General features: G+C 46.2%; 4 protein-coding genes, 2 non-coding genes and 1 pseudogene across 6 annotated transcripts in view; 4 read left to right on the top strand and 3 right to left on the bottom strand.

Annotated features, from left to right (window-relative positions):
* Positions 1-5,618: 5,618 nt before the first annotated feature.
* LOC115328227 lies at positions 5,619-17,218 on the top strand (annotated as a pseudogene).
* Positions 17,219-20,967: 3,749 nt separating this feature from the next.
* On the bottom strand, positions 20,968-21,039 carry Trnam-cau. The gene has a single exon. It is a non-coding gene; the product is annotated as a tRNA-Met (tRNA).
* A 1,678-nt stretch (positions 21,040-22,717) lies between these two features.
* Trnaf-aaa lies at positions 22,718-22,799 on the bottom strand. Its single transcript has one exon. It is a non-coding gene; the product is annotated as a tRNA-Phe (tRNA).
* An 18,010-nt stretch (positions 22,800-40,809) lies between these two features.
* On the top strand, positions 40,810-45,167 carry LOC115328229. Its single transcript, XM_029989442.4, has one exon. The coding sequence runs from the start codon at positions 40,810-40,812 to the stop codon at positions 42,421-42,423; it is 1,614 nt and encodes a 537-aa protein (XP_029845302.4). The 3' UTR covers positions 42,424-45,167.
* Positions 45,168-55,497: 10,330 nt separating this feature from the next.
* Positions 55,498-84,214, top strand: LOC8023867 (heterogeneous nuclear ribonucleoprotein U-like protein 1). The gene is given in 20 exon segments (XM_029985332.2): positions 55,498-55,861; positions 57,441-57,544; positions 59,386-59,430; positions 59,642-59,704; positions 61,556-61,796; positions 62,917-62,968; positions 63,932-64,011; positions 64,673-64,812; positions 66,536-66,635; positions 69,184-69,296; positions 70,206-70,361; positions 71,219-71,335; positions 76,046-76,297; positions 76,701-76,869; positions 78,361-78,582; positions 79,273-79,353; positions 81,307-81,461; positions 81,463-81,609; positions 82,201-82,258; positions 82,733-84,214. Coding segments are annotated over 20 exon segments (2,913 nt in total). The 5' UTR covers positions 55,498-55,512; the 3' UTR covers positions 83,002-84,214.
* Positions 84,215-89,956: 5,742 nt separating this feature from the next.
* Positions 89,957-114,698, top strand: LOC8038454 (GDP-L-fucose synthase). The gene is made up of 9 exons (XM_029985334.2): positions 89,957-90,023; positions 98,798-98,946; positions 100,021-100,135; positions 101,769-101,897; positions 103,651-103,858; positions 106,497-106,628; positions 111,905-111,984; positions 112,832-112,931; positions 114,483-114,698. Exons 2-9 carry the CDS (start codon positions 98,798-98,800, stop codon positions 114,536-114,538), a joined length of 969 nt encoding a protein of 322 aa, XP_029841194.2. The 5' UTR covers positions 89,957-90,023; the 3' UTR covers positions 114,539-114,698.
* A 5,082-nt stretch (positions 114,699-119,780) lies between these two features.
* Positions 119,781-144,179, bottom strand: part of LOC8031560 (ornithine aminotransferase, mitochondrial) — a 25,289-nt gene continuing 890 nt past the window's right edge. Inside the window, exons 2-8 of the mRNA XM_029985335.3 lie at positions 139,709-139,908; positions 134,207-134,431; positions 124,716-124,939; positions 123,386-123,558; positions 121,411-121,603; positions 120,521-120,659; positions 119,781-120,006 (exon numbers count right to left, since the gene is read on the bottom strand). Coding sequence (XP_029841195.2) covers positions 119,837-120,006; positions 120,521-120,659; positions 121,411-121,603; positions 123,386-123,558; positions 124,716-124,939; positions 134,207-134,431; positions 139,709-139,886 — 1,302 coding nt within the window. The 5' untranslated portion in view covers positions 139,887-139,908 and the 3' untranslated portion in view covers positions 119,781-119,836. The remainder of the gene's footprint in view (positions 120,007-120,520; positions 120,660-121,410; positions 121,604-123,385; positions 123,559-124,715; positions 124,940-134,206; positions 134,432-139,708; positions 139,909-144,179) is intronic.

Here is a 144,179-nt window from a genome sequence, read left to right as displayed (position 1 = left end):
AATAATTAAACTATGATAAAATCTTTTATAACATTTAGAGCTACATTGGTTGCCCAAGAGGTGGACGATGGCTTTTTTTCATTTTCAAAGTCATAACGCTCCAGGAGCCCTTCAAACTTACCTGTTTTTGACGCATATCTTTTTTGGACATCAAACAGATTTATTGACATCTAATAACATTTATTGTTTGGAATAGATATACATTGAGATGTATTAAATTTTCACAATGAACTGGCTTTGGTTTCTTACTAGGTGTAGAGCTTAGCTAATTTTAAAAACAATAAAAACTGTTTGGGTGTTTTGCTGCGCTACCTGGTGGATGGCAGACAAACTGCTGATTTCTAGTGTTCAAAAAATTTCCGAGGGCGGCGTTGGCGTCTGTATCATCAATCTCCGTGTCTTTTTACCTTCACATTTAAAAAAAAATATATTAGAAGATTTACTAACCATAAATGAATGGTTTAAGTACTGGGTCAGGTTAATAAATCTAAGACAAATAATTACACACGGATATAATGTGTTCATTATTCGATATGATTGAAATCAATAAACAATAAAGACGAAGAGGAAAATAATGCACCCGAGTTCACTTCATGCCTAGAGTCACTAAATGAGCTTTAAAGTATCGGCACTCCGTTCCCCAAAATTGTTTTGGGCGCCGCCATTTTGGGTCTTGTTCAGAGCAAACGCAACTGCCGATCGTCATGATCCAAAAGTACGACTTCCTCGGCATTAGATGCGCTGCTAGGAAGTTGATGCAATATTGCAATGCTCTGTCGTGCGTTGTTTAAACATTTGTGGGGGACGGAAAAGCGTTTCCTGTGATTTCAGATGAAGCTTCAGGTAACTGGCAACCATGATTTTAAGCCACAATATGGCCAAGTGCCGTTACTCTGAACCGTGGCTAATTTACTGGCACAAGCGGGAACAATGAGGAAGAGGCAGGTGTCAAAAGGTAGTGGCTTGTGGAATCCATGGGGCTTACGTCATGGCCCCTCCAGGTATTACAAGCCTCTTGAACAAGAGCATGAATAGTGTCAATAAATAAGCTACGCGTCAGAGTAGCGACACTTACATGAGCTTCCTAACACCGAATCTAATGCTGAGGATGTCGCACTCTTGAATCATGACGATCGGCAGTTGCGCCTGCTCTGCACAAGCACCAGAATGGCGGCGTTCACAACACTGACGGGGAAGAGAGTGCCGATACTCTAAGCGCAGCTAATTTATTTGCTCTAGTTCCCGCGAAACTTCTTTTCCCTGACTGAAACTCAAAGTAAATACGAATAATACACCATTATTATAGCTTATTTAGTTATAACCAACTACACATAATGAGAAGAGGAAGCGGCCGGGTAGCAGAAACGCGGGTTTTATATGCGACCGTTGTAACCGTCTCAAAAGAGAGAACGCGCGAGCTTGCGCTGGTTTAAAAAAAAAGGCATCCAAAGAAAAGAGGCGGCACGCTGTGCTCTTTGTTATTATGCGTCTAATCTCCAATTGTTGTGTGTATGTTTATACAGCCAGAAGTTAGTCCGCCTTAGTGGGCGTCTGACTCTCAGCTGTAGATGACCAATTTAGCCAGTGCGGTACCACCGCTAGCCTGGGGTCTTTAACGTGCACCAAGCAGTAGTGATACACGACCGCACACCGGTACGATGCTCTTCCCGATGGAAACGGGCAGGGGCGGGTGGCTTCTGCAGATCGAGCTTTCGCTCCAAGCGCTCCTAGCTGGTGTGCACTAGACCATGCACTCGGCCACCAACTCCCCCCCCCCCCCCCCCCCCCCCCCCCCTTGTGCGTCAAATTTATATACAGGTATAAGATTTTGAAGATCGACGATGGACGTCGATCTTCTCGAGGTAATGTAACGTAATAACATTATATAAATAAAACACTTGTTGAAGGACTGAACGTCTCAATTTTTCGATTCTTGGATTGTAATATGGCGGTACCCTATTGTACTTACTGTTGATGAAGAGCAATATGAGGTGACGAGGTAATGATTAAATGATGAGGCTCTATAAGGACGACGACATTAGTGGGTGTCGAACCACAACGTACAGTGCAAGATTCGTTTCAAGTATCGTGTACCCAAAGATTTTCTTCACCCGCAACAGAATATGGTAGAATCAATGAAGATGCTGCCTTACAACTGTACGTGGAACAGGAAAATTGTACTGTGCAGAAGTGCGGCTTATTCGTTAATAGGAGGGAGGGATTTCTAGCAGCATTCCCTGAATGACTAGTTGAAACAAATGTGTACCCTTTCCAAAAGATTCTGGAAGCATACTTAAACCGCAAAGGAGTATGAGGCGAAAAATAAGAAAAAGGAGCCTGGTGTGAAAGGTTAAAATCACCACCATAGATTCTACTGTCAAATACAAGGGCAGTTACACAATCCACAAAGAGAGTTTTGTGATTTAGTTATATTTACACTCAAGGACATTTATATCCAACGTATTCAGAGAGATAACACCTTCTGGTCAACCAGCATAGAGCCTTTTCTACTCAAGTTTTACATGGAAGGCCCGACTTCCGCTGAAATTCCTTACGTAGACGAGTTGTCCGACCGAATAAACTGCAATTACTTTCGATCTGGGAATCTCTCGATCATCGTTCGTTAGCCATAGTATTATGAGATCGAGGAGTGTGGCTCTTCGTCCGCCTAATATTGCTTCGGTGGGTGTTTTTACCGTGTAAGATGAGACCGTCGCGTGATGCTGGAACAACAACCTGGCGATTCTTCACTGAACTGCTTCTTCCGTAAGCTTCAAAAGGGCTTTTTTTTTTGCTTCGCACACCATCTGTTCTGCATGCCCGCTAGTTGCAGGATGGTAGGGTGCACTAATGTGATGCCTGAGACCGGTATTTTTTTTTTCTTCAAAAACTTGTTTATTTTGTTTGAAACAAGATTTGGCGCGTTATCAGAGAAAAGTAGGTAAAAGAGACCTTAGAACGTCAATGACGTGCTTGGACGTCGTGGCAGGCATCGTGTAAACTTCCAGCCACTTAGAGTACGCATCGCCCATGACTCCGCAGATGCGGATACGTTTCGCAACCCACCGATTGAATAGTGGATCGTTTTCAGTTACTGTTCATGATGGCGTTGGACTCCAGGAAGACTTCGAGTCTTTCCAGAAAGTTAGCCCAGGTGCCAGAAATTTTGTCGAAAGCGGTAAGTGTTCGAAACGTCGACAACATCGGTAGCCACGAATTGTGCTTGACACTGGACACTTACCATTCGCTGAGAAGAAACCTGCTTGTTCGTCTGCCACGAGTCGTCCGATATCAGGTCATCACCGCAACACCATCTCCCGACAAAAACGCATGTCCATAGTTAGCAATCACGTGAACTTATATATTCCCGAACGCTCATAACTTGCCGTCGCTAAACGCCGTTCATTCACAGCGTCATCATTGCAAATAAACGTCTTCCTATTTCTTCTGATGGTTTTAATCATATTCCTCCTAAGCTGTACTTACAACATTATGTGTGTCGGTACTTCCGAAAATATTGCAACGGCGTTTGTTTTCTGGGAACCTCTTCCGGACCCCGTGAAACACAATATTTCGTGACGTCATTTTAGTCGTCATTAAAATGGTGAGGTAAGTACCGTAAATTGCGAAGCAGTTTACTTGACGTCCGCTTCCACTGGTGTCTTGGAAGATTGAGTCTACTGAGCGTGCATTCCTGCCGAAGAAATTTTCATTGATAGAATATTAACACGTCAATCAACATTTGATTCCTTCTTGGTAAGATTTATTGCGAAAGCCCGTTACAACCACCGAACCGCATTTACCTTAATCAGAGAACACCCACCCTGACATTAGGGAGTTTTAGAATAACGTACGCAATTTTAGCGCACGCTAGCGCTAAACTTAGCGCTTGCTTTAGCGCACGCGACGCAAGAGTGTTTTAGAATAGCGTTTCTCTGCCGCGACGCAAAAGCCCAAGCATCTCGCGCTTGCAACGCCACCAAGATACAGACACGATTTTTATTTCACACACGAAATGCTGCAACTTGAGAAAAAAAAACAAGATTTTTGGTCCGGAGTAACAATTTTACATTTGTTTAAACGTGAGAGTGCGACGCGAGCGGTCGACCGGTCGTGTCCGCCGCATACGTCGCCTCGGCAAGAGTGTACTGACCTTCGCCGATAAATGTTCGCTCGTCGCAAGCATCAAGTTCCCGGTGATCGTTGCCCACCCTGGGTTTTCCAAACCGAGTGCGATGTCGTCCCGTGGTCCCGTATTGAAAATCGCAGTCGCGAGGATGCCGCTGACGTCGCGCTCACGACGCCGCCAAAGCGACCGCAGCCGTGATCCCGGGGGCCGCCATTTTTTTTTAAACTGTGCTCGTCTTGGCTTTAGCCAACTTCTCATCACGAATCCTCCTTAGAGGAGCGCAAAGGCCCTTTGCGTACGCACGCTATTTCCGAGAAATAGCGCACGCTAAAATTGCGCACGCAAAGCGCAAAACCTGGTTTGCGTTCGGAGCATGCGCAGTGGCGACGACGCTATTCTTTGCGCACGCAAAGCTTTAGCGTGCGCTATTCTAAAACTCCCTATTCTCGCATACAAAAATTGGGTTGTGTGTGTGTTTATACAGCCTAGAACTTGGTCTGCCTCACAGGGGCGACGAGTCTCCCAGCTGTAGATGAGCAATTTAGCCAGTGCGGTACAGCCGCTAGCCTGGGGTCTTTAACGTGCATCACGCAGTAGTGATACACGACCGCACGCCGGTACGATGCTCATCCAGATCGAAACGGGCAGGGGTGGGCATCCGTTTGCTGGGCCACGCTACTTGAGCTGGCTGAGCACAGCTGGCAGCGGCGCGAGCAAGGCCACGAGGGGAACGTGATGGTGCTCGAGCCATCCCACCGTGAACCAATGTTTCGGCCACCCCACGGGTGCGTGTCGCCGTCTATTGGTTGAACTAACGCCTTGTTCAAGATGGCTGCCGTGGGACCGCAGCCTTAATGCAATATTTATTTCATTTATCCGACGCTGATCGTTCTCCAGTTTTTTTTTCTTTTTCTTTTTTTCTTTTTTACAGTAAAGTACGTTTGAGTTCTCCCACTGGCTCTGGTTCCCATGATTCTCTTTCACCTTTCCGAACGAACCTGACAGTGTCGTAAATCCCAAGCTTCTCCAAGCGAGGGGTCTCAACCGAAAAGAAATACTGCTTATCGAAGACGGGCTAATTGCACTGACCTTGAAGAAAAGCGCCATCCCAGCCAAAGATTTTGTCGTCAGCATGTGTGTCCACCATACAGACTCACTTCTTTATTCATTTATTAATTTATTTATTTTCTACGTATAGAGTTGTAGCGGCGCCCTGCTTCTTCCACCAACGGAGTGTTTTCAGTCGAAAATTCTGATCTATTATTTTTTCGTGATTTGTGTCTCCTTCGACGGCTAAAGTCGTACAGACCACGCCGATACCATATTTTTTATGGTGGATGGATTTTTTTTTTTTTTTTCGTTTTTCAAGAGACTTTTTGCTCGACCACGCCGCGGACGCATAATTAAGCCTCACACCATATATATGCCCACCTCCCCGGCGGAGGCTCGGCGGGCTAGCTTCCGCGCGACCTCGTTTTCTTTGTTCAAGATGGCCATGCAAGTTATAGGGGAGGAGGAAGACATTGCCCCCGAAGAGGTTCAGTGCGCCGGTTGGCAGTCGGCGTCTACCAAGCATAAATCTTCCCAAAAGTGCCTGCCCGCCGAGAGCGAGCAACCCGCCAACACGCCAAGTGCATGGCAGTAGCAATGGCGGCTCCCGCAGTCCCGTCAGCGTAAAGAAACGTCTTGTAGCTGCCTCGAGAATGCCTCGCCTTCTGAAGGAGCACTTTAGAGTAATCGTCCGTCCTCGGGGAGGCCTAAACGTTAAAAATATCAGTCAAGTCAAGATCGCCCAGGCTCTTGTGACGGCGGCGGGTCTCTCTTTCACGAATGCCGCGGAAGACGTCATCCACCCCAACGCCATGCAGGAGATTTCGGTGCTCAGCACCCCCCAGAACACAGCGCCAAGACCTATGCGGGGGTTGAAGCCATCTCCATTTGCTTAGCAAACTAAACGAGGTCAGCTCCTATTTCGACGAGCCCGACAACACGTGCAAGGGGATCATAAGAAACATTGACCTGAAATTTGATCACAAGCAGCTTAGAAGTCTCATCGCACAGCCGAGGAACCCCAAGGCCAAACTACGTCATGTGCTGCCTCAGTATGCTAAGATGCACGCTCTACCGAACACAAACGGAGGTCTGCTGCGGATGTGGCAGACTCGGTCACCGAGCCGACGTCTGCCCGACTCCCGAAAACGTGGTCTGCAGGGGCTGCCGAGCAAATTCCCCAAGCGACCAACATGTTTGTTCATCGAAGTGCGCCCTCTGCGGGGGCCTCACCCCACGGCCGACAAGTCCTATAAGCAGAGGAATCAAGTGCGTTACATCAGTGGCGTAGCCAGGATTTTATTTCGGGAGGGGTTTAAAGGGATCCACCCCCCCTTTCCCAATGACACACGGTGAGCTCGCCGATATGGACGCTCAGGCAAAGATTAGGGAGGCGATGTTAAGATAAAACGGGTAAAGCTGCATTGTAATTTTTTTCAAAACGGAGCAGGCTTCATCCACAGGAATACGGCCGTGGTGGCTCAACGTTCTACTGTCGTCGTAGTTGCGGCCCACCAACTTTAAAAGTTTCGTTACAGCACACAACTCCCTCTGCTTTTGAGGTAGCACCGCATTTCCAACGCGTGAAGGCCAGACAAAACACAAAATCTATACTGTAACAAAAAAAAAATAAGCAGCAAAAAACAAAAATCTTGACGCTGAAAAATTAGAGCAACCGACCACGCACAAACACTAAGACCAATATATGGGGCGAAGGTAATTCTGAACAATCACAAAACAAAAATTTATTATCTATTAAAGGTTTAACAAATTCGTGCTACAGAACCAGGTGCCGAAGAAAAGAGAGTCTTATCTTGGCTAGGCCGCTTTATCTTGCAGCGTGGTCCAAAGGCAACAGCAGGATATCCTCGAGGTAAGGAGAAGTCATCAGTCCTTACTCGTCGTTCAGTCACTCGAAGAAATTACATGACGCACCACACAAAAACTACTCGCCGAACGTGGAGAGGAACTTGACTACCCTTGCGCCTATGCGTAGTAAGAATATGAAGGCTTGTCTCTTCGGAGTTTCTGTGTTCCTTGCAACGAAGAGATTAAGCTAATAAGGAATTGCATCGGATGCCACCTCGACATACAAAGCAGAAACCAAGACGGACTTCATCGCATCCGTGAGCGACGAATTTCGCAAAGTGAGGAAAACTTCGCCAACAATACGGAAATTTTAGGCGTCCAATGCAAGAGGGAGAAACGTGAAACGCCCGTCACGTCTGCGGTATATACGCGGTCGCCCTCTGTCCGGAGGCCCTATTTCAGAACGTCCATCGTCTTCTCAAGATCCTAGGGACTCTGCCCCTAACAACGGCGGAAGCTGGGCGCTCGTTTTCTTCACTACGACAGTGAAAACATATCTGAGAGCGTCCACTTCGAATGAGCGACTGCTCGGTCTATAGTTTGTTTCACTTTAAGTCCAGACGCAGCCGATGCTGCAAGCGCGAGCCTTTTGGCCCTGAACAGTGCTTGCACTACACAAGCGCGCATGCTTGGCAGGAACGTTGAAAACCCGGAGCTCGCGCGTGTAGCATCGGTTGCGTCCGGACCTGAGCTCAAACAAAGTATAGCGCTTTTGAATGTTCACCGTGACATTAAAGTTCAAGCGGAGGACGTCCTGGATATTTTTTCCGTGAACGCAGGCGGCTGCATTTTAATGTGTAGGTGCTTGGCATAAATGAGATGATCAAGACAACCTGTAAATTGCTTTCTAAAATAAAGTTACCTTTTTAGTCGCGCGAATGATCTAATTTTCCTTCTTAAATATTCTTGTTGAGCAAAACTGACCTGTGAGACGTCTGTTTGCTGTGTACCTGAGACTGCAAAGTTTGACCTGGATTACATTATTTTTGTGCTTGAAAATTTTCTGCGCACATGTCAACTTCTGGAAAAGCTCTTTCTTTTTTTTTTTTTTTTTTTTTTTTTTTAGCGAGATTGTTTGAATTTTGATTTGTTTTATTTTTGATGCTGGGTCTTTTTCGTGTACGTGAGCCCGCAAATTTTGACCTGTATCAATTTTCTTTTTGTGTGTGAAAATTTTTGGGTTAAAATTTCGACTTATGGAAAGTATATCGTTTGTGTGCAGTGAGACTGTGCGAATTTCGACTTGTTTTATTTTAATTGCTGGCTCTGGAACTGCCTACAGCCTCCCGCATTGTCTGTAAGCAAAGGTCAACCAAGCGTAGTTAATTTTGATTTGAGCAAGACCTTTGATGTGGTTGACCGCGAAATGTTGCTATTTAAACTGTGTTGGTGAAAACGTGATCGAATGGTTTGAAATTTATCTGCTGAACAGGAAGGGTTTTGTACAAGTTAATAATATGGCATCCACAACCTACAAAATAAACTCTTGGGTGTCTCAGGGATATGTTTTAGGCCCCCTTCTCTTTTCTTTATTTGTCAATGATAACCCCCTCGTCATCCCACACTTATTATTCTTCATATACGCCGATGACATTAAACATTCCTTGAAATTCGAGCTCTTGACGACTGCGTAAAACTACAGGCGGACGTGAAGACATTCAGCAATTAGTGTAGGGAAAGCAAGCTCCCTCTGAACAGTTCAAAAACCAAAGTATTGTCATTTTCTCAGTAAACTTTTCCTTATCAAATTGACGGGGACCTATCGATTCCTGTAACCGAAATAAGAGACCTTGGCGTTGTATTTGATTCGAACCCAATGTTTGATGTTCACGTGGACAAAATGGTTTGCGCACCTTTACGAGTGCTCGGCCTTCTGTGTCACCTGACTAAAAAATTCAACAATCCATGCGCGTTTTAACCCATTCCTGCTCACTGGATCGCTCGCAGCTAGACTAGGCGTCGGTGGTGTGGAACACAATCTGTAAAACAAATTCACTGAGAGTATAACGGTTGCAGCACAAATTCGCCTCAATTTTTAAGTATCGATATTTGGCTAGGGATAAGCAAACTTTGGATTATGAAGCCCTTTTGAAACGTGTTCGATTGAAAGATGATTCTGTATTTTTGTTTAAAATCCTGCATGGCCTAAATGACTCCCCAAGTCTCTTATCTGAAGTAAATATTAGGATTCCCAGGCTACCTACAAGACTCAATTCACCTTTTTATACATTCAGAGAATTTATATTTAGTCATTTACGCCCACGCTGAGAAACTGGGCATATCTGACTCCAGCCAAAATAATTTCGACCACTCAATCAGAATCCTGTTCAAATTAAGGCAGAACTAAAGGGTGTTCAGATGTTACTGTGAATCGCACACGAATTTTATTCTTTCTTGTGACTTTGTAGACACACTGTTTTTCCAAAGCTGTATTTCGAAATGTTACTATCACTTTTGAACTGCCTGAGAGTGATTAGAAATGGTATGACCACTAATATTTGCAAGACACTTTGTCAGATTACATTTTCTTTTTTTCTCTCTCTGCATGATGTACTCTCCAGACTCCAGAGTCCAATCTACATGCCTTTATCTTCAAGGCGCACCAACGTATGGTCTTCTAACATAAATATTTACCCCCTAATCTTATATGTCGGTCATTTTGATCTTTGTGTGTCTCTGGCAAGTTATAATTTTCATGTTTTATTTGGAATGTGAGTGTGATCCATGTTTTTAACTGTTTGAATATCCGGTGTGCCAGCACTAAGACCGAATGGTTGTTCCTGGACACCGAATAAAATGTATTATTTTTTCGCCACAACGCTGCTCATGCTGATCTCTTCTGTTCAGTGACACGCCTCCTACCATTACGCTGGTGGTTTTCGGCAGTGTTTTGTACACGACCTTCGTTATCACCACCGACAACTTCCGAGTTCCCGCTCATCTCAAGTAACTCTGCTCCAGCGTCACCCACACTAACTCGCGTTGCAATGGGTGATTCCAACGAGTGCATCTCATGTCACAAGCCAACGCCTGCTGACGGTAGATTCATGACATGTTCTGAATGTTACTGCAGCTATCATTTAGGCCAGGGCTGTTCGGGCATTGCACCGAACACATTTAATGCGATGAGTGATACAAAACGAGATGTATGGAAGTGCAAGAGCTGCAGGCCTGGCAGTAGGCGAGGCAATCTTAGTAGTCAAACAGATAATACGCAGTTTGGCGCAAGCGTTTCAGCACAGCTGTCTGCCATTCAGGCTCAGCTTAAAGCTCTACCTGACATTAGCTCGAAAGTCGAAGCTCTGATAAGCCAGGCCAAAGACCTACTGCTCCTAGCAGCAGAAATAGCAAACCTAAATAAGACTATGAGCGAGCTGCAAGACACAGTGTCATTTGTCTCCAAGCAATATGACACCGTGATGGAGGGCTTGAAGTCTGGCGAAACTGCTCTAAAGGCTTGTGAATCTGAAGTGGCAGCTTTGAAAGCTACAGTTGCTGCCCAAGCATCACAGCTTGAGATATTACGCGCTGAAGTAAGCGAATCCGAGCAGCAGTGTCGCAGAGCCAATATGGAGGTTTGCGGCCTTCCAGTTGTTGAGAACGAGGATCTGACAGGCCGACTGTCGGAAATCGCGGCGAAACTCGACCTGCAGGGATTTCGACATTCAGACATTGAGTCAATTCACCGCCTTCCTGCAAAACAGAACACAATCCCAAAAATCCTGGTAAAGTTCAACCATGTCGCCATCAGGGAGCGATGGTTCGCAGCTAGAAAAAAACTGCGCGCCCTTTCTGAGAACAACGCACTGCCAAAAATGTTCTTCAATGAAAACTTAACACAAGCAAAGCGGGAACTTTTCTGGCTAGCGGAGGGGAAGGCACGCGAAGTGAATTTTAAATTTGTCTGGACTAAGGAAGGTAGAATCCTCGTCAAAAAGTCTGAGGGAACAACAGTTATTCATATTGCCAGAAAGAGTGATTTAGACAAGATCAAGTGAGCTCATGGGTTCCAGTTTTTTCACCTTTCCCGATGTATGCGCATTCAAAGTTTGTTTTAGCCATACCTCCGGAAATTCATTTGGACTGCTAAACTTGAACATTCGTAGTATAAGAAAATACTGGGATGAGTTTTTGACGATTGCTCTAAGCTTAAACGACATAATTGACGCTTTCGTTTTAACAGAAATTAATACTCACTCAGAGTCGCTGGAGCTTTTTGTTTTGCCTGGATATCGTTCTTTCTGCTATACACGCCCCGACAGACGCGGTGGCGGAGTTGCAGTTTTTGTTAGGGACGTATACACCACATCCCGATTGGACATTTCCCTCGTTTACGCTGAATGTGTCGCTTTACGGATAATCACGAAACATGCCTGCGCCAGTCAACTTTCCGAGGGGGAAGGGGCCCGGTCAAGATGGTGACGACCGATGATGGTGTTCGCCCGATGGTAGCCCCCCGGGAAGTCGAATAAGAAAAAAAAAACTAAACGTTGTTCGATCCCGCTGGACACATTACGACGTCGGTAGGTTTACGGTGGCCAGTGTGGCCACGTTTATTTTCAAAACAAAACGACAAGTCAACGGTAATATACAAAACTTCCAAAATTAAAACCCCGTACTTTAGTCCCCAGTCTCAAGAGCCGAATTCCCCGAGAACCCTCTCGGCAGCCCTTTTCTAGCCTCGTAGATGCCTCCTTTCCCTCCAGAGATGGACCAATCACTTCAAATTTCACCACTCCCACGTGGTACACTGTCGTCCAATGGTCGGCGAGCTGTCATCCTGTCGCTGTAACCGTCAAACCTAAATTCCTTGTAGGGTTGTTCTCTGCAATTTTTCCAGTCTGACTGGCGCCAACCGCTAAGTTATTGCATCGGGCAAAAAGCGACAATTTTACACTAAGCTGCGAAACCCTCTATATACAGGCACATTCGGCTAAAAGCCACAACCAGCTGCAAGAAGGGATCTGTCCGAGCGGACTATACCGAAACCCGAGACGTTTCTTAACGACCGCGGGGAAGCCGCTCCCCACTCCCGGCCGCTCTGCCCCCGCAAATGCTCCCTCCAAAACGCCGACACTCACAAAGACAGCTAAAAGAAATAAAACGATGCCGACGCAACTGTAGAAAGATAGACTTTTCTAAAACAAACTTTACTTATTTCTAACAAAATCCTTCGTTACTTAACGGCCTCGTTCTTGCTAATGGCAGTCTATCGCCCTCCGTCCAACAGTGCTTCCAATTTTATTCTAGAACTTGAAAACGTCGTATCATCATGGACGTTAGAACAACAGGTGTGTGTGGTGGGAGATTTTAACATAGATATATTAGCCTCATCCAAACCAGTCGTAATTGATTACCTCACACTTTTTTATTCTCATGGTATTGAATGCAGCATTCAGGCTCCAACAAGGGAAGAGTTTTTAAATGGATCACTAGTTGCATCGTGCCTTGATCACATAAGCGTGCGTGGTCCAAGTTTTAATATTCAATCCTGCGTAATCATTCAAAAACTGGCACACCATTATTTTAAAGCATGTCAGTGGACACCCTTGTTTTCCCGTCAAGATACGCAAAAGCTTCCAGGCAAAGATAAAACAACTGACACTTGGATCATAGATCACCGGAAACTTGACTTGTCTATAAAATCTTTCACTTGGTCATCGTTACTTGACTCAAACGACGCTTGCCAAGTGTACAAGAAATTTTGCGAACAAATCCAGTTTTTCAGAAATGAGGCGAAGCGTCCAATTAGTTTTAGGAAAAGAAAAAAGGAAAGCCATTGGATAACCCCAGATATTATTAAAGCAATCGAATACAAAGACCTGTTGTGGAGACGATCCAAGCGTGCCCCGAGCAATAGCGCGCTCCACCTCGCATTTAAGATAGAAAGAAATAAAGTATGTGCGCTGATACGCGCTTCAAAACGGCGCTACTTTAGAGGACAGTTTGACAAAGCTGCAAATAACCCCAAACAGACGTGGTCCATCGTCAACCAACTGCGTGGAAAAACTACACATCCAGAGTCTCCCTTGCAATACTTTAAAGACGATCCCCAGCTAGTAGCGAATTCATTCAACAATTATTTTGCGAGCACATCACGAGTATCATCTGAGGCTTCTCTCGGCGTTTGCAGCCTAAATAATTCAATTTGTGAATCAGCACTTTTACCAACCATCACTGATGTTGACCTGCATTCTCTGGTGTTTAGCTTCAAAGAAACGAAACCAAACGGAATTGATGGCATATCGATCAGAATTCTACGACAAAATTTTGCGGCTTTAACTACTGTTCTTTTATTCATGCTAAACGGTTTCATAACGACCGGTGTAATTCCAAGAACCTTAAAAACAGCACTTGTTAAACCTTTTTTCAAAAAGGGTCAAAAAGACAAATTTGAAAACTATCGACCAATCTCCATATTGCCTGTCATAGGTCAGCTTCTGGAAAAGCACTTGCTAATAACTATGTCAGGATTCCTCAACAAGTTCTCAGTAATTTCACCGAGACAATCTGGTTTTGTACAGGGTCTTGGAACTGTTTCACTGTTAGAAGAATTTTCCGACCTCCTCCATTCAGCTTTTGACAATAATCTATACAATTGCGGTCTATTTTTAGATATTTCTAAAGCTTTTGACTCCGTCGACCGCAGTATATTGCTTCAGAAATTACACAAGCTGGGATTTTGTGGCAACTTTCACACACTTCTTACAAATCATCTCTCTAATCGTTCCCAGGTTGTTGCTCTGGGAGGTCTAAACATGAGCACACAGGTGTCTCTGACGTGTGGCGTTCCACACGGATCCATAATCTCCCCCTTATTGTTTAATATTTATGTGAATGATCTTGCAGAAAACATCTTAAATTGTCATATATTTCAATATGCGGATGATACAGTTTTAGTCGCGTGTCACACCAACTACACATCAGCCGTACAAGTACTACAACAAGCTGTTTTCACTGCTATGAACTGGTTTCGTGACAACCGTATCAAAGTTAACGCCTCAAAAACTAGTTTAGTATGCTTTAGAAATCCCTTAAAACAAACTGTGACAAACATTCCTCTCTTCATTCATACCTCCGATTGTGCTTCTTGTTCCTGTACGGCAGTTTCTTATGTCAATTCAGTTAAATACCTGGGAGTTTATTTTGACAGCGACCTTGCTTGGAACACCCACCTGTCCTATATTTGTAGCAAACTCAGAAGTACTGCCTGGCTTTTGTACACCGTTAGACATCTTGCTCCGATCGGTGTGCGCAGAGCTATTGCCAGCAGTCTTGCTTACGGAGTTTTAAGATATGGAATCACCATTCTTTCCAATTGCTCCGTAAGATGGCAAATACGCATCGATAATATTCTGCGGAACTTACTGAAGAGCGTGGCGTATGACTGTGATTTGACAGAATGCGGAAGTATCTTTGAGTATCTTGGTTTACCTTCCTTCCAAAAGTTGTTTGTGAATTCAGTAATTTTGCGCCACTTTTGGATGGATGATTTCAAAAAAACTTACATGTCCTCCCGAGTTCTAAGAGATAGTCCTCGCTATGTTGTACCTCGTTCTTATACTCGCTACGGACAAGCTACTCGTGATATTTATGTCCCGAAAATATTTAATTCGCTTCCTGATGACATATTTACGCTTACCTCAAGAAAGCAACTAAAAAAATTCCTAATTGATTGGACTCTACCTTAAGTACTCGTTAATGTTTCCTTACCCTTTTCTCTTTTTTTTTTTTTTACAACTTTGTCGGAACCTTTTTATGTTACCTGTATATATTTCTATAGTGTTTCTACCGGTTCACTGTGATTGACTATCTCTGTCAGTGGCATGCATATATCTATATGTGTGCTTTGTGTGTGTCTCTACATGTACCTGTACATATGTCTATAATGTTTCTACCGGTCTACTGTGATTTACTATCTCTATCCGTGCCATGTACAAAGTGACTGACTACCCACCCCTCCCCTCCCCCACCCCGGACAACTATGACTGTTTATCGGTGTTTGTTAACAAGATGTATATAATCGCTTACTACCTCTTCCGGGCCATGTCCCACAAGCCTACTTTGGCTTTGACGGGCCCGAAAATATCGAAAACAAACATGAAAGTGGAATAAATATTATTATTATTATTATTATTATTATTATTATTATTATTATTATTATTATTATTATTATTATTATTATTATTATTATTATTATTATTATTATTATTATTATTATTTATGATAGAAGAAGTCACAGGCCAGACATTCCGTTCCATCAGTTTGTGCATGTTACACTGAAATTCCTTATCCACTGCCATAATTTGTCAGTTGGATGGTGGCTTCGACGACAGATTTTCATCAACGCAAGCCTCAAAACAGCTGGGCTCAACAAAACATTTGGTCAGCGCTGGAAGAATCCTTCAAGCTTGGCAGCTGCAACGGAGCTCTAGAATCGTAATCGTACTCGTAATCTTTATTGCCTCAGGAGAGCCGTGACACCGCGGAAAGGCGACAGCCCGTACCATGGAGGCCCGCGGTGCCACGTCTAGTGATGATGATTATGAGATGATATATACAGGGGGAAGGACGACATGGTCTTCTCAACATTGCAAGCACCGTTGCTTGAAGGTTCGGGGTTTGCCAAGACACTTCTACCAGCTGTAAGAAGTGCCTGGGCAAAGGGTGCTGTCCGGAGGCTTCACCGTGCGGCTGGGAATGCCTTGACGGTTTAATGGTGTTCAGTACGACGTGCTCTTCTGATCCGCCGCACGAGTCTTGGAGGTTCGGCGGCGGTTCAGGCCAGTAAGCAAGCGAGCCAAGGTGACCTTCGGTAGGCTGTTCAGTGGACGTTCTGGATGGTAAAGCCCTGGCGGTTGATGATGCGCTCGTTCGCTTCGTTGAAGGCAGCTGCTCCAGTACCATGGTGAGCGGCGGCTTTCTTCTGCAGTTGCACGAATCAGCTCGACCTAGCCCTGCGTGTCTGACAGCGTAATCGCTGGAACCCAGTCCTGCCGGCCAGTCGTTCAGAGTTACTTAGCATCCTTACCAGTTACTTGCCCCGTGGCTCGCGTCGATACTTAGAGGAGTGCCTCAACCTCCCGACTAAGTTTCACACACATAATTCACCGAATTCCCTTATGCATATGGATTCCCCTACGGTCCGCATGACCGAGTGCACGGCATGTAGCAAGTCTGCAAACAACGATGGCAGGCACATGTCGTGTTCGGATTGCAAGTCCAATAACCATCTGGGACAATCTTGCTCCGGGATAGCTGATAAGACCTTCATTACCATGGGACAAACGAAACGCAAAAAAAATGGAAGTGCCGTGCGTGTCGTGGGAAGGATGATCAGGTGGAAGTATCTGGGCCGAAGTCGTCAAGCTCCTCTGAAGGGATAGGAATGCTCGCTTCACAACTAACAACTATGAATGAGAAGCTGGAGGGATTACTCTCACTGAAGGGCAGCGTCGATTTCCTTATGACACTGTCGGCCAAACTAAACGAACTTTTAGCCATCAAGCCCATTGTCGAGAGTCTAAGGGAGACTGTGAACGGCCTACAACACTCAATAGATTTCTTTTCGGCCGACTATGACCGTCTCCTCAAGTTGGCGACCACCAACGAACAGAATGGCAAAGCCCTGCAAACGGCACTTTCTCATTTAAAGTCAACAGTGGAGGCGCAAGCATCCGAGATCCAAGAGATGCGAGTCGCCCTAAACGACAACGAGCAGCACAGCCGTCTGCCAAACCTGGAAGTGCACGGACTTCCTGTCTCACCTGATGAAGATCTTATGTCCTTTGCTGAGATTTTATCGAAAAAACTCAAGATCTCAAACTTTCAGAAATCTGACATTCTTGCTCTTCACCGCTTGCCAGCCAAATATGCAAAAAAAAAACACCGATTCTGATCAAATTCGCGTCTGTCCACATGAAGGAATCCTGGATGGCAGCGCGGGGTACGCTTCGTTCGCTGGGTCAGGATAGTTATCTTTCCAGACTGTACCTAAATGACAACCTGACCCACGCGAACAAGGAGTCGTTTTGGCGGGCAAGACAGAAGGGCAAGGAACAGGGCTATAAGTTCGTCTGGGTAACCAGAGCGAAAATCTACGCAAAGAAGGCGGTGGGTTCTCCACCTGTGAGAATTAACAGTTCGCTAGACTTTGAAAAGATTCTTTAGATGTATGGCAGATTTAGCTCAGGTTTCAAATTTTTCATCTCTTCGAACTTTTTTTGGAAATTGTGAGGAAATGTTTTTTTTCTGTAGTACACGTTAATATTCGGAGCATACGTAAACATTGGGTAGAATTCGAAATTACCTCAAGAGCAATTGCCTCTTCAGTAGATGTATTTGTCTTAACAGAAATTAACATCCCCTCTTCTGCAACAGATCAGTTCTCTTTACCGGGTTATTGTGGTACTTTTTCCACTCGAGATATGAGTCATGGTACGTGGTAGTATCGCGGTTTTCGTGAGTGATAAATGGTCATTTTCAAATACTTCGTTGACGTTCGCTCAGGCCGAGTTCATGGCCCTGTCTGTGGAGTATGCAATCAACTCCATATGTTCGCTCGCAATGTATAGACCACCGTCCACAAATATAGGGTATTTTTTTTTGTGTGGAATTTGAAGAAAACATTACTAATTTGAGTTCGTATAGTCAATTATGCATTATATGAGTCTTTAATATTGACATTTTGAATGGGTCTGAATCTAATGTATACAATTACCTCAACACTTTGGCAACTCACGGTATTTAGTCCGTTATTATTGTCCAACACGTGAAGAGTTCCTTTTAGAGAGTCTTGTTTCCTCATGCATCCACAATAACCTAAGAACATCTTCGACTGTCGTGAAATCAGCAGTTATTTAGGAAAAACTTGCCGACCACTACTTTGTTGCCTGCCGCACATCAAGTCGCATTAATGTTACAGGTACCGACACCACAGCCTTTGATAAATTGGTCTCGGCTTTTGACATGGAACTACTTTTTGAGGACCGTTAACCGCACCGACGTTCATCCAAAGTTTGTGCTGGTTTTCAAACAGTTCTATGAAAGATGCCGGAGAGAAATATTCGTAAAGAAACGCAACCCTGATCTTGTATGGCTGAATGCGTGTATTTTAGACGCGATAAGGGCAAAAAATGCACTAGGGGCTCGCTGCCGTCGTTCACCCAATGATGCACTCCTACGAATAAACTTTAAATCCTGCCGTAACAAAGTAAACGTGATGATTCGATCATCTAAGCGCATTTCTTATCACAGAAAATTCTCCCAATCTCATTCGGATGCACGTAAAACTTGGTCTTTGATAAATGAACTCCGTGGACACCAAAGACATTCTATTGATACGCTGAAGCGACTTTTTGGAGATAATTTGCAATCGATTGTAGAGGATTTTAACGGGTTTTTTTTTTTTTTTCCTGCTTTTTCTGGTCAGGCGAAAGGTAGCCTAGATGCATTTGATAACCTAGTCTCTTCCTCAGCGTTCCTTCCACCTTTCCAGGAAGCTGGTCTATATTCCATTTTGTCTAGTTTCAAGAACAACAAGTCCCCTGGTATAGACGGAATTCGTCTTTCTGATTTCTGCAGAAATATAGGCATTCTGAAAGACGTACTTCTATTTATGGTAAATGGTTTTATTGAAACCGAGATACTTCCCGATGAACTTAAAACATCTATAGTGCGTCCTTTGTGTAAAGGTGGTACTAGAAACAATATTGCAAACTATCGTCCGATTTCTCTCTTGTCAATCATCGCTCAGTTCCTCGAAAAGCATGTGTTTAATATAATGACGTTTTTTAGACAAATTTAATATCTTATCTCCAACTCAATTTGGTTTTGTGCAAGGAAAGGCCACTCAGCCTCTTCTAGAAGATTTCGCAGATCACCTATACTCAGCATTCGATCACAATATTGTTACCTCCGCGCTATTCTTAGATGTGTCCAAAGCTTTCGACACAGTAAGCCATATGATACTGCTGAAGAAACTGTACAGACTAGGTTTTCGTGTTTCATTTTTTCCCGTTCTTAAAATCTATCTTTCTCATCGCTCTCAACTGGTGTGCGCATCTGGATTTTAGAGTTCTCGAACTGAACTAAAAGCCGGAGTACCACAGGGGTCTATTCTATCACCTCTTTTGTTTAATATTTTTGTCAATGACATCGCCACCATGGTACCGGGATGTAAGCTCTATCAATACGCGGACGATACTGTAATTATGACCCAACATATCAACTATGCCAATTCCATCAGCCAATTGCAATCTCAAGTAATAACAATTATGGACTGGTTAAAAAAAAATCTTGATATTAATGTTAAAAGACAGTCACTCTCAACATTCCATTAGTTCTGCACTCTTCTTTCTGCCATCGATGCAACTGCATTCCGGTTGAGTATTATACAGACAGCGTGAAATATCTAGGCATATATTTGGTAGCGGTCTGAAATGGAATGTTCATTTTACATACATCTGTAAGAAACTGAGAAGCATTAGTTGCCTATTATATAACAAAATTTTTTTTTCTGTATCTGTTCGAAGAATGATTGCCCATTCGCTTGCATATATCGTCCTTCGCTACTCCATCACCGCTTTCGGCCATTCTTCTGACTATTGGAAAACCAAAGTGGGCTGCATCCTGAAAGCTATCCTGAAAAGTATCTCTTATGCACTTAAAATACCTGACAACGGTAATCTTTTCGAATATTTGCAATTACCTAACTTCCAAACCCTTTATGTTCATTCAGTGGTATTGCGGCACTTTTGGGATTCTGATTTCAAAATCTCAAGCCCACCCTCACGTGATCTTCGACATACGCACCCTTTTCACATACCTCTTTCCCCCACTCGTTATGGCGAAAGTACGCGTGCGTTTTATGTGCCACATATTTTTTCTCACTTACCACTTGAACTTCTAAACCAAACATCCTTGGGCAAAGTTAAGAAGATGCTTAGAGAGGTATTTTGTTTTAATATGGAACTATTGGTTTCGGTCTCTATCTTGTTTATTTATATTGTAGATTCATTCTGCTTAGTATTGTGTGCCACTTTTAAGCGCCTGCCTTTCTGGAACATTAATGAATACTCCGCTGTTTGTAGAACATTTTAATAGAAGACACCTTCCGTGAATTTTTTTTTGCATAATTTTCTAGTCTTGTGGTATTTCATTTTGCTTTGACATTGCTATTGATTTCCGTTCTAGTCTGTGCATAATATATTTTCGCGTAAAATCTTCACGTTATAACTTATAACTAGAGTGACTAATTTCATGGAATTATGTTTACATTTCTCTTTTGTGTATGTTTTATATTATTGTATGTTCCGTAACTACACATGCTACGTATCGTGTTTTTTTTTTTTTATTGGAGGATGGCGTCGCACAAGCCACCTGTTGGCTTTGACGCATCCGCAATATTAAACTTTTCTTTGCTGGTAGCAATAAATACTTATTATTATTTTAACGATTTATCTGCGGGACAGCACGTAGTGGTGCAAAACTGTCGATAGTACTATCGATAGTATCGATAGTCGCCAGAAATCTGACTATTGATAGTAAAAACAACTATAGATAGTACTATCGATAGTCGACTATCGAAAAACTATGGATGGCACTATTGATAGTCGACTATCTAAAAACTATCGATAGTACTATCAATAGTCGCCTATCGATAGTTATATATAGTATCGATAGTCGATTTATCGATAGTTTTGCATCACTACCTCAAAGTCAAGCACAAAGCAGTGAAGTGGGAAGCGAAAGTGTGCAGTCATGCGGGTTAGGAGGCATTATAATCTAAATCCTGAGCCACGGATAAATAAAGCAAAATAACGGAGAAGACACACCTCAAAATATTTTAAGTGGTTCAAAACCCCAGACAAAAGCAAAAAAAACGCATTTTATAAAAAAAAAAAAAAAAAAAAAAACTTTAGCAGAGCGTGGTTTCGATCCACGGACCTCTGGGTTATGGGCCCAGCACGCTTCCACTGCGCCACTCTGCTACGGAGTTCCTGCATTATTTAACTATTTTATAAACAATTTCTAAGTTAATAAACGCTTATTTATTTTTTATTTGAAAGGTGTTTTTTGTAAACTATATACTAATATAATTAAAATAGTGTTGCATTTGAAGATATATTTTACCATTATTTGCTACTCTTAATAACCATTTCGTTTTTTTGCTGGTTCCGTTCCGTTTTTCTTTCGAAAACATGGCGCCCTAGCAACGAAGTGACTCTCAAACTTGGCTTGTAAACATCGTATCCTCATCGTTTCTCTTGTCATACTGCCCGCTAACAAACTCCTCGTGCATCTCGGTGATTACGTCGCTCGTTCCGAAACCGACAGTGTATGTTTCGATGGCTGTCGAAGCGTCTATTTCGGGAACGAGCCCACCGCGCAGCATCTCCCGCTGGCGCGATTGCCAAATTTGGTTGAAATTTGATTCTGAGCGCACGGAGCTGGCCTAATATGAAGCCTGCCGAAAAAAGGACTCGCTTGCTGCCGCGGCCGCTCGTGCAAACAATCGCCTCATGAATCGGCCGGGGTCCAAGTCTAAGGAGCTGGAGCGACGGCACGAATGCGGCAAAACCTTCGCGCGTGGGCAGCACTTCGAGTCAACACGCAGCGGTGGTCCTTCAAGAAACGGTACGTCTTTTACTCATTTTCCTGTTTACTACAACCGTGATCGAAACGCGGGAGGACAACTTTACTTCATGCGTCGAAGACGTCGCCTGCCCCTTGTTGTCTTCGGTGCGGTGTTTGGTGCAACGATGTTGGGTAGTGTTTCTCTTTGTGTGTGTTTGTCCGTTCTTAGGTGATTCGATCGCTTTCGCCGATCGAGCTTCGGTTCTTCGATTCTGTAACCAAAAACTTCGTTGACTTTATTTTTTTTTTCTTTTTTTGGGGGGGGGGGGGGGGGGTGGAGCACGTATTGACAGTGGTCTTTTCGTCGACAGTAAGACTCACATATTATTTTCTATCACGGTGTTCTGTCCGTTTAATTCCTTTTGCATTACCGTTTTGTTGTAAACGTTTTCATTCTGACGTCTCGATTGGTGAAGCATACATTCCTTTGACGTTCGTGATGACATCACATTCGCGAGGAAGTTGTCCCTCTTGCTAGTCGTTTATAAGAGGACACGATTCTACGAGCTTGGGTTCATGGCGAGTTCAGTTACTGCCATGCTTCCGCTACTACACACCTTCTGTTGTTGACTTCTGTGCTTCTGTATCTCACACATCATTCAACATTTTTTCGAGGGCCACTCATGACATGTTTGGGTGATTGAACACGTGCCAAGAAATGTTATTCAACGAAGCAGTGCTCATCGGGCCGATTTCTTCTAATGTATAGAGCAGCAGTATGATCACTGTACCAAAACTAAAGTATATAAAAAATTTCATTTCTGATATTCTTATCTGTGTGTTACAAACCTCCTTTTAGTTGTTTTTTATGTACTGAACAATGTGGTGTTCTTTATGTATGTCCTCTAGAGTTGTGCTACATAATTTGATACATAATATAACCCCACACTGGAATAGCTCTTTTGATCATGGTCCTCATGGTTCTAAGTATGTTTTAGGGGCGAAGTTCTTTAGGGTCTAGCCTTGTCCATCCGTTCGTCCGTCCGGCCGGCCGGCCGGCGTCCGTGCTCACATAAAAAGAAAAATTGTTTGCGCAGTTGACAAGATTCGAACCTGTGCAGGGAGACCCCAATAGATTTTTAGTCCATCGCCTTAACCACTCGGCCACGACTGCGGGACGAGTAGGGGGCTCTGAGATGCGGTAGTAACTCAAGAGCTGGGGTTTCTGTCATGGATGAAACGTTGCATATAGCCGCTCAATGTCTATACAGGAGAGGGCGCTGTGGTCAAACGCGTATATAATCGCGTTAAACTTTGCATGCATTGGCTCGATGTTTGTAGACGAGAGGGCGCTGCGGTCAAATGCTCAAATGCGTATATAACAACGTTCCATACCACACATTCTCTTTCTGACATGACGGTTGACTTAAGTGGTAGAGATGCATTCCCACGGCTTTTCGCAGATCCAAGCTGATCTGCTAGAAGAATCACTGACTGTGCATTTCACCGACCATAAAGCAGTAATAATGAAGTCGAAACGCAACCCGGAACTCAGCACTACCTATGAGCAATAAAAGAAATCAGCACCATCAGCACTACATATGAACAATAAAATCAGTATCATCAGCACCACCAGAGCTTCGCCCCAATCAACATCATTCACCATGTGGAGATGCGGTAATTTTTTTTTTCTGCCCATCACTGCAGCAATATTTCAAAACATTATTCAAACCTAAAAGTTTTCGAAACATGTCTTTAACCTAGGTTGCCCTTTCTCACAGGTTATGAACAGTTCCAGTGCCTTTAGCTGGTGAGAGGCAGCGAGGCATGCAGGGCTCCCTATGTTGAAGAGGATCAGCGCACCTGCAGGCTTTATACCTGGTGCCACCATGACCGTGCTGGATCCGTTAGGAAATCAGGGAGCAGAATTGGGCACATCAACAAACACGTAAGTTTTGCAGTTTCCTTTCAGCGACTGATACCAGCTTTGTACAGAACAGCGTTCCAAGGGACGACGTTCAACGTTCCTTCAAAGGGTTCATTCTAAGAGGAATCGAGAAATGCTGCAGCCGTTCTATCTTGCATTTGTGGAACTAAAATCAGAAATCCATATATGTTTTCGAGAAAGCAACAAAAATAAATGCCCTACTTTTCTTTCTTTTTTTTTAATTTACTTGATTTTAGTAGGCATTTAAGCTTTTCATTGTGGACTATTTAAACCTCCGACTTCGGGGGATCCGAGAGATAACTGAAAAAACTGGAACAAACTAGTAACTAGTGTGAGTGACTCAGTGATGCTTCAGTTCGCGGATGACGTGAAAATTTTTCGTAGCACCCGCACACCTCTGGATTGTGAATGGGTACGAAAAGATGTTGATGCAATTCATCTGTGGTGCTTGCTGGTATTAGACCCCACCAAAACTAAGGTTGTCTCTTTTTCTTGTAAGGTAAATGTTGTTGTTTATCCTTACACATTAGACAACTGAAATTTCTAGATCTTCTGTTGTATGTGACTTTGGCATTTCGGTCAATGCACTTCTGAACTTTAACTATCATGTTTCGAAGGTTACCAATGATTCCTAACGCATCCTGGGCATAATTGCATGCATTACCCGTGTCTTCTGGAATTGCACCTGCATACTGAACCTCTTTCGACCTTTGGTTACGTCACGGTTGTATTTTTGTACTACACTATGGAATTCTTTGGGTGTCAGTCAGGCGCTGAGGTTGGAGAGTGTACAGAGACGACTTGTGAGAATTGTCTGCGATCGCCGCATTGGACAGAGTGTTTTTTTATGATTATGAGCTTCTTTTGGACACCCTTGGTCTATCCCCTCTTTCGGCCAGACGAGTAGTTCACAACATGGTATTTTCATATCAGTTGCTCAATGTTGTCATTGATTCCCAGAAGTTATTGAGTAGAATCTCAATTCATGCCCCCCAGCGACAAAATAAATCTGTGCCTTTTTTTTTATCCTGCTTACTTAGAGTCTAGTCCTCTGCCGACACGGATGATGCTCATGTACGACGAGTGTTTTAGCCCGGACGTGGACTCTCTCACCTCTAAAAAGTTCAACGACAGTATAATACTAAAACTGCTGGGCTCCATATAATACTGCGCATCCGCCCATACCACACTAAGTGCCCATGCCCAAATTTGTAAGATCTGAGAAAATATGCACAGTACATTGATATGTAAAATTGATGACCAAAGAAGCGCCCATCCCCCAGTTTTCTGCGATTACCTCTAAATGTTTAATGGGCGCTTGCCCAGTATTTTATGGTAGTATGTAAATTTTAGTACTGTTTCATTTTGGGCAAGTGTAACGCTCATAAGGCCCTTAAGCTGTTTGGGGCACAATAAAGCTTGGGTTGATCGATTCATTCATTGATTGTGGCGACTTGACACATAGTTTGATGAAAAGTAAAGCGAGCGAGTGGAAATTTCCACTCGCTCGCTTTACTTTTAGAGCGCAGCTCTTAGGGGCCCGTTCCCGGCTTGAGCGGCGTCGCCGTCGCCGTCGCCGTCGCCGTCGCCGTCGCCGTCGCCGTCGGCGTAACTGCAACCCTCGTAACCCTCGTGAGGGTTACGAGGGTTAATCTCATGAGGGTTACCATCACGAGGGCCACGAGGGTTACTTACCCTCGTAACCCTCACGAGGGTTACGAGGGTTAGTTACCCTCAAAAGGGTTACCTTCACGAGGGTCTCACGAGGGTTACTTACCCTTGTAACCCTCACGAGGGTTACGAGGGTTAGTAACCCTCGTGAGGGTAACCCTCGTGGTTACAAGGGTAAGTAACCCTCGTGAGGGTAACCCTCGTGAAGGTAACCCTTTTGAGGGTTACGAGGGTTAGTAACCCTCGTGAGGGTAACCTTCACGAGGGTTACCCTCACGAGGGTCACGAGGGTTATGAGAGCTACCCTCACGAGGGTTACTCACCCTCGTAACCCTTAGTTACCCTCACGAGGGTCACGAGGGTTATGAGAGTTACCCTTACGAGGGTCACGAGAGTTACCCTCACGAGGGTCACGAGAGTTGCCCTCACAAGGGTTACTAGGGTTACCCTCACGAGGGTCACGATGGTTACCCAGGTCGTGACCCCCCCTGGGGTCACGTGACCTGGGGATACCCCCCGAGGTCACGTGACCCCCCGTTGACGTCATCGGCACTGATGACGTCGTCAGTGACGTCACTGATGACGTCACCGGCATCCGCATCGTCATCGTCATCATCACTGATGACGTCATTAGTGACGTCAGTGATGACGTCACCGGCATCCGCATCGTCATCATCATCACTGATGGCGTCATCAGTGACGCTACTGATGACGTCATCGGTATCGTCACGTGACCCCCCGACGTCACGTGACGCCCCAAGGTCACGTGACTCCCACAAGGTCACGTGACCCACAAGGTCACGTGACCCCCCAGGTCACGTGACCCCCCCCGCCCCCCGAGGTCACTTGACCCACCCCCCAGTACCCTTCCCTCCTCCTCAAGAGCTGCGCTCTAATTCGGCGTTACAGGGAGTTGTAAACGGCTTTCATTTTTTTTCTTTGTATTATTTAGCACACTATTTTATTAAAATATGCAAATGTAATGTTAATGTAACAGCAGATTTCAATCTTAGAAATGTAACAGGAAACATTTCTTTTGGTTTTAGAGGAACGTGTGCAACACTGATCGATACGCAGATAAAAGTCTATATTGCCCGTATAGAGTCCTTTGTCATGCCATCTTCAGAGCCCTACACACCTGCAGATTATTTGCCGAAAAACGGGCGAATGCGGACCGAATAAAGTTTTGTAGATTTCAGCTCGGCTAAAGACACATTTTGCTGCATGCATTGATTGGATTCTACCTTCAAAGTTTGCACGTGGGATGAAAATGTGAAACTCTTTAGGTGCACAAACCCACAGTTGTTTGAGCCCAGACTGTCCAATGCCACGATGGCTATACTTCGTTTCCCTCTATGATGGGCCACAGCGGATGCTATGTGCCATCTCATCCAATCCAACGCTGCAGACGTATCGCGTGACTATATGCCCTGCACATCACTGTGCTTCTTTTAAAAGTCACGTAACACACACACGGCATTGGATTGGCTTCAATGGCCCGCAGCGTCTTTCAAGGTCCGTCGTAGGGTGAAATGGAGCTATACCAAGCAGCCCAGGCTTTTATTATAATGGAATTAAAAGCAAAGGTGCAAGCGAGCTGGACAAGAATGGCGAAAATAATTTCTGGAGAAGGGAAACAAGAGGGACAAAGTCAAACAGAAATCTCCAAACACAGCTAGGTGACTGGTGCGCGACCGAAAACCCTAACCAGGCAGATTTTTTCGGTCACGCACCAGTCACCTGGCTGCGTTTGGGAATTTGTGTTTGTCCTTTGTCCCTCTTGTTCCCCTTCTCCAGGAATTATTTTCGTCATTCTTGTCCAGCTTGCTTGCACCTTTGCATTTAATTGCATTATAATCATAACCTTAAATTGCAAGCTTCACCCTTGTTGGTGTTAGACTGGTGGCAGCTGATAAAACCCGTTTGCTCTACTGACGTCTAACTCCTGGTTAGCTCAATTGGTAGAGCGCTCCACCAGTAATGGAGAGGTCTTGGGTTCGGTACCCGGACCAGGCGGATTTTTTCAGTCACGCACCAGTCACCTAGCTGTGTTTAGAGATTTGTGTTTGTCCTTTGTCCCTCTTGTTCCCCTTCTCCAATGATTATTTTCGTCAGCCAAGGCTTGCCTCACTGTACTAAAGGTGACTGCAGTTTGGTTCAATTATTCTGATAAAATTAGTTGCAGACCCAAAAGTCCTTGCAGGTTTTGCCCTCCAGTGCAGAGGTCACTGTTGTAAATAGAGTTTCACGATGGTGTTTGGAAACTCAACCCAGGGAGACCGAGCTTTTCTTTTCGGAAATTGTGTTTAGTCTATGTTGTTGGTATGGTGTTGTTTATGACCAGGAGAGAGAGAAATGGGCGAATCTCTGGGTGGCCAAGATGTGGCTTGGGGCTGTTTGTATTTGGTGCTCTTAAAGGAAGGATCTGGCTAATCCGTCTTCTGCTCGAATTGTCTTTGTAGCAATGTAACCTTCAGTGTGTACCCTTATTAATCACTCATTCTTTTAAGATTGTCCAATCTGATTCTACAACAGTCACTGTTCTGCTCACTTCTGCAATCTTGTGATAGGTGAACGCACGAGACACAGTCAAATCCCGCTACAACGAAATTGACGGTGCGCGAGAAAAAATTTGTTGTAGCGAAAATTTTGTTGTTGTGAAATTCACAGAAGAATGGTATACCTGAACTGGTAGAGTACAGAAATCTTTATTTCCAGAGTGTATCGAGCGTCGCCTGCTTCCTTCTCCTTGTTAGGAGCTCCATGACGCAATCGTCATCATGCGCAGCCACGTAGCTTCTGAGAACGTCGAACGCATCCAGTACACGCGCCATGGAAGGCGGAAACTGCAGGTCCGGCACGTCGTCTTCATCTGACAGCTACTCGTTGGGGACACTTCTTATAATGTTCTCGTCACTCACTTCTTCATGAGCAATAACATCCATGTCAGCGTCTATGAAATCTTTCAGTGCGACACCAGACGGCACAGTTCCGGCATCCTGAAGCGCAGCCCAAGAAGTAACGGCCTCTCCTGGCGGACGCATTGTTTCGTCATCCTCAGCAGAGTCGGCGTCTTCTTTCGCTTGGCCGATGTCCCCGATGCAAGAGCCTTTTTGATTGCATCTTTCGACTTTAGGATCGTCGACAACGAACTCGGAGTAATACCAAACTTTTCGGCAATTACGACTTTCTTCTGTCCACTTGCAACTTCGGCCAGGATGTGAGCTTTATCTTGTAAGGATAAAACTTTCGCATTTTGCTTGGCGGTGCCATCGTGCCATTCGCAAAAAGCCTGTGTACTGTCGTTGTCGTCGTACCATACTGATAAAATGACAACCGACAAAAAAAAAAGAAAAAAGAACAAAAAGACTGAGCTTCGGCTTTGGATAGTCTGCAGTAGAGCGTTATCAAGCCAAGAGCCGGAGCAGTATCGGTGCAACAGCGTAGGAAGGCCAGCCTCATCGCCATTGCCATCAAGTAATGGCGGCCTGCACGCTCGGTCAGCGTTGCGCTGGGGTGCCGGTTACTAGTGGCAGTTCCTGGTGGTTCAACACGCGATTTAAACTTTATAGTAGACATATTTTATGTGCCGAAATGCACCAGTGCTGGAAAGTTTGTTTTCCGTATGGAAAATTAAACTTTCGAACTTCGAATTGCTCTATAAAATTTCGTTCAAGCGGAACAGCACAAGAAACAGTGTTCGCTGTAGTGGGAATTCTTATGCATTGACTCCTATGGACCGTTGACGGGGAACCAAAAAATATTCGTTGAACCGGAACTTTCGTTGAAGCGGGGTTCGATTGTATATAGGTTTAGGATGCACATGTGCATGCGTACCGAAATGCTTCTGCAAGCGTAAATTGTGCATAAAAAAATTGCATATTGCATATCAGACGTGGATAGAAAGTCTGCAAATGCAAAAAGTATGCAAATGCAAACACTAGAATCACTCTCTACACATGTCTTTCACTCTTCAATTGCAGCTCATTCTTTGCATTGGTTGTTTGTTCGATTAATATTTATGTAATATTTATAGAAAGGGGACAGCAAGGTGCATTACGGAAATTTGACACATTAGAGTAAACAAAATAAAAATAAAACATCTAGTCTTTGGCAACAAAGAATATTTTTTTTCTATTACGGCAGGAAGTTGAGCGAGCCGAGCAATGCTTATTGTGCTGCGAGGCAGCCCGTTCCAATCATTAACTGTGCAAAAAATAAGGATAATGTTTAAAAAAAAAATTTGTTTTTTCCTGCAACGAAACGAGGAATGTTTAGTGCCTCAGCCTTGTATCATGGCTCATATTATCTTTTAGATAGTTCTGAAACTTTACAATCTGCTTCTATTGTTCGTTAAATTTGGCAAGCAATTTCAAGTTCTTTACTTTTTTTCAGCGGGATAACTCGTTCAATCTGGGAGTTGCATTACACTCTGTTACAGATGATTTCTTGCCTTACAAAATCCCCTGTAACTTCCTCGCTCATCCTGGCCCCGTGTAGGACCGACAGTATTTCAAATAAATAAATATGTCTTATAAATAGGGTTCCGTGTTTTCGGTAAATACCGGTGTCCACTGTGCTGTCCCCAAGGCTGCTGCTTTCTTTAGAAAAACAGCCATTGTCTTGTTTTCTTTTCTTATCGGTATTGGAGCATTTTCCAAGTCGCTACAGCCATGTTCTCTGGAGGTTGTAGAGTCCCATGCAACTGTCCTATTTTCTTGAACCCCCGATAGTCCTCGATTTCTTGTTCCACACGAGCTGATACCGAAAAACGTTGAATCGGTAGAAAAAAAATAAACCTCTGAATTAAAAAAAAAAAAAAAAAATAGACCTTGGAAACGCTGAAACCTATTTATAAATGAATCGAAGAATCTCGACTGCTCCTACTTTATCACGAGGTAGTGAATTTGGGTTCTGTAAAATAAATTTGCCTGCCTTGGAAGGCAACCTTCCTCCAGTGCCCACTTCACTCCATTAGTTACCTTACGACGCGAAATGCCGTTAAACACCTTCGTGAAATTTAGGCGAGTTGCAGTGACTTGACCATTGATGTTGATTACGGTTTGCAAATTCATGGAATGAGGGAAGAAGTCGTGGCACTGTTGGGGAACCGTATCCTAAAAATGCATTTTATGAACTGTCTGTTTGTTCGAGATATGCAAGGGAACTTATGGGTCGGTTAAAACAATATTCGAACTAGCCAGCGGTGGTATTCATATTACGAGACGTTACGTTAGGAATTCGAAATTGGTTCGTACACAATGACTGAGTGCAGCAAACGCCGCTAGCTGCAACACTTGTAATGAGCACTGACTGTGAGCCAAAGGTTAAAGGCCGCTGCGGTAGTGTATGCTTGTGAAACATTTGAAAACTAAGCAAAGGACACGTCGAGCGCCCATTCCAGGCTTCTGGGCCGCTCCCCCTCGTGAGCTTCTCCGAGCACCTCAGCGTAAAGCGGTGAAGACCGACCTACCGTGTGCCTCTTCTGCATTTTTACTCTGGGCCTAATAAGTGTCCACCCCCTCAGTTTTCTAGCATCTTGAAAATTTTAGCTGGGATGTGACACACACACTTGACATCTCATTTTAATGCACTTGCGGCTTCTTGCCTCTATTGCACAGACATCGCGCTCTTCCAAAGCAGAAAGTTCCTGTTGGTTTACAGCAGGCCACAGAAAACTAGCTCGATTTTATATTCAGTTCATTTTTCGAAGGAACTTACTTTACTTTGGGCAGCCTTGACGTGTGAAGTATGCTCATTCCCACAAATCGTCTTTGAGACTTCTACAATCTCCATTGCGATTTATGCAATCGCTAGTAATAAAGAACTTTTTGAGCCATTTTCTAGTTGCTTTATTACTTTTTTTTTTGTCGTAGAGCATTAACCCGAGCAATTTGGTGAAGTCTTTGGAGCAATGCAATTACATTACTAGGAAAGCCTTTTGTAAAAAATAGCAAAAGTCCTGCAACCAAATGTTTTTGTGCAGTTTACTGCATTCTATACTGCGCTCCACCCTAAGCTGACGGTGCAACAGAATCCACATGGTCGTGGGGTCGGTGGTCATACACCTATCTTTCGCCACATGATCATGCCCTCACTCATGTCCATGCGCAGAGAGCGAGGTCTGGGGATGAAAGGGAGGTGGTTGATTGGCCCAGCAAGCACATCGCTCCCACCGCTCTGTCACCTTAGGGGTGAACGGAGTATAGTAACATGCAGTCAAGTAACCAGAAAGGTAACAATTATACTCCGAAAGTGCTTATTCAATTACGTTTGGTGTCCAGAACTGTGTGAGCAATTTCTATACTAGGTTACTTTCTGTAATTGGAATGCAAGCGCGTCGTCATTCCTACATCGAGGCAAGGCACAGCCCCGCTATTACAGTGCACTCCACTTATAACGATAATAAGAAATCCCGAAAATTCAATCGTTATAACCGATTATCGTTGTACCTGGACTAGAAACTGAGCATTTCTAGTCTAGAAACTGATTGTTATAAGCAGTAAGTACATCACTATAGGTGGATTGCACTGTACTGCAGATATTTCCATTACGGCATCGCGGTCGATTACAGCTAACCGCAACGACCGGAGGGCACATCGACTCGAGGTGCACGCGACACTCGACCCCACCAACCGTCACCGGAAAAATTTGAAAGCTATCTGTTCCCGACAGAAAGTCAATTTGCGGACTCGTGTCCATGTAGGGTCAATTAAACCCTCGCACGCAGATATTTTCCCTCTAGAGCTCCAAGCAGAAGCTGAACGAGAGAAAGGATGCAAAAAACAAGAGGGGGTTGGGGGGGGAAGCACGTTGCTGCGCCCCGAAATAACAGACTCCCCACTGCGTCACCGAGTTTCTTGAAACGGCAACAAACATCGGGCAGTGCCACATTTTGCAAGAGGACCGTCGTCGGGTCTACGCTTCATGGTCCCCCCTTGCCTCCTCCTCACTGGTTCCCTCCCCATGAAACCCAGATCCAGAATTAGCCTTAAAGAGGAATGGGATGGGGGCCTCCGAAACGAACTGCGTCAGCATTCGCGCACCGCTTCTTTGGCGTTGGCACGGGGCTTGCCGCTTTGTTTATCGGTCGAGCCTGCTTGCGACCTCGTGTAAGGCAATCCGTGGCTTTCTGCTGGTTTTCCGCCATGTTTGGCGGAAGTTTGTTGGTTGGATAATGGAGTTTTGGCTCTGAAATAGTTTTCTGGTACGCGAGCGTTTGGCTTTTTTTGGATTGGTTGTCTCGAGCTAATTTCATGATGCCCTCGAATACGTCATCAGGAACAAGTTGATTGTTTTATTTGTAACGTGGTCTCGATCAGCTTCGTCGAGGATGCAACTGTTCCCCCACTGAAGTTTGAACGATTGTATTTGGATTGTCGTCATTTCAGCTGGGCGATTTGTTGTCATTTGCATCTTCTTTCGGTGGTATTGCATTAGGTCACATTTACATCTCCCCGAGTGTTTTACGAAACATTTTATTTTGCATGTTTCTGTCCTTTTTGATGATGCGCAGCGACATATAAGTTGGAATTGTAATGATGTAATAAGTTGCGGGCCATCTATCGACTGAATGTCTGCATTTAGTTGATTGACATTGCATCCAGTTTCTCATGAAGGAACATAAAATGAGTATCCAGGTTTGGTATGTTAATCATTGGCACTTCTGAGCCGATGTTCAACACCCCGTATGTCTGATATTGTATTGACCGGCAATGAGCATTTGCATATCCAACAATGGCAGTCACACCATTCCCCAGACATCTATTTTTTTTTTTCAGCCAAGCTCATATTTTTGGTAGTTACATTTGAAATTGCATCTCCAAAGACATTACAGAATGTTTCATAATCACCATAATTTCTGTAATTTTTATCTTTTCTGAACAACATGTCAGCAGAAACAGAACAGGATCAGGACCCTTTTACTTGACGGTATGTTGCCACCTTTATTTATTTATTTACAGAAAAGACATGGCAGCACCAAAGCATTATAGAAGGTACAGCCCTCAAGAAGAAACCAAAACACACAAAATATTGTAGTAATGCTATATACAGTACAGGCTGCCAAAAAAAAAAAAAAGCAGACATAAAAAGTGCACATAAAGAACGAAATTTAACTATCGGGGCCACCTTCCGAAAGGAATGGCCTCATATCATTCTGCATAATATAGGCTTTAGGCAACTTGTTCTAATCGTTAATTGTTTGAGGGGAAAAAAAACAACTAATGTTCCTTATAATCTATACGACAGAACATCTCTTTTATCTTCCTCGAATGGTCCATGCGACTTGAGACATAGGTTGGTAATTTCAAGTATTTACTTTTGTAGATCCCTGTCAAATCATTAAAAACTGCAAACAAAAACCAAAAATGATTTTTTTTTTTTTTTTTTTTTTTTGCTCAGCTTTTTAGGTAAAATTGCTGCTTTCTACTCATTTGATCCTAGTTCATTTTAAATGCCTCCTGATCTCCTCGTTCTGCCATTCATAGCCTGGTTTGTCTAAAAAAAAAATGCAAATATTGTTGAACACTGAACTGAACTCACTGAACACAACAGTGAATCAAGTGGGAAGAAGAAACCTCTGAAACACGGCTAAATGTTTACTGCGCTGAGGCACAATATACATGCTTTGACCAATAGAGGGGAAGGGTACTGACATCCCAGTGCAGGAAGTGCTGTCACTCTACGCTTGTGCCACAAAAATAGTTTGAACAAGCATGGGGTCAGCAGTCGTTGAACAATCAGGGAGTAGCGAATTCCCGTATTGGGACTGTACCCTTCCCTTCTATTTATGGAAGCACGTATTTGTATTGTATCCCAGTTCGATTAACACTCAGCTGTATTTCAGAAAAATAAAGTTTATATGTTTTTTGCTCCGCACAAGCGGACCCCGGTGTTGGGGGAAGGGCCCCCACCCACCCGTAACCGAGATGATGTCACCGTGTTTGCTCACAGCAAGCCGGAACCGGGCTGCGGCGGCATCGGCGCAAAGCTCTGAAGGCGGCGAGGGAGGTGGGGGCTGAAAGAACAGCACAAAGGTTCCGGTGTCCCACTAAAAAGACCCTCCGACGCAGAAAGAGATCCCCGGCAAGGGCGGTTGGTTGGTTGAAGGGGGAATGGCAGGCTATAAATAGGGAGGTTCCAGCACCCTCGCCTTTTTGTTTAATCTTGAGCAGCCAGTGAGGACGGGAGAGGGAGGGGGAAACGGCTTGCTTCATCCTGAACTGACTTGTATGGGGAAAGAATGCGCCGCGCACTCCGAAGGCTGCCACCGCGCTATACCCCCATGTTTCTGCGTCTCTCGCGACCTGCTTCTCTGGCTCGCTCCGGCCCTGCTCTGGGGATGGGGCTAAATTTGGACCCAGTTTGGAGTTTTCGCCGGTGGTCGGAGGGGGGATCTTCTCTCGAAGAGGAGGAGGGGGAGAAAGGAAGAGGATGCACCACTCCAGAAGAAGGGCATTTCTCTTCTCCCCGTCAATTTTTTGTTCCTTTTCTTTTTTCTTCCCGTCTCTCTTCTCCTACCACCGTCCGGAGTTGGCCCGAATCTGCTCAGGTGCTCGGATGAGTTGTGGGTTTCTGTTGTGAGCTGCCGCTTCGCTGCCATAGCGGGACCTGGCGCGTCGGCGTGTGTACTTGGTCCTTGTCCCGTTATACCATGACAGGTTGACATCGACACTTCTGGTCGGAGGATTGATCGATTGATCGACAGGATGCTGTCTTCCGGCCGTACGTCGTAGTGAGTGAGTGGTTCGCCTCTGCCATCTCCGTCGTGTGTTTCTGTCGTGTCTGGAGGCCGTTTACGCGGATGCCCGCTGGACGTGCGTCCGGATGTCTTGCCGCTGTCTCGAGACTTCCTCTCTCCGGGACATCGAGAGTTTTTCATATTGTCTTGTCCGCGCGTTTGTTTCGGATATGCCCGCGATGATTTTGAGAAGGTGATGTTGGTTCTCTCGTCCGTTGCGTACTGGTCACTGTAGATGAAACGACGTTTTCTGGTGTGTTCCACTATAAAGATGTGGACCTCCACATAGTGCAAGGGAGCGGAAATGGGGCCATATTTGGTCCTCCGTCCGTTTCGCCGTAGTTGGTGGCTTCGGTTTCCGCGTCCGTCACAGGAGTAGACCTGGCGTCTCGGTCGTGTCTCGAAACCCATAGATCCTTTTCTTTTGTGTATGTTTGTGTGTGTGCGCGCAAAACGCGTAGATGTTTTAATGGTGCTTCGAGACGTCAGTGACCCGCGACGTATGTTCCCGTGTTGGCTATTCTGATGGCTTGGAAGGTACCGCGCATTCGCAGTAGCTCGTCATCCCGCCGCGGTCCTCGAGTCCACAGAGGCAGATTTTGTGGGCGGTTTGGATGACGCAACCCGGGTTCGTTTATAACTCGGTGACGTTGTCCAGATCTCGTGACGCCGTATTTTAATCGCTGCAGCTTTTCCTTTGCTTTAGTTCGATTAATCGCGCGAGGCGCTTCTGCTTCGTTAACCGTCGCGTTATTTTGCTTATTTGGGGCAGATGAGTGATGACGCCTCTCGTTTACCTGTTTGCGAGTGTCAAATGGCAATCATTACTGGATTATTTTCTGGTGACTGCTCATATCTGCCGTTGCTTGATATGATATTGGAAAATAATTTTAGCCCACAGTCGCCGCAACTCTTCACCGAAAGACGCGCATAGATTAGTCTGTATTTGGTCAGTACCGACCAGCTGAACGTGTCTAAGCGAAGGCTCGTCATACCGACCAGGAGGGCACTTTTAAAAACTCGCATTCGACAAAATAGTACCAGCTGTAACAGAAGGCGGGGTGTATAAACAAAATATAAGATTTACAGCTTGTATTCCCCGATGTCACAAGAATAGCCTGCCCTAGATTAAAAAAATACAATTTTATGTTTGTTTGTTTGTTTGTTTGTTTTTTCATTATTTTTATTTCTTCCTTTCCCACTATCTAGTCGGCGGGGTACTCGTTTTTGTTGCTGCTTCCTGGGGCTGAATAAGCCAGATTTGATTTGCGTAAGCAGCACAATTTCTTATCTCTGCGAGTGTTTCCATCAACATATCGTGTCATAAAACTCTGAGAAAATTTGGCTGCCCCAAGTTTGGCTTCCGTGACTTGGAATCAACTTCTTCTCGGGTTCCGCTTGCCGCAACCTCGTGCGCGACCCCTTGCTCTGTCGCTTCTCTGCAGTGCAGCGGAGCGTAGTGGGGCAGCGCCCCTCCAGAGCGGACTGGCGCGCTTGCGCGTTTCGGCGCCGCGTGACTGACAAGTGGGAAATACGACCGTGATTGTATCGCCTAATTCTGACTTCTCTTTTATTTATTTATTTTTTCGATATTTAGTGCACTGTATGCTACGTTTTTTCGAGTGCAAGGGGGGGGGGGCATCTACTTTAAACTCCACATTTGCAAAAAAAATATTTTTAAACACGACGCCTGCTCTCCTACGTATAGCGATTGTATCCCACTTGTAGCAATTGTCCTTGGTTGCGACGTAAAACATCACTTCCAGCTGCAAAAAAAAAAACGAAAAGAAATATATATATATAAATATTGCAAACAGTTTTTAGTAACTGACTAAAGTCACAGCCTGGTGTTTGTAGTTTGTCCGGCTCATGCATCAATGCCAACATGTACGCTCCCATAGAGCCTACTGCAAACGTTTTGGATGGATGGATGGATGCAGCTGAACCTTTTACAGGGGTGGAACGGCTGCGCCATTTGCTCCATTTTGCGCCAGACGCATTCGTCTGCGCCATCCTGCGCCATTTTTCGGAAACTGCGCCACAGCCAGTGCTTTGCGCCATTGTGCTCCAAATCGCACAACGTGCGCCAAAATAATTCTATTTCGTCTTGGTTTTGGTTTTTATTGACTCCATTGGCAACAATGAGCACGTTTAGGTTGGTCGGCCTTGCAATTTTTTGTTCCGTTTATTTTTCCTGTGTATTCCGATTCGGAGGCACGCGAAACAACTTGGGGGTCGGATTCCAAGCGCTACATCACCTGCGACCGGATTTTTATTCTTTAACCATCAGTGGCTAAGCAAGTCGGCCGAGGTGAGGTCGAGTCGTTAAGCGTCAGATAGCCTGAGGGCCTGCGGCCCGGGTTCCGGACATCAGCCAGTTGAAAACACATTAGCAAAAGATTCCTTTTAGTGCTTCATCGTTAGAAGTTAGAACCGCATTCCTGCACAATAAATCGTGATTTGATTGAACTGAAACGCTGTCCGATCCGAACCCTTGCCAGCCAGCAGCTTTTACGCGAGCGGTAGATCTGCTCGCCATACTTTAATCTTGCTCTGGCTCATCACTTCAAATAGGATAGCTCCGTTAATCACAGTCTGATGCTTCGATATTGATCTGTACAATGGGATAAACTCAAAATTTGTTGCCCAGTTCCTCCGCGCAACTGCACGTCGGTTGCTGACGCACGTCACTTGGTTTTCACATATAATTACTATGTCGAGCACGTGTGGGTCGTGCTATAAACAGTACTGGTTTGAATTTTGAGCAGCTGAAAGCCACTCAGAAAACATGAAGGACCCTATCTTCAGAAACATAAAGTACTTCCTTTTGGTTCTCACTAAGGCCAAGTTTTCCATCTGTTACACTATTATCCCATCTACATAGGTTCCTAACCGCTCAAGCTCATCTGTGCTGCTAAGCACAATTGAAATTGCTCCCGTGCTCGTCTGAGACACAAGCTGAAGTGCAATAAAAACTGTTTTGAGCTGCTCCTAGCCTGCTCCAGAATGTAGCTTTAGCTGCCCCCCGCCTGCTCCAAAACAGCAGTTTCAGCTACTCCTATCGCTGCTCCCAAGTACATTTTATGAGTTCCACCCCTGCTTTTAATTGGGTGGCAGCATGCACCACCAAGTCAGTGTTTTTAATATCAACAGTCAACCTCTACCTAATATGTAAAACATTGAACACTTAGCTTTACCTATGGGAAGTCAGGGAAAGAAGGGACAGAATATGTTCACACTGATTCGGGCGGATTTTTAAAATAGTTTCCCTGATAATCTGTTGTGCATAACGGTGCCGGTGCAAATGGAACACTGTTTCATGAGGATAAACCGCAGAAGTGTGGTAGTGTGTCATCGTGTTTTCAGTTAACTTTCGGAGTCGGTGCTTGTAAAATGATGTTATCATCTTTGAGAATTGAGCTAACAAACGTGCTTTTGATTAAAAAAGAACTGAAAGTTGACTCGAAAGGAGCATCTTGTTTCTTGAAGTTTGCTTGTAGTTTCCATAGAGAAGCTGGGAAACAATATAGTTTGTTTTTGGTGCACCTTATGGCTTTCATTATAAATAGTGGGGCTAATAAATAGTGCTGTATGATTGAAGGCAGTTTTAAAAACAATAAAAACATTTTTGACGTTAATTTTTGGGTTGCTAGTTCAACATTGTCACTCTGTAGAGCCTCTAAACATAGTTTTGATGTTCTTATTTCTGCCTATATATTACTTTTACCCAAACATGAAGTCAACATGTTAAGGGGGAACACTGGTCTTCGAGCTTCTTTTCTTATTTTGTGACCAAACCCATTGAAACTGCATAAGCTTGTTCAGCTTTTTGTGCTGATTTCATATATCTGGTCGTTTTCTCAGTCAGGAGAATTGTCCTCAAGGTAATTAAAACTTGCCTGCCTTTGTTTGGAGGAATGATAGGAAAAAAACTGCTTAACAAAATAACCTTTTTAACACATGGCTAGATACTAGAAAGTGTAGAGCATACAATGTTGGAAGTACTTTTAAGATAAACCCACTATTAGTGATTTTAACACACATTGAAGTTCAGCGCTCAATGCATGGCTAACAAGTAATAAAACAAAAGATCAAATAGAAAATTTTCTTGACTTTTATTAGAAAATCTGCTCTCAACATTGTATGCTTCACACATTTAGCTACACATTTCAGGAAAGGTTTTATTTCTACCTGCTCTGGATGCTGAGATATCCTTTCTGCAAATTTTTCACGAGTCTCAAAATTGTGTCTTGTGAAAACAATGTTTTATAGCATCTTCGATCAACTCGCACCGGAATCGCCCTGAAACCAGCACAGTGCACAGCGCTCCTCGGTCGTGCAGCGCGATGTCGGTGCAACATCGAGGACAAACTGCGCCGCGCCGGTGCACCGCGGCGAGCTCCACCTTGCGTCACTTCGCGTTTTGTTCGTTTATTTTGCGTAGGTCAGCGCACGGTGCCCGTCTGCTGTCAATTTCTTCTATTTATTTACTCGCGGATTTGACGGTCCCACAGAAATAAACATCGTGGACGTGATTGTCGATGGGGTCACGAAGCGGGTGACAATTCCACATGTATATATTGGCCATCATTATTAGTTCAAGAAAACGAAACAACAGATAATAGCCGTAGCTCGCTGTCATCGAAACGCCTCGCGCCGCTTTCCACGAAGTTCGTGCTTTTCGGGCGCTCCTTGCCACCGCAGCAATCGCCAGGAATCGCGGCGAGGGTGAGAAGCTCGTCGTCTCGCCGTCAGAAGACCCGAGGAAATCATCTAGTGCAGCTGCGAGGCGTGTTCGTTTTTGCAAGATCGCCATCTCGATACTCTGCGCGTCTGCTACTCCCGCCATCTTCTCGATTCCCGCTCCTGGCCGCAATGCCTGATGGGACTGCCCCCCGGCGCACCGTCGATTTCCTTGGTGCGCGTTGGGGCAACGAAAAGCCGCACCGGGAGGGTGCGCTTCGTTGATCGAGGACGTACGGTGCGCACCGGTGCACTTGATCGAAGATGAAGGGGCGCACCTCAGTGCCCCGGTGCGCACCGGTGCGGATGATCGAGGATGCTATTAGAGTCAAGTTCAGCTCACATTCAGCCTGCATAGACATTATTAGTTGATTTATAGCTCAAATATTCACCCACAAAATTAGAAGCCTGGTAAATTCAGAAGAATAACAGCCATCGCCATTTTCAAAAGAATACAGTTTCAGGACGTTTTTGGCTCCCAGGACCCACGTCCCCCCTTAAATGAACATTGAAACTTTGTGATACTGCTGCTTGTCATTGATTGTACTCAGTATACATAACATTTCATCTTGTTGCATTTAGGAAGGAGACAAAGTATGAAGGAGAAGGATTATGAAGGAAGCTTGAGATTCAAGTTATTAGAAACTTATAACAGTGTCACTTTTTCATGTCACCAGGTTTTCACCTGGAATCTTGGGGCTCCAGCAAATACTCCACTCGCCCGCCTTGCATCAAGGAGTTGAAATTAATCCTCAAAGCCATTTTAGGAGACCATAGTGTCTTCATTTGTGTTCAACGTCACTAACCATCTTCATTTGTGTTCAACGTCACTAACCAAAACAGCATCCATATTTGTTTTTTGTTTTCCTTTGGCTGCAGACTTGCCGAGATTTAGTTCAGCATCACACTTTACATCTTCGTTGTTTTTACTTATGAATGACGTGCAACAGAAGCGTCTGGATTATCTTTGTTTTTTTTCACTAGTCCATTCACCTCTGACAACTTTGTTTCGTGACTTCTAAGTTACTTCTTCACATTTGTTGTTCACGCACCCATTGGCAAAACCTAACGCTCATCCTTATGACTCGTTCCAGGACTGCCCAGCCCAGCCCGGACTTCCACTACTCCCAGAGGCTCTTCCATGGCCCCAACGGGAACGTGTTCAGTGTGCTGTCCCCGGCGCACGGCCGCAGCTGCTCTATGAAGCCCACCTTCCTCTGTCGCCAGCCACGTGGCAGCTCGTCAACGCGTGAGCCCCGAAGCCGCAGCAGCCGTCGCGGCGGCGGCAACCGCTGCCTCAAGTTCCACAACTTCATCCCATCCGAGAGCATCACCTCGGAGAAGGATGATGGCTCGCATGATGACGTCTGGAAAGTCCACGCTGAATGCAAGCTCCAAGAGGAGCACGGCACGAAGCAGATCATGGTCTCGCAATGGTCGGTTTCGTCGGACAGCCCTTCCAACACTGCTGCTCAGCCAGAGCCGAAGGCTACTACGAGTCATCTGCCGCCGCCAGCATCCTTGGACTGTCTGGAGCAAGAGGACAAGGGAGATAAGGTGCACGGGCTGAGTCCCGACAGAAACTATGGTCCGCCCGGCTTCCCTAATCCTGTGTCCTCGAGCGACGAGACCTCCAAAACGCTCAGCGGCTTTGTGCCTGCGAAAGACGAACTGTTCAGCGAACTGTCGTCGTGTGGCTGCGATGTTGTTCACGCGGATCCGTGCAGGGTCTCGCCGGCGCCACCCGCTAACCCCCCGGAGGGTCCACCGAAGGGGAAATCTGACATCCTTTATGGGTTTCTCTCCAAAAAGCACAGGCGAAAGCCCACTCAGACGAGGAGAGTTGTCCCTTACAAGAAATATCTGTCCCTCCTGGAGGATGACGCCTCCTCAGCTCATCCTCTGGACCTATCCCTCAAGACACGCAGCAGAGCTGAAAATGAAAACTCCATCGAGTCTGCATTAGCAACGAGCGGTGTGCCTTTCATGCCTTGCTGTTCCTCGAGTTACACGCATCCATACCCATTGCCCACGCAGCACTACCTCCCTTATCAGGACGTCCGTTCTGCAAGAGGCTTTGAGAAGTCTCCACTTCAGGTTGCTCTGGAAGCACCGCTCAGCAACCCTCCAGACCGTAGACTGTTCAGTGCCTTGCCGCACTCAAGCCCCGTGATGGCTGTAGGCCAGCACAACAACCACATGGGAGCTCAACTTCCTTTCGGTTACGCCCTTTACTCCACGCCATCTTCGTCGATCGACGCGAGATTGCCTAGCCCGTCACAACCCGTGTACTCCGAGGCATCCAGCAGTCGGTCGGCGCTCATGGCTGTTCTTCAGAACTGCAGGGACGACCGAAACGGCCAGGCAGGTCCCAGTGGTATCTCTACTCCGGAGCTCCACCGAAACATGCGTAAGCCGAGTCAGAGGTCGCTCATCAAGCAGAAGTTGGAAGACACCTTCAAGCAGAACGGATTCTTGGTAAAAACAAAGCAGGTCTCGGACGGAGACGCGACCTTTTGCAAGTTCCGTCAGCTTCGCAAGTATACGAGGTACTACCTCAAGAGTTGGCACCACCACTTACCGGCCGAAGTGCACAAACTGTGGAAGGGCTTCCTGCCTCCGAAGACCCTTCCAGGAGGCTCAGTGGGTGCAAGCGACGAAACTACCAGAGACAACCTTGGGAATCTACATTGATGGTTTGTACCAGGATGAGCCTTGTTCTGGGCTTAGGGATTTTGGAACTGTCTCTGATGTCTCCTATCCTGGGAATTGTTATGGTGTTGTGTTTGAACTGCTGAATAGGCTTGGGCCGTTGAATCTCGCATCACTGCCAAAACGGAGTATTGTTATTTGCTTCAGAAAAAGTTTGGAATTATGGGATGGTCTGGTCTGTAGCATCCTAGTGGTGATCTAGGGATGCAAATGATTTTAATGTGTTGACATACTGCAGAAACCTTTTGTTTAGAATCTCGATCTATGATCTTCAATCTCAACATTTTTCAAGGTGTCTAGTGACACACTTTTTAAAAATCTACAATTTTTAATGGTTTTTCACAATTTTAGTTGCAGTTCATAAGCATATAGGGTGTAAATTGAAACTTATTTTGCAGTAATGCTCTAGCAGGCTAGTACTTATTGGGACAAACTATTAAAAGATTATAATGTCTGCATTTTATACTTGACTGATGGTTGCAGATTTATGATCTAGAATACATTTGAAAATGCCACTTTACAAAGGTCATAATGAGATGGTGTTTATTTTAATGTGAATGCATCAGTGACACTCGCAGAATCATTCTGGGCTCTAACAGCGTAGAAGGTACCATCTCTCAACACTCAGAAGCTTGAAAGTTTCTTTTTAGGTTGTGCTTATACATTCTCCAGGATATTGTCTTGTCACTTCTCAACCATTGTTAGGCTGAACCTCATGACTCATTTTCTCACTGACTTTCTTTGTATTGAAGTACTCCTAGGCTTTATGACTAGCTTAGGTCTTTTTTTCTCCTTTTTTTAAGTGATAAGTTTCACTTTACAAATGTTGTTAACCCTATAGGTTTGTTGAGTTTATGTTGAGGAGAACCTATGTATCTTTGGATAGAAAGATGTCAGAGCATTTTTGACAGTATAATTTTAAAGTTTTCGCTATAGGCTTAGCACGTTGTGTTCAGTGTGTTTGCATTATTTGCAGTTGTTATTTCATCTCGCAGTGCAAGCAAATCTCATTAAAACAAAAAAAACTGTACCTCCGTACCTTTCTGAAAATGGTTCTGGTCAAGTTGGCCTGTAACAAACAAATCTTCATTGCTGTGGGAATGGCAGCGTGTACTTCATTTCATTTGATGTATCTAGTCATGTCCTATTCCTCTCCCGTGTCTCTGAATAATGCCTTGGATCTGTAGTTTATTTTTATCGCTGTTAATACATTGATATCTCTTTCACTACTGGTCCTGTTTTCAGTGCATGTTAAAGTAGGAAAGGAAAACAGACTGCAAGATTTTGCTTTGGCCATTAAAGCTTTAAAGATCAAAGAATATTGCAAAGCAGCATTTGATCTGAAGGGTGCTTGTTATGGAAGTTTATCATACGTGAGAGGTTTATGGTAAACTCTTAATCATTGATGCATCATATGGTTTGCAATATTCTCACAATGTAAATAAGTGTGAAATTGAGAAGCTTGCTTGGTGCATACCTTGTTGAACACCTCTTGGCTGTAAACATGTAAAGGCGACACATGACTGAATATTCTATTAATGTTTTTTTATAATTCTGAAATGCTCACTGTCGGCATTTTTTTTTTTTTGCTACACATGAGGCAGGAGTACAAACCAAAGATATGTAGTATCTCTTGGTAACTCAGCAAAATGTGTTTATCATCTTTGTGTCTTAAAGTTAATTTATTCAAGGTTGGTCACATTTTCTTATCATTGCAAGGACATCATGACTTTCTTTGGTCAGTACCCATAGGTTTGTGTTTATGCATTTACAAATGTAAGAAGGGCAGCTTTCATGACACTTAGTTGAACTTATACCTCAAGGGTGTTTACTGGAGAAGGTTATCTGTAGGCACTGTTAAAACTGTTATGTATGGGAAATGCGGTCAGCACATGTTGCTGTTCTCTACAATTGCCCGGTTTTGTTTTATGGGACCCTCACCTTCAGTTCTAGTCAATTATTGTGTTGCTATTAATTTAGTGATTTGTTTCTGCAGGGTTTTAGGCTATTTAAATATTTGTTTGATCATGCTACTCCTTCTGAGCCCCCTTAAAGGAAGTTTAACTAGCTGAATTAATTTTTCTGTCAATACTATGCCACCAATTGTTGCACCTCCCATTTGTATAGTCCTAAATAAACATTCAGTGCATTAAATGGCAACTTTGGCAAAGTTATCTTGATAAGTTTATTCTGCCATTGATGACATAAAATAGGTCTAGGAAGTATGTTGCTAATATGTTTTTGCTTTTCATAAAACAAGCTTTGAGAACATTCTATATCTCGAAGGGGTTTAGTATAAAACGATTGTTTTTAAATTAAAACCAATATAACCACAATTGTGAAAGGTTTGAAAAGTATTTTGTCTACAAAATTGAATTGTGCAAAAACTATTAATATAAAGTTATGCCATATCCTATCTAAACTGTATCACTGAATTTTTTTTTGTAATTTTACGTTTTGGGAGATGCTTAAACTTGCTGTGAATGCCCTTGATATGGGGTGACCTGTGTGTCTATTTGAATGTTCTTACCAGCATATGTAGATCCTGTAAATAAGAGTTTTTGTTTTGGTAACTTGCGAACGGACGGAAAGGTTATGCGCCGATTCAAGTGCCTCTAAGTCTGTGTTCATCACTGGTGTGCTTGTCAAGTGAGCATATTTTTCTATCACATTTTGTTTTTGTTTCCACATTGAGTTTCATTGAAATAAAGTTTACAAGAAACGTTAGGGGTGACGTTTGTCTCCTCGCCATTTGTACTTTGAATCTAAGTCTTAAAAAATTACTTTTCCCACTAGTTTGAAAACGAGGCGTAGGATGGACACTATATCGTTTAATCATATATCTGAGCAAAGAAGCTACAAGAGCGAGTGCAACGCTTTGAGTGGGCCTGTTATGAACATACTCGTGAAGTGAAAGTGTTGCTTATGGCAACATGCCGGCTTTCTTTAACACAAATTTTAAAAAATTCATCTTCAAACTAATTTACCGGACGTATGAGCGTAAAGAGAACCATGTTTTTCTCGCCGCAAAAACAAACTAAGCATCGCCGACCACTCAGTCTCGGCCCAAATGTAGTGCTACGCGATTGGAAGCGGATGCTGAAGTTTCAGAACTTGTCGTTATACAGTACACTGTTTACAAACAATTTCACGTTTGCCCGCACCAGGTGGGGGCACTGCACTTGCGCAGCAACAATATGCTCGTGAGGTGAAGCGTCTGCGCATGCGCCATGGCGACAGCAACGATGAACAAGATGAATGGTGTCTGCTAACGGGAACAGGCTTAGTTTTCGAATTTAAAATTTCCGAAAATCCCATAACTTTTGAATCAGGAAAGTTTTGAAACATTGCCATCTAGGCTCCGACCGCTTGTGTCACATTTGGGCGGAGGCTGAGTTTTTGGCAGTGCGTATACACCAACTCATGTTTGGATGGATGGATGATGGATGGATGAATACGGCTGAGCCCTTTGGATCGGGCGGTAGCTTACGCCACCTAGCCATTTTGTTTTACCATTTAAGCTTAGACTATTTAAATGTGAAATCTATATTCACTCCGCAGTGCAAAGAAAGTGAGGCTATGAAACCCCCTTGCCATCAGTGGATAAGAAAATACCTAGTTTTCTCTCGATTTCTGCCACCATTCACTTAATCTTTGCTTGGTAATCTCTACAGTCTTGAAATCCACTCTCCGCTGTCTCTAAAACCCAATGACTTTATTAAATCTATGTTGTCTTCGGTAGGCATAGGGTGAAGCCCTTTACAGTAGAGTATCAAGTGCTCAGCCGTCTCGTCCTCCTCTCCACAAGCAGTGCACACTGTATCAATTTCCTGGTACTTCACTCTGTATGTTCTGGTTTGCAGAACACCCGTTCTTGCCTCAAACAGCAATGAGCTTCCCCTAGAATTGTCATAAATGCTTTCTTTGGCAATAATAAACAATAGGGGCGCTCCGGTTTGTTTACAAACAAACCGGAGCGCCCCTAGCGGACGCCACCGGCGCCGCGCATGCGCGGTGGACGGTGGGCAAGAAGCCCGCCGTCGCCCATAAACAAACCATTGCATTGCGTTGTTTTCGGCGTCGGTGGGAGTCCCCGTGCTCTTTTTCTCGTTGGAATTGTTGATTTTACGTCCTCCTAACAACGTCTGAACTACTTGAGCGGCTTCAGCAAAATTAACGAGGCAAAACTTTGCGTGAATAATGTGACTTGCGGCGATTCATTTCACGTGGACGCCGCAGAATGGGCGCTAAAGACTGACTCCCACGATGAGATTCTGCTTGCTATTTTCAATCGCGACGTCGCTCGGGCTGCAAAAGCGTGGCCCCTAGCTGAGATGGTGGACGTCGATACTGAAAACCGCAAGTAAAATCGGGCATTACAAATTGGTGTTGGCCACTGGTAACAATGATCAACATCTTGTATCTACTGTTTACACAGCTTCCAACCAACCTTTAAATGTGTTTTGAGGCCTGCACTTAGTTCTTATCGCAATTACCGGGTCAACGTTTGGTTTACGGGCCGCTGTTGTTTGAAAGCGCTGAAGACAAAAAGCAGACAAGTTTGAAAGAGCGGACGACAGTTCGAACGCATGCGAAATGGAGTGCGGACTAGAAGCACCGCGTCCCGCGTCCACAAACCTTTGGAATGTCACGTTGTCGGCGTCTGTTTGAGTCTGCAACTCTTTTTCGCGTTGGAATTGTCGAACCTACGTCCCCATAGAAATGTATTACCACTTTAATCGCCTGAGCGAAACTATGAAGGCTCGTTACACCGCTAAACTTTGCGTAAATAAGTTGACGTGCGGCGATTCATTCGCGTGAACGCCACAGAATGGACGCCAAAACCACGATGAGAATCTTCTAGATATTTTCGGTTGCGACGTCGCTCGTGCTGCAAAAGTGTAGAAGGTAGCGACGATGATCGACGTCGATACTGAAATTCGGTAGCGGAAACAGACCAAGCGTAACAAGTCGGTGAGGGCCACTGGTACCAATAATCAACATCTTGTATGTACTGTTTACACCGAGCCTACTTAAGTCGTTTGAGGCCTGCAATTAGTTCTTATTGCAATCACCGGGTCAAAGTTTGGTCTACGGGCCGCTTTTGTTTGAACGAGCAGACGACAAAAAGCAGACAAGTTCGAAAGAGCAGACGAAAGTTCGAACGATCAGGCGGCCGTGTGAATTTGAAGACGCACTGAACCCGCGGGGGACCCGGACAACTTGGCGGTTTTCTCTCGTTCATGTTGGAACAAAACAAATATATATGGCGACCACAACGTGTTGCCCGCACAAGCAATCGTAGTTCGACAGCGTCTGGTTTACCCTTTTCACGGCTACTATCCACGTACTCGGACGAACGGAGCGGGCAGAAACACATGAAAACTGATCTCAAACCTTTCCAGACTCTTTTGGCACAACCCCCGTCGCAGCATTTTGACGAGAACGCAGGTTTTTTGTCCGGTTTCTCCGAAAAGAACACAAGAATGCATGTCTTGCACGGCGACTTCTGCCCACCGCCCCAGACCGGAAGTGCGTCCGACGCGCCACCACCGCGGCGTGACGTAGGAGAGTTGAGTTGGTGTATAGTTTATTCATGAGGGTGAGAGGAACGCTGTTTTCTTTTCTGCCAAACACCCTGTACTTTCTTGTCCAGCTCTTCAACTTCTTAATAGTTCTTTCAGGCAGGTGCAAAATATCTCGCAAATGCGTTTTTTGCAAGAATGAAATAAATAAATAAACGTCAACGGATTGAACCAATATGATTGAGCGAATCTGCTGTTTCACTTGTATTTTCTCACAGTAAAACAATAACAATGACTGTGTTCAGCCTTCGTTAATTTTATAAAATATGTGGTTTTCATCTAAAAAGATTGAAACTAACCACAAAAGACAAACATGCAACGGCCTTTTTTTTCTTTTTTTTTTTTAATGCAAAAGCATTAACTGTCTCATGGAGAGAGCCGACGTCATCAGTTTGAAGCGCGAAAACGGCACCTTCAATCCACTAGGAAGAGCGGAGAGAAAAAAATGCCCTCCCCCTTTCAACCCCGCGCGTCGTCTGCTCCGCCGAGTGCTGAAACTCAGTTTAAAATCACATCATTGCGAAAATTTCAAGCGCAGATTCTCTTTTATCATTTGTTAATATACAGTCGAGGAGGTAACAAGCACACTGCTGCACGGGCTTCTCCCTTTTGGTTACCTCAGGCTCTCGGCTATATGATCAATATTTAGCCAATAAACACCTTGAACCTTGCGAATTTCGATATGCAAGTTATCGTGTAATGCTATGCTCGATAAAAAGACTAAACGGGTCCGATTGCGTGGTTACCTGCGTGCAAATGAAGAAAACAAATGGAAAAACTGTGTCCGAGTGGCCGGTCTCTCTGGCGAAAAGTAAATCCGGTTGTTGTAGCTTTTTTACTGTACAAAGTTCGTACTGGTATAGGCCTTTAGCGATAATGAGTGGAAGTCTGGAATAATAAATAAAAACGTGTTCTCCTGACGCAATAGACGCTGTGGTTGAGGGAACTACTGCCGGCTGACTCCCCTGCTATTGAACTAACGGAACAAAGATACGCTAGTTGTTCATTTACTGAAATAAAACAACAGGACGCTATAGGCTGATTTTGGAGTAGCCAAAAATATTCTAAGAACGCGAACCACTTCACAACGGCAGCCATGAGCGAGAGTTTGATGTTCGGTACAGCCAGCCGGTACAGCCCAAAGATGGGGAATTGCAACCTCCCGGTTTTGTCGTCTGCTAGCGGAATTGGGGCGCGTGCCCTCTCTCTCGTTTTACCCTGCCGAACCTGCTGAACTTCCCGAATGTCTGGTGAGGGCGCTGTGGTCGAACTAAATGGCGCCGTGCAAGAAAGGCTCCTGTGCGCTGCCATTTTGAGCGATGCTGGCGCCCCGTACAGTTTCCGCCATGCTGGGGTGCGCCAGGGGCACGTCAGTGGGGTGCGCGATGACAAGATGGTGCCGTTTGCTGCATCGCCGATGGCTAACGTTAGCGGCACACTTACTGTGTCGTAACGCAGGAGGAGGTATCCACACAGAATCGTAGCATCACATATTGTAGGACGGGGCATCTTTAAGGGTTGGAGCTGACTCTATAACGATCGCAGCCTCTGTTCCTGCATGTTGTGGAAGCCAGAGCTGCCTCGAACGCAGCCATCGTTGATGCAAAGGCCATGCGACTTGTGGCGGATTCTGAAGAGCGCCTTAAGACTTTAGATTTTTTTTTTTTTAATTTTTCGATTTGTTACCGGTTTAGGCATTTTATTTAATTATCCGTGCTCTTTCGCGGTCGAAGACGACACGTGTACGTTTTATAGTTATTTTTTAAATTTCTTTCTGCGCTCAGTGGTGTGCGCTTCGGCGAGAGACGCTTGGCAACATTGTGCGAAAACCAGCGAACGTCCTGGCTGGAGAGTAGGTCCGCCTCACCTTGGCGCGCGGTTCGAGGTTAAGCCGGGATCCCACTTGCAAAGGTGTATAGAATGGGTCATAGCAGAGGGGGTAAAAAGAGAAAAAAAAAAGCCCCCCCCCCCCTCTCACCCGCATCTTGTCTGCTCCGCCGAGTGGGCTGTACCTAGCATCTGACTGGCGTACAGACTCTGTTTAAAATCGCGTCATTTTGGAAATTTCAAGCGCAGATGCGCAGACTTTGGTATGCCAGTTATCGTGTAATACTATGCTAGATAAAAAGACTAACAGGGTCCAATTGCGCTGTTACCTGCGTGCGCATAAAAAAGAAATAGGGAAAACTGTGTCAGATTGGCCGGTCTCTCCGGCGAAAAGTAAATCCGGTTACTGTACCTTTTTTTACTATATAAAGTTCGTACTTGAGTGGAAGTTTGAAATAATAAATAAAAACGTGCTCTCCTGCCGCAATACACGCAGTAGTCGAGGGTAGTACTGCTGGCTGACTCAACTGCTATTTAAGTAACCGAAAAAAGATATGCTAGTTGATCATTTACCGAAATAGAACAACAGAGAGCTCTGGGCTGATTTTGGAGTAGCCATAACTATTCGAAGAACGCGAACCACTTCACAACAGCAGCCACGAGCGAGAGTTCGATGTTCCGTACAGCCCGCCGGTACAGCCCAACGATGGGCAATGGCAACCTCCCGGTTTGTCGTCTGCTAGTGGAGTCGGGCGCGTGCCCTCTCTCTCGTTTTACCCAGAGCCTTTTATACTGGTTCTACCGCGCCGAACCCGTTGAATTTCCCGGATGTATGGAGAGGGCGCTGCGGTCGAAAAAAAATGGGGCCACCCAGAGAGCGCTAAATGTATGAAACCACGCGAAAAGCCTAGACACGGCACCTAGTTTCCCCGATTCCAAAGAAGCGAATCCCAATGGCTGGCAATGGGAAGGAGCTGAGCTAGTTGGTTGGTTGGCCAAAGAAGCGAATCCCAATGGCTGGCGCGCGTCGACAAGGCTCCCATTGGCCGCTGCGCGTCGGTTGCAACGATCGCTCACCCAATGGCGCTGCGTGTCCGCGAGGCAGCCAAGCTCGTTGCAGCGGCTCCACCGTTCCACACCCAAGGTCAGCGCGCTGTACGCCGCAGACGAAAGAAGAAAGCGAAGAGCGCGTGTGTGCTTTCGCATTCACAACTCATAAGAAGTGCTTAGGGTAGCTAAACTCGTCGAGCACAACTTTGCGTCCGAAAGTTGCGGAACGCGCTAATTGGACTCTCGCGACGCTGACGTCAAGCCGAGCGAGGTGTCAATCATCCAAGCTCTCTCGGTGCTCAAATTCCAGCGAGAATGTAAAACACAAAGTCGTAGAGAGCTCCATCGAAGCGCGTGCGAGCAGCACCGTGGTGCCTGCCGATTGAACGGCTGCACTGATGACGTCTCGCCCGAGTGTCCCTACATCCCTACGCCGCGTTAGATTCAATGATGCGTAGATTGTACCTAGGCGGTCGGTAAATACTCTGAACTTTCTCGTCGCAAGATCGCCGTTTGTGGAAGTTATTGGTGACGACAAAGTGACGTTTCACAACTTTGGGAAGGAGTTATTTGAGGCCAAAATCTTCGCTTCGGAATCGAGGCGAAGATTGAACTTAGGGATGTTGTAGAGCCGTGCGCGGTGTACGCGGGCGGCTTTATAGAGCTCATCTTCTGCCACTGTCAACAACGCCACCCGGGTCACCCACAGGCGGTTTGTGTAGAGACGTCGGTAATGTCTGAGAGATAGGGAAAACGGGGATTAACCAAAAAAAAAAGCCGAAGAAAGGGAAACAGAAAAAATAAAGACGTTTACAAATCTTTGTAATGCGAAATTAGAGCTCAACTCTTGAGGAGGAATAAGGGAGGGTACGGAGAGGAGGGTATGCCCCTCCTCCTCCTCCCCTCTTCCTCTCCTCCCCTCCTCCTCCCATTCAGTTTCTCCGCTAAATTTAGCAGGGAAAAGAACATCACATGACAATCTAGCGGATAAGTGAATTGGCGTTGAAGTCACGTAGCTGGGAATTGAATTGGTGTTGAGGTCATGTGACGTCAATTTCGCGCTAAATTTAGCGGGCCGGTTACGCCGACGGCGACGCCCACGCCGCGAAACCCGGAAACGGGCGCCGAAGAGCTGCGCTCTAAAGAAAGAATAAAGGTACGACCAACACACACACACACACACACACACACACACACACACACACACACACACACACACACACACACACACACACACACACACACACACGCACACACGCGCGCGTACAAACAAATAGGAGTCTCAAGAAGGGCCGTACAAATTGTTCGGGAGAGAGAGAGAGAGGGGAGGTGATGGTGGTGAAGAAGGGGGATATTCCTTTCCCCTAATATTTTATTATAACTCTCTGAAATGCTATGGTGGTTCGGGGCTGGGCCGATACCCCCCCCCCCCCCCCCCCCTTCTCCACCCTTACGCCCCTTGCCCCCTCTTTCGACGCAACTGGCCGGGGGGAGGGGGGGGGCTAAATCCCCCCCCCCCTCCCCATCCTCCTGTTTCGACGACCCTGCTTAGAGGTGTTCCAATGAGCAATGACGAGGAACAGCACAGCCTGCAATTTTCGAAATAACGGTTCAAGAGATTCTAAATTTAAAACGGCTCGCGTTCCGTGAACTCAAGAGTGGCCATGACAGACTTTCAAGCGAAAGACTCGTGCCAGGGCGCGAGTCTTTCGCGCCCTGGCACGAAAGACTCTGGCATTGTGTGCGGGCGCGTTCGGTGACGTCATTTTATAGTTGATATATCAACTATTTGACGATGGAGTCAGGATTATCAGTTGTGAACGACAAATTTCATGACGTGTGTTCAAATCGACGATGTCAAGTTTAGTGTCCTTGCGTTCTTGAAGCATCACCGCCAATATTGACAACCTGACATTACTTTTATTTCCTTATTTCGTTTTGATAAACATACTTAATCCCAAACTGACTGATCTTCGAATGTCTACCATAAAATGATTTTATCCCGCCGATGAAGGGACAACTGCCCGGAGGCGAAATTCGCCCGAAAGTGGACAACGGTAGTCGGCTGGTTGTGACCTAGCCACGTCGGGCTACACTTTGGCCAGATTCGAAAGGCCGAGATAAATCAAAAGAACGGCAAGGACTAGGGTGCGTCCATGTGCGCTTTGCTTAGGGTGGTACTAGAGCCACTAAATGAGCTACGCTTAGAGTATCGGCACTCCGTTCCCCGGCATTGTTGTGGGCGCCGCCATTTTGGCTCGTATGCAGAGCAGACGGAACTGCCGATCGTCATGATTCAAAAGTGCGACTTCCTCAGCATTAGATTCGGTTGTGGAAAGGTCACGCAATATTGCTTTGCTCTGTCACGAACTATTTCAACATTTGTGGAGGGCGGAAAGGCGTTTCCTGTGAATTCAGATAAAGCTTCAGATAACTGGCAACCATGATTTTACGACACAAAATGGCCAAGTGGCGTTACTCTGAAGCGTAGCTTATTTAGTGGCACTGGGTGGTACCATCTCGCCATTTTGACCCACACGTTTATTTTTATTTTTTGTTCAGAAGCGCGTGAAAGAGCGTGACACTGCACGCGTTTGTGGCGCTGACTGTGCTAAGGCGACATTTTTGTTTTCGTCGATTTCTTGGTATTTTCCCCGTGAGCGCGTGCTGTCGGCATCACCCTAAACAGAAGGACATTGAGGCACCCTAGCAGGGACGCTTTTTAGTAAATTCTGCTTTATCGGCGGAAATAAGAACGACACCAGACTATCAACTTCGACGGTGTTGATTTTAAAATGCAATTCCCAAGCATCCATCGTGCTTTTTAGAGACCATCAAGCGTGACGGTCGCAGCTGATAATCTTTGTTGTGACGTCACACGTATGAGCCACGGTCGTCTCCGCGCGCTCTCTAGTGCTGCTCTTGTTCGGTGCCTAGGGAGGCGTGGGGATTTTTCGTCCCCTCAACGAAAAACGTCACGAAGACAGACGGATCTGCGGGTTTGTGAGAAAAGAAAACTTCGCAGCAATCTTTCGGCTCCTCCACCCACTATGTCATAACACAAAGAATATTTTTGTTGACGAGTTTAGCTACCTAGGTGTACCTCGAGCTTTTTTTATTTTTTTTTTGTTAACAATTATTAACCGGATTAATTAAAACCGTGTTTATTCTCCTTTTAATTTGAATTATTCCACTGGGCTACGATCGTCGAATATTAGGATGCTAAAGATATTGCAAGTTAAAGGAAACCAGCTGAGCGGCTAGCCACCTAAAAATATTTATTTCGATTGCCTGTATATGAAACGTGCTTCGCAAATTAAGCATCCTCCAAAAAGAGGGGTAAGTATTTAGCGCACACCTACGCTGAAACAGAGGCAGGGCGATTACGAAACTAACTTTTATTTATTTCGACAGAGCGATTCCGAAACTAACTTCAGTTTCGGTAGGAGCGCATTAGTTTTGGAATCCCATTTACGGGAAAATTTTATTTGTGACGTACTTGTCCTTCCAATTTTGCGTCTACCCAATAATCATTTCGAACAGAGCTCGGTGTACTGACAACCCCGCGCGCTCTACACTCCTCCTCTCTCTCAATTTCGACCCGTATGACTTGCCTGAGGTCAGTGTCTGTTCCTTTGGCTAACAATATTTTTCCCTTTCTGCACCACAGTCTGGGACATGATTAGCTACCTACCACCAGCTCGCGTGCGCACTTACGGTCTTGTCAGAAAGGAATGGGATTTTATCCTGCTTAGTCTTTGAATGCCAAACCTTTGGCGTAGAGCACAAAAAAAATGTTTTCTTTGTTTTAATGGGTACAGGACGTAAAACTAGCCTCATCTTCTGTCCGTACCTGCACGTTATTTACTGTGGTGCGATAAAACTTTGGCTGGGCCTAGTTGGTACTGTACTTATCGATTATGGGACTTGTCCGTGTCGTATGTGTGTCTTTTTTCGTCCTGTTCAGTTCGCGCGTTTTAACTTTTTAATCGTTATTTACTGTACTTTTGTGGACGATATATTTCCCGAACACTCAGCTTCTGTTTTCTTTTTCCCAGAAAATGGGTGGTTGTAATGTTGCAAAACAAATTCTTCAGGTTTCAAAAATGACCTTGAAAAGCAGATGTGGTCATAGGCTAAGGTTATCAAAAGAAAAAAAAACTTTCTTTAGTTCTGTTGCACTTTCAAAATTTGTTCGAAGTTGGCGAATACATATATATCTTTTGCCCTCTCTCGTCTTTGGGAGAACAGTGACTAACGTGGGAGAATTTTCCACAAAAATGACCTTGAAAAGCAGATGTGGCCATAGGCTAAGGTTGTCAAAAAAAAAAACTTTCTTTAGTCCTGTTGCACTTTCAAACTTTGTTCGAAGTGGGCGAATACATATATATCTTTTGTCCTCTCTCGTCTTTGGGAGAACAGCGACTAACGTGGGAGAATTTTCCATACGCCATTTTGGACATTTGCAGAAAAACTTTGAAGCACATTTACTTGAACAACAGGCTGCGCCATCTATGCCGGCAAAGACAATTAGACTAAAAAGAAGTCGAACTTCATAATACGCGCCCTCCGATTGGTGGTCGTTCGGAGGGCTCGCGCCAGTGGACCAATGGGAGCGGCCGTTTCAAAATCGCGCGGCGCCATCACGAGGTTGGGACCCGCCGCCATTTTCTTTTTCTGGAGACGTGTTTTGCGGCGTTCCTCCCCTGGTAAACAAAAAAGCGTCGCTCCAGACCCTCTTCGGGGACGCCAGGCACGTGAAAATACTTCGCAGGTGGTGCCGCTCGGGGACCCGTCACCGCTTCCCAAGATGAGTGATGTGGACATCTCGAAACTCAAAGTGGTGGAGTTGAAGGCAGAGCTCCAGGCGCGAGGCCTAGATACAAAGGGCAACAAAGCTGTTCTGGTAAAGCGGCTCAAGGATGCCATGGACGCGGGACCCACCGGAGAAGGACCGGGTAAGCCATGATGCCGTTTCCCCGGTTTCGCGACGCGATCGTGATCGGAGCTTCGAAGCGATCAGGGGCGTAGTCATTCATTCACCGGTCGGAGCCGGTACCGCGGGAAGCCGCGGTTAGGCTTAGCGGGCGACAACGCCGCCGCGCGAGCCGCTCAGCTTCTCGACTGCCGACCCCATCGGACGAAGTTAGCGCCCGTTTCCGTTTTGCACGTGTCCGGCGACGTGAGCGGAAGCTGTGCGCGACAGCAACGTCGAGCTCAGCTGGCAGGCCTAGGACCGTGCTGATTCGAACGTTGAGATTTTGGAAAGCCGAAGCACGCACCGGCTCGCCGATCAACTAACGAAGCGATCTTGCAGATCGCGCGTGAGCGGATACTAAGCACCCTTGTAAGTTTTGTTCTCTTGGCGTCTTACGGTATTTGATCAGTTTGTGAATGCGATTGAAAGTACGAATTCTAGGCTTACGTGTCGGACCGGCACGATCAAACGCGGCACTTGCTAGCATCGCGCAAGCATGCGCACGGATCGGCCTTTGCTAATATGCTTGTGGTGGCGACTGTGACGGAGCGTGGCAGTCGATTATGCCCCCTAGCTAATTTCAACTTACGGTATCAATGTAAAACAGTCGTTGGTTGGTTGGGATGAGGGCTGCTGGTTCGGTGATGGTTTGAGCTTGCCACTATCTACCTTGTTGGGAACATTTGGACTACTGCCAAGATAGTAGTGACGCTATCTTCTGAATATCGGTCACACAGGTGAATGATTGATTGAGTGACATGAACAGCCACCCGTTACAACCGTAAAAAAAGGCAAACGTGTAAGTTGGTTCAGGGTAATCCGTTTTCAGACACGCAGGCTACTTGCGTTAGCTGTACGGGGGCAATACGTCCGACGAAGTTCTTCACACCTGTGATAGCACTGGACGCTTGATACAACTGAACATCGTGGTTTTGGGGACTATTTTTTTTAAATAAGATCTGACAGTGCAATCGGCGCTTATGTGTGGAGTCGTGTGGTAACGTTTCGTCGGATTTCATTCAAGGGGCAAGGCAAACAGTTATGCCATTTTTTGATTCGTGTAACACAACTTAAGGAGTAGAGTGCTTCCTCGTGTTGCGATGCTGCAGCAACGCCGACGATAGTGACTGGTAACCAATTTCTGAAGCTACAGATATGTTTCTGGAATAATTAAATGTTTTTATTTTAATGTCCAGGCTATGATGGGGCACAGATTGTGAGTGCAGTTGCAAACCTCTGTACCGTTGGATGCTCTAATTTAGGCAAGTTGACCGTGAGAATCGTGTCCAGAGTCCCTCGTCAAGCTGATTAGAACATTGCTTTGTCGCGCGTCCAACGGTGCAAATTTGTGAAGACAAGAATCCCATTAGTTATATATAGGTTGCCCCGACACCATTGGTGCACATTGCACTTTTTCTCAACCGGTTTGTCGACTAGCCAGCACGCCTTATCTGCCTCTTAATTTCCAACTCCGCTAGAAGTAAAAAAAAAGGTTTTGACACTCGACAAATCTATTTTGCCACTCGTCGTCACGTGCTGGTGCGTCCCTCGTGTTGCAGGTGAGGCAGAGGAGGGCGACCAGTCTGCCGAGGAGTCTCAGGGGTCCACCACCAACCTGGGAACGGGCGACGACAGCTTCCAGCAGGACGAGACTTCCAAGCAGGTGAGGCACATCGCCCAGGCTTGTCGGATGCGTCTGCCACACTGTTCCAACAAAAGATCTGCACGAGGAGCTCTGCCTCTAGCATGCCCTCTCGTCTTTTCCGTCCTGGTTTGGATGTGCGTTTCCTGCGAGGTGCCCACATCTTGTCGAAGGGGGGAACCTCACGCTGGAGGTAGAGCTTCTGCTCCAGATCTTGAGTCGAAATACGCCGTAGTTGTGGGCCGTTTAAAGGGGCACTGACACATCAGAATCTTTTTTTTTTTTTTTTTTATTATCCGAAACGATTGAAAACGATGCCGGGACATTACCCTCAAAATTCGAAACTCGGGAATTCAGTATTTCTGAATTAAAAAAACAATTTCCAAATGCCGAATTTGAAGTTCCCGCGTGATCAGTGCAGTGAGTCAAATTTTGTGGACTCCTGCGACTCAACTTTCTTTGGGACCTCCGCCGTTGCCACCGCGACCCAAAGCGAAGAGGAGGTGACCAGGCGGGATAGAAGGGCGCCGGCACTGGAAAAAACCGGTTTCTTCGCCGATATAAGCCTTTGCTCGAGCGCCGCCAAGTTTTCCAAGTGAGGATACAAATCCAGGAAGCGACATAACACCGAAATCTGATTTTTGGTATTGCAAAAAGAGGAGCCGTAGTGCGTTCGCAATTGCGTTAAAAATGATGTTTTACGATTGCCATTGTTAAATGTTACAGATATGTCGTCTACAAAGCTAAATTTCCTGATTTTTGACGTCACCGATCAAAAGAAGCAAGGAGGTGAGCGCGGAAAATATGAACAACAAAAATAAAAAGGCGTGCACGCGCGCAAGGAAGTTTTTTTTTCGCGATGTTTTTTTTTTTTGCGTGTCTATGACTACAACTTGTATCGTTTTAGACAATACAAAAATAATGCGACCCTTGGGGTGTCAGTGCCCCTCTAAGCCGTCGTTGGGGCCAGCAGCGGTTAGGGGCTGCTGACCGAACAGAGATTGTGCTACACGGTTTAATCTGATGTTGAGTGACATACATAAATATCAAAGTAGATTGATAGTAGACACGTTACTTTTTAGATAAGAAGGGTTTGATACGAGATATCGCAAACCTTGCTGCTACTTAGTGCATGAGAATGAGTGTGGCGAGTCCTTGCTTAGCGGTACCTCCGGTGACATAAGGGAAACCCTGTTGCTGCGGATGTTCATAAATGGCTGTGCGCATAGAGGTGGGTTTTTTTCTTCTTCCTTTCCAGTTGCCAGGATAATTGTAATGGCACTTTTTTAGCCGTTGGTTCCTCCCTACCGTATTTGTCGCTACGATTATTTTTAGATGTTCCCCCAGCATTCTGAAACAATAAGTGCCTCACCGACAACGGCCATCTGCGACAGTCGGCAATGCCGCAGACATTGTTGTCTTGAGCCCAGGTGGCGAGTTTTGACTGAAGTAGGTGAGCTTGGCCGAGGTTATCTCTCATTAGGGGCTCAGTGACAGTACTGTCGAACAACTCTGACCGATCGTGATTGGGCCTCTGGCAGTCTGAGTGCTCGTTTAATTGTGGTATTGGTCCGAAAATTTAGCCGGTGTACATTTCAGGAAAGTCTGTTTCGTTCCTTGTCTCTTCCGCCAGTCGAGACTTGGAAAGCGATTGATTTTTATCGTCGATTTCGGGATTTAGTTACGAAGTACGAAAGTACACGTGATGTATGTTGAGTTGTATACCAAAGCAAAGCGCCAGCATTCTTTTGTCGCACTGTTGTTCATTGTTTCTTTGTGCATTTGTGTTTGTGAAATGCACATTTTTTTTTCACAAGCTAAACGTGTGACCTTAAAGCTGACAACCCCTACCTTGCCCACAGGAGGCTTCGCCCACAGCTCCCGAAGAGTGCACAGACGACTCGCAGGTAGGTCCTTTGGTCCCCTGGTCTATGTAGCTGCACGCTGTCTTGTGCATGATGAGTTCGCATTTTATGGTCTTCTTTTCCCGGCTGATGCTTGCCCGTGAGGACAACTGCAATTGTCTGATGACGTTCCGTCCCGCGTTCCATCCGGACCTTTTGATGTGCTCTTTTTTTTAATGTGTCTGCTTTTGTTTTGTGTTTTTGGGGGGCCAAGGCGGAAACGGCTGAGCCACAGTTTGCCGAGGAGTCCTTACCGGAGCCCGAGCCGGAAGCTGAAGTGAGGCCGTTTTCCCTCCCTGTTTGAGGTTTTTAGAGTCATTACTTTTATTTTTTTTTGTTCGCTTCTGTCATGCTGAAGATTTTGAGGTTTTTGTCAGTCTCTACTTTGTTTTGCTCTTGTTTTTAATTAAAATTTTATTCGCCATTGAACTTTGGTTACTGTCAATAGCCTTCAATTAGGTGATTAGTCAATTTGACAAGAGCTGACCATAGAGCTGGGGATAGTAAAATCTACTTTAAAAAAACAAATGTTGCATAAGATTGAGTGAGTAGGCAGGCAAGCTGGTTGATGTTGCACATTATTGAAAAAACCGAGACGACGGACAAAAAAGGGAATGATACACAAGACGACTCGGTTTAGACGTCTTCTGTGTTTGCTTTTTCGTCCATCGTCTCCGGTTTTTCAAAATTGTTGCATAAGATGTATATATTTTTTTTTTAACTTTCTTGTTGTTTGCAAAAAGAAAAAAAAGTGCCCTGCAGAAATTAATATTTAATCTCTGTTATAATCACGGCAGTATTTTTTTCTTTTTTTTTTTTTCTCGTGTGGAAAATTGGATGGAACAGAATGTAACGAACTTGCATTTCGAAAAGAGATTCGGGAATGCGCCCACGGGTTGCATTTAGTGTTTTTCGAAGTCTACTAGGTGTGACAAGAGTTGGTGTTTGGAAGAAAGGAAATAGTTTTCATGAGTACGTAGGGGGGGGGGGGGGGGTATACTTTTATTTGCTATATGGACCTTTCTAGAGTTCTTTTGCACTTTTCTAATGAGGTTTGATTAGAGCATGTGTCAGTTCAAATCAAGGTGTAATGCAAGGGATCCTTTGCGGGCCTGATGATCTGTGACTTAGTCTGCGTGCAAAGCAGCTGAGTGTCTCATAGAATCTAAGCGACATTCATAAGCCTGAAACAATTGTATGAATTAGACAAGCAGGTGGTAAATCAGTGTAGTCACATATGTAAGGTAGTATCGAGATTTAGTAAGCTGTCACTTCGAAGTTAGATGCGTCTTCTGCAGATCTGCTGATTCTGCTGCAGTACACAGGATCAGCAGATGCAAGACCTGCTGCTGTACGCATGCCCTTCTAGAGAATAAATGCTCTAGTGTTGTTCAGAAGCAGTGCAAAAGAAATTGCTAGATTTAAAATAGAATATATCGTTCAGGATAAGTCTGAAATATTTATTGTTAAAGAAACCATAATTTTTTTTGTTCCTATGGTTAACTAGTGATTAGAATGAGCACATCATGCCTGTAGAGCAAGCACCTGGTAACACAGCAAAGAAGGCAGGGGTGCAAAAAGTGGATTTTTCGAGGGACAAATTTCTCTTTCTTTTCATTGATAAATAAGGTATCCAGTGTCCATCTTTCAAAATGTCCATTTCCTTTATGGTAAGGACAGAGTTGAAGGGCAGGGTGTCGGGTCAATTGAAAAAAAAACAGGAAGTTGGTAACGGAAATGGACAAAAGCCTCGAAAACTCGCTTTTTGCAAAAATCCACACGTTTTACAAAAAAAAAAAAAAAAAATTTGGGGGGGGGGGGGGGGGGGGCAGTGATTTTTAATTAATGTTGCAAGGACCCTTCTGAATCGGCAAAAGCGGTTGGGGGTACTCATCTACCAAGCAAAAGGGAGGTGGTGTAGGACAATTACAATGACTGGGTGCACATGGTTCGATCTGTTTAGCTTTGTGGGACAGCCAGCATCGATAAAGAAAACGCTTTGTAGCTCGACTCGATCGATGGTCGAGGGATTTGGGAACCCCAGTTTAGGAACCACTGCCTCAAGGAAGGCGATCTAGCTCGGGCGGCCGTGCTGATCTTGCGGGGCACGCTCGCATTCCCTCGGCAGCCCCCGAGCGTGAAGGAGGAGCCTGCAGAAGCGGAGGTCCACAGCAACAACAACAACAACACGGAGGAGGACGAAGGGGCGTGTCCAGCAGCTGCAGAAGCCCCACCCCCCCAGGCAGACGCAGAGATGGTTCAGGTGAAGGAGGAACCCATGGAGGTGGCCACGGCCCAAGTGAATGGGGAGCAGCAGGACCAGGCGGCAGTCAAGACCGAGCAGGGCGCCGGGGACGCATCCACACAGGGTGAGTGGGCTGCGGCCGGTCACGATCGGCTCCCCCTAGGCGCCGTATATCCTGCGTCACCCGCCAGAGGCCACCGTCGGGCGCAGACTGGACACGTGTCCCATGTGGTTGTTAGTTTGGGGCCCGTGTTCGGTTATCCCGGACGCTGGTGCAGCATTCGTGTTCCAATTTGTGCCCGTGCTGGCCTCCCCTGGCGCTAAGGTGTCGTTATCTTGGAGGCGTTGGTCTTTGCCCAGTTGTAGCCATCTGTACCCGTTTAATACCAACATATATTAGGGGTGAAGCTCCTTAGGGTCTAGCCTTGTCTATCCATCCAGCGTTAGTGCCCACATCGATTGCACAGCCTCCAAGATTGGCCCACTTTAAAAAAAAAAAAAAAAAAATGTGCGCCCGCACGGGGGTTTGAACTTAGGACCGTTTGCTTACGAGGCAGATGTCTTAACCACTACGCTACACTCCAACGTTGCATGTAGCCGCTCAGCGTCATACAGAAGAGGGCGCTGCGGTCAATTGCGTATATAATCGCGTTTAACTTTGCACTTTGCGTTTAACTTTGCTTCGTTTATAGACGAGAGGGCGCTGCGGTCAAATGCTCAACTGCGTATATAACCACGATCCATACCACACATTCTTTTTCTGACGTGGACCGTTGACTTAAGTGGTTGAGATGCATTCCCACGGCTTCTATTGGATCCAAGCTGATCCACTAGAAGAACCACCGGCTCTACATTTCACCAACCATAAAGTAGAAATAATGAAGTCCAAACGCAACCTGGAACTCGGCACTAACTATGAGCAATAAAAAAAAAATGGCACCATCAGCACCACCTATGAAAAATAAAATCAGTATCATCAGCACTACTAGAGCTTCGCCCCAATCAACATCATTCACCACGTGGAGATGCGGCCTCTTTTTCTGCCGTGTAAAGCAAACTTCGATTTAATTCGCCGAAGAGCACAGAAAAGGAATGCCGAAAAGCAGCATTGAAATCTTTAAGCGCTGAAATATAATAAACAACATAAATTATTTGATTTAATTACCTTCTAAATAGCCTAGAATGGTGACAGCAAGATTGGTCCAACTGTATCGTGACTGGGTGGTTGTGTTCGACACTTTCAGGGGAGGACAGGAAGCGTAAGCGGTCGCGCAGCCCAGAGCAAGAACGCTTGAGGTGGGTGCCGTCGATCCGTTTGACGTCGTTCTCGCAAGCGGCGCGCATCTGGCGATTAGGCACAGTGCCACGAGCCGAAAATGCCATGCGCAGCATCGTGGAACAATGCTGCTACGGTCCCGAGGGCTTGGCTCTTCAAAGAGCTGGCGAAACTTGGCAGGCAGCGTTTCAAGACGTATGCCAGAACGCCGGTTTACCACTGTTCGTGGTTTGGTGGTGCTTGAGACACTGTTTGGAGCTGGGTGCTCTGTATGTACGCAGCATGGGCCTTTGCCTCAATGGCTTTTTGAACGCCACAAAACCGTTAAGAAATGTATGACACATGTTTTGGGGGACAAGCTGCTCAAAATAAAGCATAATCGTGATAAAATAATAGTTGATAGAAAAGGGGAAAAAAAAAAAATTTCCAAATGTGCCTTGGCGGGAATTGAACCCGATATTACGAGCGTGACGCTACTGCTGCATTAAAGGGGTGGTAGTAGTAGATCAGTGCCAGAAGGAGCAGTGGCCAACGTGAACGCGTTTGGAGAGTGAGCTAGAAGAAAGGCAGCTACCTCTGTCTCTACCTGCTTATCATCTCAATGATCTGATGTCTCTGCATGCTCTCGCCTCCTCCTTGCCCTCAGTTTTATTCCTATGCGGAGAGCAAGTCATTTGCTTCTTGCGCAGGAGTGGCGATGACATCAGAACAACATAGAGCTGGTAGACCTCAGTGCTAGATGCCTTGAGGTCTACACACCACATTTCCAATCAGCCAATAAGAGCTCGGCATTCTGACATCACCGCAACACTTATCCAAGAAGCAGACGAACTTGCACCCCGCAAAACCAGAGAAAAATGAAAAAAAAAAAAAAAAAAATAGTAACTGCAAAGTTTGCCCCAAGCCCCAGAGGATGCCTCCGAAAAGCTTTCTGTGTATTCCAACTGTATCCGTAGGATCAAGATGAATTGTTGTTTTCCCAGGGCCCAACAGAGCTATCCGGTGAAGGTGGAAGAATTCGCAGAGGACACCTTTGATGAGACGGTGGTCGCCCTCGACACCTGTGAGTTTTCTAGATTCGACTGGCTTGTGACCTCAAATTGCGGAGACATGCTGTCGCGGACAACACGAGCCGAAGTGGTCCTTCGTGCTCCTTCGGCGCTCTTGCCAGCTTTTGAAAGTGCCGTGGTCCAACCTAGGAATGAAACGCGGCGCTAAAATTTCATGCTTTAAATTTTTTGAGAAAAATTATAGGGGGATTGAGGACTCTAATAAAGTAGAAAGTTGGGCTAGTTGGTTTTGGTTATATAGGACTTGTAAACAGCATAACAACCCCCCCCCCCCCCCCCCCTCCATTCTCAGCGCTCATAACGGAAATAAAACTGTTTCAGCAATGATTCTATCTTTGGCTCAAATCTGGCATTTTGGCGAACATGTGGTGAGCCATACAAAAGCCATAGAAACTCCAGCGAAAGGTACTCTCACACCGACCGACGCCTCAAGGCAAAAACGTGTTGGGTCCTAGTTTTAGGCCCCCAGGATTGCAAGGTTGGGCGTTTCTTCGGCATGTTACCAGATACCCTCGCTGATGTGCCTTGAAATGATGTATTGGCATTTCTTTTTACGAAACCGAAGGATGGTTTGGTGGTTCGGCGTCATTTGTCGCCGCCGACGGTGCCGCAGTTGTAAGATCGTCCCTGAGACGCGCTTCCCCTTGCGTGCAGACAACTCGGACCTGAACCTGAGCATAGGCAAGGAGCGCTTCTCCGCCGAACCCTTCTCCCAGCTGGGCTTCGGCCTCATGTGGGCGGGCGCCAGGGCCACCTACGGAGTGCTCAAGGGCAAGGTCTGCTACGAGACCAAGGTGCGTGCGGTTAAGCAGTCTCCGAAGGGAAACTGGAGGAATGGAACCGTTCCAATCAACAAGAGGCTCGGGGATATCCCGAGGCTTTCCACCGCGGTTTCTTGTTTACGAGTTTGTAACCGCGTGCGCGAGTGTTTTCAGTATTCTAATATTTGGATTTGTACTTTGGATAGACCCTTTTCAAAAGTGGGCGCCACCTAGTGGTTGCTGCGCAAATTATCTGAGTCTGCCATCGTTCGGTCACGTGCCCCGAGCATGTGTTGGACACGGATCCAATTGCACGCTTCGTGCTCAAGAAATAGCTGCTGCCATTGTTTCTCGAGGGGGGCGTTGTAAAGGGTCTATTGAACGCAGTAGAGCTTCTGTGCTGTAAAGAGTAGAATCACAAAGTTATGCATGTGGGAAGCCAAATTGAACCGGACTCGTAATACAGTGAAACCCGTTGAGAACGAAAATACGTGCGGCGAATTATTGTCGATGTCGAACTGGCGGAAAATTTAAATAAAACGCATGTGAAAGTGCTTTTTATAACGAACAACATATTGGCTAAATCAAACCCCCCCCCCCCCCCCCCCCCTGGAAGGCTTCCAAAAACGTGCAAAACAATCGTTTTCTAGCCTGTCCCCCTCCCTCCCCCCTTCAAAAAAAAAGGAAACAAAGAGAATTCCAAAAGCTGAAGCCACTAACAAGATTGAGGGAAGAGAACCAATTCAGAAGCCACAAACAAGATTGAGGGAAGAGAAGCGATTCAGAAAGGGGAGGTCAGCTGAAAGAAGGAACTGCACGCATGAAAAAAAAAAAAAAACTTTCCAGCATTTTGTTACAAGGTAGAAGCAAAGAGATGAGAAAGAAAGAGAAGCTTTTGCCTTAGAACGAACGCATCTTGGAAGTTTGTTGTAAATGGTTTTTGCTATATCGAACTGATCGTAGCGTCTCCTGCTGTTCGTTATAAACGGGTTTGACTGTACTTGTACAAGCATTTGAGGTGCTGGTATAACAAATAGTTTTTAGGGGCGGAGCTCCTTAGGGGCTAGCCATGTCCGTCCGCCGTCGGGTGCACGTGCTTCTGCTCGAGAGCTCACGCGCTCACAAGCACGTGCTTCCGTCCTCGTGTAGGGGGAAAAAAAAAAAAGCAACCACGTGGTGAATGATGTTGATTGGGGCGAAGCTCTGGTGGTGCTTGTCTGCGTAGACGCTGAGCCGCAGCATGCCGAGCCTTTCGTTCGTTTTCATCCATGTCGGAAAGAGAATGTGTGGTATGGAACGTGGTTATATACGCATTTCACTGCAGTGTGACATGGATGAAAACGAACGAAAGGCTCGGCATGCTGCGGCTCAGCGTCTACACAGACACGTGGTGAATGACAACTCCACATGGTGAATGACAACATCATTCACCACGTAAAGATGTTTTTTTTTTTTTTTTCTTTTTTTAAGAAATCTATTTCACTTTGAGAATGTTATAATCTGGTAGTAGTAATTGCATTTCTTGAGAGCACACATCGTGCGAATCTCGGTTTTGCAGCATTTGCTTGCGGGTTACCGCCACCGTGGTAAAAATGGAGATGAGTGCTTAGGTCATGGTTTCAGAGCCCCTGGAAATCCAGAAAGAATTCATTTACTCCGCGAGGCTAATTACGGAGAATGGGTGGTCCCGTCCTTGCCGCATTCGATGCATCGAGGTGTCTTGTGTGCTTAAGTGGGCGTGTCCGACTGGGTGCAGATCACCAAGTACCAGGACGTGTCCCACCTGCCGTCAGACGAGCCAACCCCCAATGTGGCGCGGGTGGGCTTCTCCACGGAGAGCACCAGCATGCAGCTGGGTGAGTGCCACACCTCCTTGTGCCCCTTCCTTTCGGGATTTCTGTCCCATGGTCGACGTCGAATCGGCAGCGTAGAAGTGCGACATGTTACATCCGCCGAGGAGGTGGGAATGGCAGAGACGTGCTCTGCTTCTCCTGCCTCCGCTTCAACGCCCCATGCACCTGGCACGCGCGCTTGAGCCACGTCAAAAGGTGTGAAGGCCATGCTCCGCCAATCTCAGTCTGTTGTCTTGGCGTGTGTGGAGAGTGTGGTATTCTATTTATGTAACCCCGTCGTCGAGCCAGCGAGAGTCTGCTCCGTCGTAGTAGGCCGGAGTTGCACGGCAGCAGTAACAGGCGCTGCACCGCTAGGAGCGGTAGAGATTGAGACAGCAGTATTTGTGGCGTCATCACCGAATGCAAGCGTAAGTAAGAGCGCATGCTGTTTGGATTTCTGGGGGGAGGTAGCGGGAAACTCTTCACAGCAAATGCAGTGGAAAGAAATGTGTTTCGAGGTTTGAGTCGGCATTAAAAGGCTATCTTTCAACGCGTTTCCACTCTAGTATTTGGATTAATCACATGGCACCGGACTTTGCTTGGAGCAGAGCATTAGGTCGCACCGTCCCTGTTCGGCTATCTGATCGCAGTTGGCGCCCGCAGCTGTCGTCGGACTCGTGGCAGTCGATGATGCCCGTTGAACTAGCGTGTGAGTGGAATGAGGGAAGAAAGAAGGCAGTTGATTAGGTTGTCTCGGTTACATTGTGTTGCATGGTGCTGTTTCTGTCCTGGCTCGTGCCACATAAGACTTGTGTTGCAGTGCTATGGTCGCCGGCGGCTCGAAAAATGCAGGGCCCGAATAGTCACAAAAATCCTATTAGCGTTCCACGGCCATTGGGATAGTGGAATTGGCCGGTGAGAATATCAAAAAAAGAATCGCAAAGCAAGGTCCTGCTTTGCTCAACCCGTCGTCGGTGACGTGGTTGCTATACCATTTGTGCCAAAGTTCTTACCCTCCTTGATTTTTTTTTTTTTTTTACTAATGTTGCGCATAAAGTCAATATCGCTTAATTGATACTGCAATTATTATAGCTAGGTACAGGGCCAGATTGTTTTAGGAGGCTCATGCTAATTTTCGGAACTTTTTGATTATTGCGTCAAATAATGCACTATTTGATTACTTTATCAAACACTGATGTCACTCGGAAGTTTCCTAATTCTCGTACGTTTGCCCTGTTCCAACAGGTTAGCTAGCTTTGTTGAGTGCGCTTCCCACCACACAGTGGTGCACTGCGGCAAAGCGGCAACCGCCAAATCAGCAATGCGATTTAGCGTGTTTTGTTTTGCCGCAGCGCACCTGCGTGTTAAGTTGAAAGCACTCTTTCAGAGTATGACGTGACAAATTTTTTTTAATAAGGCTGCAGCTATTATATACATATAATGGGTGGCAATATTCTGACAATGCTTCTTTCAAATTCTAGGTTTAGCGAAGGTACTTGAGTACTGCTAAAATATTTGAATGAACTGCTCTATAGGTTTACTTTTACGTCCTCTCGTTCACACCTGTTCGATGGCATAATGAATACGGTAAATTAAGACTAAATTTGCTGGAGCAGTGTATGGAAGTTAGGGAACCATCTTGGCAAGTTCTTTAGGATTGTTCTTAAGAAGGCATATTTATCATTCACATATAAATTTTTGTTATTAAGAAGTTCTACATATAAAGGCCTGTTCACACTCTTGCAATTGAGTACGACCGAGAGAGACGAAATCTGTTAAAACTTCTTGAAATTTCTTAGGGCGAGGGAACACCCTGCCATTCTGGCGCCATCTATGCGGTGGCCCTGGAACTGCCTAACAATGCGTAATACCTATAAGAAAGGCTCGTTTATGACGTTGACTCAAGTTTTTCGAGCCAAGAAGGAAAGGATAATGCGCGAGCGAAATAGAAAATATGCTGGACCGCCAAGTTTACACTGCTACCCTATAGATGGTGCCAGTGTGTCCTCTCGTTGTAAGAGGTTTTAAAAAACCCAGTTGTAAGAGGTCGCAGGAGTGTAAACGGCCCTTTAGATGTTCCTATTGGTGTTTGTGAGTAAATACTGAATCTTTTACCTAGTTCAAAATTGCGGTTTTGTCAGAACCTTTGGAGTTTGAATAAAACATCAATTTGGGGTAGTTTCTTATTGCACTGCAGTTCCTACTGCCCTTCATCAATCATCATCTTGCTGTGTTAGATGTTGCTTCACACTAATAAGCAGTTCTGTGTGTGAGGGAATTGCCGTGCGATTGGTGCTAACAAAAGGTTGCGCAGAGGTGGGAAAGCAGAGCAGACACTGCCTTTTAGTTTGATAAAACAACGCACAAATTTTAACATATTCGTACTGGTACGAAGGAGGACGAAATGTGCGCCTAAGCTCCGAAAGGTGCTCCAAAACGATTCCGACCAATAGCATTGTTGTGTCAGTGACTATGCATGTGCCACACAAAGTCTTGTTATCAGCGAAGCAGTCTTTGAGGAGGGCATTGTACGAGTTCGATTTCAGTTGCCGCCTCTCTCGCCTGCACGCAGGCGAGGAGCCTTTGTCGTACGGCTACGGCGGCACGGGCAAGATCTCGGTGGACTGCAAGTTCAAGGACTATGGGGAGCCCTTTGGCGAAGGGGACGTCATCTTGGGACTAGTCGTGAGTGGCTCTCCCTTATCAATGTCCTTTTGTTCGCTCGTGTCCTCGCCCGTACATCGCAAATTTCTCGTCTAGGCAGCCCCTTCCCTCGTCAAGCGTCGTAAAAGTAAAGCGAGGCTGTTATGACAGAGCTTCACTTTAGTGGATGAAGTAATATTCCCTTCTGTGCCAGAAGTGCACCAGCAATGTGCCTCACTTGGTGGGGCATACGCCCTATTCGATTTACAAGTGCAGGAAGTATATTGCCCCATACTTTTCTGCACTGGAGCAGGTAAATTGAACGAGCCTATTGCTTAATCATTTGCATCAAAAATGCCCTTATTTTGCACTTTTTGGGTTCAGACTTTTGATGTGACATGTTGTCGTGTCTGGGTGGCATTGCAAATACTAACCACCTCCCCAAAACCGTGAGCCTGCAGAAATGATCAAACAGTTAACCCGAGCCGAGTTGGATATGCTCTGAAAACATTGCGTCAGTAATAGACACTTTTCAAAAGTGTGCGCCATCTAGTGGCTGCTGAGCCAACTATTCGAGTCCACCATTGTTTAGGCGCACGCTTCGAGCGTGTATTACACATAAAGACTGCATCATAGTTCGACACAAACTTGACGGAGCTTGTAACGAGAACGAGCACTGCATCTGCGTTTGGCAAGGACTCTCATCCGATTACTCATTTTGTACTTGAGGAGTGGCGACCCCCAAAGTTGCTCTGTAGGATTTTGTGGTGAAATGTCTATTAGTTGTCGATTCATCCTGCCTCGAGCATTGGCAGGTTGCCACAACCGAATCGTTGGTTTAGATCCGTGTCATCCCCAGCAATTCGTGTTGCAACAACCCCGCGATGGCAGGGAAAATCGACCCACTCGAATTGGACCCCAGCGTCACCCCTCGTTGCCTCCTCCGTGCAGGACATGGATTCCGACCCTGTGCGGATGAGCTTTGCCAAGAACGGCAAGGACCTTGGGGTGGCCTTTGAGGTGGCCAAGGCCACCCTTGGCGGGCAGGCCCTCTTCCCCCACGTGTTGTCCAAGAACTGCTCCTTCGAGGTCAACTTTGGACAGAAGGTGCGTCTCCCGGGGATTTTTTTCTCCTCTCCGTGAGTCTGTCGAAGGAACGATGGCGTGAGGACTGTGCTTGCGTCGCAGTTACTGTGGCGCCTGGTTATACGAAGCTTTATTTGAAGTTGACCGATCTCGCCAAGCCGCCGCCATACTTCAGTTCATGGGAGGCAGAAGGCAGCGCACACGACGGCTCGTGCAATCTGCACGCAAACAGCTGCAGGAAAGTTGTCGTAGTGCATAAAGACTAGATTTCCTTTGATGCGTCACAGCAGCAGTAGCATTGCGAACATGGCTGGTGTGGTCGGTCCTTTGCGAGACGGGTCGTGGAGATGTTTCGTTGCACTTTGCCCAAACTTGTTTAACGAAAATACAGTCGGTAGGCGAGCCGAGCTTTAAAGTTTACTTCATATTTCCTTTTTTTTTTTTTTTTTGCACTCCAGTCTTGGGTTAATGTCATGAGGTGCTCATGAAAAGTGTGTGAATACTGTTACTCATTATTCACTCAGGTAGTGGACATGCCACTCGACGCTGGGTCTCGGGGGGGGGGTTGGATTGGAGAATGGCAGCACGGTTCAAAAATGGAAAAACATATTTGTGAATGGCTGACCACACAGACCTCTTTAATTTTGCTCGATACGGGCCAATATTGATGAAGTCTACGCATTTAGAAATGACAGCGTCTATACTGTACAAGTTAGGCGATACCTCGACTTGGAGATTCAAACCTTTAGCCCAAGCAGAAGCAACGCTAGCAAAACCTTTGTGCATCCGTCTGCACATCTCAAGGCGTCACGACGAGAAAGAGGTTTGCCTTTGGAACGAGCGTGGCGTGTGGCTGAAGCTGCCCGTGCCTGGCGCAGGAGGCTCCGTGGTTCCCCCTTCCCAAAGCCTACCAGGACTACTCCTTCCTGGGCTGTGTACCCCTCGACGAACGGCTCAGGGGCGTCCTGGGACCAAAGAAGAAGGCGGACTGCGAGGTAGGTGCTCACCTCCGTCTGCTTCCTGTTTTGGTGCTACTTGGAGGGACACTGACTCCCCTAAAAGCGGCATTTATTTAAAGTGTTTCGGACAGAACACTTGTCATAAAACAAAATCAACCAAGAAAAAAAAAAAAGTGCATTGTTTTTATTGTGAGACTTGTTCGGAGTTTGGGCCGATTCCAAAACGCGATTCTAGTATTTCAAGACCTCAACTTAACAGTGCAGTGTTTCACCCCCAAAATTTATGTTGTTTTTTTTCACCAAAAAAATGAACGATTCGTTGCCAAATGCTCAGTTTCCGTCCAAACATAGCGCGAGTGGTACGTACCACAGGGCGTCTAGCGGCCAGGAATTGTCAGGGACAATTTAATTACCGGAAAAAATCAGGGAATTGTCAGGGATATTGTCGAAAAGTAGCCCAGTGTGGGAAAATGAGCCGGAAACGCCATCGAGTGCCCTGAGCAAAGACGTGAGGACTTGGGGGCAGAAAAATAAGCAATAAATTCTGCTTAGAGCGGAGCGCGGGCTCTGCTCACTTGATGTAGAGTGCTACCAGATGCAAAGAGAACAGCCGACAAATCCAGTTAAGCCTTGGATTGGATTGAGAGCGTGACACTAGGCTAGATCCAGTTAGATCTACTAGATTTAGTAACAAATGGGAAAGCCGCAAGCCCCAATCCCATCCAAGCCTTAAACCGAAAGCGTGTATCTGGCGGCCGTGTGGCCATGTTGCCATTCAGTTATTGACGTGTGTGGTTGAGCGTTGTGTTTTTATAGCATTTGCGGAAGTGGCCTCTTCACTGACGATGTCGGCGGCAAGAAAGTGCTTGTTTAATGCGGACTGGACGAACCCGAATATTTCGGAATATGCAAGTTGGATTAAAGGGACACTAACACCTCAAAGGTCGTATTTTTTTTTATTGTCTAGAACGATGCAAGTTGTAGTCATAGACACGCAAAGAACGCATCGCGAAAAAAAAAATTTTTGCGCGCGCCTTTTTATTTTTGGCGTTTGAATCTCCCGCCTCTCGCCTCCTCGCTTTTTTTTATTCGTGACGTCAAGAATCATGAAATTTAGAAGCTTTGTAGGCGACATCTCTAACATTTAATAACGGCAATCCTAAAACATGTTTTTTAACGCAATTGCGAACGCACTACGGCCCTTCTTTTTGAAATACCAAAAATCGGGAGATTGTTGTGGTGCCGTCTCCTGGATTTGTATCCGCCCACGAAAAACAGGCGACACCGCTCAAAACCGGTCCGCCGGCGCTGGCTCCTTTCCTCCTCGCTTTGGGTCGCCATGGCAACAGCAGGGGGTCGTGAAAGAAAGTGGACTCAGGACTCCGCAACATTTGACGTCAACGCACCGGCGCGGATCACGCGGGAACTTCGAATTCGGCATTTGGAAATTCTTTTTTCACTTCACAAATACTAAATTCCCAAATTTTAAATCTTGAGGGTAATGTCCTGGCATTGTTTTCAATCGTTTCGGATAATAAAAAAAAAATGATTTTGATGTGTCAGTGCCTTTTTAAGCCCGTGCTAGGTGATCTTCGCAGTGCTCAATTGCTCAATGCCTTGTGTTGTAATGGTCTTATATATTCAACCGCATGTACAGTGGTAGTTAATTTCGCCTGACATTATCAGGAAAAACCTGAAAACGTCGGGGAATTTTAAAATAATAATTTGCCAGACACCCTGGAACCAGATGCCCAAGTTTGAGAACTAACCATTGCCTTATGTTGATTTTTTTTTTAAATTTCGATGTGGCAATGTGGCCCTTTCTCAATAACTGGCACCATTTAGCAGAGTGTACTTGAGGACTGGTCAAATGCCATTTTTTCAATGAAATCACTAAAAAAAATAACATAATTTTTTAAAAAGATAATTTCAGCATCTGATTCGAACCACTAACGCTACATCTTGGCTGACTGTTAGTCTTTTTCTAAGAAAAGCTGGCGGCGTCCGTCTGCAGACAAAACAGTGGAAAGGGAAAGTGCACCGCATAGAGAGAAGAGTAGTGAAGGTCAAAGGCGAAGAGGGAGGCGACGTCATGGGTCGGAAGCCAATGCGCATGCGGATGCTGGGGCAGGCCTGAACTGGCAGCAGCATCGGGCAACGGATGCAACTGCTAAGCGTGCAAGGAGGGTCATCGAGACAGGAGCGGAAGTAGTGCCTAAAGGCGATCCACACTCTTGTGGTGGGTCTGACCGAGTGCGAGGGTTGCTATGGCAACAGCTGCGTCGGCTCCAACAGAACGGGTACGACGCAGCTGTTGCCGTAGCAACCCTCGCACTCGGCCGGACTCAACGCAAGTGTGCGAATCGCCCTTAACTCGGCTGGCCAAAATGAGACGCAGCAAGTGGCAAAGAAGACGCGGGCCTGCGTGCTGCAGAAGTCGCTCGGGAATGCATTAGCATGACCCTTAGGAAACGCCACACACGTCCCCTTTTGAGAAACGCTTGCAATGACCCCGTAAAAATGCTAAAAAGAAGCAGCAAAAAAAAAAAAAAAAAAAAGTGAAGCAAAAGAGCAAGCAAAAACGGAAAAGTGAAGGGGTCTTAGCATTTCCCAAAGGGGAATGTGTGTGGTGTTTTTCAAAGGTGATGCTAATGCATTCCTTAAAAATTCACCAATAAATCTCCCTTAAATTTTTTTTTAGTGAAAGTTTGTTTTGTGACATATGTTAAAGATCTTGAGCAAGTGGCCACTCAAAATTTTGAGATAATTATGTAAAACTGGCGGATGGGTGCTCCTTAGGTCAACAATATGTAAACATACAGTCTAAGCTCATTATAACAGACCTTGATTTTGACCAAGATTTTGGTCTGTTGTAAGAGGAATATGTTGTATGCAGATATGAACTTGAGTCAATGGTACGTAGAGGAAAACCAACCAAACTTCACAAATCGGTATGTTATATCCAAATGTCTGTTGTAACCAGGTCTGTTGTAACTAGCTTAGATTGTATATCCTTCACGTATCTTACGAATGTTCCAGAATTGAAGGGTAGGGGCTTATTGCGGAATGGGTGGATGGTCGTTATTTTACAAGCACACCAGCCTTTTAAGACTGGTTTGTGGTTTTTGGTACAGTAAAACCTCGTTATAACAAAATGGGATATAACAAAGCAATCATAATTTCCCTTGCTTGCTGATAGTGGGAAGAAATGGACATTGGCTATAACAAACTAATGGTTATAACGAAATAATTACGACCACTCCCTCAACTTTGTTATAACGAGGTTTTACTGTATGCGACACTCATGCTGACTGATAGGTAGTGCTGATCTGAATGTTCCTGAATCTGTTTGTCTGTCTTTTCAGGGTGTCTGTTAATGCAGTAGCTAAGTTTAGCCATTGCTAAGCAATCCATGTCTGTGAGACTTGTACTAATTATTTTTCTGACTTGGTAGCTTTCAATTAGGGATCATGTCCTCACAAGTACTTCAAATAATAATAGAGCTTTTGTTCTCATCTGGGGGACCTTAATAATAGTTTCCTGCGTTCAAAACTCTTCATTGTCCTTATTGGTGGCTTTAGGCCTTACATTAGGCAAGAATTAAGCTGAAACAATCAGTCTTATGCAGAGGTTTGGAGGTAGCTACCCTGCCAATTTGATGCTGTGAAACAAAGTGCTACTCTGTCAAGATTACAGCTACTGTGTGGTCAATGTGTTTAAAAACTGTCCTCGGCTTTTTACAGAAGGCCCGACGTGCATCCGTGCCTTTTCTTTCTCTGGCTTGACTTACGGCTGCAGTGTTTGTCGTCGTGCGTGTAATTACGTTTAACAGGGCTTGGGATTGGGCTAGTTGGTTATTCATGCTTTGATTAAACTGTGCCACGAATGATTACAAATAATGTCGCCGAGTTGGAAAGACAACATGACATACAAAAATAGCTTTCTGTATGTCGCATTGTCTTTTTCTTCCCAGTGTCGGTATTTGCAACCTTCCGCAGTGCATTTTAAGGGGGGGCATTGGTTAGAGATTTAACTCCTGAACTACTCAAGTAAACAGAATTTGCTGGGGAGATTTAACATCAGATGTATGTGTATTGCCCCAACTTTCAGCTCTAGGTCAATTTTACATACCCGCATAATATGTGTCATTCTTCGTTAAGAAATCTATGATATGCAAAGTTATTAAGCACCATTTTGACTGTTTGAATATAAAGTGGGGATGTGGGACTTCAAGCTATCTAAAAACTCAAATTTAAATATTTCAGGAAGAGTTATTACCTCAAAATATCAGATGCGTGTCTGTCCTATGTCACTATTTGAAAATTGTTTTTTCTTAATGAAGATTTCAACTTAAAACAAATTCAAATAAATGGCCCGATTCCCCAGTAAATTTCAGTTTGGAGACATCTTGATTGTGGTACAGTGTCAGAATACTTTTACCTTTGAATAGATTCCTTCGTATGAAATTTGCAGCAAAAAGTGGAACTGAGAAAAATGCATTCAAACATTGAACTCCTTTACCTTGTTACTGTCTTACAATGTGTTGAAAATGTGTTATATCAACGTAACTATTTGCGGTATGGTTATCAAATTTAGTGTAAGTTTATGATTAGTTTCTAAAACTGAAACCCCCAAATTGAAAAGCAGAATTTTTCAAAACGATTCAAAATTTTGGTTTTTGTTTTTCTTTAATCAAAGCATATAATGGCACATGACGTGACAGCAGCATGCGATTCCCTCGTGCAGATGATAATGATGTGCGGTCTCCCGGGGTGTGGCAAGACGACGTGGGCCAACGAGTACAGTCAGAAGCAGCCAGAGCGCAAATACAATATCCTGGGCACTAACAACATCATCGACAAGATGAAGGTGATGGGCCTGCCCAGGAAGCGCAATTACTCCGGGAGGTGGGACGTGCTCATTGACAAGTCCACCAAGTGTCTCAACAAGCTTCTGGAGCTGGCCTCCAAGACACCGCGCAACTACATTCTGGACCAGGTGGGCTCGGCCGGCCTCAGTGCTTTGGCTCCTGTCGTATAGACCTAGTGGGACATCTGTGGGATGTCTGCAGGACCATGTGGTATCTAGGAAGTGCAACACAAGTTGGGACTAGCTACCTGGCTTTCCCAGTTCTTTTCCAACGGCCGATAAGGCAGTCATTGCAGGTGCTAGTGTGGAGGAGTATCGACGTGTGGGCAGCTAACTTGTGCGGTAGGAAATGTGCGAAGCGTTGATTAGCTTATGCCACGATCAGCTGCTCGACTATGGTCGCGTTTGGTAGCCGAGTGCATTTGTGGTTCTAACCGGTGCAGCGTGCAACGGTAGCAGCCCTTGGGAAATTGAGAATGGCGAGAGTTTTGTACTAAGTGGAGTTGTCCTGACCAACGTCCCCTTGGTGCAGACGAACGTGTACCCGTCGGCCCAGCGCAGGAAGATGCGTCCCTTCGAAGGGTTCAGGCGTCGGGCGGTGGTGATAGTCCCCACGGACGAGGAATTTCTGCGGAGGTGTGCCAAGAGGGAGAAGGAGGAGGGCAAGGATGTGCCTGACATTGCAGTGCTCGAGATGAAGGGTGAGCAACGTAGGGTCGTGGATGAGTTTTGTTCATAAGTGCCACCAGTGCGAGCAGTCTTTGGCGATTTTGTCACGAGTGGATTGTCTCTCGAGTGATCGCTGAAGAAGTTTAAGTGCATGAAGACTGCTTTCTCTTTTGTGTGTGTGTGTAAGCGAGTGTTGCCGTTACTGAAAAGCTAAGTAATGGATGACCTGTGTTAGACAGCTGGGCTGCGTTGCACCACACCTTCTTTTGCGAAGAAAGAATGCGCTCATGACTCTGGAATACTGTTGGAAATAAGTCAACAGGAGTTAAAGGGGTTATGACACCAAAATTAAACGGACAGATTATTCTTGAAATGGAATGCTCATAGGCTACTTAGTATATACACCAAGTTACGCGATTTTTAAAGCTCTGGCAATTGATATATTCAATTTACTAATTTTTATCATTTTCATCTGGCGACCAGGCAACACTGCCCAAGTTAGTCACACCATGGTGTCCATAAACCACGTGACCATGAACATACTCTCACTCTAGGCGCCCCCATGATCACCTAAGCTATCCTCGTCTCGGTACGATTAAAACCGCTCACACAACTCGGTAACCCACAAGCTATTCTCGCTCTCGCCCCCGGCCCGTTGACCTTCCACCCTGCATGCGCCTGCGAGATATTCCCGCACGACGGTGGCCACAGCGAGTTCGTAACTAACTCGTCGTCGCTGGCGCTGGACGCCAGCGGGTCGCGGTCAAAACGAACAGCTTCCAAGATCTCTTGATAGCAACCACTCTCATCGCTGCTGCGATCAATGTCGAACACTTCGACAAGGCGAGCGATGTCGTAGACGTAATCGTCACGGACCGCATGCTCGAGACGCGAAAGGTAAACAAGGAAGCCGAGGCTCGAGACGCCAAGAGAGCCAAGTCTGTGAGTGCGTGCAAGGAGATACCGCGCTGGAGGCTGGCTACGTACGTAGCCAACCTCCAGCTCGCCCGGATCTGCCCTTCCGAGGGGCCCACATATAAATCGATTTATCCACGAAACTATCGCGCCATTTTCAATACAAAGTTAGCAGGATTATAGGAACATACAACGGGTCCTAGCGGTATAATTATCTCATATTTTATTTTTAACGTGTCATAACCCCTTTAAGTGTTTTGATGCTATTTCGTCGCTGCACTTCACTGTGTGCATTGCAGTCTAGACCTCGAAAATAGATTTTTGTGATGTGTAATGTTAGCTATGGTTCCTTTCAAAGCCTCAATCAACTTTTTAAATGCTGGCAGTTTTTGGCATGCATGTCCATTGTCTTTGTCTTTGCTAAACATAAGTGCAGTGTGTTGCAGACATCTCTTGGTTGCTTTTGCGAAGTTGCCGAGCACTCTTTTCTAATGGAAAACTTTAAAAATAATCATTTCTAAAAAGTCTTACAGTGCGCGAGAGTATTCGATGCATCAAGCAGAGCGGTATGTTCTCGAGGGAGTTCTAATTAGCGCTGTTCCTTGCAGCCAACTTCTCGCTGCCCGAGGCCGGAAACCTGTTTGACGAGGTGACATTCACGGAGCTGTCGCGAGAGCAGAGTATACCGCTGGTGAAGCAGTACAACGAGGAGGGGAGGGCAGCCTGCGGGCCCCCCCAGTCCCGCTTCCGGTCGGGGGGCGGCTTCGAGAACCACAGGGGCGGCTTCGGGGATGGAGGACGCGGGGGCTTCAGGCCGCCCTTCAGAGGGGGTGAGTGACCCGTGCCCGCATGCTCTTGCCCGCTTTGTAGACGCTCGAGCCGAGGCCCTTGTCGGCACTTTGATGTCCCTGTCGCTTCCGTCCCTCCGAGCACGGGAGATCTCGTGGATGCTTCGAATCGGCTACAACGAGCTACGGACAGAATTGCAAATAAACGGGCAACTCTGCCTAACTCGTGTACTCGCATATTAGCCACAGCTTAAGTTTGAAAATCTTTATGAAATGCGGGTATTAACATTCACAAAGCTTTCGTTTCCTTTTAGGTACACCAGGTGAGACACCCATGCACGTGACTGCTATATTGGCACTCTAAAATGTAGATTGCGGAGGGTCAGCCCCATTGAGCGCGCTTCTTACCGAACGCCGGTGCACTGCGCAGGAGCAACACCTGCGGAAGTCGCGGGTGTTGCTTTTCCACAGTACACTCACAGTCGGTAAGAAGTAGGCTCAACGAGGCTGACCCGCCGCGATCAACACTTGGAAAAATCTGAACGTTGCAGTTCAACTCAAAGCTAATATCGAGAAGCGTGTTATTTGAATATTCGCGCAACCCCATCATCCCTTAATAGATGAGATGCCCAGGTTGTCTCGTAGACGTTTCAGCAAGACCTTGTATAGCCCTAGACAGTTGCGAGGAGTTTTGTACAAACCTGGCTTTGCCTCTTCCTTATTGTGTTGCAGGAGGCTTTGACCGGCGGCGGCCCTTCCCGAGAGGCGGAGGACCACCCGGCGGCGGCGGGTTCAGGGGAGGGCCCCCGAGAAGTGAGTTGCCACAGTTGTTGCAATTGGTTGCTCTTCCGGTGACCTACCGTAAATTATTGAGCATCTGCCCATACCGCTGTGAGCTGCCACCCCTCAGTTTTACAGTAAAACCTCGTTATAACAAAATGGGATATAACAAACTAATGGATATAACAAAGCAATCATAATTCCCCTTGCTTACTAATAGTGGGAAGAAATGGACATTGGCTATAGCAAACTAATGGTTATAACAAAATAATTACGACCGCTCCTTCAACTTTGTTATAACGAGGTTTTACTGTATAACATTCGCAAGATACGAGAAGGACATATCTTTGCATATTGTTGACCTCCCCTGCTTTACACGTTTATCTCCGAATTTTGTACTGGCACTTGCTCAGGGTATTACCATTAAAGGACACATGCAAAGGAAAAAAACATTTTTTTTAGACAGCTTAGATGGAAAAAGGATATCATAAAACGATTTTACAACGAAGAAACAAAATTTTTAGAGCTATATTTACGGCGCAATACGAATTTGTAGTTGGCGCTCGCGGGAGCCGCTGCTGGTCACGTGGTAGGCCCGTGCGCCGCCGCGCTGCGTCGCCGCCGCACGCTGAGCGTTGTGCGAACGCCGCTTCAACGCGTTTCTGCAAGCCGCCGTCGCCGCCGCCGCAAAAGTTCGTCTGCTTCGGGGCGCCGCCGCCGTCGTCTGACCGGCGCACAGGTCTATCACGTCTGCTTGCGCTTTTTCAGGAGTTTCCTTTGGGCCCTAAAAGTTACTTATTCGTCTTGGTTTTTTGTTATACTTCAAACAAAGATGAATAAGTTACTTTTAGAGGCCATAGGAAGCTTCCGAAAGAGCGCAAGCACCACGTGATAAATAAAGACCAGTCACGTGATAAATACAGACCACTTTTCCGCGGTGCCCGCGGGCGCCAACTACAAATTCGTTTTGCGCCGTAAATATAGCTCTAAATTTTTTTTTTCTTCGTTGTAAAATCGTTTTATAGCGTCCTTTTTCCATCTAAGCCGTTTAAAAAAAATGTTTTTTTCCTTTGCATGTGTCCTTTAAGTACTTTCTGTAATCATTGACAGGTTATGGACCCGGTGCGTGCTTGAGTGCGGTCTTTCCACCTTTGACAACACTTTGTCGTGTGCATGCCCAGAGGTTGGTGGAGGGCAATGAATGCGTGCTCGAGGCAGAGCTTCGATCCAGTTCTTAACCTCTCACCGACTGTTGGCAATTTTCTTTGCATGGTTTTTTTTTTTTTTTTTTTCACCTACTTTCACGGCTTTGTCTTTAGACCTCCATGAGAAAATTGCGGTGCTTAGCTCGGCTACGCCAGGATATACGTAGTGTGAGCTTATGGGCACACAATGAGAGGCGCTATCAAGCGGCTCCGGTGCAGCATCAGGCTTGGCTACTCTGCAACGGACACGCACAGCTGGGCACATGGCGGCGCCAGTGCGTCTGCCGGAGCTATGACGTCGCTCCTCTGGAATGCACAGACGGGCGAGGCGCGCGCGGTGGCGGCAGCTCCGGCGCGCCAGTTGTGCGCCGTGTGACGTCACTGCTCCTTGCACTTGCTCAGCACGGAGCACGGCTGATTATGCGAGCCACGCGAAACTGCTCAACCTCGGCCAGTGTAACTCACGCTACAATATCTGATTTGGCCCCCTCCAGAAGGCCGGCGAGAGAATTTGTCGCCACGTCTTTCTCTTCTAGCTGCTAGGTGCCGTCGATTCTACAACCGAATGTCGGTAGCAGTAGCATGGTGGTTGTTTTGGAGTGACTTCATCTTGGTTCAGTTACGGTTGCTTCGCAGAGTTACGTCAACATATTCGCGTCCATTCTGTCTATGCGTCGTTGCCAGCCTAAACTTCGCCCGCCTGTTTTGAGGGGTTCTTTGAGACCAGACTGCTCGAGGGTTGCCTTAGAAACCCGGCATTGTTTGATTCTTCTCTTTGCAGATTTCGGCCCGTCATTCCGAGGGGGCGGCGGCGGTGGCGGCGGCATGGGAGGAGGGGGAGGCGGGGGTGGCTTTCGCGGCGGGTTCCGTGGCGGCCCTCCTCCAATGGGGGGACGTGGAGGCCCCCCCAGGGGCGGGCCCCCCGACATGAGGAGGGGGGGGACCTCCTCCCCCTGCACCCAGGGGGTCCTGGGGAGGAGGAGGAGGCCCCAGGCATGGGGGAGGAGGCTACGGGGGCAGGGGTGGACCCCCCCATGGGGGACACGCCCCGGCTCCCCCCGCACCGCAGCAGCCACAGCAGCCGGTGAGTGGCAGCTGCCAACCACCCATGCGATAAGAAGCACCTTTTGCATAGTTTGTACGTCGTGTAAACTATACTCTGCGTCGGCCGTATTGTGCCACATTGTCAAGGCTAGCGTAGCTTCTACACTGCTGGCTTCATCTCGCGTCTTATTCGCATGCACTCGTTTAACTAGCTGTGTCAGAGTTGGTGCACTGCCACGCTTGCCTTGACAATGTAGCACAAAGTAGCTGATGCAGAGTTCTTGCAAAATTAGGTTGTCTGAGAAAAACAGTACTCTGCATTTCAAAGATGTATTTTTTTTAATAAAATAATAAGAACAAGAACAAACAATGCATTAAAGGCCGACGTAGACTTCGTGCTTTCCTATTCTGCCTGCCTGCCTCCTTAACTATATCCTCCACTCTTTACCTTGCCCCAACTTGGAGTGCTCATCCAAGTAGCCTTTGTCTAAAGTTTATAGAGCCTACTGCTGAGAGTGATGCCCTGGGAATTGATTGAGTGGTTTGAGCCCCTACCAGGGCCAATTGCCATTGGTGTTGCTCGCTGCCTTCAGTGAAACAGAATTGTGAAGGTCATTTGTCTTCCCGACAGGCGTACGGTGCCGGTTACGGTGGCTACAACCAGCAGTACTCCTCGTACGGCCAACAAGGTGAGAGTCTCTGGAAGCTATAACCACCGGCAGTCTGAACGGTGCCCAAGCGGGAGAGGCGCGTTTAAGAATTCTGTGCCCCGAGCAATCCCCTTCCATGGTGCTTTGCCGAGCGTTTTGGGGTGGAGTACGGTATTGTGGCATGCCAGATGCTGGCAGTACTTTTGGAAACAAATTTGTTGTCCCATGAGATTTATTTTCTAGTTGTCTCGGTAAGGAGGGCCCCTGCCTATTTTTTTTATTGCAATACCCTACGACTCCCCGACACATGCCTTCTCTGTTGCAGAGCGGCATGAAGAACTGTGGTATCTACACCAGTAAACTATGATATAGGTGCTGGATTATACATACTGCAGAATTTGAGGGAGAACTAAGTGACGAAAGTTAGGGCCTCGCAAGTGCAATGTATGTTGGTTGGTCCGAAAAGTAGCGATCGAGTGGCACCTCACGCTGGCCTGTTGTCGGTCTCCGCAGCGTACCCACAGCAGCAGGCGCAGACATACGGTCAGCAGCCGCAACCTCAACAGGCAGCGTACGGCCAGCCGGCCCCAGCCTACGGCCAACCGGCGCAAGTTCCGCAGCAACAGCCAGCGGGAGGCTACACTGCACAGCAGTACCAGTACCAGCAGCAATGGAACCAGTACTACCAGAACCAGCAACAATGGAACCAGTACTACCAGCAGCAAGGCTACGCTGCAGGAGGAGGCTATGCACCCCAGGCTCAGCAGTTGGCACGCAAATAGGGGAGGGAGAGAGAAAGAGAGGCCCCACCCCCTCAAAGGGCGGTCCTCTGTGCTGGCCCCGCCCCCTTCCCCACAAAGGTCCACCCTCTTTTTTTTTCTGTGGGGACAACTCTTCCGAAGGTTCTCGGGGTTCCGCCCCTTTTTGTCTGGGAGGGTCGGTGACTGGCTCCGCCTCCCCAGATCGGTTCTCGAGCCCAGTGCCCCTTGTGAGATGCCCCGCCTCCTTGCTCCAGAAGACTGTACCTTTTTGGGGAAAGGCTCTGCCCAGCGACCAGAGTTTTGGGCTCTGTCTCTTTGACGAGGTTTCCGTGAAGGCTTCGGAGTCCCATTTCTCGGTTGTAAATTTGGGAGATTCTTCTGTCCTAAGGATTCACGGTGAAGTCCTCTTTTTCTGGGGAAGATTCTCGGGAAGTTCCGCCCTCCTTCAAGGAGGTCTCTCTGGCCCCACTTGCAAGCTGCCGAATAGTTAGACTTCCTGGCATTGACGCTTCGATTTCTTCGGAAGAAATTTTTTAAAACAAGCCACCTTTAACGAGTGACCCGGCATAATTGTGCGGATAACTGCCTTTTTCTTTTACGTTTTTTTTTTTTAGAAATGAAAGCTTGTGAGTGTGTCTCCTCATAGTCTGGGGCTTGTGGGCATTGGGCATTCCGATTCACGCTTTAGTTGTTCCTACGCTTAACATTGAAATTTCGTGGCTACTTTATTTTTCCCGCTCGGTGTATTGTACGTATCTGGAAATGTTTTGTTATTGACCTTGTTTCTAAGTGGTGCTGCAATGGATTTGTGTGTTTGTGTGAATGGAGTTTTTCTTTGCCAACGCTTTCTCCACACTTCATTGTTTTTCGTTTCCGATTGTCCAGGAGCTCGTTTCTGCCCCGCGATTCGACGTATGTGCCGACGCGGCTCGCTCGTTCTGTCATTGTAATTTGGCAGGAGCCAAGCTCCGTCTGCGGCTCGTGGAGCGGCTGTGAATTAAGATGTAAGGACGTGTTCCTCCGGAGCAAGACAATGGCGGGGGCTGGCAGTGACGGAGGAGTGGGGGCACTGGGGAGAATGGGGACCTAGGATGGTGTATGTTATTTGTACATTGAAGCTGATATTCCTCCGTGTAGTTTACGATCACGCCTCTATCATGTCACCAGAAAGGGTTATTTGTACATCACATCTTGAGAAAAAAAAAGTGTAATAAAAAATGCGCATTTCAATACATTCGGGGCCTCGTCTGTGTGGGTTCCTTGGCAGCAGTGCCACAATTCTGAGCTCAAAAGTATGGGGTGTATGCCCCCCCAAAAAAATTCACAGGGTTGTTTTTTTCTGCAAAAATAAACTGCAGCGTCGAACGGTCACTCTCTTCCCAAATGTAGTGCTGGCGTTTCAACCAGATGCCAAGGTTTCAGAACTAAGCTTTATCTGATTCAGAACCGTGATTTTCTGAAAATTTAAATGAGAAAATGGTTGGCCGTGCCTTTGGGTACGTGGAGCTGACTGGTACCAATTACTGGTAATGGGCCCCATTTAAATTTTCAGACGATCGTGTAGCCTTGTAATTGGGTAAGGGTGAGTTCTAAAACTTCAGCACTTGGTTTGGACTGGTAGCTTTACATTTGAGCGAAGACTAAATGTCTGGCAGTGTGTCGCTTGTTTGTGTGTGTTTTTTTTTTTGTTTTTTTTTTGAAGGAGGGAATAATGTACACTTTTTGGGGGAGAGGACACTATATTTATGTTGCTTTTACAGCTTGTGAGAGCGATATCATCAGTGCTTATCCTAGAATTTTTCGGAGCCTATCTTTTTCACGGGAGCAACATGGATGCATGCTTGCAAATAGCCGTGTAAGACTAGCAGTATGATTTGGTAATAAACTAAGGAGAGGCATCTTGGTTTTTAGAGGAACACACTTGGGGCATTTCACCTTGGTTCAACACTGAAAGCACTCATTGCAGGTTTGCCAGTTAAGGCCCTGGCGGGTTCAGGGACGCCACTGGAAAATATGGGTCTTTATTCTTAAAAATGACGCTTACATTCTTGTTTAAATCAGAAACAAGTGTTATAAAGTAGAGAAGTGTGCCGTCCGTTGGAAGCTGTGCGAGCTTCTTGGGTTCGAATTGTGCCTGGAGCGCGTCTTCGACTGGTGTGTTTAGCGTCCTATGCTGCCCATACATCAAAAATGGCCCTGAAACAGGATGGCTTGCTGTTCTGGTTGGTTGAACGACATATTAAAAACAGCTCCTGAAGTGGCAACAGATGACCTCACAGATATCGTAGTGTCATGCTGCTGCATGTCGCGACCCTGGCGGTTGGTTCCGGGCGCCATAGGACCATAGTTCGAACGCGTCCCGGCTCGAGCCCTCGTGCAGCGGGAGCACAAGTCCAAGTTACCCGCTCGCGCTATTTGCACGTGTTCTGAGGTGTCGGTTGTTACACCATTGTGCAGTCGATGGGATTTGTTTTCAATCGGCACGTGACCAACGTGACTTTCGATGGATGGATGAATGCGGTTGAGCCCTTTGGATCGGGCGATAGCTATGCCACCTAGCCATTTTGTTTTACCATTTAAGCTTAGAATATTTAACTGTGAAATTTATGTTCACTCCGCACTGCAAAGAAAGTGGGGCTATAAAACCCCCTTGCCATCAGTTAATAAGAATATACCTAGTTTTCCCTCGCTTTCTGCCACCATTCACTTAATCTTTGCTTGGTAATCTCTACAGTCTTGAAATCCACTCTCCCTTCACTGTCTATAAAACCCAATGCCTTTATTAAATCTATGTTGTCTTCGGTAGGCATAGGGTGAAGCCCTTTACAGTTGATTATCAAGTGCTCAGCCGTCTCGTCCTCCTCTCCACAAGCAGTGCACACTGTATCCATTTCCTGGTACCTCGCTCGGTATGTTCTGGTTCGCAGAACACCCGTCCTCGCCTCAAACAGCAATGAGCTCCCCTAGAATTGTCATAAATGCTTTCTTTGGCAATCACTGTTTTGTTGAATCTATAGCTTTCCAGAGCCGTCTTTGTCTGCATTTCGTCTAGCCACCGATCTCTTTCTGTGGCCTTTCTTCTTAACTGAGGCCTGCTCTTCCGCAGCTAAAAACTCTCCTCTTAATTTCCTAGTGCGCTGTCTCCACTTTGTGTCTATGCTCCTCATGTATAAAAATAGCTGAAAACCACTTCCATAAAGCCCTGCATGCAACACGGCGCGCGTTGCACTCTGGGAACTAGTTGGCCAGGGAGGAGGGTGGCATGGTTTCGGTTTCGATCGACACGTCAACAAGAGATTGTTTTCTGGTCCCGAGAGCGTCATTTGTGGTCTCTAAACTAACCTAAATGGTCATACCTCGAAGCTTTAGCACAATCCCGAGACGTATAGCTTTTCTTAACACATGCTTGTTGTATTTTTGTACTTGAGCCTTCTTGTTAGCGTTCCAATCGAGGTATGTGGACGAGCCAGTGCTGGGAGTCTCAACGCTGCGAAGCTCGGGTGCTCGGGGATCTTGCTTGTGTACGAATCAACAAGCTGTAGCAACCAATAAGTATGCATACATCGAGCTCGCGCCTTTACATTAGTGTTGTTGATTAGGAAGTTTGCTTCGTGCGTCCATAGACGAAATATTACTTTTTGCAATTACTGTTTTTCTTAATGTGCCTGAGTACGCGAGGTAAAACTCGGAGGTGCCATTGAAAAGCTCAATTTTAACACACTTATCTCTTATCTGTACTGACCCGCAGCACTGCACGAAGTGAAGTCCCCACCCACTTGCATTCCACTAATATTCAACATCGCGTATGCGCGTAAAGTTATCCTGCAATCATATAGGCAAATTCGTGCATACAGGCCGTTTTAAGAATGCAAAAGTCAAGCACTTGTGGGAAGAATGTCGCACCGTTCGCCGGTAGTGCGTCAGACGGGCATGAACCCCTATGCGCACCACATTGGGGTTCATGCATGCCCGTCCGGCATGCATGAAGTAACGAGAAGTGGACGTTTGGCAAACAAAATGCGTGTAAGGCTCCAGACGAACAAATTTCAGTTGTAGTTCACTGGTACTAGACGGGATTACTGACATTGAGCTCAAAGATGCACTCGTGGGGTGAGGTGACTAAGCCACGACTTCGTTCGCATACGCACGCACAATATCCGGTGTTTCGGGAACCAAGGAAAGCGCCCCGGTCTTCGTTTTGTATCGCTCGAGAATGAGTGAAAACGTGAAAACGTGAGTTCGTGAAAAGTCAGATAATCGAAAACGCAAGCAGCGCGTTCGGTCGCGGCGTGATAGCATGAGATGAAGCTGCTCAGTCGAAACCGAAACTGAGTGGCCAACTAGTTCCCAGAGTGCACTGCGTGGTATTTCGCCGCGATGGGGCGCGTCGGTTTTGGAAGAAGTCCATTGGTCCCCATCCATTTGCCTCAACCGATCCTCAAATTCGATCTTACTCACCGCTTCCCTGCTCTCAAAAGACGCCTATCCCATGGATTATTTTCATCATTACTGTCCAGCTCGCTTGCACCTTTGCATTTAATTGCATTATAATCGTCTCCTTGTACTCCCTGGTTTGGCGTTTTGCAATGTACCCCCAAAGCCAGCCTACTTACTCCGCGCTGTTTTATTTCTAGTCTTGCCTGCACTTCGGATTTCATGCATAGCACTGCGTTTCCAAAAGTCAAGCCAGGGACCATGACCCCTTTCCAAATCTCTCACACCACCTCATACCTGTTGTAATTCCAAAGTGCTCTATTTTTCATTACAGCTGCATTTCTGTTGCCCTTACCTATTATATACTTTTCATGCTCACTGAGATATTCTGCACCGTCACATATCCATACTCCTAGATACTTGTATTTACTAGCTAGCTCTCTCAACTGTAATATTCTGTATTTTCAGCCTCTCAACTTCATCATTGTTAAAAATCATGACTGCTGACTTTTCACTACTGAATTCTAAATCTAATTCCTCTCCTTCTTTACCACAGATGCTCATTAATTCCTGCAACTCTGTCCTGTTGTTAGCCATTAGTACGATATCATCCGCATACATCAATCCCGGTAAGGATTGCTGAATTTTTTGGCCTAGCTCACTAGCTTACTGTACGAAAGGTCGAATCCAAGCCCACTCTTCTCTAGTCTATCCTCCAATCCTCTCAGATACAACATAAACAGCAAAGGCGATAACGGGCACCCCTGCCCAAGGCCTCGTCTTATCTCTATTTTCCCCGTCGCCTTTCCTTCCCATGTTATAATCACCTTATTATCTTTGTAAATGTTCCTTAATATTGCTGTTAGTCCTTCATCTGTGTATAAGCTCTCCACTATGTCCCACAGGTCCCTTTGGTTCACATTGTCATAGGCACCCTTGATATCCAGAAATGCCAGCCAGAGCTCTCTGCTTTGTTTTTGCGAGACCTTTTCCACAAGGGCGCCGCCATCTTGAATTGACGTCACTTCCAGTATGGGCGAAAACATTACTTTGCCGTTGCCACGCCAATAGAAGACATTTAGGATATAAGCCTAACCGTAACACATTCTCGTTTTGGTTCGCCTCTATTTTTTTACTAGTTACAGGTTGAAACGTTTCACTTTTTTTTCGTCGCCCATACTGGAAGTGACGACAATTCAAGATGGCAGCGCCCTTGTGGGAAAGGTTCTTTGTTTCCGAAACCCATAGAGTTATTACAATAAACGCTAGAAGCTCAGCTGGCGCTAGTGTCTATGGGACTTCCGGTTGCAAATTGAAGCAGACAGCATGCAGTCTAGATTTCCAGCCTCCCTGTGTATTCCTATGGGAAAACCCGCGTGAATTTTGTCTCTTCGCCGAAAAATAACATGAATAATTTTTGTCATTTCGGTTGTACCGGATAGTATGTACCTTTATTAATATTGTGGAAGTGTAATTGCTTTAGTTACAGCATTTTTTCTTTACCACTGAACGATGTTAAACTTCGCTATATCTCAGGCCCAAACCTCTGTTCCATGGCAGGTATGTAGAAACGAGCGACGATTCCAAGCAAAATAACAATCGAAAGAAATCTAGAGTGTGCTCAAAGTTCGCCAGCATTCCGTTGGTGCTTATATATTGCTAATATGCCTGCCCTCTCACTATATGAAAATCACCCCGTCGTGCATCTTTACGAGTGGTTAAAAAAACGTTCGAAACGTAAAGAATAAAGTATGTGGGCTACGAAAGTTGTGTTTTCTTATTATTTCCTATGTTGGGCAGTTTTTATCGCGCGCCTGTTCTATGGCTTCCCCCTATTTGCAAAGATTTGGAGCGTGCGGGTGATGATCGATTTGAACACAGAACAAGCGTGTTCGCACATATTCACGAGCAGGAAGCATAAAGCAGTACTGATTTATTGCAAATCGGACTATATTACGTGACTTTCAATTTGTTGTGATCGTCTGCAAGCAGAGTTACTTATCCAGTGTTACTGCGTAGTTCTTGCCGTCTCTCTTCGTTTTCCCCATGTCCTTCGTAGCGCCGACGACGTGTTCGCGCTAACAGTGTCCGACAGTGCACATAAATACATGTACGAAGCGGTTTTAGCACCGTTTTTCATGCCACGATTTTAAAATAAAAATGCCGTAACTGACCAATTATTTTATCTGCTTGTCTGGGAAATGTTCCAATGTGCCTAGTAGGTATGATTTATTCGTGATATTTGCTCTTATAATGGAGCGCAGAGAGGAAACGCACTCGCTTTTTCCGTAGAAATGCAATACCGGAAGTCAATTTCGGACTGCTTGCTGCCTGCTTCAATTTGCAACAGCACACTAGCGCCAGTTGAACCTCTAGCGTACATTATAATAACTCTATGCCGAAACCCGTTCTGTTCGAGGGCGAAGGGCCCTCATGTGGCGCCCCCTGTACAAAACAAAATGGTGTCTACGACGCGCCCTTTTCGATTGTATGGGCCACGTTGGTTGTGCCCACTGATCTCTAATTGTCATAGAGATCAGTGGTTGTGCCGGTTTCTAAACGCGGGGTCTGGCGAGTGTGAGCCTGTGAGGTCCGTGCCGAAGAACTATGTGAGTAGTACGCAGTATTTGTTGCATACCTTCGTATTTCATACAGTCGCTTACGATTTCTAGAGGTGACCGAGCAAGTGGCACGTTCTAATTTCTGCAATTGAAACGCCGTTAGCCCGTTTTCGTTTCGTTTAACCTGGCGCAACAGCGTCTTGCAAGCCAACCTTTTTGAGTCCAGCTGCGCATAGCAGTTGTAGCTAACATGTGTGCAATATTTTCAATGGTGGTTGGTTTACCGGACGCTTTGACGGTTAAACGATCGTAACTCTCCTAAGCTTCGTTTTCGGGAAGCTTGACATTGCGCAGAAACTGCGCATATCTTGCCCTGCTGATCGCTGCATGATTTGGCGGCTATTTGTCATGTTGATTAGATGCTACAAATATTGCCCCGTTGACAGCACTATCTTCCGAGTTAATCTGAATACGCGCGCAGAGTACGTCCTTGGACGTGTCTCTTTTTCCTTTTTTTTTTTTTCTTTTTTTTTTTTTTCTGCTGCCGCCCTTTTTTTGCTGCCGTTTGTAATGGTTGGAATCGTTAGAGCGCTGTCATATTATTTGGTATTTGTTAGTTATTTGGTTTACCATCATACTTCGAGGAAAACCTAAGATTGTTGTGCATAAACTGACCGTCAATTAAAAAAAAAAATATATATATATATATAGTATGTATATATATATATATATATATATATTGGAAGACTGTTGATGAATAGATGGGGTTTATACAATGAGCGAGGAGCGATTACAGTGGTGTCACCAATATAACGGTTCGAGCAACGGCCGAGCACAGCACGAGCTTCTAGCGCTGCACGAGGTCTGCGGGCACCGGTCGAGATGCAGCTTCTTCTTTCGTCCTAACAGGTGCCTCCCCTTGCAAAGAGGGCCGGTCCACCGGCCCTTGTGGTTAGGGAGCTTGGCGGTGGTAGGGTTTGAGGCGGGCGATGTGGACGATATCGGTAGATTTTGTGCGGTTGTCTCGTGGCGGAAGTACCGCAGTTACTTCGTAGTTGGTAGGTGACAGCTGGCGAGAAATACGGAAAGGGCCTCGGAATTGTTTTTGGAGCTTTTCACATTTTCCGGGCTGGCGAGACGGTGTCCAAACAAGAACCTCTGCACCGATATTGTATGAAACTGGAGGGTGGTGCTCGGAGTGACGAATGATTTGTTGTTGTTGTGATGCAAGCGTGCGAATACGTGAGAGCTGCCTGACTTCTTCAGCACGGTAGAGAACGTCTTGGGCGTAATTGTCGAGAGAAGAATCTTCTATATATGGCAACAATGTGTCAATGGTAGATAACGGCTCGCGAGCATATAGGAGATAATAAGGGGAGTAACCAGTAGTGGCTTGACGGCTGGTGTTATACGCGTATGTAACGTAGGGCAAAATAAAATCCCAGTTGTCCTGATCGTCAGTAATGTACATGGACATCATATCGGCTAGAGTATGATTAAATCGCTCTGCCAAGCCATTCGTTTGGGGATGGTAGGCGGTCGTGATGTGATGAATAGTGTTTGCAAGGCGGCAAACCTCATGGAGGAGGTTTGCAACAAAAGGCGTTCCCCGGTCTGTGATGATGGACTGAGGGGCGCCGTGTCGAAGAAGGATGGAATGGAGAAAGAAATCGGCTGCATGAAGGGCCGTGGCGGTCGGGAGCGCTTTGGTTTCGGCGTAGCGTGTTAAGTAGTCGACAGCTACGATGATCCATCGGTTTTGGGCTTGTGACTGGGGGAAGGGCCCCAGAAAGTCAATTCCAATGCGCTCGAATGGGTGGTTCGGTGGAGAAAGGGGTCGGAGAGGCCCAGGAGGTGCTGTTGTGGGTCTTTTCTTGGTCTGGCATGAATGGCATGCGCGAACATACTTATTTATGGTACGGTGCATGCCAGTCCAGAAGAATCTAGAGCGTATTCTGAAATACGTTTTAGCAAAGCCGAGGTGACCGGCTGTTGGGTCGTCGTGATTCGCTTGAATAATTTGTTTCTGTAATTGTCGCGGAACCACAAGAAGCCATTGTCGTCCTTGGGGCTCGTAGTTGCGTCTATAAAGGACATTATTCTGAATAATAAATAGACGGGCGCGTCGTTTAGTGCGTTGAGTGCAGGATGTTGCGACGCCTTGTAAGTAATGAATCAGCGGTTTCAAGGAATCGTCAGACAGTTGCGCTGAAGCCATGTCGATGTTATCGAGAGTTGCTGTAGCATGTGAGGTTTGTGTCTGGAGAGAAATGGTTGTATCGTCAGCAAGAGGACATCGAGATAATCCGTCAGCGTCGAGGTGTCGTTTCCCTGACTTGTAGACGACGGTGAAAAGGTAGTCTTGAAGCTTTAAGGACCAACGACCTAGACGTCCCGAGGGGTCCTTGAGGCTAGCCAACCAGCAAAGCGCGTGGTGGTCAGTCACGATACGAAATGGGGATCCATACAAATAGGGACGAAACTTGGAGACAGCCCAGATGACGGCTAAGCATTCTTTTTCAGTAGTCGAAAAGTTGCGTTCGCTTTTGTTAAGTGTTCGGCTAGCATAGGCAATGACACGTTGCTGGCCATTGTGGCTTTGAGCGAGAACGGCGCCTATACCGTGGCCACTGGCATCGGTGCGTACCTCGGTGTCGGCACCTTCGACGAAGTGGCCCAAGACTGGAGCCGACGTTAATGCTGTCTTGAGTGTTTCAAATGATGTTTCCTGGTGTGGGCCCCATTCAAAAGATGCGTCTCTGCGTAGCAGCTGATTGAGCGGCTCAGCGATATGAGAAAATCCGGAAATAAATTTTCTGAAGTACGTGCATAAGCCCAGAAATGTTCTCAAGTCCTTGACATTTTGTGGGACCGGGAAGTCGGACACAGCTCGTGTTTTGTCTGGGTCTGGGCGTATTCCATCTGCGCTGACCAGGTGACCGAGCACTTTGATTTTCTTGGCGGCAAAAATACATTTTTTTGAGTTCAATTGTAACCCAGCAGCACGAATGCAGTCAAGGACCGTGCGGAGACGAGATAGGTGGTCGTCGAAGTTTGAAGAAAAGACAACAATATCGTCCAGGTAACAAAGGCAGATGTTCCAAGAGAGGCCACGAAGGAGAACGTCCATCATGCGCTCGAATGTCGCAGGCGCATTACAGAGTCCGAAAGGCATCACGTTGAAGTGGTAAAGGCCTTCAGGTGTTATAAATGCTGTTTTAGGTCTATCAGCCGAAGTAACTGGAACTTGCCAATAGCCACTTCGGAGGTCCATGGATGAAAAGTAGGACGAGCCTTGTAGCGTATCAAGCGTATCATCTATCCGGGGAAGTGGGTATACGTCTTTTCGAGTCACTTTGTTAAGGCGGCGATAGTCGACACAAAAGCGCCAGGTACCATCCTTCTTTTTTACTAGAACGACGGGCGACGACCAGGGACTGGAGGAAGGCTCGATCACACCTTTGTCCAGCATGTCAGTGATGTGATTTTGTATCAATCTTCGTTCTGCAGCGGATGTTCGGTATGGTCTGCTCCTGAGGGGCGGGGAGTCACCGGTGTCGATATGATGCTCCACAAGTGTGGTACGGGTTAATACCTGGTCAGTGAAATCAAAGACACTGCTATAAGATGCAAGAAGAGTGCGCAATTTGATACGTTCGGCTTGGACGACGGTTGAGGCGATCATCCTCTCCAGTTTTTCGGTGACGTTATTTTCCGCAATCGGTCTGGTATGAGCGGCAGTCGTGGAAAGTGCAGCCAAGCTGTGTTCAATATGCACTTGGAGGGTGGCAATGCGCGTTCTTCGGGGGAGGATTTGAGGATGGGTTGAAGTGTTGGTTATCCATATGTAACACTTATCGTCGGCAATGGTGGCGAGAGAATAAGGAATCACAATTCCTTTTTTCTCTAGACAGGTGTGGAGAGGTTCGATGAGAGCGACAGTACTTGCGACTGGGTTGGCGACGACGAGAGTTGCAACGACTGCCGACTGGGGCGGTAGGAGTAAATCATGTTCACTGTGAAGAGCGGCTAGTGGTGCTTCAAAATGTTCATTACCGTATTCTGAAGGGCTGAGATGAATTTCACGATTTGCACAATCAATGAAAGCGGCTGTTGAAGATAAGAAATCCCATCCAAGGATGACGTCCGCGATGCAACTTGTGAGTACAGTGAACAGGATAACATATCGACTGCGGCCTACCTTCACTGACGCGGAACAGTATCCGAGCGGCTGGACCAATTCACCATTACCCATACGTAACAAGTGTCCACTGGAGGGGGGCGTGAGTACTTTGCGCAAGTGTCGTCGGAGGCGTTCAGGAATACACGATTTGGCTGCGCCAGTGTCTATAAGAGCATGAAATGTTTGCCGTCCAATTTCCACAGTTATGTTAGTCGGTCCTACAAACGGAGGATTTGCCACAAATTGTGCAGGTGCAGCCTGACCTCCATTGTCGATGCAGGCTGCGGTGTTCAGTTTGACTGGTGGGAGGTGGAAGCCACTGCGTTGTCATTGAAGGGCGAAATGGAACGGCGACGAGCAGGATAAGGCGAGGGTGAACGACGACGACGGGCTTCAGCTGGCGTGACAGGGCTTGGAGAGCGGCGGTCGTAAGGGGCTCGTCCGGCGTTAATGTTGGAGGAAGGGAGACCGTAGGGTGTTGCGAAAGGCCGGGAAGCGAGGTTATCACTGCGGTAAGTATTGTAGGAGTAACTGTTGTCTCCGTTGTTACCCTGGTATTGATTCCGAGGAGGGGAGCGATTAGTGTCTCCCATGCGGCGTCGGCAATACCGGAGGATATGGCCAGGAGTGTGGCAGTAAAAGCATACTGGCCGGTTATCGTCGGTTCTCCAGATATCCGCTCGGCGACGCGTCTGTTGGGCCTGCCAGGGTGTGGCAGTGGGTGGGGCTGTAAATGCTTGGTAGGCGCATAACGGTGTGGGGGGAGGTGCTGCTGGTACATAGACAGATGGAGTGTTGCCCAGGGGCTCAAGAACAGCACGGAGTTCGTCGCGGACAGTGGACGCGATGTCATGAGTCTGACCGGGTGGTTGCAAAACGGGCGGCGTTGGGCGCTGCTGGCCCAGAAAGAAACGCAGCTCTTCGCGGATGATGGTCCGTATCAAGCTCGACAGACTGGTGTCGGTGTGTACTCCTGCAGACACCTCAGGGAGGCGCTCAAAAGGTCTTTTAAGAATTCGCGCGTTGTCTAATTCCTCGTACTTTCGACATTCTGACACAAGATCGGCCACTGTATTCGGAGATCTGGGGGCGACGATGGAAAAAAGTTCTTGTGATAGGCCCTTGAAAAGGTGACGGATCTTGTCATTTTCACTCATCTGGGGATCCACTCGGTGGCACAGTCGAAGAACATCCTCAATGTAGGCTGTGGATGACTCGGTTGTCGATTGGTATCGGTGCAGCAATTGGTCTTGTGCCCTTTGTTTGCGATGTTCTGCCTGGCCGAAAGCGTCAGCGAAAGATGTCTTGAATCCGTCCCAGGAATTTATTCCCTCTTCGTGGTTATCGTACCATCGAAGGGCGGTATCCTTTAGAAAAAATACGACATTGGCCAACTTAAAGGAATCGTCCCATCCGTTGTGCTGGCTCACCCGTTCGTAGCTTTTAAGCCAGTCTTCGACGTCTGATTCGGCGTTTCCAGTGAATAACTCAGGGTCCCGCTGACGGTGTTTGATGGTTACGGTGGGTGCACGGGGCCGGCTTCCGTTGCCCTCGTCGTCAGGCATGTTGGGTTGTCGGGCGGTACGACCTCTGCGGTGCGCCAGGTCTTGGCGGGAAGTGCGAGAGGTAGGGTGTCGCTGACCTCCACCAACCTGGAAGACTGTTGATGAATAGATGGGGTTTATACAATGAGCGAGGAGCGATTACAGTGGTGTCACCAATATAACGGTTCGAGCAACGGCCGAGCACAGCACGAGCTTCTAGCGCTGCACGAGGTCTGCGGGCACCGGTCGAGATGCAGCTTCTTCTTTCGTCCTAACAATATATATATATATATATATATATATATATATAAGGTGGTTCAAGTCGCCAGGCTCGATCTAAAATGGACCGTAAAAATTGACGCTTGCACGTAGCAATCCGAACTTTTCGTCAAAGGTGTATTTCACAGGTCGGTTTTTTCTTGTAAAATTACAAAGCGTAGTTCTCGTTTAGTAAAAAATAGGGCCAAGAAACTTGCCAGGGTCTACGGCGGGCAGCGACCGAGACGACCAAGTCCAGTTGCGGGGTGTTTGGCGTTCCTATTGATAGATGGCGTCGGGAGTAGCGTCTGAAGGCGCAGCCGACCAGTGAAAGATAGCAGACGACACGCAGACGAAATCCGTTGGCAGCAAAAGCGCCGCCGTTATGCAGACGCGTTTTTGTTTTACTTTAAGTTTTGCTTTTATTGTTCACATTTATTTTTTAACCGAAGGTTCATTTCAAACGGATTATATTCATTTTAATTACAAAAGGTGGTCGCGAGCCGTCGCGATAAGGAGGTAGCGCCATCTATCAATACAAATGCCAAACACACCCCGCTACTGGACCCCTGTCGTCTGCTTTGCTGCCCGCCGTTGACCCTGGCAAGTTCATTGGCCTTATTTTTTACAGAAAGAGAACTACGCTATGTAATTTTATAAGAAAAAAACGACCTTTGAATTACACTTTTGACGAAAAGTTTACATGGCTACGTGCAGGCGTCGATTTTTACGGTCCATTTTAGATCGAGCCTGGTGACTTGAACCACCCTATATATATACAAGGTGATACAAGGAGACGTGATACAAGGAGACGCCAGGCTCTTTAAATCGGCCGAAAGATTCGGTTTCTTAACCTATCGTGCTACGACTATGTGCAGTGTTGCCCACAGATGGTGCATAGAGCGAACTGACCTGAGGAAAAAGTGAAGAAAGAAAAAGGCTTAGCTTCTATGGAAACGCAGCGACGCCAGCGGTCTGCAAACAACACGGTGCCATTTCGCACGTGAGACAAAAGATGGCGCGAGCGGTCGCCACGCCAACTGCTGCCAACGAACGAGCAGACGACGCCGAGAGCCGGCCCTTTAGCAGACAAGGAACTGCAGTTCCTTGCTGTTACCGCGCCTGTCTTTTTTGTTTCTGCGACTGTCGCCGCCTCCGGAACGCGCGCCGCTTTTGAGTTGAAAAGATTGTCTGCTAAAAAGGCCTGCTCTCGGCGCCGTATGCTCGTTCGTTGGCGGCGTTTGTTGCGCTATCTCCTGTCTCCCGTGCGAAACGGCGCCGTTTCGTTTGCAGATTGGTGGCGTCGCTGCGTTTCCATAGGAGCTAAGCCTTTTTCTTTCTTTACTTTTTCCTCAGGTAAGATCACTCTTTGCAAATTTTACAAAAAAAATGCACCATCTGTGGGCAACGTTGCACAAAGTCGTAGCGCGATAAGTTAAGAAACCGAATTTTCCGGTCGACTTAAAGAACCTGGCGTCTCCTTGTGTCACCCTGTATATATATATATTTTTTTTTTTCTTTTTTTTACGGCACGTAAGTTGATTGGTTGATTGATAAATTTATTGTAGATTAAACTCTCCATCGTGACGTTAAGAAATTTATTGATGCTTAATTAAGGAACGCAAAAATACATCAGTTTTTGCCTATTTGTAGGAATGTTTTACTAGTCATCGCTCATACATTTCTACATCACACGCATACAATTCAAAAACATGGTCCACACTTATGTCTTCCATATCGCTTCTCTGTGGTTATAGCGATCTTGCAGTACACTTTATTCCCCTTTTATTTCCACTTTTTATTTGTATAACTATATAATTTGGCACGCCTTGGTTGACATTTCTTTCCCATATTGCTTTAATATGGGAAAATGCACTTTTATGTTGTCAATGAAGAACTCTGGAAGATTGTGAGCTTTTACGTTGAACTAAATAGTATATGTAGCAGAGCTTTTCTCTCTAATTCGCTCCCACCCCCTGCCCTCAATGTTCCACTTTAACGCGATAGCGTATAGTACAGGCATGTAGCCAGGATTTTGTTACGGGGGGAGGGGGGGGAGGGGGAGGGGGGGTCCGCCCATGACAAAGTGCTGTATGAGGGAGAGGAGGAGCCAGCAAAATGGAAGATTTGGGAAGGGGGTGCCCATGGGCCCCCCTCCCTGGCTACGTGCCTGGTAGAGGAGCTCGTGTCGCAGAAAATCTTGCGTCGGTGGGACCGAAAATTCTCATAATACACTGCACGCAGTGACGTGTGTCGCACGTGACGTCACACATGCGTTTATATGAGAAGGCTTTGCGAACGGGACCTAACAACGCTATCACTTTCCACTCCTACAGGTGGAGCTTAAATGGCCCCCAAGTTTTTTTTTATATTACTAGAATAAAGGCTGGTTCGCACACTTGCGACTGCTGACGACCATCTGCCTAAAACATTTTAAAATAACTTGCAACAAGAGGACACACTGGCACCATCTGTCATCTAGCTGTAAACACGCTTTACAATTTTCGCATATTTCCTTTTGTTTTTGCGCATCATAGATCTTTTTTTCTAAGCTTGAAATATTATGCCCATTTGTTCTTGCAAATACCAGAAGACCTTCGCTCTAGCAAAAAAACAGTTTTAGGGCCGTCTCACAGATGGCGCAAGCGTGACAGCTTGTTTTCTCGTCACAAGAGACTGCAAGAACTCGGTCCAAAGCAAATACTAGTGTATGAACAGGCTTCTACGGCCGCCCTAAGAAATGATGGATGCTAATGGCTATAAAGCATGCTTTGTTGCCGACTCCGTCCGCCTCATCAGGTAATCCAGTGACTGCACTTCAAACAAACCCGTTCCAGATGAGCAGCATGGCGTCGCCACCGGAGAAAGTCATCCTGGTGACGGGTGGCACGGGCCTTGTGGGCAAGGCCATCGAGAAAGTGGTGTGCGACGAGAAGCGGCCTGACGAGAAGTGGATCTTTGTTTCGTCCAAGGACGCCGACCTCACGTGAGTTTCTTCCCTGCTGATATCGTACTGTCTCTTCTCCTGCCGAGTTTTGCATTCTGGTGTTCTCCCCTCCAAAATATTGACCATTATGTGAGTAAAATGCATATACCATACACCAAAATGCATATACAGGCGTCTCAAACAAAAAAAATTAAATTCTATTTTTTATTTTGAAAATAAAGTAGCATCTCCTATCGCTCATTCTCCTTCTAGATGTAGCGCTAGTGGTCCGAACCAGGCACCAAAGTTTTGAAACAAAATATTATCGCATTAAGATGTTATGGGTTATTTTTAGAAATTTTCAATGGGAAATTGGTGGCCTACGAAGCCCTCGAATACCTCGCATAATGGCGCCGGTTACCGAGGACAGGCCTCATTTTACCCTTGAAATTTTTAAAAGGTCGCTTGTAACTTTTGAATAATATAGCAGCTAGTTCTAAAACTGGTGGTTCACATTTGTGCGGAAGTTGAGCGTTTAGCAATGTATTGTTTATTTTTCTGGTGAGAAAAACCCGGTGAAATGTTTTTGGGGACCCTCTGTATTTACCCAGTTTGTTCTCAAATTATTTGTCTGTATAGTGGAGTATTCATATTAATGGGCACTGGTTATCGAGACGTAACTGTAAGAGTCATGTTTGGCACATTGGTTAAATCCAGTAGCATCGTATGCATAGGATACAAAATTGGTGGAGGACGTCACCTACAAGGCTGTGAAGCCAAACAGCGTAAAAAAAAAGTGTGACATGTTTGAACTACAAACAGCGCTGCAAGTTGCTCGCGTGTTTAGATGTCGGTTAAGAAGAATATTTTTTGTTGTTTTTATTGTTCAAGTAATATGGTTTTGTATTGTTTCTGCATCCTTGAAAAAACTCACTCTGTTTTTGCTTGAAAAGTTTGGATGTGCAATATCTATATAGCTGCAAAGAGGAGGACACAAGGTTTTTTTTGTTTCCATGCGGTTTAAATCCTCTGGCGGCATTCGAAGCGCGGTAGCTTGTGTGCTTTATTCCCTTTGGCGACGGTCACCGTCACACTAGACTCACATTTTTGTTTCGTACATCTTTGTGTGCGAAGGAACAAGCAAGAGACAGAAGCCTTGTTTGCGAAGCACAAGCCAACGCATGTGATCCACTTAGCAGCCATGGTGGGGGGCCTCTTCAGAAACCTCAAGTATAACCTTGACTTCTTGGTGAGCTGTTTTCCATCTTGCTTTCTAAAACTCTGACGTTAAAGGTACACTGAAAACAATGTCAAACTCTTCTAGTACGGATAATTTTTTTTTAGGTGTTTAAGTTTTGTTTTTTCAAAGCTCTCAGGTAGATATTTCTTCATAAAATGTAGCACACAAAAGCAAGCAGAAAGCACCAAAATTTCTGTTGAAAGTCCAACCATAGTGTAACCTGAATGTTGTCCTCAGTGAAGGCAAGGAACCTGACATGCAAACTTATTTTCTGTCCTTCTTAGATGTTGCAAGTGACACGACTGGTTTGGTCAGGTCAGCTCACTGTTACCGTCTTAATGGGTCGATTTATGGCTCCCTGTCAAGGTGACAAGATGAAACTTTCGTTCCAGAGATAGTAACATTAAAGGGGGGAGGCAACGATTTTAAGATTAAAAGAATTTGCCTCTCGTCATTTTTACGTTGTTTATTGTGTCCCGGAGGATACAGAAAACAACTCCTGTATTAAAAAATGTTCCGATTCTGCTGCATAATCGTAAAGCAAACGTTGATCTTTTTCCCCCAGCTGCAGCCGCTAGTGGCAGCCCAAGGAACTACGGCGAGGAGATTACGTGACCTCGCTCGGCTCTAAGCTGCAGCATAACGCTCGCTAATGTCAGCAGAGAGAGGGAAAGGAAGTGTCCTCCGAGATAGCACACAGGAAGCTACACGGCACCCCGAATTACATCACTAGGAGGGGGACCAGGTGTGACCCTGAAGACTGGGAGTGAGTGGAGCGGTCCCGAAGTGCCAATATTGATCTCTTTTTTTACACAACAACTAGGACACGCAGGCGAAATCGGTTTTCTGTTCTCTTCTTTAAAAGTGTCACAGGGCAACTTCCTCAAATGTTTGACCGAAGTCCGGAAATCGTTGCGTCCCCCCTTTAAAGGAGTCATGAAACATGTTTTCAACTTTCTCCTGTTTAGCTTTCCCTCTAAACTCATAAATTGCACAATGTACCAAACAGTTCAACAAGACGGAAAAAGGGGAGTCCCCTCTTGCTCAGACTCTTGTTTGTGTACCCGGACACGACCATCCTCCCCCTAGAAGATTAGCCCGTCGCTCAAAATTCAGACAAAAGTTGCTTTCCCCACTCCGTTCACCCCGAAGCTGACAGTGCTGTGGAAGCTACGTGTTCGTTGGGCCAGCCACACTTTTGCCACATGATCACGCTCTCGCGCATACCCACACGCAGAGAAGGAGGTGAGGTGATGAAAGGGAGGCGGCTGATTGGTCCTGCAAGCGTGTAGCTTCCACTGCAGTGTCAGCTTAGGGGTGAAGGGGATAAGTAAGGTCCGGTGTCATGTGACGTGCGTTTGGACATGGTGACGTGCTTTGGGGACCACGGATATATCACAGTGAAAAGGCAGAGAGCTTACGAAAGGATGGAGGTACGAAATAGTCCGCTGTGTTTTCAAATTTTCACTCCGAATGTCAGGCTTTTTTTTTTTTTTTTGCCCACTCAACGAGGTGCTATTAGTAGAATACCAATCTAAATTGATTTATCCCAGCCCAAATTTGTTTCATGGGCCCTTTAAGGTGTCTTGAAGCATGTGTGCGCTCGCTGAGGTTGGCTGCTCATTGGCTGGATCGTTTTCAGCGCAACAACCTGCAAATCAACGACAATGTGCTGCACACAAGCTACCAGACCGGGGTGACGAAAGTTGTCTCCTGCCTATCGACGTGCATCTTTCCCGACAAGACCACTTATCCCATCGACGAAACTATGGTGAGTGTTCACAGAGTTTTTAGGTTCTTCGTAGCACTGGATAAAGGTTCACCGCCAAGTAGCATTTCAGAAGATCGAAGTTTCCTGGTACTATAACATATTGTAGGCTATCACTGAATGAGTGTCTTTTTCAGATCTCTCCCTCCGAAGCTACCCTGCTACCCTGAGCCGGAATAAATATTATTATTATTATTATTGTCATCATCTTGACATGTATACTTGACACTTGCATGATTCCAAAACTCTAGATACAGATGATCCAAAACATAGGGGACTCCATCCCTTATGATGGAGCCTCTTCCTATTGGATGCATTCGGGGATGAGCTCAATGTTTGAATAGTAGCTGCTAAGCATTGTGAAGGGTATCTTTGGCTTGACATATTAAAAAATACATGCAAAAGAAAAAACTTTTTTTTTTAAACAGCGTAGTTGGAAAAGAATGTCATTAAGCGAATTTACACCCAAGAAACATTTTTTAGAGCTATATTTACGGTGCAAAACAGATTTGTAGTTGGCATCGGCGGGAGCACGTGGTAGACCTATGCGCTGGCGCCGCACGCTGAGCGTGGTGCGCCGCCGATTCAATGCGTTTCTCCACGCCGCCGCTGTTGGAAGTGAACGCTGCGGCGCGCTGCCACTGTCAATTTCTGACCGGTGCACAGGTCTGTCACGTCATGCTTGTGCTCTTTCAGGAGCTTCCTTTGTGCTCTAAAAGTTACTTATTAATCTTTGTTTTTTGTTGCACTTCAAATGAAGATAAATAAGCAACTTTTAGAAACCATAGGAAACTTTCGAAAGAGTGCAAGCACCATGTGATGTATAGCGGTCGGTCACGTGATAAATAGCGGCCACTTTCCCTAGGCGCCTGCAGGCGCAAACTTACATATTGGTTTCGCAAAGTAAATATAGCTCTAAAAAAATTTTCTTTTTCATTGTAAATTGATTTTATGACTACCTTTTCTGATCCAGTCTGTTTAAAAAATGTCTTTTTTCCTTTGCTTGTGTCCTTTAAGCTATGTTGACCTTTGCAAATACACCTGCTTTCTCTCGGAGTGCATTGAGAGCCATCACCACAATCCAGTGCATGTACAGGGTTCAAAGAGCGACGTAATGCAATAGTATTGTGTTCTGCACTCATCCTCTGAGCATCCCATTTGACAAAAAGACATTGATTTGAAGGAGCCAGATTGCATTGCAAAAAGTATTCCAGGATCTTCTCTGTTGCTTTTTTTGTTCATGCTGTGGCTCATTTACTTTCTTTATTTAATAATACTGCAAACCCCCTGGGTGGGGGGGTCCCAGCAGGAGGGATACATAATCAATAAAATAGACAACACTTTTTATACACTGGTATAGAAAGATGAAAAGGACGTATATTATCTGGCACAGCCAACGCAAAGCAAGAACAAAACACCGAAGTGGACAAACAAAAATTAGCACCATATGCAGAAGCTTGGAAATTAGAGACATCCAAAATGAATCATTGTGGGATTTACTCTGATTGATCCTCCATGGCATTTTACTTTTGAGCACCACTCACTTCATGTAGTAGGTGCTTTTAGAGTAAGAACACTTTGGTCTCGTCTTTGGTTAGTCACTTGCCGAAGCGTTTTCAGCCAAAAATGAATAGGCTTTCCGCCAGTTCTGATTGGGTCTTCCAAAAACCTGGAAACCGCAGTTAAGCCTACGACTTGTCGACATCGTCAAACCGGATGTTGGGCAAACCCCGGTCTTGATCTCTTCGCCTTGCAGATACACAGCGGTCCTCCCCACGAATCCAACTTTGGCTACTCGTATGCCAAGCGGCTGATAGATGTCCAGAACCGGGCCTACCACGCCCAGCATGGCTGTCGCTTCACGGCCGTCATCCCCACCAATGTCTTTGGGCCGCACGACAACTTCAACCTGGAAGACGGGCATGTTTTAGCCGGACTCATCAGCAAGACCCACACGGCTAAAAGTGAGCTTCGTGGATGTCTGGAGGATGTCCCTTGTACGTCCGGAGGACAATCTGGGTGGTCTGGGAGGAGGAACCGAGGCCGAACCAATATGTCGCCACACCCGCAGTTGAGATCGTATAGACGAGCGGCGTTTGGCCGATTCAATGTGGTCGCTTGCAGCAGAGCCCTATACTGGGAGAGTTTGGCCTTGTCGAACGCCTGTGTTTCACGTTCTAAAAGGTTTGACAAGTGCCGTGGAGACAAGGGCAGCTAGCTGAAGGTCTACCCACTAATCATTCTAACCAGAGCTCGACATTCTGATGTCCCCGCAAACTCTCGTATTCTCCTCTCCCTCCGTTTCTGCCCGCATAGCTGTTTTACTTTTTGGTTCGTTTTGCTTTCAAGACACATGACCAGCACCTCGCCGGTTATGTAAATGATGTACAAAGTCCATGACGAACAACTGATGGGTCACTTGCTGGACACACAAGTAAAGTCTTAGGGTACTGAGCAAATGCCTACCCAAAAAGTTAGAGACAGTCTTGAAAACGAGGGGATCTGCGCTCGTTAGACCCAAGAGTAAAAACGCAGAGGGAGCGCACAGTAGGGCAAGCTTCACTGCTTTGCACCAGGGTGCTCAGAGAAGCTGCAGATGAGGAGGAGCATCTCGGTTGCTGGGTGGGCTCAAAAATCTGGGTGGGTGCTGAATATGCCTTTTCTAGCTTTGGAACTATTCATAAGTAGCGGGTTGGACACTTACTGGAACGTGCGTAGTGCACGCCCAGTATTTTTTTGGTAGGTGTTTGTCATGTTCAGGATTTGAGCACATAATCAGTGCTTGACCGGTCATTCATCTTGTGCACGACCAGCCAGGTGCCGATCATGCGTGGGATGCGAGTGCTCAACCAAAGTCTGGTTGATTGTGCATTCTGTGCTTGGCCAGTCATCTGTTGTTCAGGTTTTTTGGTTTTTCTTGATTTTTATAAACTGGCTCAAGGGTTACACTTGTTGAGACTTATTGGTATGTACCGAAATCATGAAACCCTCGTCCTAAATCATTCTACACTTCAAAAGATAATCCAGTGATTGGAGTTTGCAGCTTTTGGTAAAGGGAATACTGGAACCCACTTTAGTTTTGCAAGCTTTACAATATATTGCAAAATATGAGTTTCGGAAGTGTTTTGCGGGCACCAAACTTAGCGATGGGGACTGGTTTGCTATGTATTCATTACCACAGGGTAATATATTCGAGGAGTCTACTTTTTGCAATACAGTAGGCAATCATAATTCAAACTCGGATATTTCAAACTTCTGGTTAATTGAAAGATGTGTCAAGATTTGGGATGACCCGCTATGTTTTCAATGTATCTAGAAGCCGCTTAGTTCAAACGGCGTTTTCGTGTAATTCATAGTTCTTGTTCTCGCGGCCCCTTTAAGCGTGCTTCTTTCCGAGGACTGGTACACATCCGAGAAGCAACACCCACGGAGCTCGCTTCCGTGGGTGTCACTTCTCTGGAGTGCACCGGTGCTCGGTAAGAAGCGTGGTCAACGGGGCTAGGGGAGAAACCTGAGCTGGCCTCAGAGATTTTTCGTGCGCTGGCTGTGCTCCTCAGGCCATTGCATTTGCCGGTAGCGACAGTTACTGTGGGGCACTTGGCGGCGCTCGCAACCAAACCAAACAATACAAACAAATAGCTGCGAATTATCATCACCATTATCTTCAGTCTTCAAACTTAAGAGCAGCAGAAACGGAAATAAACAGCGCGCAAAAAATACACTAGGACGAAAAGAAGGTGTGAACGACACAAGCGCTTGTGTCGTTTGCACCTTCCTTTCGTCCTTGTGTATTTTTTGCGCGCTGTTTATTTCCGTTTACCATGAACCAACTCGCCTACATCACGACACTAAAGCAACAAAAAATGTGCCCCCGTCTCTCGCCGCAACACACAAACCTTTGCCAAGGGATGAGTTGATTGGAATTTGAAGGTTTATCTTTTCAAAGCATGAAAGAAATGTCCATGCACATCAGTGAACTTCAGAAAGCTGTTCCCATGCATGATGACAAAAGCATTTCTATGTCTGTCCCGCTGGCCCAGACGGTAGCCTCAGAAGACATATTTAGATTCGCACTACATCTTGTGTTCTGAGGTATCAACAAAGATTGACTTCTGACTCGTAAAACGCGTCAGAATGCGAAAGCCAAGTGCTGGCGTTCTGCGGTCTAAAGCGCTCGGCGAGTGCGGTCGAGTCAAGGGCAGCTAGCTTTAGCTCTACCCATGAATCATTCCAACCAGAGCTTACCATTCTGATGCCGCCGCATGCTTTCGTATCCTCCTTTTCCTCAGTTTCTCGGTGCATAAACTGTTGTACATTTCACCAATGTTTCATGCGGGGCGTAGCTGCTCATAATTAGTAGGTCTGTGTACAGGAAATCATAAAATATCTGCTTCGTATGTCTAGCCATCCATTAAGCTAATCATAATTTTATGTTGCATCATATTTAGATTAATTTCTGATAATTAAAACAGAATTCATGGCTTTCTGGAGTTTGAACTAATGAGTCTACCGTATTATTCGAGTTGCAAAAATAAGGTATTTGCGAAAATTAAGATGTTTACAGTATACGAGTGTAACGAAGAATTGCTTGTGATTTTTCAGCATTTGGCACACCGTTGCACGTCTGGGGCACCGGCAGTCCGCTGCGCCAGTTCATCTACTCTCTGGACCTGGCTCGGCTCATTGTCTGGGTGCTCAGGGACTACGAGGAGGTCGAGCCAATCATCCTCTCAGGTGCGTGCACGCACTCTCCCGCCTTATCGACGAGTACCATACCTTCTGGACTATAATCCACACCCGGTGTGTGTAGCCAGCAGGAGCAAATTTCAGCTGAAAATATTTTTAACACAGAACGTGTTTATGGGTTGGGATCCCCGAGAAAAGAAATTTGTGGGTAGACGCAAAGCTAGCTGGCTTCGTCTGTCCCGCGATAGTCTCTACTAACTCTCCGAATGCAAGTGCTGACGTACAGAATCCGCGCTTGGTGTTCGCGTTCAAACAGCTTGTGGGAAGAAATATGAAATCCAAGACGTGGCCACCATCGCACGAAAAAGTACAGAGTTCGGAATAAGATGGTACACCACGACGAAAGAAAAACAAAAAAGCTGCAACGTCCACCACAAGTTTTGAAGAATGGCGCGGAAACGCATTCCGTGTACATCGACTTTATCCGAAGAATCGAGATAAATCGAGAATTTCGTTTCCTTAGATAGTTTGCACCTGCTGCGAAGTCTACAGGTAAAACATTCTCGTATGCAGCACACCTTGAAAAGTGGTCGCTTTATTAGTGCACAAAGAAGTTTGTGTCGCACATAAATCATGATCAACATAACCTTTCATTCACAAAATTTGTTGCATGTTGTTGAAAAAAAACAAATCCTCGCATTGTTTGCACCTATATATTCCTTGCTCCACTTAAAATTTTAACTTTTAAAAGGACACTAAAGTGCTTCTACAGATTCTCATTTTATGTTAATTTCTCAATCTACGATCTCTAAGCATCTTAAAAAAAAACGAAATTTCGTTGATGTGCGGCTGATGTGCATATTAAAAAAAGGGATGAAAGATTGCGACACTTATCGTTGCCGTAGAATGACAGACGGTGCTAACCGAACCTTGCTGAATATGGTTGAACGACGGATGGTGCTTGTCAGCCACTTGTGAGCAATGGGTTCTTGCGTGGACAAGCGCCCGACCACTGAAAGATAACTTACTTATAGTAAAATACTTTTCTGGAAAAAAAATGCGCCCCCTGGCTTCCCTCTGGGAATTACGGGTATCTGATGTTTGCTCTCAGGGACATGCTACATTTGTGGCTCGGTTTGGTGCTGTCGACGGCGAGTTGCTCCCACAAGTCACTCGAAGCAAAGGCAACGAACAGACCAGAACTCGATTTTAGAACGACTATGGCTCCAACGCCCGATCAGGCGCCATAGTACTTGTCGGTGAAACGAGACGCAATGAAACGTGCGTCATTGAAAAGTTCTCGATAAAGCGATACGGACCAATCATTGGCAACTTGCAACGAAGCTTATGTGAAGAATGCCAACTTACCTTCGGATCTCAAAAGGTCAAGGCCGAGTGCAGTCGTCTTGTGGACACGCGCAGGTGCTAATCGACTCAGGCTGAACACGTCCGTGCGGTCCGTGCTGCCGCACCGGCCGGACATCGAAATGCCCGCACAATTTCCTGCACCGTGGGGTCATGCGGGTTCTGAGCGAAGCACTGTGAGAATTTCTGGAAAGGTCTTGCAGTGCCCTGGCCAATGGTGACCTTGGCCGAAATGGGGTTAGATAGCTATGGCGGGAGATAGGCAAACATTCCCTGATTGGGAAAGACAGTTATTTATGCTCCATTGCCCCTCAACGTGAAAACAAGTTTGGCAAATCACAAAATACGAAAATGGCATTATTAAAATTTTTCTTGACCACGGGGAAAATTAGCCCAGTCTTGCTTTTCGCCTGATTTGCTCTCACTTTTAGGTGGTCTACCTTTTTGGATATGTCCGTGTGCGCAGCTAGCCCGAGTATAGGCAGCGCGCCCATGGCCGAATGGTTATCGTGCTTGGCTCCCACACAAAGGGCTGAGGTTCGATGCCTAGGAACGGACGCACCTTTTTGTTATTTCTGCAAATGTTGCGTCCTGGTGTGTTCGAGAATTCTGTTGCTTATTCGAGGTCTGAATGTTCTACGCTGATTGTTCCAGAAGTCCACGCATGTACATAAGGAGCCCCACTTGACAAACCGGGGTCACTCTTTTGCATGCGCTCAATCCTGCCGTTACGCTGTCATCGATGCCTGCGACGCCTATTATTCGCCATTCATTCTTATTTTGTTTTGGCGCAAGTTCACCGCATTAAGCGTTTAGTTTCTCTAGTCACTCGCTGCCTCATCATTTGTCATTCGTGACAGTATCACTGTAATTTTTACAACTATTGAAACACTGAAAGCACGCCTATTCAGTGAAACATTAAATGCATAGTCGCGGGGCGTGAGGCATTTTGAAAGCACCTCCGGTCAATTCTGAAAATTCTCGGATTACGGGGGATTATCGTGTGAAAACTACAACTAATAAACGGTTCTATGTCATTCGTTTTTTGAAAAGTTAAGGGGGAACACTGGCATAAATATCAAACCTTTGTAAAAAAAAGTACACTTTTCAAATTTTGTTTTACGTTCTATAGACTAATAACACAGCCTTTCAGCAAATTTCGAAAGCATATATTGAACATTTACGTTGATACAAAATATTTTCGACGGGACGGCAATGTATGTTGCATTCCGGAGCCGTTCTGGTGAGCTACCAGCCAACAATTATTGACTGTTTTCAAACACCAACCTCTTTGTGCTCGATGTATGGATGAACTCCTGATCGGAGACTCTCAAGAAAGAAAATAAAATAAAAAAGGCTCAGTAGATGGTGCAAGTCGACCAATGTGGTCATGAAAGAGTTGACAAACTACCATGCTTGTGCACCGAAGATTAATGCCCCAAAAGTTAAGGCAATGCAGTAAGGCATGTTTAGCATCCTCCTGCACTCTTACTCTACTGATGAAAAACCCCAGCATCAGGCCTGCCTTCAAGGAAAAGATTCCTGGTGCCATCACAACCATCATGCATCACTGGAAGCAACGGGGAAGCCACAGCCTTGCCTGCTTTGGGGAAATTGCAAAGAAGTTGGTTCCTCTGTACTACCACTTACCCTGCCATAACTTTCTCAAGAGATGTGCCAAAATAAAGACTCGGAATGTAAACAAGTCATAGATTGCTCTGGACTAGAGGTAGTGTTTGAAGACAAACATTGTGTCTCAAAGAACGGGAGAAACGGCTGTTCTACTCGCACTACTCAAGTTCATTTGGGGCCCTAAGGACTTTGATGGAGATCTTTTTGAGATAGAGAGAGCCTAGGAGTGACCAGATGCAGCACTTTGATAAGGATGTGCACTCTAAAGTCACAAAAGCAAAGCAGAAGGTGCATAGCAGAAGGCACATGGCATAGTATTACAAGTGGCCCACAAACAGGACCTTTCACTCGACGCTAAAAGTATGCCTATACATTAAAACTTGGGTTTGGGCTAGTTGGTCCATTACTGAACAAAAGGTTAAAAAGCACTAACAAGTGGGGACAATGAAGAAACACTGACAACAGGACAGGTGCTTCCTATGCCCCTTTCCAGGCGTTTATGAACTGAAGTTATTTGGGGAATCGGGCTATCCACTTTATTTGGCATTAAGTCAGTCATGATGAAGAAAAAGTTATGTATTGACAAATTGGTGTACGAAGAAAATGCTCCTCATTTATAGGGGTAGTTTTCTTTTATAAATATTTACATTTTAATAATATAAGCTAGATAGCCTGAAGTCCTACACTCCTTCTTTATATTCAAGAAATAAAATTGTGGCTTATTGGCTTAATTCGTATACCATAGATTCCTTAGGAAAGAGTGCCACAGCTTAATACATAAATGTCTAGCTTTTAAATAAATTACTCTAAAGAGGTCAAAGTTTGCACAGTACCCACTTATCTGACCCTCAATACCCCCTGCAAATTTCATTCCAGTTATACTAGTGGTTAAAAAAATATTTGTTATGGCAGTGTCTCCCCTTAAAGTGAAGGTAAAACACTTCTTTCAAAAAAATGAGAAAGAGGTTGATTCTGGCGTAGTTTTATCCCTTAAATCTGAATATCTCGTTTGATTTCTTCAAAGATGTAACTAAACGCGATTAAATATGAAAATCTTCTGCTCAGTCATAAGCGGATCTTTCGGCCTCCTAGCTCATGTCACTCGAGGGCTGCGCTTGCAATTGCAAGCTTGCCAGGTATATTCCCTTGCACTGGTACCAGTCATGATGTCGTTTTTTGCTGTTCTTGAAAATAGCAAGAGTGTGCGTGCATAGCTTTGTTAGGTGCTGAAGATGCACGAGAGCAGAGATTCTGAAAACTCCTTTTGTGACGCCATGCTCCAGGAAAGAGGGCCTTCAGCGGTACTTTGAAAATTATTTTATGCAGCCTTCATACACTAAGTTGAAAAGCAGTTTAGTTTTCCGAGATCTCGGAGGTCAAATGAAAACAATTTAAGCGTGTTTCTCCAAATACAAAACAGCTTCAGCTTCCTTTTAAATAGTCTTCTTATGAACCTCGTTTAAACGAACATCACAAAACGAAACTAAAACCTTGCTTGCTGCAGGCAAGCAAGGTTTTTGTCAACTATTGGACATCACATATTGCAGAGGCGTCGGCTATGTCATCAAAGAAAGCGGCCGAGTTAGAGCAGCCCCCCACTCTTTTTTTCTCTCTCATCCTCCCTCTTTGTGCCTCTAGAAGTAAGAAACAAACAAAACAATTCTTCCAGTGGTTGACGTTCCGCGCAGTGTTGGCTGTGTCGACAAAGTGACGTTGACTGCACTGCTCCACGCACCGCGGGTCGCGTGCTAGATTGGGTTGATTTTGGTGACCGTGGAGCTGCTCCAACTTCGTTATTAAACAAAGTTTAATAAACTTTTAGATGGAACTGCATCATAATATTTTTTGTGTAGGCTTTTCATATGATACAATGTCGCTTTTTTCTCAACGTCAAAATTTTACCGAAGTTACCCTCTCGGGATCTCCGTAGTAGTGTCTCTTCGCTTAGTCCCCTGGTTTCAGCTCGACTTCATTTCTTGGCAAACGCAAAATAAACATAAGTTACATCCTGCTACGATGCTTCTGTCAAAAAAATTAGTTTTATCTGCGACTCACGATGGTGCTTTCCTGCACCTTGTATGTGACACTCACTGATGCAACTTTATCCTGGAGCAACTTGGGAATTTGGGTTAGTTGGTGTGATTTGTAATTAAAAACTAGTTAATGTAACTTGGGACTACATTGTACACCAAATGTGCATGTTTATTGTTGTCATCAACTAGCCCTGTGTTATGCGTATCACTTGTTAGATTTGGACTTCCTAATTTTTTGCCCAAGTCATAAGTTTGTTACTTTCTGCCAAATCATTCTAACCATTTTTTTTTTAGTGGACGAGGCGGACGAGATTAGCATCAGGGATGCAGCAGCCCTCATCACCGACGCCTTCAACTTCAAGGGGGACGTCATTGTATCCTTGAGCATAGTAGTAGTAGTACTGCCATCATACCCGCGTCGAATACGCTTTTGGAGACTCCACACTTTTTTCAGATGGAACCCTCGCCAAAACCCATGTTGTTACCAAGGCCAAACTTCTTTTGCTCGAAATTTGCAGTCTCCAGTTGTCTGCGGTATACCGCAAAATGAGGTCTTTCTATCCACATGCAACAGGACAGAAGGTTTTGCTGTGTTTGCGAGGTCAAATATTTTCACCCCTTATGAGAAATGGTCGCTTGTAGCCTTGTCAAAATTACTTCAAGCACACGGTGAAAGAGCGACATGTGAAGCATGCGAGGGGGGATCGGTGGCCGAGTGGGCTGGCCCACACCAGCTCGGAGCACGTGGAGCAAGGGTTGAACCCGGAGATCCTGGATTCAATCGCCACCCCTGCCCTTTCCGATCTGGATGAGCACCGTACTAGCGTGTGGACGTGTATCACTACTGTGTTGTGCACAATAAAGACCCCAGGCTAGCGGTTGTGCTGCACTGGCTAAATTGCTCATCTACAGCCGTGAAACAAGTCGCCCGTAGAGGCGGACAAAGTTCTAGGCTGTATAATCATACACACACCCCAATTTTGTTTTGCGAAACATGCACAGGTTGGTAGTGCTCCAGGGCAACCCAATAGACGACAGCAACGTCTTCCCTCGTCAAAACCATCTGCAATGCAGTCGATCACACTCAAATGCCAGCATGTGAAGCAGCCTTTCCACAAAGAGTGCAGTTTTCTGGCTTGAGCATTGGCATGTTTAAAAACTCGTCCAAGTGTTTGTGCTCAGTTCCAACTTGGTTCGATGCCTTGACAAGGAACGCCCCAGTTTGACACCTCCAAGGCAGACGGCCAGTTCAAGAAGACTGCCAGCAATGCCAAGTTGCGCAAGTACCTGCCAGATTTTAAGTTCACACCCATTACCAAAGGTGAGGCTTGGGGTGGTCTCACTAGATCATTTTCAACTGTGAGCTGCATGCTTGTTTTACGAGAGTGACACCGGTCGGAGCCACGGAAATGAGACTTACCTCGTCTACCTTGAAGGAATGTTTAAGATTTCTAAAATCTACTGTAATATACTGAGCAAGCGCTTACCCAGAAGTTTTGTATAATATTGAAAAAAAGAAAAAAAAATTGACCGCATCTTTACGTGGTGAATGATGTTGATTGGGGCGAAGCTCTGGTGGTGCTTGTCTGCGTAGACGCTGAGCCGCAGCACGCCGAACCTTTCGTTCGTTTTCATCCATGTCAGAGAATGTGTGGTATGGAACGTGGTTATATATGCATTTGAGGATTTGACCGTAGCGCCCTCTCATCTATGAACATTGAGCCAATGCATGCAAAGTTTAACGCGATTATATACGCATTTGACCGCAGCGCCCTCTCCTGTATAGACGTTGAGCGACCACTTGCAACGTTTCATCCATGACATCCCCAGCTCTTGAGAATTACTACCACATCTCAGAGCCCCCTACTCGTCCCGCAGTCGTGGCCGAGTGGTTAAGGCGATGGACTAGAAATCCACTGGGGTCTCCCCGCAAAGGTTCAAATCCTGTCGACTGCGCAAACATTTTTTTTTCATTATTTTTTTTTTCCCTACACGAGCATGTGAGCTCACGAGCACCAGCTAGATCGATGTGAGCACGGACGCCGGACGAACAAGGCTAGACCCTAAGGAGCTTCGCCCCTAAAACTCGAACTGGAGGATGGGTGCTTAGGTCCATGAGCAGATGTAGAAATGGTGCACGTTCCAGGGTGTGCTTCACTGCTTTGCGCCGGTGCGTTCGGAGAAGTGGCTGTCATGGGGGAGCATTTTGATTAAAACTAACAGCTGAAGTTGCAGTGCGCTTTCATGTACTCCATATTGGTGCATTATCCGAAGCAATCATGGAAGTCCAAATGATTTATTTGTGAGTAGTTCTTGGAAACAATCACCAATGGTACACCGACATTTGATGGAATGTATCCTACTAGCGAAGACCATTTCTTATTGTTTCTTATCTGTTTGGCATGCTGTTAGTGGATCTAGCATGTTAACCCTTTAACTAGGGACTTCCATGACCAAAAGGTATTGATGAAATGGGGACTCTTTTTGTCCCCATTTTGCCAACATTTTTTGTTTCCACACATATCTCGTCGCTTTTTTTGTGCTGCCATCTATGCATTGGTTTCTAAAACAAAAGTGTTTCTGATGTTTGGGGATAGATGGCACTCTTTCCCGTGCAATAAAAAGAAAAAGCGTTTAAAGACTCGCTCCCCAAAACCAACTGAAGAGCGGCGCATCTTGAGACGCGCCGCCCAAGCCGTGGTGTCAAAATTGCCTCATGTCTAAAGACACGCTGCCCAGTTAAGGGGTTAACTTGTCCAGTGAAAATCGGTGTTGCTGATTTTGTTTGGGCATTGCCAGTGTGATTCGGACAACACTGTTGCCTCTAAGCAGTTTCATGTTTAATTGACTGACTTATTTGGTTTTGTTGCAGCCATTGAAGAGACAGTAGACTGGTTTGTGGAAAACTTTGAGTCTGTTAGGAAGTAGGACTGGACCAATTGCAGGAGAGCTGCCCCTATACAAGTCAATTTCCTGAGTGTGTTCATCACAGTCTCTGGATCCTTGTTTAGTTTTAAGACAGCAGTCTCGGGGGCAAGCAGGGAATGGGAGATTGTGACCGTCAAATAAACACTATTTTGAAATGGTACATCATTGATTTTTTTTTTTGAGCAAAGCCAAAAAAAGCTGGGGAATAATGTTCTGAACATAACTAGAAACTGATGAAATCTGTGGAAAAACACACCATGGTTTGCTTATGCTAGTAGCTGTAAAGAGCCTTCAAAAATGTGATTGTACTATGCTGTCTTAACGTGGTGATGCCACTTACCAAGCACCAAACTTCTCGGTGTTAGATGCTTAATGAGCGGCGTCACAGCAGACCCCAACCACGTGGGCCCCATACCCACATGCAGGGGGCACCTACTTTAGTAGGTGCTTGATGAGTGGTGTCACCACGAACCCCGGGCCATGTAGGTTCGCCCACCCATGCCTGGCTGTGCGTGGCTTAATCTGTGTTTGGGGAAAAGGGGATCCTGGTGGTTGAGCTGAGCCCGGGGTATGTTTTGGACACTTCGGGGCCCCCCGGGCATGGCAATATACCACTTCGGCCTCTGCTTCTCGTAGCCGGGTGTCCTGGCTTGGATTAACCAGGATGATTCAGTCAATCGCCTTTCTCCACCTCTCCTTTCTTTAACTTTCTTCTTCTCCTCTTCCGTCTTATTTCATCTTCTTTGGTGGCAAGGGCTAACCCTGGGTGGTGACTGACCTCTTTCTAGGCCCACACTTGGTTATAGTTTCTTGGTAGCACTCCCCTCCTCCCACAGTTTCCCCTCTAACTTTAGCTGGAAAATTAACGCCACGTGACCTCAACATTAATTCAATTCCCCGCTAAATTTAGCAGAGAAACTGAATTCGTTCATGTAGGTGACGTGGCACGAAGTCGTGTGACATCATTTTCTCCGCTAAATTTAGTGGGCAATTGAATCGGCGAATAGGTCTGTGACGTCCCATAATGCAACGCGTGCAATTACGTTGACGCCACGAAACATGGAAACGGCGCCTAAGAGCTGCACTTTAATAAAGCATGGGGCATATTTAGGTGGTATTCTACATTAAGTAACGTTATTTCGTCCAAGAAAATGAAAGCATGTTCACAATTTGCTATAGGCAGTCAAAGAGACATTGCTGGGACAAGTATGCATCATCTGTAAATAGTCGGGCAATGCCAAAGGAGGTACGGGATCGAGTTCATAAAATTAATAGCTCGTATCATGCTTTTCCTGTTCCTCTTTTGACAAAAAAAAAAAAAAAATGGAGTATGCCCTGAAAGCCTTGAGGAACAGGGAGATATCCTTGGCGAGTATTTCAAGCTTGTTTCTAGCTCAAAAAACAACACACCTACATTTCTTGGACAGAAAGCACAGATGGAAATTAAGGGTGTGAACATTTCGGGTGGTTTTCAAGATCCCTACAATGCCCCATTCACATTGCATGAATTTGAAATGGTTCTTCACTGTCCTAAACAGACTGCACCCAGTCCAGATGGAGTCCATTACATTATGCTCCAACGTCTTCATCCTTCTACTCTTGAGCTTATTCTATGCCTTTTCATTAAAATCTGGTCTGAAAGCCATTTTCCGTTCGCTTGGAAGGTTGCCTTCGTGGTTTCCTTCCTGAAGCCAGGAAATAATCCTTCATGTGCATCTAGCTGCAGGCCTATAGCTTTGACAAGTTGGTTATCAAAGACTCTTGAAAGAATTATTAACTTATGCATGCTTATGCGTTATCTTGAAAATAACATTCTAGACCAGGGGTGTCCAAGCTGTGGCGCTTCGCGTGTTAAAGTGCGGCTTGCAACTCCCTCCCCTACCCTACCCCTACCCCACCCCACCCTACCCCACCCCACCCCGCCTCCCTTCCGGTCACACGAGCACTTCCCCAAAAAGAGAAATGGAACACGTTTTAAATCGGAAGACAGGTTGCAGTTTGGTGGTCTTGTGCTACTGCTACCTTACATACAGTTGGACTGCTTTTGACTTGGATAGATTAAAAGTAGTTGGAGTTTTGTTTATTGCTCTGGACAAAAGTTTGCACCTCCAACCCCCCCTTCCCCCCCCCCCCCACGGCTCTTGGAGTTTTCGTGCTTTTGCTTGTGGCTCTTAGGCCAGGTCAGCCTGGCCACCCCTGTTCTAGACAGATACCAGTGCGGCTTTCTATCTTCACGATCCACTGTAGATCACTTGGTTCATTTCAAGACAGCCATGAGAAAGGCATTTGTGAACAAACAGCACTGTCTTTCTGTGTTTTTATCTGGAGAAGGTGTACATACAATACTGCCTGGCGATTTGGAGTACTGCAGGATCTAATTGACATTGGTATCCGTGGGCCCTTGCTCGGCACCATTAATAGTTATCTAGGGTGTCATTTATTTCTGATTAAGCTGGGTACCACCTTTTCTCGAGATTTTTTTGCAGGAGGATGGAGTTTTCTGGGGTGGTGTACTTAGCATCACTCTTTTTATTATAAAAATAAACTCCATTGCCCGTGCAATACCCTTTTCAGTTCAATATTTTATCTACATTGATGACCTCTAGGTTTCAGTATTATCACGTAATCTTTCCATCTGTGAAAGGAGGGTTCAAGTGGCAATCAATAATTTGACAAGCTGGGCTAATACAAATGGTTTTAATTTTTCTACAGAAAAGACTGTCTGTGTATGCTTTTCTCATCAGCGAGGAATTTTTCAAGAACCCTCCTTAACCATCTATGGACTTGCTATCATGGTGAAAAGTGAACACAAGTTTCTATTTCTTCTCTTAGATTCAAAGGCAACATTTGTTTCTTCTCGCATTAATCAATTAAAGTCAAAATGTTTCAAAACACTCGGCATTCTCAAAGCGTTGTCCCATCAATCTTGGGGTTCTGATTGAGTCTGTCTCCTGCACATTTATTGTTCAGTAGTTCGGTCCCGACTCGATTATGGCAGTTTTGTGCATGGTTCAGCCAAAGCTTCAGCATTGAAGATGTTGGATCCCATTCATAATAAGGCGCTGCAGCTAACCACTGGTGCTTTCCGCACCTCTCCAATTGCCAGCCTCTGTGCAGAGGCTAATGATTATTCTCTAGAGAAAAGATGTTTCGCTTTGGGGTTTATGTATTCACTTTGAGTAAGATCAGTTCCTCTCCATCCAGCTCTTTTATAGGTTGAAAAAAAAAATCAAGTATGAGAGAATTTTTTCAGTAAGCCAAGTATTGTCCCTCCTTTTGCTCTGAGGCATACTAAGGCATCAGAGTGCTTTGACCTGGACCCGATTCCCCCTGACAAAGTACATACCGTAGAATAGTGTGATCCGCCCATTCCACACTTGGCGCCCATCCCGAAATTTGTAAGATCTGAGAAAATATGCACAGTACATTGATATTATGTAAAATTGGTGACCGTACAAGCACCCACCCCCATTTTTTCGCGATTATCTCTAAATTTTTTAGTGGGCTGGTATTTTACGGTAAGCTCTGCAGTTCCTTGGGACTATTCTCTCATTCACTGTAACTACACTTTGACAAAGCACGGAAAGAAAGATACTCCGGATGAAGTGCCGAGGCAAGAATTTGCTGAAATACAAAGCCAGTACCAGCACCACTTCAACATTTACACAGATGGCACTAAAACTGATTCTTTTGTTGGTTGTGCAATAATTGGACCATCTGTTTGTCATGTAAAGATACTTAACCAACCCTTCTGCCAAAAGTTTAACAGCAGAGTTGCATGGTTATGCAGTTAAGAAAACGTTTCATTGTTCTGTAGTGTACACAGATTCTTTGAGTGCATTAAAAGCCCTTATTTCACGGAACTTAGCCACAAGCCCTTTAGTTGCTCAGCTGCAAGATAAGATCATTTCAGCCATCAAAAATGGGTATTAAATTATTTTTTGCTGGGTGCCAAGTCACGTTGGCATCCCGGGTATTGAGGAGGCAAATCGGGCTGCTCGCTCTGCCGTCACACACTTTGTGGACACAAGAGAAATCCCCCGAAAAGATTATCGCAAGACGGTGAAACGCTCCATAATGCAGAAATGGCAACATGAATGGGATCGCAAAGTAACCAAGTTGCATGCTGTGAAGCACTTACTGAAGGAATGGCAGAGTGCCTGGCATCACGGATGTTTCTACGAGGTGGTTCTCTGCCGTCTAAGGATTGGCCATATGCGACTAACGCACGGGAATTTTTTCGCATGGCGAAGATGCCCCGGAATGTTAGGATTGCCATAACCCTTGAACCATACATCATATTTTACTTGAATGTAATGCATATGGCCCAAAACACCATAACCATTTTTCGCAGCTATACAAGGAGCATACCCCATTACATCTCATGATTCTACTTGGCGATGAAGCTCTTATTCCACACTCTTGTGTTTTTAATTTCCTCAAAGCAATCAGCCTTCTACGCTGGCTGTAATTCTATTTTAGGTCCCTGAATTCATGTTCATACCTTTTACACTTATACACACCTCATGTTCATAATTTTATCCTATCATATGCTGCTAGAACTCTTTCTTCTCCCTAACCCTTTTCAGCAATAATTTATGTACCTGGCACATTAAAGCCTTAGATGCTCTTGTGCCACGAAAATCTAATCCAATCCAAACTGCAATAGACCATATGCGAAATGCAGAGCGCCATCTAGTAGCGCAACGAGAACTATGTCCGCCATCTTAGTAGTGGCAAGAAAACGAGAGAGAAAACGAAAGTGTTTATAAAGTGAGTGGGACTTTGACCTTATTTATATCAGCTCCTCTGTAAATCCAGACATGTATGGCTCTAGCTAAACCGGAACATAAAGCGCAAGGAAGAAACTTATGTTCCATAAAAAGATCCAAAACAAGCGAGAGAAAAGAAGTACTCTTTTTGTTTGAATGATCTCTCTTATTTAGAATAGTAGCACATGTGATGTGCCACCATTTCATATTGTTCATTTCTTAGTTTCCGACTTCCTTCGCATTAATTGTAGATACGACTCTCAAATGTTTGGGTCGCGTGACCATATAGTCACATGTCCGATATGAGTTTCTTCCTGGTACATATGTGAGCCATGCAACTGGAACTGACATCTCCATCAATCCGTTAGAGTTGCAGGCATGCCAACTGGTATGCCGCCATTTTGTCTCGGAGACAAATGATGCATAACAAGCTTGGCAGCCTAAAGCGCCAAATTCATCACAACCGTGAATTGCTTAGGTCGTTTGTTTTTAATTGGAAGACGATGTTGGATAAAGGGGGAAACAGTCATGGCCTCTTGTACTGGGTGATGGCATCGCCGATGATGTTAATGCACTGGCGCAGTTCTTCCTCCGTGATAACCAAGGGTGGCGCCAGGCGAATCTTGTCCCCGTGGGTCGGCTTGGCGAGCAGTCCTTTCTCCTTCAGCTGAAGGCACAGCTCCCAGGCATCCAGATCTGGACAAATGGCAACAGACAGATGCTGGATTCCCAGTGCGCTTCTTTCTCGTCAACCCTCGTATGAAGCAGTGGAAAATGTTCAAGACACTATGGTTTTGGGAATTCGTCTGCCCAAGTTGCCTTATATCTGGCTAGAGCCCAATGGTTAAGTTAAATAAGGCCAACAGCTGACAAACTTCCAGTTCCTTATCAGCCTCATCTACTGACAAGTGTTTTGCCCCTATAGTTTGTTGCAGGTTAAGAGTAGCAGAAGAATCTCTAGGGGCAAATGCTGGAGAGGAGGAAACCGCCAATCGTGGCAAGTGGAGAGGTTTGTGGGAGGATCCTGAGCTTGCAACAGACCATAGTTGGCAGTGCGGCAGCTCTGTGACAAAATGACTGGTTAATTAGCAAGCTGTTTTTTTTTTCTTCACTGATTAGTGCAACCTTTTGTCACCGTCCCAGCTAATAAATACAGTAGGCTACACCTTTTCCCCTTGTGCTAGCTCATTAAACAAAACCGTGCCATTACCTGGTGCAACCACGATGGCATTGAGGAGTCCTTTCCCGCGCACCAGTCGTACCCGGTCCTTGGGCAGCTTGTTCAGCTCTGCCCTGAGTATGTGACCCAGGCGTTCAGCATTTTCGGCCATCTTTTCCTCCTCAAGAACCTGCATAAAGTATGTCATTCGGCTTCTGTCACCACTGTCGTCTCTTCCGCACTCCTCTATGGAACCGATTTCAAAATGGCTTTCTTCGTAATCGGAAAATTGTGGCATTTGTTGTTTGAGACCAAAGAATTTAACTTTCAACCTACGTTTTCAATGCTGCCCCGCAGAGGCTACCGTAGAGGTGTATTAGGCGGTTTTAGCACCATGCTGCTGTAGGCTACTATGGGCGTGGCAACACTCCATAGTAGCGCCGAAGAGCTTGTTTTGAAGGTGCTGTGCAAACTTCCTGTAGCAATGCTGCTCTGTACGGCAACGCTATGCTAAAAATACCTACCGGCTCTTCTAGTTATCTTGCCACCAGTTCTTCGGATTTCAGAATGAACCCTTTACCAGTAAGCCTCTGTGCTTGCATGCACACTCTCCCCTGACCGTTTCTTACTGCCGTCGCCATTTTCGCAGGGTACTGTCTTGCACGACCAACATTGTCCTCACCTGTTCACGCATATTTACTAGTTTGCCTTTGACGATTATTCTTTTGAGTGTCGGAAGTATGGGGCATAAAAGCAATGAAAACCAATACAACGGCACAATGCCAATGTGTTCCGATGGACGGAAATGCATTGGGCTGCCCTTCGTTTGTAGTTTGCATAGTACCCCCCAGACGAAGTTCGTGACTCGAAAAAGGCCCGTCCCAAGTTCAGAAGGAGCTTCTCCACATTTCTATGGATCGGTGTCGTGCGTGACCACCCACCCGAAGCGCGGTGATTGCCACCCTGGCGCCGAGGGGGTTGCCGCCGTAAGTGGAGCCGTGCTCGCCGGGCTTGATGACCAGCATGACTTCGTCGTCTGCCAGCACGGCGGACACCGGATAGACGCCGCCAGACAACGCCTTGCCTAAGGTCACAATGTCCGGACGCACGTCGTCGTGATGGACGCAAAGCCGCCTAAATGGATGCAGAAAGAAAAGGTGCCACGTCAGGGTCCCCACCGTTGCCTAGCTTTGCAAATTGCATACGGCCACTTAAATGTTTGTTTCTGTAGTTTTACTCATATCTATAGGTTTCTTACTAGTATGCAAAGTGTAAAAGAGGACTTTCATAACACTGATATTACTTGTCAATAGCAATTTCCTGCCTTCCCTCCCTCTCCCTTTTCTGGTGGAAGAAAGTGTTCCAGGACACAGGCCTGAACCGTGTCCTAGAATGTAATAGTGACCACCATTTACTATAGTATTTTAATAGCAGTAAGGTGAAGCACCGGCCTACAAATCCCCCGTTGGTGGACTTGAACCCCGGTCCAGGCACCCTGAATTTGATCGAAGCCAATTGCGGGAAAAAGTACACCTACTCCGACTCAGCTTTAGGGACTGGGGGCAAGTTTAGACCGCCGCCTCAGCTGGTCTGGCACTTTAACTCCAAAATTGTTTTCTACGGCATTTTCACGTCGCACCATTCTGCCTTTATGTTCGATACGGATTGGATGATGTTGGATGAATCCTTGAAATACTTACCTATGGCAACCACCAGACAGTTCATAACAACAAAATGGTGGAACATAGTGACGTTGGTGAGAACACCCCCTAAATATGGTTCAGTTTTCTCAAATAAATCCGAAAAACACTCTCTAAATTTTCGTCAGAATTTCAAGATCCTTACAAAACAACAACAAACAAAACAACTGAATTTTACAAATAATTTTTATAAGAGCACAGGGTCCGCAGTTCTGAAGAAAGGCCAGTTTCGTTTCTTTGAAATTTCTGACTACTGACAGAAGGGGTTTAAAGCTCGTCAAGATTCGTTCAGGACAACACGTGATACCTGTGGGTCATGACAAAAGCCATGGTTTAGGTTTCTAGTTGAACCATACTATTTGTGTGCTTCATAGAGGAAGGAGGGGCAGTGCTTTATAAGAGCAACAGCTATTAACCCACATATTTCAATGGAGGGAAGGGCAGCTGAAGTGCCACATGTCCGTCGTTGGTTTGGCACAAAAAACTCCCAAATTTGAAGGGCAGCTGAAGCTTCCCAGCAACTGCCGTACTATGTTCAGGAGTTCAATTATTCAAAAATATTGACTGTTACTGATGCAATACGTCTTTGCAATATTTGTCATGGGATAGTTATGATTGAGCAAAGCGTCTACGCCAAATGCAGCTGCAGAAATATGTGATACATGTGAGTTCTGAAGAATTTGAAGTATGTGAATATGTGATACAGGTGAGTTCTGGTGAATTTAAAGTATGTTTGTGTCATGACTTTTTTAAATTTTTTATGCGGAATTTAAAAGAGATTGAAAACAGTACAGTTGAACTCCAAATTTTAGAGGTTGGATTATATAACAAAAATAAACTGATAAACATTGATCTTTTATCGGAAAACAAACTCTGAAAAAGGCCCTTCAAATTTCCCGAAAAATTAACTCCGAAACCACGGAATCCTGCCTATAACGTTAATTGTGTGCCCCCATGCTCCATCTCACTAAAACTGCAGTGCAGCCAAAGCTGCAAGGGAAAGAGTGTATGCCAACCTGTTCAAGAGGAGGGAAAGGAGGAACGGGAGAGAAGAGCTGGGATTCCCCCGTTCCTCCTTTCCCTCCTCTTGAACAGGTCCGGATACACCATTTCCCCTGTAGCTTTGGCTGTACTGCACGGTTGTAGTGAGACAAAATATAAATAATTTTGCTAATAAAAAAAAAAATTAAGAGTGATTGACTCCAAGTTTGCTCACTTTCCTGTGCGGCCCAAGCCGGTCTGGATCTCGTCGGCTATGAAGAGCACCCTGTGCTGGGTGCAGAGCCGGCGGACACCCTTGAGGTACCCCTCGGATGGCACCACCACTCCGGCTTCGCCTTGGATGGGTTCCACCATGAACGAGCATACGTTGGGGTCCGCCAGGGCACGCTGTTAGAGAGCATAGCCTTGAAGTTGATCTCTACGTGTTTGATGTGCAGTCTTTCTGGCTGATACCAGATGAGATGCAACGTGATCGCGTTTCTTAGCCTGCTGTCATCGATTTTGTTGCCTATAGACCCTTTGTGAAATTTTTAAATTATGCATAGATCACGCGCGGCCGCCTTTAGTTGGTCATGCACTGTGAGCACGCATTAGACACGAGCGCTGCTTCAGCAGTTGGGCTGTACTTGCGTCTAAACACGTTTTACTCGAGTGCTGCATCGGTGCTTGGCGCAAACTCTAAAACAATCACGGGCTTCACGCCGGAAGCGATGAGACCAATGAATGGTGGCTGTGCATAATCTACCTAAGTATGCATCATTTCACATTTCGGAAAGCGTCTACTATTGTATCACCGCTAAATTTAGTTATCACGACGAACCGGATGCATACGATCTTGCGGTTAAATGCTAGATATGCTATCGCGCTTAATAATATACTAATGTAAAGAATTGCTCGACGATCAACGGGATTGATCCGATAGAAATGCGTCAGCATTGGTTCTTTCTCACCCCTTTTTCATTTGTTTAGGACCCCTTGTCATTCGTTTATCACCGCTTTTCTTAAAAAAGGCTTCAAGTACACCTAAGCACTCATTGAGTTGTGATTGCGAAAGCATGCACGTCGTTCGTCCACTCTCTTTATTCCTCTGCGGCGTATTTGCGTCCACGGCCGAGCACGCGCTCTCCTCGCCGTTCTGACCTTAGACGCTGCGTGTTACCGGCGCGATGGCGATGTTGACACGCAGTGCCATGGGGTGGTGGTCGTTGAAACTGACGCGCAGCGGTCAATGGGAGCCTCGTTCCTTGAAACTACGATGTACGCCAGCCAACTGGACCGAAGCCGAAACCCATCAGATTTCGGCTACACTCTGCTCCTTTGGGATCAGGGAAACTGGGTGCCGTTTGACTAGACTTTTCGCGTGGCTTCACAGCTGGGAGCCACCAGACCGCGGCGTCACTTCGAGATAGGAGTTTAGGTGCCGTTTGGTGCGGCTTCGTAGCTGATGACGTCGGCTCGCTCCATGGGGCAGTTAATGCTTTCGCATTAAAAGTATAGAGTCCCCCTGACGGCAAGGCGACAAAACTCTCAAAGGTGCGGCTTGCCTCGAGCGCGGGCAGGTCGTCGTACGGCACTATCTCGATGCCGGGCAGGTACGGCCCGAATCCCTTGTAGCTACTGGGGTCCGTGGAGGCGGAAATGGCCGCGATGCTGCGGCCCCAAAAGTTCTCGGCCGCAAACACCATCTTAGCCTGGTTGGCTGGGATGCCCTTGACGTCGTAGCCCCAGCGCCGGGCCAGCTTGCACGCCGTCTCGGCAGCCTCCACACCTGCGCACAAACGGCGCTTGCTGTTATGCAAGAAGCAACGCTGCCCCCAGAAACAATTTATTTATTCATTTCTTTCGCGCCAAGTTTTCAGATATGGTGTCGAGACATCACTGAATAACATAATTACCGACAACAAACAAACAAATTGAAACAGGAACCAAAGGCCCGAAAGATTGTGACATCAGAGATTCCGGAAGTCGCGTGGACAGTTTTTGTAGCGTGAGCTACACTGGACGAGGTTGAGCAGTTTCGCGTGGCTTTCAAAGAGCCGTGCTGCGCGAGCGCGAGGCGCAGTGACGTCACACGGCGCACAGCTGGCGCGCCGGAACCGCCGCCGCCGCCGCGTGCTCCGCCGCCACCGCGCGCGCCTCGCCGGTCTGCGCATTTTAGAGGAGTGACGTCATAGCCGCGGCAGATGCACTGGCGCTGCCGCGTGCCCAGCTGTGCGCCTCCGTTGCGCAGTAGCCAAGTCTGACGCTGCACCGGAGCCGCGTGATAGCGCCTCTCATTCTGTGCGCATAAGCTCACGCTACGTATATCCTGGTATAGCCGAGCAAATAAGCCACCGCATTTTTTTTTTGCCTCACTCTTCGGGACAATATAACTTTAAAAAGCCCCTGAAAAAAAAAATAACAATCTGGTTAAAACACAAATGTAAAAAATATACGCGAAAAAAAAAAAGCAGCAGTATTGACGGCGAGAGATATGTAATTCTGCGCGCAAAGTCCATGACGTCACGGAATGGTCATGCGCTCTTTCCACTTCTCTCCCACGCGCCCGAAATGCCGAGAGAAAAAACAAGCGGAAAGGATGTGACTACCAACTAAATCGCGTCTAGCGCCGTCAATATTGCTATAAAAAAATATTTGTTTGTTTTTTGCGTAAAATCGATTTTTTTGACGCGTGTCCCGACCAGACTGTTAAAAAAATTGCTTTCAAGGTTTTTTTTTTCAAATCGGCGCGTCTTTGATGGTCATAACAAATTACGTTATAAATGAACCTCGATGTGAAGCTACAGGGATAGTTCAAAGACACACACTCGCAGATTATTGCTTCAGTTGCAGTTGCAAACAGCTCCTTTGATTGTTCACAATAGTCTGTGCTGGGCTAAACGAAAATCCGCACGCCGTTCAAGCGGCCGAGACACCTTCTGCCCTTGTTTCGAGCTGGAAATCTCGTCCCTACAGTTTATTCTAGGCCAATATTTCACCTAAAGTTTGACCTTCATACAAATGTACTCTCTTGTCTACGCGGTATAATTTTTTTTCTTCTCAATGTTTAACCGGTTAATATATTAATCAAGATTAAAGCATTAATCAGTTAATGGGTAGGTTACGCTATGAATTCCCCATCCCTATTTATAAAGAAAGTGTCCCTCAGATGGGCCTATTTTCAAATATACCGATTTTGCTGGGATCACACAACCTTTAAATAATTTTATTTTTAAGTGTGTGCGGTAAAGGGGGAGGGGGGTATTTGTGAGTAATGTTGCCATAAAAATTTAGGCCCCTTCAACCTACGCCGTTTGGCAAAAACATGAAAGGTCTGTAAAGAAAGAATTGCAAAATTAAAATACGCATTGCCGAATGCTCAAACTGCGTCCAAATGTAGCGGTGCGGTCCAGATGCCGAAGTTTGAAAGCTTGTCGTTTTCTCGTTAAAAAAGTATATAAGCGATTTTGGGAAATTGTCAATGAGAAATTGGCGGCCGACGAAGTCCGCAAATGCTTGGAGACGAATGGCGTCGGATACCAGGAGCAGGCTCTGATACTTTGGCAATCGGTCCCACAAAACTACAAGGCGAATAGCACATAGATGTGATAATCGAATCACTCGGGGTGACAGTGTAAGATCTAAAAATGACTAAGATGGCAGGGCAAATTGTTAAAAAGGACATCTTAATTTTCATTAAATTCTAGTTAGTCTCTAAAAAGGTGAGAACGGCAAGGTGTTGTCAGCGAATTCAGTTGCCCCGCTAGACCCGCCTTCAGCGCAAGCTTCTCGAGCGCGCGGTCTGATGGAACGCGAAAAAGATCCTTGCAAATCGGAGCAAACAAAAATGTGTTGCCTCGCGAAGATGACGTGCCTTCTGATTTTTCCGCGGACCACTTTTAAAGGTAACTCTCGCCAGGTATGGCCGCACTTGTCAAGATGTGGCAGATCAACAGTACTGCGCACGACGCTGTAAGCGCGAACACGACTTCGGTGCTTTTTCGCATTTTGCTTCGAAAGGGTACTGGGGGCTCAAGCACTCTTGCCAAGCCAGTCTTGTACTGGCGGGCATCAAAAATTACCACAAATTAAAAAAAAAAAACAAAAAAAAAAACGATAGTTTGTTTGCGGTAACAATGCTGCGAAGTGTATGTGGTGTGGTTAATCCAGCATTTTCAGAACTGACCCGAAATATATTTTTCTGCTAGCAAATAATTTACCCCCGACATGGACCCCCTACATACCTCACTAAAGGCGTACCAGACAGCTCCCTTATCTTTCGTTTTCTTACGTTACGTGTAAGTCAGCGAAACAACCGTATCTCAAATGTCGCGTGCCAGGCTATCTCCCTCAATGCGCAGATACGCGCGTCCCAGGGCTTGTGGCGTAAGTTTTTGAATCGTAACGTAGCGTAAGAAGAAGGGGATGCGTGAAGCAGCCATAACATGTGATGTTCATGGCGTGCTAAGTTCCACTGCAGAACCGGCGTAAAAATAGAGTTTTCTCGTCTCTCTAGGATAAGAGCGAGAGGGAGGTTCCTCGGCTGTCTCGCCTCCAGCGTGAACTCCCTATCGTGAAAGGAACAGTCGAAGCACGACGGAAGGCAACCAGCGCGTGCTGGAAGCCAAGCATTCGAAAGAGAAGCCCTGCCGTTATTGTCCTGTCGGTAAATTCCTTATAGTAGCATGCACTCCACGCTGTGATGCGCTCATTCATAAAAGGAGTTTACAAGTACGACCGTAAACGTTATAAAGCTGACGGCGGCGTTTTGCACCAAGATATACTTGAATGCAGGTTACGTAACTATGGGAAGTGAGGCTGCACGATTACAGCTCCGTCAAACAAGGGCCGTCTACCCCGCGCAAGACTGCCCTCGCGAGCAAAATTATGAGTCCTTAGGCATGATGAAAAGAACCATTTATGAATGCCTAGATTTCGGCGTAAACACGACCCATCTGGACCCGACTGTGAAGAACACGCACGTGCGACTAAAAAGCCCGCTTTTTTCCCCAGGAAAACCGCGAGGAGAAAATTGAACGAAGACACTTAAGCTTACGTGTAGAAAAGGATTCTACACGCAGCGCATTTTTACAAGCAGCGCGCCACGTCTTCCTTTTTTTCACACGGCGCTCCGGCGGTGACATCACTCTCCCCCACCGCGCAGGCGCGGCACCCCCGCCGGCTCCACGGCTTCCGTGACGATGCATCTGCGTTGCTGTGCTTTTCTTTGTGTTTTATTTCTAAGGCGCGTCCGCTTTGACCTTGAGCGTCCCGCCGGCTTCTGTGACGAGGCACCTTCGTTACTGTGCTTTCCTTTTCGTTTTATTTTGCTGAGGCGCGTCCGCTTTGCAGCCAATCGGAATTTACATGCCGTTTCGTTCGGCCAATCTGAATTTACGTTTCGTTTCGCTCAGCCAATGGGTATTTAGGTGCCGTTTTTCGCTGCTACAGACATCAGATAACGCCGGCTTCGGTGCATGGGACGGTTAATGCTTTCGCATTAAAACTGCCGCTTGAGAACTGTCCGCTCGGGGTTTTCATTCTCTTTTCCTAGGTCACGTGCGATGACGACGAATAACTGGGAATATCTTAGAAGTAGTAAAGCCTCGGCGGTGTGCATCGCCATCAAGAAATTTTTCAGAATCCACAAAGTGTAATTTGTATGATCAGTGAAAACTCTAGACTGTCGACAACTGACAGTCTCTGGCGTGGCATATCACCCCACGTTGGTCTTCTGGCTTAAAAATAATTGTTGTATGTTTTTTTAAGTAAATGCGCGACTCTGCTTTTAATTTGGAGAATGCAGTTCATCAGAAGATTAAATTTTACAGATTACAGAATTGAAACAATCCATCGAGTCTATATATGCCCTGAAAGCTGCTCAGACTGACTTGTTTGTGTACGCTTTCAACCACGCGGTAACGCTTTCTGCTTTTCCGGGACGCGAGCGAACTGCAATCGCTCGGACCCGTTCAAGGAAAAGACCCCGGCCACTGAGATAGCACTTGGTGCGTCAACACCTCCGAAGGGTTCCACTTGGAGAGAATCCTTTGTTTCAGTCATGGCCTTTCCAATCTGTTCGCTAACGGATGTGCAATATTAGCGCTGATAGCACCGGGATGATGTTGGTGGCCTACTGAGTTAACAGATTATCTTTTTTTTTTTTCGTTTATTATTTTTTTTTTTTACAGACATTGCGGAAGCTACGTGGGCGCACGGTCTCTACAGTGTGTCCCTTTCTCTCTTCCCCCCCCCCCCCCCCCCCCCGGTTACCCGAAAAAAAAAAGATCTAATGTCATTTTGCCGCAAAAATGAACGACGATTTGCTGAACGCTCATTCTCTGCCGCTGTAGTCCAAGTTTTGGAAGCGCCCCTGGCGAGCAAATACGAATATTTCTCGGGTGCGTTTCGGTTTGCGCGTCATCGCGCTTTTTCCCGTTGCTCGCGGACGTTAAGCAAGCAGAATTTCATTGATGGATAACATTTTTCGAAAAAAAGGAAACGACAAGAAAAAAGTTAAAAAGAAAATCCCTCTCAACATCTTCATAGGACAGCGCGAGCTGCATTTTTCCTTTGTTTATTTAAACCTTTGTTTTAGTTCTTTCAGGTGCGCGTGAACAGACGCTGACGCACGCTCGTAAACGACCGTGGCTCGTCGTGCATGATCGAACGCTGCGGTGGCGCTTCATGAGCGATGCAAGCATTACACAGGCGCGTCTTACGGGCGCTCTCGCGTCGCCCTGGACGAGAGAAGCAGGCCTATATCGTAGCAGCGCTGGTGGTTCGAACCAGATGCCGAAGTTTCAGAACTAAACGGTTATCCTAGCCAGAAGTTGAAAGCGATTTTCTGGAAGTTTCCATTTCGGTAACCGACGCGCCATTCAGCTCCATGCATTCGAAGACTCCGTCGACCGCCATTTTCCCGCCGAAACTTTCAAAAGCATCACATAACTTTTTCAAGGAGAGGACGGTTAGTTCTAAAACTTTGGCCTCTGGTTCAGACCTCTAGCGCTACATTTGAGCCGAGACTCCGGCGATGCGCAGTTTATTTCGAACCGCGCACCTGTTTCGCTCAAGTCGTCTGCTTTTTGCGCAGGGGGTTGCGATGACGTCAGAATTTCTCCGAGTTCTGATTGGCTTTGATTGGAAGGATAGTGGATGTAGACCCCAATGCTAGATCCCTCAAAATCTACCCGCTATTTTTTTTTTTTAGTCATTGCGGAAGAAGTGGACAAACTTGCGCTCCGCATTAACCAACATGCTGTTTAGAAACAAGTCCGCGTCTGCCCACAAAACGTGTAGGCAGCAGTGCGCGTGCGCGGAAACTCGATTAGCGTTAAGGGAAGAGTCTGCGCGCAGCGGTGTGACGTCGGAGCTGTTTGTTGGTGTATCGATATGTAAGAATCATTATAGTCGTCAAAACGGCACAAATGCTGCCTAATACAAAAAAAAAAAGAAAAGAAAGAAAGCTATTGCTTCAATGCTTTGCAGGTCTGCGAAACGTAACGCGCTAATTTGCTTTTTCTTGTAAAAAAAAAATAATTTTCAAGCAATTTTTTTTTTTGTGCACGATCATAAGCACAGATGACGGACACCTATATGTGCTTGAGGACACCCTTAGGCCCCTGTCACACTGCTAACACATGATACAGAAGACAGCCTGCGGACAGTGTCTGAGTCGTGTTTCTTCCCTGTATGAAAGTCGCATTACAGACATCTTCGAAGCATGTATGAAGTAGAGTTCCTGTATAGCTACCTACGGTAGCAGAGTTGCGCATTCAGCCTCGGCGAGTGGCCGTAGGGCCGGCTTTCCCGCACGAGCTGGATGCTTTGCTCCTCACGTGACTAAATTTGGCGAATAGCGGCGCCGCGCGCGCCGCCGCGCATGGAAAACAGGAGAGGAGGAAAAGGAGGCGGAAAGCAGGGGAACATACGTCGGGGCAAGAGAAACGTCGGCGGAGCGACCGTAAAGGTGGCTTTCTTGCAAGCCAACGGATGCCTTGCTCCTCACGTGATGGATCTCGGCGAATAGCGGCGTGGCGGCGCGGGAAAAACAAATGCGCAACTCTGGCTCCCGTAGGGAGCCTATACAGGAACTCTACTATGAAGTCGCTTCGAACACGCCTGTGGCGTATCCTCAGATAATTCTGTCATCGTGTCTGCAGACAACTCTGCCGGTATTTTGTATGATGTAGCAACGCCGTAACTGTCTGGCTATTCAGAAGAGAAAAAAAGGAAGAAAACTTTCAGCCGTTCCACTCTGGTGAAGAAGGAAGACCAGCGGAGCTGTACAATGGAAAGTAATGGCCGGCCGCAAGTCGGCGAGCCAGAGTGGAAAGGCTGCCGCCATCTATGAGCGACGGCGGCACCCAGATATGTGGCCTGCCGCCGTCGCTCATAGATGGCGGTAGGTGTCCAGAGTTCGGTGTCTTCATTTCTTTGCGGGGGACACAATCCTGGGAAAACTAGCTAACAGCTTCGCTGTAAAAGTGTGTGTGCGTAGTCTTTACTGCCCTTAAAAAAGGATGCGCCCGCGGATCGCGGCCACCGCGGCAACGGTAGTCCAATGGGGTATCAATAATGTATCATCCTTGGGGCGCTGAAGGGCGGACGCACTGCGGTGCCCGACAATCTGAAGGGCACACACTCTGAGGGACCGGAGCGCTTCGCCAATGCACAGATTATCTTCATTCGAGGGAAGGGCGTATAGCTTGCTTTAGAAGCGATCGCCTTGTATAGGACATCAATCATACAGACAAAGCCCTCTGCATAATGACAATAACCGGCAGGCGCGTATCTCTACGCACAAAGGACGGCAGGAACACAGATTCGTTTGCGAGTCCGTATACGACGGTATTTTTAAAGGGCCACGAAAGGATACGGATTTTCTTTTTGGGCGAACCAAACTTGACACGTCTATAAAGCACGGAAGAGGTATTATTAGATTTCGCTTACGGCGCTAGCTTTCGCTTACGCCGCTTTGTTGGCGCTGCTGTCGACGTGGCACGCATGCGCAGACGCTTCACCTCGCGCCAATTCGGTTTGTGCGCACGCGCAGTGCCTACACCCGGTGTGGGCAAACGCGGGCTTGTTGGTAAAACAGGGCTGAAGATCATCAACGAGGTCTCTCTTCCGAAATCAGCGTAAGCTTTTATTTATTTATTCCACGGAATTTCGAGTTACCCAAAACTATGGCGCCTAGGAACGCGTCTCCTCTGACCGGTGTTTTTACCGGGTCCAAAAAAGTGGTACCTCTATTTCCGCCATGGTGACGTCACACACGTGTCACGATGCCGCCGGTCGCGATCCTGGCGGTGTTCCAGCAGCGATGGCGCACGTGGCAGACGCCCGTTCCGCTTGCAGGTCGCTCTACAGCTTGACAGTTCGCGGAAAGCTTCGACAGGCGGGAGTCGGGTTGCCGTGAGCCCGTGACAACAGCGAACACTCGCGTCTTCTTGTGCCCTTTGACCGGAAACTTCTACGACCAACCGCCAGGATCGCGACATCCGACAGCATGACATCCCGCGCGTTCCTGACTTCATTTGTGGCCACTTCGGGGCCACTTTGGATGCATGGGTGGAATTAGAGCCACTGAATGAGCTGCGCTTAGAGTATCGGCACTCCGTTCCCCGGCATTCTTGTGGGCGCCGCCATTTTGGCTCGTATGCAGAGCAGACGCAACTGCCGATCGTCATGATTCAAAAGTGCGACTTCCTCAGCATTAGATTCGGTGTTAGGAACCTCATGCAATATTGCTTTGCTCTGTCACGAACTGTTGAAACATTTGTAGAGAGCGGAAAAGTGTTTCCTGTGATTTCAGATAAAGCTTCAGATAACTGGCAACCATGATTTTACGACACAAAATGGCCAAGTGTCGTTACTCTGAAGCGTAGCTTATTTAGTGGCACTAGGTGGAATAGGACGCTAAATACTCCAGTCGGAGGCCCGTTCCAGGGAACCGTACTGCCGCTGGGGCCAGTTCTTCAGTGTTGTATTAACTGTGGTGTGCCCCACCTGTTTCAACCAATTGGAGTGAGCAGTGTGGCAATCTGGATAGGTTCGTTTTCAAGACCGAACGCGTAACAAGTATTGCCAGTAAAAAGTTTCCGTTTGAAACAGAAACAAACAAAAGAGAAGTGCGAGGACCAAAGCATAAAAGTATGTACCCTACGCTGGTAAAAAAATATTTTACCGTAACATTTAAATTTACTAGTTCAGCCATATCTATTGGTCACAATTAGCCATTTTTTAAGTAAATCAACCACCGTGAAAAAAAAAAAAAGAATTGAGAGGATGATTGCGTGACGCGATACGAATTGATAGCGTCAGACAGTCCGTCGATGATAGTGCGTGCGTTCCAACCTAACACCGAAGGTGCGACCGTCGGCGCCTACACATCGACGACATTTTCTCTCACGGGCGCGTTTACGCCGTAGAGCAGCCTTTCCTTCCTCCGGCGTATGTTTCGGCCGCCGCATCCTTCGCGAAAGGCGATCCCACACAGAACAGCTTTCCATCCTAACAACCAGGGTGAGACCGAGCGAATGGGCGACCGAAGGCGAAAAAGAGCAGGTGGCGCCCTTTAGGCGCAAAAGCTAACTACGATAAGCCGGCGTACACTCGGTTCGTTTTAGGCAACACGACACTCGCCCAGAGCAAACTCAATACAACTAACACTGTAAAAAAAAAAAAAAAAAAAAAAATGTTGGTGCATTTGGTTTGGGTTACTTATTTGTTCCTGCCGTATGCTAACCATAGAGTTAGTAATATAATTAGCTCATCGCGGCCAAGCCAACGCGCCTAACTATATCGTCTGCTTTCTTTCTATTTTCCTTTCACTCTCATTTTCATTCTTTCTTTTAGGACCACCGATGTCAGCGCTTACTTTTTGCCGCGTTCTGCTCCCGTCTTTACCCCCCTGGGGCTAACCTAGGCGAACCAAACCTTCCACGCAACATTTAGCGCAAGCTCAGGAGCAGTTTGGGTCTTGAGACCGCGCAAGAAACACCATGCCCGTCCAACCGTCCCGACGTCACTTCCAAGAGGCCGCACCCACCGGTGTTCATGGGTAGCACCTTGTCGTAGCCCAACAGGCCGCACAGGTACTCCTCGAACTCCCCGAGCGCCGTGTTGTAGAAGGCCCGGGATGTGAGGGTCACGTACTCCGCCTGCTCCCGGAGCGTCTGCACGATCTTCGGGTGGCAGTGGCCCTGGTTCACCGCGCTGTACGCGCTCAGGAAGTCGAAGTACTGCCGACCCTCCACGTCCCACACGTGGACTCCTGCGATCGATCAACAAATCAATCAATCAATCAATCAATCAATCAATCAATCAATCAATCAATCGTTAAAGTCATGTTTGTCAGGCCTGTGGACGGCTGGCAGTTCTTAGGAGGGATGCACGCACACGGGGCGAAAGACAAAGAAATGGCTAGCCAGTAGTAATCTGCACTACACTCCTCTGTGAACTACTTAAAATTACCTGTGAAGAACTTCGCGTCACAAGTATACAACCTGTCACACACAAGTTCAATGTGTGTCAATGGATGGCCAGATCCCCACACCACAGTCACGGGTGTCCAAGTCACGAGGAGGATTAACTATAGACATGGGTTACTACGAAATAGAATAAAGGAGAGTATAGACCTGGAGAAATAAAAGATGAACAGAATGAAAGACGAAAGACGTGCGGCTTTATCGACGTTCTTCCATTTCCTATCCGGCTACACCACATGAGGGTGCTGACTTGCCAACGAACTTATTAAAGCTAGGAGCTTGCAGCATACGTATTACACCGACAAATTTGAAACAAAGAACTCACGTCGAGGGTATTACAACGAATGACATACTACGAAAACGTAACTGAAGTTGTTTCAATGAATATTATCTAACAAAACCTACAACGAATGTATTGCAAATAATAATTTTACTACGAACTGCTTACACAACTAAGTTATTAGGATGAATAATTTACGTTAGAAAGATTACATCGAAGTTATTACAACAAAAATAGTTACAACAGAAAACATACAACGAAGTTACATAACAAACCACTTGCAGACGCTGACTTTACAACAAGAAACCTACCAACAAAGAAACCACAACGAAGTTCTTATAACGAAGAACTTGCAGACGCTGACTTTAGCAAAAGAAACTTACAACGAAGTATATAACGAAGGACTTTTAGACGCCGACTTTACAGCAAGAAACCTACAAAGAATAACTCTAAACAAAGTAATTACAAACAACTTAGACTCAGCAGGCACAAGGCTAGCGGTGCCAAAACATGGATGCTACGATTATGATCCGCTTTGACGTATCCCTGCGCTCCCCCCGTGCGTCAAGTCTTTCTACATCTGACTGATTTAGTAGTTTACGATGACGCTCAGCAAATTTCTAATTTAAACTATATACTTATTTTTACTGATTAAAAAGTTAATCAACATATTTTAGTTAATTATCTGACTCATTGTCAGGATTAACCACCTACATTAAGTCAGCCTTGCCGTATAACTCCCCTGCACAAACTGCATTAGTGCATTTTCACGTAGTTTTTTTCTGAAAATTAATTTGTTCGAATTAAAAAGCAGTTTAAACTTTTGTGAATCATAGTGAGAGGTACAGTTTTGTTGTCAGAGTTCGTGCTCACAAACTCCCGGCGTCTCACGGATCTTTATTCTCACGCCTGTATACTTTTGACAACAAGATACACAACTTGTGATCTGGATGGGTTATGGAAGCCTCATTTCACGAGCATATACGGATGGGGGCCTGATAAAGAACCCGGCACCTGGGGCGGTATTTTATTGCCAGCAAGTTGTTTGCGAGCAAACCCCAAGACGCAACCCTCGTCAGTAGACCTCTTTTATGGCGGGTTGTTTATCTAGGAGTTCCCCCTATACACAACAGCCGACAACATTCCAGAGCAATGCGCAATACCCGAGGAACATCGAAAACAGACCGCACCTACTACTACAGCCTCCTAAGCTGCGAACGATTTCTGATGTCGCGCTTACGGAGCCTGCGTAAAACGCTTCGCTCTTCTAAGAATGAGGTTCTACACATGCGCAATGCCCATCACAGCGCTCGTGAGCAGATGTGGGAACTCAAAAACATTGAGAGTTTATGTGCAGGGTTCGTAGCTTTCGCGCTTATTTTAGTATCGTTAGACGTATTGAATCGACAAAGACGGTCGGTTTCTTTTTTTGGTAAATATAGACGCGCTTAGTTGAAAGTCGGTTAGAAGACTGAAGACAGTACCAACAATATTTAACCATTAATTAATTATTTAATTCGTGTATTCTGCCCTTATTTAAAGACCCCGTTAGGAGGAATCGCCATTTGTTGCCTAAATACTGTTCGCAGTGGTGCCCCAGCCTAAGGGACGCAATTAAGACATCAGTCGACCCCCATAAGGACTCAAACCAGCACATGATCGCGGTCGCATGAAATTGCAACTGGTTTAATGAAGTCTATAAAATAAGAGCGTTTTGCAACCCCACACAAAGGAAGCGATGCCGGCAGAAATCTAAAACAAATCAGGGTAAAAATGACACCTGTTTTTCGTCTGCCTCGAGCTGCGAATAGCACCACAAACGCCAGTTGTGCGCTTACAAAGACAATGAAAAAAAAAAAAAAAAAAAAAAAAAAAAAAAAAAAAAAAACTCAAATCACAAGCACATTATTATTTATTAGTTTTGTTACTCCTTGCCCCCGCAGCATGTACCACGTGACACAAAAGAGACAGAGAGAGAAAAGCCTCGCCCGCTCGCCTGCATTTCCGCCGTCGCCCGTGCCATCTGCTAGAACCCCATTTTAGGAAATCGACGGTTCAGGAAGTTCTGGTATGAAAATATGTGTGAACATGCTCCAGCGAGCGCGGGCACTCCCTCGACGAAGGCGGAAAGATCCTGCTGACTCTATTGAACTGTGGTGACACTGATTTGGTTCCCCCAAAGTCTCTCTTTTCGGACTTTTTCGGATTCATCCGAAAACGCGGGAATGGCGCCGCATTCTTGAATTGTCGTCACTTCCAGTATGGGCGAAAATTTTGTTTTGCTGTCGCCACGCCAATAGAAGACATTTAGGATATAAGCGGAACCGCTACCCAATCTCGTTTTGCCTCCCGTCTATTTTTTTACTATTTGCAGGTTGAAATGAATCATTATTTTTTCGTCGCCCCTACCGGATATGCCTACCAGGTGGCTGGGACGAGAGTAAACGAAAAAGGTCAATTGTGGCTTATCTTTTTGCCCCAAAGTTCGTTCTAAGATGCCCCTCCCCCAAGGAGGTCAGAAGCAGGGTGTCAAACCATAGCCTATGGTCAAACCATAGCTATGGTCAAACCGAAATGTTTTTCGTTCCGGTTTTCGTTCCGGTTCAGGAAAAACGGTTCAGCTCCGGTTCAACTCCGAAGTGAAAAAAATAAAGGTTCAAACCGGTTTGAACCGGTTCGTACTCATATGCTGCAAAAACAATTGACGACTGCAAAAGATAAACTATGCATATTTTATACAAGTGGCACATATAAAAAGCAAAGTCTCGCATTACTGTGTGGAACCAACGAGCTAGTGCTGGGGCACCTCGGGACGCGGCTGGAGCGCGGTTCAATGTCAGACAGCTGACCGAAGAAGCTGAACATCGTCAAGCATATCCGGGGAAAAACGGCACCTCTGAGACGATAAAATGAACTTCAGTGCAGAAAAGGCTCGCTCCACGCTGGCCTGGGTCGCAGGCACTCCCAGGGCTACTTGCGCCAATGCGCCGAGTTCTGGATGGCGCTCCTGTCTCTCTTCCCAAAACTGCAACACGTTAGCGTCCCTTGAAAACCGCGGCTCCTTGTCTAGCATTTCCAGGAGGCATGCTATATAAAGGGGGTTACTGTTACCTCGAACGTGCACTCCAGCCTCAACCTCTTTTTCCTTGAGGAGCGCTTCCAGGACGTCTGCCGGATCTTCTGGAGCCGCCGCAGTTTCAGAAGACAAGACAACGTAGAATCTTGCTCGCATTGCAGAGCTGCGATCCGCCTCCAAGCCTTTGTGAAATGCAACGTGGCCCGATATGTTTCGCTCAGGGGTGAAAACATGGCGGTAGCGGGGACCAATGTACACTGCTGCACAGAAGACGTCCATGTCAAGAAGTTGTCGCTCCCTCTTTCTCATTGACTGGACAAAGGCCTTTGCTAACGGCGACGATATCTGGGAAGTGTTCATGAAATATCTCAGCCATGCTCCGTAGAAACCTCCTACAGTGAACTGTTCATTCTGCAATGTCTTCGTCGCCACTTCTGCCGGGCGAAGCGATACTGCGAGCATTTCGACTTCCGCCCATACGTCTTCAGCCGACCTGGAGCTTTCTTCTTTTGAGAGCAACTCTCCAGCGAAGCCTCTCAGTTCAAGTAGCCTGGTGAGCATATGCAGCGTGAACATCCACCGCCTTGGACAATCAACCATTGGTTTCTTCAATCCTAGCTTCCTAATCAGGCACATAACACATTGGACACGTAGTTGCTTAACAAGCGCACGGCTTTCTCCGGATTATGCGAATATATATATATATATATATATATATATATATATATATATATATATATATATATATATATATATATATATATTACATTTTTTGTTGTTTTTCTCTTTAGGTTACATGTGTTTTTTGGTACGCACTCTTGACGCGACCTGACTTCGAGTATGAACCGAAAACCGCATGGAAAACATATCGGTTCCACTCCGGAGCGAAAAAAATTATTTCGTTCCGGTTCAACTCCGGTTCGAGAGAAAATAACGTTTTTTTTTTTTTCCGGTTTTCGGTTCGGGTTCGGTTCAATAACCTGGTTAAAAGTACTAGGAGAGGGCACGTTGCAATATTGGTGAAGCCTAGTCATAAAAAGTTTAAACGATGTTGTGGCCAACATGACCGTAGATCTCTCTGGCAATTGGTGCGCGTGACATGTCACGTGTGAGATGGATGGTTGATTGCAGAAGGACCCCTTGCAGGCTTGCGCGCGCTCCGTCCGGTAGGTTTTATCAGATCGAAAAATAGACTGTGGTGTATTCTAGTACCCCATGGCTAGACGAAGGCTAGCTACGGGCACGTGATCTGGTCACGTTACTCTGGTAATTGAGGAGAGTAAGGAGGAAAATGAGAAAGAGGCGAGGCGTCAAGGGAGCATGGCTTGTGGAGGCTACGCGGCCGGCGTCATGCCCTCTCCTACCCTCCTATTCTCCTTGCCCTCTCCTCTCCTTCCTAGTTCGCGCATTTTTTCATCCTTGGAATCCTCGAACACCATCTCCCGCCAGGCGGCGCCAATTATTTCTAAAATGGCAGATTACTTCCGTTTCACCAACCGCAGTCAACCCCCTACGCCCATCGCTGCGGTCCCTCTCCAAGATCATGTAACACACACACACGGTCTTGGATTGGCTCCGATAACTCGTAGTATCCCCTGCGGTCGGTGGTAAGGTGAAACCTATGGTAGGGTGCCCATGCCCATGCTTTGTATGGCCTATGACTACTGCTCACAATAGCTTTGGATATGGCTCAACTCATAGGCTTACCTTTGGCTCTGTGGATGGCCACTGGCAGCGGATGGTAGTTGTGGGCTCCGTACCTGTCCTCCCGCTCGAAGACCTGCTCGGAGCTGAGAGGGTACAGCTTGGACTGAGCCCTCCTGGAGTTCAGCGAGCGCCCACACAGGGCGGGCACCCGCAGAAGACGCCTCGCAGCCGCACGCATGATGGGTCCTTACAATGTGTAGCTGCAACCAAGAAGGAAGCCACGCAAGAACAATGTACTTTTATTGTCTAACGAGTACAGTCCGGGGGGTTGCTTGTGAACTACATATGAAGGGCCATGGCCAACGAAATTTTTGCCGCGCAATGCTCTTTCCCGGTTCTTGCAAATGCTGGACTGCCAGTGGCGTACCAGCTTGTTTTTGGAGTGGGAGGGGGGGGGCAAACCGGAACCCCCCCGCCCCCCTCCCCAGTGCTGGGGGCGGTGCCCTTGGTATCCATTGGGCGCCGCCGGCCAGTGTTTGCCCTGCCCAGTGGCGGCTGTTTCGGGGGGGGGGGGGGGGGGGGGGGGGGGCAAAACCCATGCCTTGCCCTCCCCCCCCCCCCCCCCCGTCCCCCTTGCCCCCCCGGTTGGTACGCCCATGTCGGCTGCCCTGCAAACGGATAACACTCCGTGCGACGCGACTGGCGCGCCGCCGCGCGGCCGGTACCGAAGGTAGGCAGCGAGAACCCCAGAGAAAACGAAACCGAAACCACGCCGCGTACGTTGGTACGCATTGAAGTCGGAGTGTTGCGGTAGCGCTGAGTTCATAGCATGAAGCTGTGCTGCGTCATTAAGTGCTTCAATAGTAATGCGTCGTATCTCGTGGAGACAAAGTTTCACAGTTTTTCACCTCGCCGATGTTTTGTGGGACAGCGACAACGATGGAGCCGTGCCGTACGACGTGAGAAATTTGGTTTCCCGATCATGTCTGCCACTGTGTCGGCACGGCTGACATATTCTGCACTGCCGCTTTGCGCTCTGCGTTTGTTTTCGTACCAGTAACGCCTACATGTGTCAGCGCCGATGGGACGAACCCACACTCGCAAGTCTGCGGTGCCAATTTCGTTGGAGGAATGCCCTCCAAAAAAGTTCCGTCCCCATCCTACGTGTCGATGATATTTCCGGACAAGTATGGCACGCAATCTGCACTTCACGAAGAAAGATTCGAAAAGTAAAAAAAGTGACAAATATAAATCTAAAAAAAAAAAAAAAAAAAAAAAAAAAAAAAAAAAAAACAATGAAATTCGGAATCACTGGAGAATCGACGTTTGAGTATGAAAGTTTATGTGGTGTGCTTTCTTTCTTGATCAGCCTCCTTTTGGATGTGGAAACGCTGATACCCCGAGTTCTGTAGACAACTTTTTTTTTTTTTCTCTCGGCTTTAAAGCTACCTATCGCAAAGTGGTTCGAACTGGAAGTACCGTCCACTGGTCCCTTCCTACCTGTATAGTGTGCACCTGCCACGATGAGTGGTATTATCTGACAGCCTTTGACGGTCAAAACCAGTTCCCATTTTGTTGCGCCGTCCAAACTAAATTTCCACCTAGTTTCGCCATGAAAACTCTTTTTGTTATAATAAGTGTTGTGCCAAGTGACGGTCATGTCAAAGTACCTGTGCGCTGAAAATCAGCACCTCGCACAACAGGGTATTACACAACAGCTGACCGCAAAAGCCCTTGGCGGCCAAACCGTGTGTTGGCCGACAACTTTGTTTTCTCGGCTTTGGAACCACCTTTCGTAAAGTTGTTTCAATTGGAAGTACAGTCCACTAGTTCCTTCCTACCTCTAAAGTCTCCACCTCCCCCGACCAGTGGTATTCTCTTGACAGCCTTTTCATCATCAAAACCGGTTCCCTTTGAGTTACGCCGCCCAAACCAAATTTTCACCTGGTTTCCCTATGCCACCTTTTTTTTTTTTTTTTCTATAATAAGTGCTTTGTCATGTTACTGTCAAGTCCAAGCACCTGTCTGCCCAAATCTGCACTTTGCACAGCCCGCTATAACACAACATTTAGGGTCCAATATTGGATATCCCGTGCAGCTTTATTTCTTTATTCGTTAGAAACATAACTTTCACACCTGCTGTCTTAAAGAAACTTGGCACTCTTCGTGCACAAACTTAGTGAACATCTCACTCGCCTCCAAATATCATCTTTGCAGCACCCCTAGGTTAACAGCGACGAGCGAAATAAATTTCCCACTCAGAGCAATTAAGGTGGCGGCCGTCTTTGTTTTTCGGAAAATTACTCCAACTCCTTTTTCGGCCGCAACTAGAGAAATTACCCCTAATTACGACTCAAACTCAATATATAAGAAGTGGAGAACAGCTAAATGCCCTTCTGCCCCAGCAATTATGCAATGTCACCCTCAACTTATCGGCTCAAAAAGCAAAAATTTCGTCCGTGCGCGCTTCCGCCGCCACAGCTTGGCATGCGAAAAGGCGCCGCAGGCTGCTGAGCGCGCCTCACAGTCGAACGCCAGCTCCTCCGCTAGCGGCGCTGCGCGCGTTTTTCAGAGCGCCCCCTATAGTTCCCGCACGGAGTGTATACAGGTTTGCAAGTCCGGTCTCAGGGCGCCACCATCTTGCCCAGTGGGGTGCGCTTGGGCGCGGCCATAATCCGATTATGACGCCTTTACAAGGCTTCGCAATCGGATTAGGACGCGTCCGAGCGCACCCCAGCGAGCAAGATGGCAGCTCCCTGAAGCCGGACTTGCAAACGTGTATAGACCTTTTCTGCAAGTGCGCCGCCATCTTGAATTGACGTCACTTCCAGTATGGGCGAAAACATTGTTTTGCCTTTTCCACGCCAATAGAAGGCATTTAGGATATAAGCGTAACCGCCACAGTTTCTTGTTTTGCCTCCCCTTTATTTTTTTTACTATTTGCAGGTTGAAACGTTGGATAATTTTTTCGTCGCCCATACCGGATACGCCTGTTAGGTGACTGGGGACGAGAGTACACAGAAAAGGTCTTATCCAGAGCAAGGAAGAGGCTGTGGGAGGGCTCAGTCCAAGTTGTACCTTTCTATATATGTATATATATATAAATTCAGCATCAATGGGAAGGGAAGACTTCTGCACATACACGAAAGGTCACCAAAAAGACAAATATGGCTAAATCAACAAAGAAAAAACAATGTCCCCAAATTTCTATTTCGAAAAGGGCAGTTTTGTAACGGCTACGAAATGTGCAATTTCCGGGTCCTCGGTCAATCCTGGGTTTTGTTCGCGCCGCTGCGCGATGCGTGTGAGCGTACAGGTTCGCTACAGGTTTTCCTTGCTTGGAATACTTGGGCGAGAACGTCCCCCGCATTTCATAGCAGATGGGGATGCAATTACGCGCAACACGTCGCCGAGCAGATGCGTCGAGTCGCGTGACGCTAGAAAGCGAGGGGAAAGGAAGGGAAGGGAACTGCGGGGGTCGTGGAGAGGGTCTGAATGATTGGCATAGAGTGTTCCTTGAAACTTGACAGGAAGACGTCCGTTCTGCGCTCATATTGAAACGGTTCGACACCTCTCACTACCCAATTAACTTATAACGCGCATTTGCTAAAATTAAAACAGCAACAAAAAAAAACACATCGATTTATTTCTCCATATGGATATGAATGGATGCATTCATACAATAGTTCGTCTTTTCCTAAACTCAAGCCGAAGAAGAAACGGCAAGAAAAAGAATAACCGTTTCTACCCAATAAACAAAAACAAAAATATATATATTAAAATAAGCGAACACTTATGGTATTCAAGGCACACATATACACGTGTGTTAAATAATATTATTTGAACTGTAGCATATATTATTTCGATCAAATTTCACGCGCACGTACATACAGTACATTATTCATTTCCATATTCGATCAACTTAAACCTGCGTGCTTTATCTTATCTCACCGCGCGGGCCGTGCATTACCCTACGACCTATGCAATTAATGAGAGCTGGTATCTGCGCCAGCCCAGCAAAACTCGCCTCGCGCTCGCTCCCCCCCCCCCCCCCCTTTTTTTTTTTCTCTGTCTCTCTCTCTCTCCCTCGGCGGGACTAAAATTTTTTATTCGTCTCAAATAATAGTTTAAAACCTTCGTGCAACGCCACATAATCATAACATTTAGTTTCACCAGATGGTACTGCCTTTTGGAAGTCCGTTTTTCTTTAAAAATACACGCACGTATACGCACGCACGCACGCACGCACGCACGCACACACACAAATAAAAAACACGATTGCCAGCATCTGAATTACCCCTTCCGCCGTGAAAGGTTCCGCATATGTCTATATTCCAAGTTCATGCCCACTATTGGGGACTTTTGCAATTCCGCGTAGCGCACTGCTGGAGCTTTAGCAGCATGCTTATAAGCGCGCGCCCCATGGTCACGGTATCGCCTGAACGGTGGTGCGGTACGCGGAACAAAAAAGTCCCTATTAGCATGCATTATTTAATAGTAAATATTAATGGCAGAAATGATCATGTCTAGG

This window comes from Ixodes scapularis, unplaced genomic scaffold (assembly GCF_016920785.2).
Source record: "Ixodes scapularis isolate PalLabHiFi unplaced genomic scaffold, ASM1692078v2 PGA_scaffold4__175_contigs__length_147842914, whole genome shotgun sequence".
NCBI lineage: Eukaryota > Metazoa > Arthropoda > Arachnida > Ixodida > Ixodidae > Ixodes > Ixodes scapularis.
Note: the sequence above shows the minus strand (reverse complement) of the source record. Positions and strands in the feature narration are given on the sequence as shown.

Excerpts from the sequence above, each read along its gene's own strand:
- LOC115328229 (XM_029989442.4), top strand. The coding sequence starts at position 40,810 with ATGACTCGTTCCAGGACTGCCCAGCCCAGCCCGGACTTCCACTACTCC.
- LOC8038454 (XM_029985334.2), top strand. The coding sequence starts at position 98,798 with ATGAGCAGCATGGCGTCGCCACCGGAGAAAGTCATCCTGGTGACGGGT. Across the intron at positions 100,136-101,768 it reads AGTATAACCTTGACTTCTTG|CGCAACAACCTGCAAATCAA; the intron begins GTGAGCTGTTTT and ends GATCGTTTTCAG. Across the intron at positions 101,898-103,650 it reads ATCCCATCGACGAAACTATG|ATACACAGCGGTCCTCCCCA; the intron begins GTGAGTGTTCAC and ends TTCGCCTTGCAG.